The sequence below is a fragment of the Mauremys reevesii genome, linkage group 1 (assembly GCF_016161935.1).
Source record: "Mauremys reevesii isolate NIE-2019 linkage group 1, ASM1616193v1, whole genome shotgun sequence".
Lineage (NCBI taxonomy): Eukaryota > Metazoa > Chordata > Testudines > Geoemydidae > Mauremys > Mauremys reevesii.
The window spans coordinates 27123687-27267865 of record NC_052623.1 but is presented as its reverse complement, the minus strand read 5'-3'; the positions used below and the strand labels follow the sequence as shown (position 1 = coordinate 27267865).

Sequence of the window (144179 nt, the reverse complement as noted above, 5' to 3'; positions counted from 1 at the left end):
CTCTGTCTGAGGGGTTGGAGCAAATGCGATTGTATCGTAGAGCTTGGCTGTAGACAATGGGTTGAGTGGTGTGGTCTGGATGAAAGCTGGAGGCATGTAGGTAAGTATAGTGGTCAGTAGGTTTCCGGTATAGGGTGGTGTTTAGGTGGCCATCATTTACTAGTGCTGTGGTGTCTAGGAAGTGGATCTCTTGGGTGGAATGGTCCAGGCTGAGGTTGATGGTGGGATGGAAATGTGTAAAGTGTAAGTGTCCTTCTCTGAAAGCCAAACTGTTACCTGTCTTCTATTTAAAGTTTTAGTGTGCTTTCTGGCCACTTGAGAAAGAGGGTTCACCCCGCCGAAGCTCCCAACCTCCCCGGGGGTTTAATATATTTTCTTTAACAGAGCTGCCTGTGTAGAAATGACGGTTACTGGTACCATCTTTTACTAACACAAATATGAAGGGGGACACATTCATATTGACACATTGAAATAAATATGTTTTATTAATTGCCTGGTTTAACACGACCTTTTACAGCCGCCTGTAAAAATGGACACCACGCCCCCTACCATAAGGGAGTCTGAGCTGGTTAATTCTTCCATTTTGTCCTTTTCTGGATTTTCCTCTTGCGATCTGTGTCTCAGACATGAGCAAAACCAGCTGATGCATGATATATTTCCTCCCAAAAAGTGGTGAGCTGGCGCTAGTTTCCACCGGTTCGCAGGAACCGGTTGTTAAATTTTGAAACCCTTTTAGAACCAGTTGTTCCAGGACAACCGGTTCTAAAACAGCTTTTAAATTTAACTAAAGCTCGGGCAGCTATCCACCCGGCCCCCGGCCCCAGCTCACTTCCCTCTCCTCCCCTGAACGCTCCGCCCTCCTTCTCCTCCTCCTGCTTCCCGCGAATCAGAGGTTCGCGAGAAGCCCGAAACAAGCAGCAGGCAGGTAAGCTTGGGGGCAGGCATGAGGAGGGCTCCAGGGAGGCATAGCACGGCCCAGTCCGGCTCAGGGCGAGTGGCTCCCTCCGGCCTGGCCCCTGTCCTGGCCGTGGCTGAGCACCCCTGCTCAGTCCTGGCCATGCACCCCCGGCTCTAGCCCCAGTGGCATCGGCCCTGCTTGGGTCCCACGGCGCCGGTGCTGGTCCCAACTGAGCAGCTCCGAGCCGGCCCTGCTTGGGTCCCGCGGCGCCGGTGCCGGTCCTGGCCGAGTGGCTCCGGCTCAGCTTGGGCCCCGGGCCTGTGGTGCCGGTCATGGCCAAGCGGCTCCAGCCCGGCACAGGCCCCGACTCTCCGGCCCAGCTCGGGCCCCGCGGTGCTGGTCCCAGTCCCAGACGAGCAGCTCTTCCCTGGCCCGGCCCAGCCCGGTCTCCACGGCACTGGTCCCGGTCCTGGCCGAGCAGCTCCTGCCCGGACCTCGCGGCACCAGCACTGGTCCAGGTCCCAGCCGAGTGGCTCTGGCCAACTCAGCTCGGGCCCCCACAGTGCCGGTCTCTGTCCCGGCCGAGTGGACCTGGCCATGGCCGAGTGGCTCCAGGCATCGCGGTAAGGGAGCAGGGTGTAGAGATGGGGTGTTGGAAGAGGGCAGGGGAGTTTGTTGCATTGTGGGGGAGTGGATAGGGGTTGCGGCGGTCAGAGGGCAGAGAACAGGGGGATTGAATGGGGGCAAGAGTTCGGGGGGGCAGTCAGGAAGGAGCAGGGGTTGGATGGCGTGGTGGGGGGCAGGAACAGAGAGAAGATGTGGTTGGATGGGGCAGGAGTCCTGGGGGGCCATCAGGAATGAGAGGAGAAGTTGGATGGGGCGGCAGGGGAGAGTCAGGGGACAGGGAAGGGTGGTGGATGGGGTAGGGGTCCCGGGAGGCCTCAAGGAACATGGGGTGTTGGATGGGGCATGACACCATGGGGGGGCACAAACCCCTCGTGGGGTGAGGAGGAGGGAACCTGTTGTTAATATTTTGGCAGCTCATCACTGTGTCCCACGAGGGTACCGATGTCAGTTCTCAAAGACCTCTAGAAAGGCATCGTCGAGCTGTTGAGAGATTTTCAGAAAAGAAACAGTGTAAGCACCCCACTGCTTGTTTTTAGATTTACACAACCTCCCGGTTCCTAACTTCATTACACCCCATCATCAAACGTCACTTCTTAATCATTCATTTACCCGAGCGACATCTTTTTTGTTCATCTTGTCCTCTGGTGACTCCCCTGAGCTGCTTTTGTCTTCCACCTCTAGGGGAGCGGAAAATGAGAGGCCTTCATGCTCATCGGGGTGCCTCACGAGGGTTTGGGTTTCGGGTTCTGGCGTATCCATCAACAGCTGAGTCAAAGGGCTCTCATCAGAACTGTCGCTCGTGTAGCGCTTTCTCCACACAAGTCCAAAGGCCCTCGGGGCTAACACACAGTCCGAAGTTCTCACCAGGGTGGTGAAGGAGTCCATGTTTCCACGATTTCTAAAGCACGTGTTCTTGGTAAAAGATGGCCTCTTCTGCCCCGATTGCTGGGACTTATGGGGTGATAGTGCTGTTCTCTGATTGGCAGAGGGCGCTGGGATGAGTTCTTAGAGGGGTGACTTGATCCTCTTCTGGGCAGGTCACCCCACCCCAGAACACCACCGATTGGTCAGATCTGTTCTCAGGGCAGTGCTGTGTGGCTGAAACCCATCGTGATTCGCAGAGGGCAGTGGAGGAGTTCTTAGAGGGGTCACACGAACCACTTCCGGATGGGTCACCATGCCCCGGAACACCCCTGATCGGAGAAATCTCCTCTCAGGGTGGGCCTATGGGGGAGAACCCCCTCCTGATTGGTAGAGGGCAATGGGAGGAGTTCTTAGAGGGGTCACATGACACACTTTGCTTCCGGTCGTGTGTCCTCCTTGACCCCGGAAGTACTATTCCCCATCGGTGCAACTTCCAGTGACAGGTGGTCGGGGCTTAAGGGGTGAAGGGGCAGGGTTTAAGCAGCCTAGGGGAGGGGTTAGGGTTTGATTGATGGTAGGTCCCTTATACTATTTCCGGTTTCCATACTACTGAATCCCACCCTGCCAGCATGCCCATTAGGAGAAGGGGCCCACCAATTCCACCATCTCCCTAGCAATCAGCGGGCCTTGTAAGCATGGGCCAAAGTGGCTGAGAACAATGGCTTGTTGTCCTGGGACACAGAGACTGATGTTAAGGGATGCTCCTTGGGTTACGATGTTTAACCCCAGATTCCAAGATGAAAGCGGGGCCTGGAGCTTCAATGAGACTGATGGTGTGACTAGCTCACTGGATTTGTTATTTTACCTCAGAAGCAATCCTTCCTTGGCAGTTGCATGGCCGAAGTCTCGTCCTTACAGATGTTTTGGCCACATGTGTGACTAAAAGCCAACAACCCCTGGAGAAGGAGATTAGCATGTCCCATGGGTGATTAATCAGGGACGGGACAGTGACAGACCAGGTGTAATGGGAAACAACAGCCACATCTCTTCTCATAGTGACTTTATTCATAGGAATTCTGAGGTTAGAGCAGCCACCGATATGGCTCTTTGGGGGCCAACATCCCACCGGTCCCCTGGCTCTCCACGAACAGAGTGACTTTTTAAATGCTGCTGCCTGGCTTGGTCTCCTTTCCCCAGACTGCTGTCCTCCCTCAACTGCGGGTGGGGATGGCCCCCCTAAGCTTCAGGTCTTAGACCCTGTATGAGCCTCTCTCTACAGAGTGGAGATCAGTAGCTCTTGTTTCGCCGTATATAAGGGTCCAAGATGGAATAGGTGGCCATGACCTGTGTCACCAGCTCTGGAGCTGGATGATGAATTGACTCTTTACTTGACAAGTACCCTGATTATCCTCGCTCGAAGATGGTTGCTTTTCCTGCTGTACACAATTCGATTCATTAAAGGAGGAGCCAGCAGGTAGATGTAGCCCAGGATAATTTGAAGCAGGGCTGATCTCTCTAGAGTTAAACAAGAATAGGCCCAGTATCGTCGGTATGGTGGCTATCAATAAGCCAAGATCTGTGATGGCCAACATGGAAAGGAAAATGTACATGGGCTCATGGAGGATTGGATCTGTTTTTATAATGAACAGAATGACTGAATTTCCTACTATCGAAATAGCATACATGGAGCAGAAGAGGACAGAGACCCAGAGATGGATGTCTTCCTGCCCAGGTATCCCAGTGAGAAGGAACACTGCAGGTGTGAATTTGGTGTCATTGGCAGCTGACATACCGTACTGGGCAGGTCCAAGAAGTTTTGAACTTTCCTTCCTGAAAGGAAAAAGAACAGGAAAGTAGATGATATTTAAGGAGACATCTTTCTGCTCTGAGTGCAAATCTAGGATTCCCAGAAGCTCAAGGAAGATCAGAAAAAACATAGATTTGGATTTACACCCCAATAGGATATGCCAATAGGAAGACAGGCACTGCCAGACTGGATCAGACCTGCAGTCCTTCTAGCCCAGTAACCAGTTACACATGCGTCAGGGGAAGATGGAAGAATCCCTGCAATAGGGAGCTAGGAGATTAACTGCTCCAAGGGAAAGTTTCCCCCAGGCACCCACTAGTTAGACATATTTTGTGGTGCAAATCCAGTCCCTCTTTGAATCCTGCTAATCCCTAGGCCCCATTGATATCTTGTGGATCAGAGTTCCACAGCCTATTGGAGCGCTGTGTGAGTTTACAATAATGACATTCACACAGACACCCTTTCTGGCCCTCAACTTCAAAGTGTGGCCCATTGTATCATGACAGGTGTGTACACATATGGCAAGTGCATGACGAACATGGTCATTGTGTTTATCTGTCCTGCATTTAAGTTATTCATAAAGGTGTTTCATTGCCTCATTAGATACATTCTTTTTTTATTTTCTCTGCTCCTGTGAGTTCAAATTATGCCACTGCGTCTTTGCAGCACGTGGGATAAATTTTCAGGGTCTGGTTCTGAATTCAATAACGGCATCACTCCAGATTTACCTGTGCAAATTCGACCAGAACCGGGATCTATGAACTTTCCCTTACCAAATGCTCCCGGTGATACACTCTGACCCCCAAGAATCCCTCCAAGAGAAGCTGAAGTGCTTTGCCTGGCCTATGTTGACTGAATCCAGAGGGTTTGATCATCCTACAGGTTCCCCTTCATCCTCACAGGACCCGCATCTGCTCCCCATGCAAGGGATTGTAGTTATCTGGTAAGTTACACGCTAACATGGACAGTTACTTCAGCTGCATGAGGGAGGGGTTGTCATCGCAAATGGGTGAATAGTGCAAACGCTAGGTTTGCACTAATATCCAGTTGAGTGTGCTAGTTACTTCAGCCATGCTTCTTTAACAGGTGATGGAGGTAAATTACATCAAAAGCTATTACACTGCTCTTTCTTGCACCTCAGCTCTACTCTTTGCTGAAACACAGACCAGCAGTTCTGTTCTCTCAGGACTTTTTGGAAAGTCTTGTATGGGTATTGTAGTGTTATTGTGTGCATGACCCTGAATGTAAGTATTAGAAATGGCTTCTGCTCAGCTAGCAGGGGAGAGTACCATACAGCTGTTCACTGAACAGAGAGTTCATAGCACAAACCCATTGCAAACAGTATGTGGGGTACTTCTGAAAAACTTTCTAAAGCAAATGCCTTTAAGCACTAAAGTTACTGCTCCTTCCTGTAGCAATTCCAACAACTCAGCCACTGGCTTTCAATATGCATCTATGTCATGATTTTTTGTTTGTAATATTTATATTACAATGAAAAGTTTTGGCATAACATTTACACAGCTGTACTTTGGCACACACATGGCAACCACAGGTACAAACCCAGCCGGACCTATTGAGCAGGCACAGTGCTCAGTGCTCCAGCCACATTGGGCGGTAGCCCAGGGCCCAGTCTGAGGGTGGGAGAATGGCAGGATTTCACCCCATGAGAAAGGAGGCTACGGAGCCTGACATTTGGCCCTCAGACACCAGAGAAGGGAAAGAGATGAACATAGCCCTGTAACTCTGTGGGGTTTCTTCAGGGCAGAAGTGCTGGAGCCTTCAGCCAGACAGGAAACAGAAATACAGGCAAGTCGCATCTTAGGCGCATTTAACATGCGCAAATTCAGCTTTGTGCAGATGGTGAAAACAGGGGAAAAAAAGAAAAATTACAATATAAAAACTGCATCTGCAGTGCAGGTGATTCTGTCCACCATTCAACTCAATGAGTGTTTCAGTAGACGTGGTTTTCCCTTTACGCGCTAACCGTGGAATGGAACCCTCGCGTAAAATGAGACTTGCTTGTATGCCCTCAGAGCAACACAGCTCTGAATTCCTGCATCCACAATCAAGTCAAAGAATAGCTGGGAATGGATGACAGGGGATGGATCACTTGATGATTACCTGCTCTGTTCATTCCCTTTGGGGCACCTGCCACTGGTCACTGTCGGAAGACAGGACACTGGGCTGGATAGACCTTTGTCTGAGTCTGAAGGTATTGTCAGCGCAGCCCCGGGCTGCCCGTGCACTCGGAAGAGGGACTGGAGGGTGGGTGGATGAAGAGCTTGTGAGGGTGGAACCTCAGCCAGATATGAGAACTGTTTGGAGCTCAAAGCATTAGGAGCTGGATGTGTGTGCGTTTTGAATCCCAATTTCCAGTTCAGTCCAAGGGGGCTGCTCTGAAGATTGGATCTAGGCCAGCAGGATGGGGCTGCTGCCCTGCACTGACACTTGGTGGGGTTTTTGGCTGGCCTCTCCCAGTACCAAGAGAAAGGGGAATGGAGGAAGGGAAATCAGGATCCTGAGACTGACAGTCCCCAGGGCCAAGGGGGAAATGCCAACGCTCCAGGTGAGCTTGATTGACAGGGCAGGCCGGCTAATGAGGGAACCAGGAGCCCAGGATCCCATCCTCCGTGTGAGGGGAGCTGCCTGAGGCGAGCGGGGCAGAGCTAAGGGGAGAGCAGAAGCCAGAGACAGGGGAGCTGGAGCAGCTGGGAACGGGCAGCGCAGACCAGCCGCGCCGTCAGGGAGACAGGGCCAAGCAGCAGCGGGGAGCTGCGGGGCCAGAGCCAGGACTGCGGGTGCCGGTCACGCTGGAGCCGGGCGCGGGGAGTGGCTGGGGAGAGCGAGGGGGGCCCTGGGCAGGGGCCCTGCACAGGGAGACGCCCCCAGACGCGCAGGCCGGACTCGGGGGAGAGGGAACGTGACCCTGACCGGGGGGTGGGCAATGCTGGGGAGAAGGGCCCGGCTGGCTAGAGCCTGAGGCCTGCGAGGGAGCCGGGAGTGTGAGGAACAGGCTGTGACCTGCCCTCACGTCCCAGAGACGCCGGGTGTGGTGCCCCCGAGCCCACAGGGCGGGTCCCTTGTTCCCCTTAACCCTCTTCCATTTTTCCTTATTTTCCTTACAGTTGCTGTTTAATAAATTGTATTTGGTTTGAACTTCATGTGCTGATCAGGGGCCAGGGGAGCGGCCGGTGCAGAGAGAGTACCCCGGAGTGGGGCCACCCCCGAGCACACAAGAATCTCCACTTTCATTTAAAAAATACTAAATGTCTAGCCCGTCATGTTCAAAATATGACCCCCCCCCAATGGTTCAGAAAGTATAAGGCAAATCAAAAGAATCCTCCAGATAATTTTAAATGATTTGATTTGAGAGGCCTGACTTGTGATGTCTGAATGTATTGGGGCGGCAGTACTTGCCGATATGTGGTGGGTATGGAAGCACTTAGCTTTACAGCCAAGCAAATAATTCATGGGGAATAATTTAGGCTGTGAACCCATCCCATTTCCTCTTCAAAATTCTCCGTAAGACGCTTACAGGGCACTCAAATTTATCCCTATTTCAAAAATGATCCCGGGGTGAGTTCAGTGAATAATTCTTCTTCAGGAATCAGTTTGCTAGTTAAAACTCACAGTGTGTGGATTGGACACTCGGGTCATATGACTTGACTTCTGTTCCCTGATTGGATGAGCAGAACTCCAAGAAATCTGATTGCTGACGTGAATGCTCTCTTTTCCTTCTTCAGAATTTATTTTCAGGGAATATAATGTACTATCGAGGAGACAGTGTGTTCCAATGGGCAGAGCACTGGCTGGGCAGTCAGGAAACCTCAGTGCAGTCGCAGTTCTGCCACTGACCTGTTGCATGAGCATGGATGAGTCGCCTCTCTGTACCTCAGTTTCCTCATGTGTTTAATAGTCTACTAACCCAGACTGCCCTTTGAAAGGTGCTTTCACAGATTCCAAGGCCGGAATGCTGTATCACACAGGCCAGAAAACTTCCCCAAAATCATTCCTACAGCAGCTCTTTTAGAAAAACATCCCATCTTGATTTAAAAGTTGTCAGTGATGGAGACTCCACTACAACCTTTGGTAAATTGCTCCAGTGATTAATTACTCTCACCAATATCCATGTATGCTTTATTTCACACAGGCTCTGTTCAAGATGGTTTCTCTCAGCCACAGTCTCCCAGCAAAATGGTGACTGGCTCTCCCCTTGCTCAGGCTCTCTTCCAGGGGCCCAAAGGTGCTGGTGGTTTGGTTTTCTGAGGTGAACGAATATGGGGTTGTCTGCCCCTTTCTTTTCTAGTCCCTTGAGTCTTGGAAGCTGATTCTTCTAAAGCAGTGGTTGTCAACCAGGGGAATGGGGTACACAGAGGTCTTCTAGGGAGCACATCAACTCCTGTCGATATTTGCCTAGTTTTACAGCAGGCTACATAACAAGCACTAATGAAAGAAGTCCAGGTTAAAATTTCATACAGACAAAAGGAGACAGTCGTCCATTTGTCAGTAAGAGTGTGCTGTGACACATCTGTATTTTAGATCTGATTTTGTAAAAAAGTCGTTTCTAAGTGAGGTGAAACTTGGGGCTACACAAGACAAATCAGACTCCTGAAACGGGCACAGTATCCTCGGGGGCAGCCGGTTTAGGAAGAAATCACTTGAGGCCAGACAGCAGACAGCTAACAAAACTACCATTTTATTTACAGACACAGAGCTCACTCAACCGGCCGAAGCTGGCTGGGCTATCCCCTAATAATCTAACTCAGTTGCCATAGGAACAAAAACCATGACAACCAAATACACAACAGAAAAGGTTGAGAGCCACGGTTCTAAAGGATCCCCTCAAAGCAAAGTTTCTCCAAGCTGTGAGGAAGGCGACCTGAAGTCTGGTGGTGAAGGCTCCTTGTGTAACCCACACACCTCCTGGGTGTGGTGTCCTGTCCTGTCACGTGGCACCAAGACCACTTAATGAGAGAAAGAGAAAATGAGTCTGTGCTGCAGCCTTTTAGCTCATGCGGTAGAGATTCATGCAGTAAGTTCAAGGGGCCCTAGGTTCAGTCCCGCTCGCCACCAACCGGGGTCTGTCAATGTTACATGTGGGGGCTCATCTGGGATTTCAACCGGGAAGTCTCTGAGCTCGGGACGTGCTTCCTCAGCAAGGGGAAGTCTGTAACCCACACACCTCCTGGGTGTGGTGCTCTGTCCTATCTAGTGGCAGCGAGACCATTTAGAGACAGTTCAATGAGTCTGCTCTACAGCCCTCGCTAACAGCTGGTTGGCTCTTAGTTCATGCAGCAGAGGCTCATGCAGTAAGCTCCAGAAGTCCCAGGTTGGATCCGGCCTGCCAGCAACCAAGGTCTATCAACATTACTGGTGCTCTTCTCCCTCCCCCTCCCCCCACTTGCATTGGCTGAAATGTAAATTGCTCTGTTCACTACCATCTCCTTCCCCTGCTGTCTTAATGACCCTGTTTGCTGCTTCTCTAAACCCCCATTCCTTTGTTTAGGACAGACCTCTTTAACAGTGTTTGCCTGGGAGGGGCTGTTGGGTTTTCACAAGTAATGTCGTACAGGGGCAACTCATAACTCTTTATCTAATGTCGCATCATGATCTGATTGACCAGAGAGTTGTTAGTTTTCAAATGGTACCTCACAAGGCATATTTCGTACAATTATTACCATCACATGTAGGGTATGACTAGAGGGTGCTTTGGGTCACATATGCTCAGTAGAGTATCACCAAGGGTGGAGGGCCAATTCCACTCCCAAATTAAAAAAAAAAAGAGGGTGCCAACGAGTTCTGCCAGTTCAGCCAGCCCCAGAGAGAGACGGCCATATTGGAAGGGCGCTGAAGATCTCTGCCCCAAGGGCTGATGTTTGCAGGCCTGCTTTGGCTACCTGCAGCAAGCAGATAACGGCCAGGAGAAGGATCCCAGCCTATTCAAAGAACAGAGTGCTTGCTGCTTGGCCAGCTCAGGAGGGTGTGAGGACATAAATGCCAAATAAGCCGCGCATGCTTTCAATGCATATGATTAGTGGCCCGTGTACCTTTCAGTACTGAAGAAATCTGTATGTTGGATACTGTTATTTTTCTTTGACTGGTATGGGCTGTATTGCTGTAATGATAAGAGCATGTTTCGATTTATGAGGCGTCTTAGTTAACCCACAGATTGTCGTCTTATCAACAGAAGGATTTTTTTTTGTTTAGTCTGAGCAGCTTTACTACACTGTGGTGTCTTTCCTCCACATCGGAGCAACTCAGGCTACTGGCATCCCCAGCTGTCCCAATGTGAAGATTTGTGGTGTTCTCCACAGGTGGGAGTTCCGCTGTCAGAAAAGACCGAACCTGCTCCCTGTCCCTGCAGTACAATGGAACTATTACGGGTGCGGGTGTAATCAAAGTTTGGTGGGTTACCCTCAGGCCAGGCCCTTGTCTCCAGCTCTTTAACTGAGCCCTGACTCTGCTCTCCCAGGAGCCCCTCTCTGCCTGAACACGGGTTCTCTTACAGGCCCAGCTCACTAGGCGACATCTACCCTTTCTTTCCATCCAGACTCCATGGAAGACTGGAGAACTGAGAAGGATTATGACATCACAGGTATCAAGGAGGCTGAACAGCTGTAACAGAAGAATGGCCATACTGGGTCAGACCAAAGGCCCATCTAGCCCAGTATCCGGTCTTCCGACAGTGTCCAATGCCAGGTGTTTCAGAGGGAATGACCAGAACAGGGAATCATCAAGTGATCCATCCCTTGTAATCCATTTCCAGTTTCTAGTAAACAGACCCTAGAGACACTCAGAGCATGGTGGGGCATCCCTGCCCATCTTGGCTAATAGCCATTGATGGACCTATCTTTCATGAAATTATCTAGTTCTTTACTTTTTCCACAGAAATCATGTATCAGAGGGGTAGCCGTGTTAGTCTGGTTCTGTAGAAGCAGCAAAGAATCCTGTGGCACCTTATAGACTAACAGATGTTTTGCAGCATGAGCTTTCGTGGGTGAATACCCACTTCTTCGGATGCAAGCAGTGGAAATTTCCAGGGGCAGGTGTGTATATATAAGCAAGCAAGAAGCAGGCTAGAGATAACGAGGTTAGATCAATCAGGGAGGATGGGGCCCTGTTCCAGCAGCTGAGGTGTGAAAACCAAGGGAGGAGAAACTGGTTCTGTAATTGGCAAGCCATTCACAGTCTTTGTTTAGTCCTAAACTGATGGTGTTAAATTTGCAAATGAATTGGAGCTCAGCAGTTTCTCTCTGGAGTCTGGTCCTAAAGTTTTTTTGCTGGAGGATGGCCACCTTAAAATCTGCTATTGTGTGGCCAGGAGGTTGAAGTGTTCTCCTACAGGTTTTTGTATATTGCCATTCCTAATGTCTGATTTGTGTCCATTTATCCTTTTCCTTAGAGACTGTCCAGTCACAGGGGTTTTAGGAGTTCCCACAAGTAGGGAAAAATGTCCCTTGCCTAAGGGCTGGAGAGTCCTAGAGCTCGGAAAAGACCCAGGGTTTTCTGGGAAACCTGATGCCCTCTCTCCTGCCTTATTCTGAGCTCAGCCCACTTGGGTGGTTGCCCCATCCCATCTCCTGATCTAAGGACAGCATTGACACCTCACAGACTAGAGGGAGATTGCAGGAGGGCAGCCCCATTGTGACCTAGAGATGACATCAGCGCCTGCCTGATGCCAGAGCAGCAACCTGCCCTCAGGTGTAGCCTTGGTACTTGGTGCTGCTTTGAGAGTGTCTGTGTTGAGAGTGTCTTAGTGCCTGAGCCCGAGGAAATGAGTTCAATCCTCCTCTGTCTGCTCTTTGCTGTCTTTATGCTGTGCTGAGGCTCGCCAGATCTGAGGTAAGTGAGACTCCTAGAGAGATGGAAAGGCTGGATTGATGCCAGCTGAATGCAGAAACCATACATAAGTAGTTTTCAATCAGCAGGCTCGGATCATCTCCACCCAAGAGTCCTCAAAGAGCTGGCTCAGGAGGTTATTGGCCCACTGACATTAATTTTTGAACAAATTTAGGATTCCTGAGGGAATTCCAGAAGGCTGGAAGTGTGCTAATGTTTTGTCAACATTCAAAAGCTACGGAGGTTGGCCTGGCTTCTTATAGGCCAGTTAGCCTGAAATAATGGACAAACTGAGATGGGAATCAATCAATAAAGAATTAAAGGACGGGAATATATTTAAAGCAGGTTAACAATGTTTTATGGAAATTGGGCCATGTCAAACATAGATGTGACAAACTTAGACTTGTGTAAGGTGTTGTTTTTCATAGATTCCAAGGCAAGATGGGCCCATTGGGATCTTCTAGTCTGACCCTCCTGTCTAACGCAAGCCAAAGAACTTCCACACAATAATGCCTACTGCATACCTTTGATTAAAATGTCCAATCTTGATTTTAAAAATTGCCAGTGATCGAGAGTCCTAGAGCTTGGAAAGACCCAGTTTCCAGGGAAACCTGATGCCCTCTCCTGCCTTATTCTGAGCTTTCAGCTCACTTGGGGCGCGTTCATCCACTTCTGATCTATGGACAGCATTGACACCACACTCAGAGGAGATTTGTGAGGCAGCCCCATTAGACCCAGAGATGACATCGCGCCTGCCTGATGCCAGAGCAGCAACCTGCCCTCAGGTGCAGCCTGGGTACTTCTGGTGCTGCTTTTGAGAGTGTCTGTGCTTTGAGATTGTTCAGTGCCTGAGCCCGAGGAAATGAGTTCACCTCTCTCCTCTGTCTGCTCTTGCTGTCTTTAGTGCTGCTGTGCTGAGGCTCGCCAGATCTGGGAGGTAAGTGAGACTCCTAGGAGAGATGGAAAGGCTGGATTGATGCCAGCTGGATGCAGAACCAAACATAAGTAGTTTTCAATCACAGGCTCAGATCATCTCCACCTGCAGTCCTCAAAGAGCTGGCTCAGGAGGCATGCCCACTGACATTAATTTTGAACAAATTTAGGACTCCTGGAGGGAATTCCAGAAGGCTGAAGTGCAATGTTTTGTCAACATTCAAAAGCTACTGGAGGTTGGGCCTGGCTTTCTTAGGCCACAAATAGCCTGAAATAATGGACAAACTGAGATGGGAATCAATCAATAAAGAATTCAGCTGACGGAATATATTTGAAGCAGGTTAACAATGTTTTCTGGAAATTGGGGCCATGTCAAACATAGATGACAAACTTAGACTTGTGTAAGGTGTTGTTTTCTCATAGATTCCTAAGGCAAGATGGGTCCATTGGGATCTTCTAGTTCAACCCTCCTGTCCAACGCAGTTTCAAAGAACTTCCACACAATAATGCCTACTGCATACACTTTGATTAAAATGTCCAATCTTGATTTTAAAATTGCCATGATGTAGAATCAATCTTCACCATGACTTTGGTCAATTGAATTCCAACAGCACTCTTCACTGTTAAAAATGGACACCTTCTTTCCAGTCTGACTTGTCTAGTTTGAACTTCCAGGTCGAATTTCTCCTGGTCTACCCCATGCATGGCATCTGGGGTTAGTTGTATACCCTGTATCTTCTAAACCTGCAGAGTTATCATTTCTGTAGGAGAGAGAACTTTGCAGGCTCTCTCCTTCAATGCTTATAAACTCTTGCAGGTTCTGGGTACCATAATCCCTGTTTCTCCTCCAACCCTGGAGTCTCCAGTGACCTCAGGGTCGTGCAAAAATACATTGTCTGCATCACAGGTAAGCACAATGTCACCCATGAAGCCTCATAGCAATACACTTTTCCACAAAGAAAAGCTTTCCCTGGTCTCTACATGGCAATCACCTCTGGCTCATTGCTCTCCTGGGATTATTGAGGAGTTCTCTAATCCTGCTGCCTGTGTGTGGCAGCCTGAGGAAGAGGAGACAAGTGCAAAAAGCAGAAACTGTAAAAGGTAAGCAAGCCCTGACCCCACAGCTGCGGTGGCAGACCCCGGCCCCATGCAAAGCAGAGAAATAGGGTCTATTCCCCCACCTGCCTCCCCTCTTCCTGCGAAGGCGCAGTCATGCCCAGAGTCGTGCAGAGGCACTGGCTGGGGCTCCGTTCACAGGCTGCCCCTGAAATCTGGGCAATAGGGTGCTAGGAAGCAGAGGGTGCCCAAGCAGCTCAATGTCTCCTTTATGTCCCACTTCTGGCAGCTTTTGGGTGCTGTGAGGAAGAGCTGGAGGAGGCTTGTGCATCCCTAGAGACGTGGTAAGCAATGCCCCCCTCCATGAATCTGCAGTGGGTCAGTCCTCTCCTTTAGCGCCATGCAATTCATCCCCAGCCGAGTAATCCCTCCCCTGCCCCGACCTATGTACCACGCAAGCAACTCTTCTCCTTTAGACTCCTGCAATTCATTCCCACCCCGCAGAAGTTGCCATCTCTAATCCACCCCCACGCATCATACCGTGGGTCATTCCCTTCCTCGAGCATCATACGGTTCATTTAACCTGGGGCAGCGGTGGTGGAGGGGTAGATTGTGTCGACTGGACTGGACTGGACTGGACTGGACCATCCTCCCCTCCCGAGACGGGGAGAAAATGTTTTTTGGGAGCAGCCCCATGCAGGCGAGGTAGAGAGATCAGCAGGAAGGCTGGGCTTTCTGGTACAGTGAGTAGGGTGAAAGGGATCCAGCAGCACTTGTGTAACGGCCCCTTCTCCAGTCCCCCAGCAGCAGTTCCCAGCAGGATTTGAATCCTGGCCCTTCAGCTCTGCAGCATAAAGCACCCCTTAGAGCTGAAGAGGTAGCTGTATTAGTTGGCAGCTATAGTAGGCTGTTATCCTATATGTTGATTAGCTTCTGTGGGCGGGACATGACACACGCTGCCAGTAGGATACACTCTCACTTCCTCAGCACTAGACAGGGCTCACCTAACAATCCAGCTAACCCCAAAGCAGGCCCGGGTATTGCAGGGGAGGAGGCTGCCTCAGTGGAGAATGGGACAGGGAGCCTTTCGGTGCCGCCCCTCTGGGTAAAAGAGGGCCTGAGGGCAGGGCCTGCACTCAGCTATCTGCTCTCTCTGTTCCACAGCTGCCCTGTGCCCCTGGAGAAGCTCCGCTTGGCTCAGCGCCTCAGGCTGGTTGACAGGAGGCTACAGGACGTGGCCAGACACCTGGAGGAAGTTCTGATGCCGTAAGGCAACTGACCAGGGGGCACCAGACTGGGGGCTGGGTGGGAGGGGAGAGTGAATGTAGAGAGGAGGGAGCGGGAAAAACCAGACACTCCACGATCCTAAAATAACAGGGAAAAAGCCACTAAGAGGCTTTAGCTTCCAAGGTGAGAGACCAGTGAAAGTGAGGTGAGGGATGATCAGAAATGAAATGCAGAGACTGCACGGTGGGGTTGTGAGTAGGATCAAATCCTTCTGTAGGGCAATATCTGCCAGCAGGCGACTGTCTAGAACCTGCCTGTGCTGTGTGTGAAGGACAAAGCAATCCAGTGACAGCCTGCGAGGGGGTGTCCACCCCACACAGCACTGGAAGGGGCTCAGGTGGCCAGGCAGGCCCATGAACTCCACAGGGTGCACCTGCAGGAAGAGCCGGGGAGCAGGGAATTGATCCCAAGCAGGCTCAGCTGGCAGGAACAGACGGGGCCTATCAAGCCAGGAAGCTGGCACCAGACAGGGGCTGCGGCAGGGGAAGGGCAGCCCCTCCCTGGGAAGAGGGGGGAGTGTTTGGAGCTGGTGCACCCAGAGCAAAGAGGGAACCAGGAGTAGTAGGAAGCAGTCCAGGCTGGGAGAGGAAAGCCCAGAACGGCTTGGTTGAGGGTCCCTGGCCTGGACCCCAGTGTGAAGTGGGGGCCAAGGGTTCCCTACCAGCCCCCGAGGGCACGGCCCAGACCGGCGGGGCAGTGAACAGGAGAACTGTCTGGCTCACTGTGGGAGTGACAGTGACCACATGCGACAATTGGAAGGGGCATTGACACCGAGAGCTAATCCCCAGAGTAGGCACCAGACAAGCAGTGAGTGGGACACCACCTGATACACCCCAAACACGAGTCATCAGCCAGGACTTTCAGGACCATAGCACAGACCTCCACCGCCGGAGAAACTCCATTAACTGGGAGCAATAGTAAGTTGTTAGCCTCTAGGGTATCAGCCATTAGAAGAGGCCAGTTTTCCAGTGGGTTAGAATGTAAGAACATAAGAACAGCCAGACTGGGTCAGACCAAAGGTTCATCTAGCCCAGTATCCTGTCTTCCAAAACTGGCCAATGCCAGTGCAGCAGAGGGAATGGCCAGAACAGGGAATCATCAAATGATCCGTCCCCTGTCGCCCATTCCCAGCTGCAGACAAACAGAGACTAGGACACCATCCCTGCCCACCTTAGCTAATAGCCATTGATGAATTGATCTAATTCCTTTTATAGTTTATAGTCTTGGCCTTCTCAACATCCTCTGGCAAGGGTTACACACACATGCTCACATCTTCCTCCCCCAAACCAATTCTTGTTAGCTAATCTTTCTATTAAAATAGCAGTAGATCCCCGATCATGCTCAAGGCCCCATTGTGCTAGGTGCTGCACATGTGCGTGTGACGAAGGGATTATCATTCTAGATAAAACGAGTGCCAGCGCCCCCTCTCAGTCCTTCCTTACCCAGCTGATGTCCTTGTGTCGGGTGTGGTGTGCAATGCATGCCTAGGCACTGCCCCATTGCACTACAGTTGGAAGGCTGTGCCCAAGCCCTGCCTTTGCTCAGCAGGGCCGTGTCCCATCTGTCCCTGTCTGCTCTCTCCCACAGGCCGAGTGTGTCGACATCTGCCACGAGCCAGTTCTCCTACTCCTCCAGGGAATCCACCACCTCTGCCCTCCGGAGTCCCAGCTCCTTTTCCCTGAGAGAAGCCTCCGTGACTTGGTCAGAGCCCCTCTGCCACACAAGGGATATCATGCCTGTCGCAAGCTGGGAAGGATCCACTCATCCCATCCAAGCCCAGCCTCTCCCCAGGCCTCCTGCCCACAGCAGACGAGACCGGCGAGAGCAGAACATAGGTCTGGACCCGATGTCAGCCCATGGCTCAGACTTCAACATCCGACAGAAGCATCTGCAGAGCCAGCTGGGGCTCCACAAACCCCATCCGGGAGAGCCATTGCTGGGTGAGCAGGACACCAAGCAGCAATGGGAATTCAACACAGATCGCCCAAATGTGGATTTCCAGCAAAGGTCCCAAAGCCCCTGAGATGCGACACCAGCCCTCAGCATGCACAGGAGATCCAGGACCAATGGGTCTGCCTGGGAACCCCTGCCCCAAAAGGCCCACAGGATTATGGCATCCCCTGATGCCATCCTGGCCAGGCTTGTGCCCATGGAGTGGGTCAAACTGCAGGATCACGTGGCTCAGAAATGCTTGGAGATCCAAACGAAGGCTTTTCCTAAGGTCGTGAGAGAGTCGCACAGAGATGCTCCCCTCCTGACAGAGACTGCCCTGCCTGGGCCACTCCGCCCCCCTAGGGAGCCAGGCAGGCACAGGACAGCGGCATTCCCAACCATGGGAAAACAGCCTGCCCACCCCATCGAACTCCACATAAGGCGTGAGCATCTCATCATGCAGAGGGGGCTGCTCACCCTGGATCCAGAGCCCCCGGCAAAGCTGCCTCACGCCGTCCAAGCCAGGGGAGCCAGTGTGGAGTTCAGTGAGATGGAGACTGATTTCCTGCAGACAGGGAGGCAAAGCACAAGCTCCTCTTCTTCCACACGTCCTCCAACGCCAGTGGAAGATACCACCATGGAGAAGGGCAGGAATGATAGCGCGGCAGGAAACCAGACTAACCCAGATCACTGCACTCTGCCAGCAGGGATGGATCTGACATCGCCACCTCCAGGAACCACAATAGCAGAGAAGACACTCGAAGCGACACTCCAGATTTATAGGAGCGAGTTGAGAAAGCCCCTTACCGGAGTGTGTGACAGCAAAGGGACTGAAGAGAAGCTGGAGCTGCACATGGAGAGGAAGGTTACCTTGGGAGAAGGCTCCTGCCTGGGGCCAGGGGCACAGGCAGGTGAGGGCAGGGCAGAGCTTCCCAGGACCCAATGCCACCAGGTTGCCCCAGAGGCCCCAGGCTCTGAGCAGCTAACAAGATCCACCCTTGACTCTCTCATTGCTGGGCAGGCTGCACACGACCTGCAGATAAAGCACCTGACGGAAATGTTGAGCAGCTCCCGCCCCTTGGCGGGCCAGGTCTCAGTTTGCCAGCAGTGCCGCAAGGCACATCCAGGAAAGATGAAGGGTAAGAAAACTCAGAAGGAGACATCTGCTGAGCTGCATGGTCTTCAAGACATCATGGATTCACATGGGTTCGATGGCACTGTGAATTCAAAGCTCTCCAGGGACCAGCCGCCAATCAAAATCTGCAAGAAGTGCAGTAAGCTTCGATGGAAGAGACTAGCTGGCTCTGCAGGTGCTGACTTGCCCAGAAGATCCCATGGAATTCCACAGCGATGGACTCCAGGAGACTCCTCAGCATCATCCAACCACAAGATACCAGCGGTGTGGCTCCTTCCAGCAGACAAGAGCAAGACGCAGGATGGAATGGGGAAAACAGCTCCCACCAGGCAACCAAAGATGGTGTCCATTGCTACGAGTACAACAGGGCTTTTGCAAGCTGGGGAGAAAGGAACTGGGAATCCTGACGGTTCTCCCCCAAAGTCACCAAAGGCCTCCAGAGCTAGGACACCATCCCCTTCAAGGAGCAAAGTTCTCAAAGAGATGTTAATGCACCTGAAGCAAATCTTCAGCAAGCTTCAAAACAAAGTGAAGTCCCGAATGTCCAAGGACTCTTGTTCCAGAACACCCGACACTACATTTAGAAAGCCACCCTTTTGGAAGGCAAGGGCCTCCAAGGGTGTCCGGTTCCCATCCTACTGAATCCCACCCTGCCAGCATGCCCACTAACAGAAGGGGCCCACAAATTCCAACATCTCCCTATTATCCAGTGGGTCTGGTAAGCATGGGCTAAAGTGGCTGAGACGAATGGCTTGTTGTCCTGGGACACAGAGACTGATGTATAAGAGACTCTCCTTGGGGTATCACATTTAAACTCAGATTCCAAGATGAAGGGGGGTCTGGGGGCTTGGATGAGATTGAGGGTGTGGCTAGCTCACTGGATTTGTTACTTTACCTCACGCGGTTCAAGAATCAATCCTTCCTTCAAGAAGAGCTGATACTAAATTTACAAAGCTACCCTTTTGGAAGGCAAGGGTCTCTAAGAGTGTCCAGTAGTACTATTGGGGCCCTACCGTCAATCAAACCCAAACCAGCCCCATGAGCCCCAAAACCCCGCCCCTCAACCCCTTAAGCCCCGCCCACCTATCGCCAGAAGTCCCACCCATGGGGGTATTACTTCCGGGGTCAAGGTGGACACATGGCCGGAAGCAAAGTGTGTCATGTGACCCCTCTAAGAACTCCTCCCGCTGCTCTCTACCAATCAGGAGGGGTTTCGACCCCATTGGCCTGCTCCAAGAGGTGATTTGACCAATCAGGGGTGTTCCAGGGTGGGGTGACCCATCCGGATGTGGCTCGTGTGACCCCTCTAAGAACTCCTCCCAATGCTCTCTACCAATCGCGATGGGTTTCGGCCGCATAGGACCACCCCCAGAGCAGATTTGACCAATCGGTGGTGTTCCGGGGTGGAGTGACCCGCCCAGATGAGGGTCGTGTCACCCTTCTAAGAACTCCTCCCAGCGCCCTCTGCCAATCAGAGCACAACACTATCACCCCATAAGTCCCAGCGCCGGGGCAGAAGAGGCCATCTTTTACCAAGGATGCGTACTTTAGAAATCATGGAAACATGGGCTCCTTCACCATCCCTGTGAGCACTTTGGACTTTTTTATAGCCCCGAGGGCCTTTGGGCTTTTGTGGAGAAAGGGCTAGATCAGCGACAGTTCCCACGAGGGCTCTTTGACTCAGCCGTCGATGGATACGCCAGAACCCGAAACCCAAATTCTCGTGAGGCACCCCAATGAGCATGAATACCTCTCAGTTTTCACCCCCCTAGAGGTGGAAGGCGAACACAGCTCGGGGGAGTCATCGGAGAACGAGGTGAATGGAAAAGACATTGCTCAGGTAAATGAATGATTAAGAAGTGACTGTTGATGATGGGGTGTAATGAGGTTAGGAACCGGGGGGTGGGGTGGGGCTGTGTATGTTTAAAAACAAGCAGTGGGAACTTACACTGTTTCTTTTCTGAAAATCTCTCGACAGCTTGATGATGCCTTTCTAGAGGAGCCAGAGGCACCCCAATGAGCATGAATACCTCTCAGTTTTCACCCCCCTAGAGGTGGAAGGCGAACACAGCTCGGGGGAGTCATCGGAGAACGAGGTGAATGGAAAAGACATTGCTCAGGTAAATGAATGATTAAGAAGTGACTGTTGATGATGGGGTGTAATGAGGTTAGGAACCGGGGGGTGGGGTGGGGCTGTGTATGTTTAAAAACAAGCAGTGGGAACTTACACTGTTTCTTTTCTGAAAATCTCTCGACAGCTTGATGATGCCTTTCTAGAGGAGCCAGAGGCCCTGGACAGCGTTACATCAAGCAGCGAAGATGAACCAGGCTCTCCTTGTTTTTGCTCAATGCCGATACAAATTGTTGAAGAGGACTCCGAGGATGACAGCTATGAGGAGTTTAGGAGGCTTGGCATGGAACTAACTGAGCCAGTGCCACGTCGTGAGCATAAAAAAGTCATGCGGACTATTGTACGTGTTGCTGTTTATGCTGTCCTTAATCACAGCCTTAGGGAAAAGCTTTCTGAAGATTGTGAGGGCCGTGTCATAGATGTGCCAGCCCAACGGCGCCATGACTGTGCGACTTGGACTTCAGTAGATCTAAACTGCAAGCTCCGGGGCCTGTGTGCTGAGCTGTATTTGGAAAGCTTATTAAACACTGTTCTTGCCCTAGGTTATGCTATGCAATGTCTGTGCCTAACCCAAGAACATTTAGCATAAGGGGTGACCTTGATAAATGCTGTGCAATTTAGTGCAGACTCTGACCGTGTTTTAAAGAAAATGACCAAACCGGAAGATGTCTGCGTCACATTATTGACTTGAACTGGGACCGTATAGAACAGGTGTCGGCAACCTTTACTATCAAAAGAGCCATTTTGCCCCCTCTTCCACTAAAGAAAAATAGTCTGGAGCCGCAAAACATAACACTGCTTATAAACTTTTAAAAGTTTTAATCTTTTTTTAATTTTACCTGTTACAACAACAGAATACAACAAACAGAAGTGCAGTGTGCATGTGTAGGCCTACTTTGAAATAAATTAAACACTGAACTATGCAGGCCTTTTTGAGTCCTTCCCGTATTTGTGTAAAATTAAAATAAAACGTAGCCCACTTTAATATAAAAAAACATATAGTTGCAGCTTAGCAGTTTTAAAAAAGTAAACATAAAATTAGGAACGTTTTTTGACAAGTCCATTTCAGTGTGCTCTCATCCTCTTCGGGTTTCTTTCTCGGACAGCAATCAACCGAAGCACCTGAACATACAATAAAAAACTACATCAGCTCTGGGTCTGAAATAAATGTTTTTTTCTGAATAATAATAGCCTATTAAATGCTAGTGTTCTCACCTGTTTAATGTGACTTCTGTTTCTGAAGCTCGATGCTGATCTTCCCTATGTCGGGCTGTAAGATGTGACTTTGATCTTCACACAGGACTGTAGGCTCTCATTTGTGAGGCAGGAGCGATATTTGGACTTTATGAAGTTCATGCTCGAGAAAACTTGCTCGCATAAGTATGTTGAGCCAAAGATGGACAGGACTCCAAATGCATACTTTTTCATGTTCATATACGTGTCGGGAACGGCACTCCATGTTTCAAAAACAAGTTTGTCGGGTTTGGGGAGGTTTTCAATATCATTCCATTTGTGCTCTTTAGCGAGAGTGGCCTTCTGACGGGCGATTCTTCGAGATCCGCTGTCAGGCTTTTGAACTTGGACACCCATAAGTCTTTATCCGCTATGTCGGCCAGTTCAATTTCAAGATCGGGCTGACTTATCCCTGTGAATGCGGATATGTTCAGCAGGGATGGGTCGATGTCCAGCGGTGTGACAGGGAAGGACAGAGTGTTTTCCTTTCTGAACTCGCTGAATCTTTCTCCAAATGCAGCTTGCATTGCCATAATTGCACGGTGTAAATAATCACAATTTATGTGATTGTTCTCTTCTTTGAACTCTCTCAGGGAGGGGAAGTGAGAGAGCGTACCTCTCTGTACATCTCTGGCAAACACTGTCATCTTGCGCTCAAACGCCAGAACATCCTCCAGCAACTGCAGGGCCATGCTTCCCTTTCCCTGGAGATTTTTATTCAGCGTGTTTAAGTGACTTGTCATATCCATCATGAAATAAAACTTTTCCAGCCAATCGAGGTCTCCCAGTTCGGGATAGTTAAGGCCTTTGCTTTCCAAGAAGGTTTTCACATGTTCCAGACAAGCAGCAAAGCGTTTCAGCACGTCTCCCCTTGACAGCCACCGAACTCTGTTGTGCAGCAGGAGATCCAAATATGCGCTCTCGACTTCATCTAACCATGAACAAAACTGTCGGTGGTTTAACCCGTTTGCAATTATTCTGTTCACTATCTTAATAATGAGGTTCATCACTTCCACACATTCAGGGGGGAATGTTTGAGCGCACAGTGCTTCTTGGTGCAAGATGCAGTGAAACGTCATCAGCTCTCGATCCAGCGACTTTTGAAGTAAATTCACAAAGCCCTTCTGTGCTCCTCTCATACTGGGTGCACCATCAGTAGACACTGACACCAGGTGAGTGGTGTTTATTCCTTTGGCTTTTAGACAACTCAAAACAGCCTCACAAATGTCCTGTCCCCGCGTTTGGCCCTTTAGCGGTATGAGTTCAATCAGTTCTTCCTGCGGCCCATCAGAGTTCACATATCTGCATAACAGTGCTGTCTGCTCAATATCGTTTACATCACTTGACTCATCACAGGCAATTGAATATGCTTGAGCTGAATTGATGTCATCAATTTGCTTACTGGTGATGTTTGTTGCCATTTTAATGGTCCTGTCCTTGACGGTCTTTGCAGAGAGCCATTTCTTTAATTTTCTGAATAATTTCCTGTTTGTTTTTGAATTCGGAGAATAGATGCTCTGATATTTTTATGAACGATTCTTTCATGTATTCTCCGTCTGTGAACGGCTTCCCCCTCCTTACGATCTCATGAGCTGCCACAAAACTAGCAGCTGTAGTTGAGTTTGGAGAGTTGATCCACTTCTTGAAAGTATGTTTGCTCTGCTCAACTTTCCGTAGTAGTTCCGAAATCGCTCTTTCGCCCATCTTCAGTTGGGTACTTTTCAGAAAATGCTGAGTGCTTGTTTTGAAAATGTCTTTCAACGTTACATTTTTTGTTGTTTGCTAATTTCTCGCCACATATCAAGCACACAGGTAAGCCAGCGTCGTTGGCAGTGAAGGCAAAGGAATCTGTCCATGCAGAATTAAACTCTCTATTTTCTTCTGAGATTTTTCTTTTTTGGGATGTATTCATGGTTAGCTTACTGCGGGGGTCGCACACTCAAGAAGCCGCCTGCAGGTAAAGGCGAGGAGCTATAGACGTGGATGTGACGCATATTTTAATTGACAAATTATAAAAACTTTTTAAAAGTCGATCTTAAAGTATCACCTCGAACTCCAAGATAACTGTGCAACAAAATAAACAAAAATAAAGTATATAAATAAAAATTAAATTAATAAATAACCGTTATTCTTTTTTTTTCCTTTTGTCAAGGCTGAAGGGAGCCACAACAAGGAGGCTGAAGAGCCGCATGCGGCTCCGGAGCATGGGTTGCAGACCCTGGTATAGAACATGGTTGCAACCAAGGTCCTGTAGTGGCACCAAATCTTATGTAAAGGGGGTCATATAAGGGGTCTAAGACCAGGTTATGGATTGCTGGTTATGATTATGCTGTCTGTATGCATGTGTCATTTTGTAGTTGAAGTTATGAATATTGACTCTATCCTGTCTGTATTTCAAACTTATGCTGTGCTTCTGGGTGACATCCCAGACAATTTGGTGTTGAGCTCTGCCTAGCCTGCTTGATGGCCCATTAAGGACCATCAGTTACACAACTGACCCATTGAGAGAAGGCAGATGCGCCTTGTAAGTCAGCAAAGTATGCAGGGACTTGTCCATATGACTCCAAACTCCATTTTGCTTGTAATTTTCCACAGTAAGGACAAAGAGGTGTTCTTACACCTGGAAAAGACTATAAAAGGCTGATGCCTCATCTCCATCTTGTCTTCAGTCCTGCTTCTTACCTCTGGAGGGCCTTTGCTACAAACTGAAGCTCTGAACAAAGAACTGATGACCCATCCCAGCTGGGGATGTACTCCACAGACTTAATTTAAACCTGCAGTTTATTCTATCACTGCTACAAGCCTGAACCAAGAACTTTGCCATTACTGTATGTAATTGATTCCATTTAACCAATTCTAGCTCTCGTCTGTATCTTTTTCCTTTTATGACTAAACCTTTAGATTTTATAGATTCATAGATTCCTAGATTCTAGGACTGGAAGGGACCTCAAGAGGTCATCGTGTCCAGTCCTCTCCCCTCATGGCAGGAGCAAATACTGTCTAGACCAGCCCTGATAGACATTTATGTAACCTACTCTTAAATATCTCCAGAGATGGAGTTTTCACAACCTCCCTAGGCAATTTAGTTCAGTGTTTAACGCCCTTGACAGTTAGGAACTTTTCCCCCACTCTAAACCTCCCTTGCTGCAGTTTAAGCCCATTGCTTCTTGTTTATTCTTAGAGGCTAACTAAGGTGGACAAGTTTTTTCCCTCCTCCTTATGACACCCTTTTAGATACCAGAAAACTGCTCTCATGTCCCCTCTCAGTCTTCTCTTTTCCAAACTAAACAAACCCATTTCCTTCAGCCTTCCTTCCTAGGTCATGTTCTCAAGACCTTCAGTCATTCTTGTTGCTCTTCTCTGGACCCTCTCCAATTTCTCCACTTTTTCATTACCTGTTTTCCCTCAATTACAAGGTTTCATCCTGTGAGTTTATGGACGATGAAACCGCGTGTGTGTCTTGGAAGCACGCAAAAGACCGGTACTCTGTCTCCGGCAATACCAACGTCTTCATAGCCTGTTTCACCACCGCTTTTGCCTGCTTAAAACTATACAATCTCCTAGAGAGGTTGCAAGAGCGGTGCCTGTACCACGACACTGTCTTGGTGATATTTGTGAAAAGGGAGAGTGAGTGGAATCCCCCTCTGGGGGATTATTTAGGGGCAACAACCGGTGTTATTTTTAACCATCTCCTTAAACCATTTTCCATACCTTCAAAGAATGTGAAGGGTTAACAGCGGGTCTGGTATGTATAGTTCTGTGAAATGCTTGTTGTAACTCTTTAAAGTCAGGTAACACATCAATGTAGCAAAAGATGTTATGGGCTGTAAAATATCTCCACATCCTAGTTTTTAAAGTTCTGTTAAATCGCTCTACAACCCCTGCTTTAACTTCATTATTAGTAACAAGATGGTGAACTCCATGCCACTTTAATAATCTGCTTAAAGGTTTGTTGAAAAATTCTTTCCCCCGATCGGTTTGTAATTTTTGAAGCACGCGACCTTTGCTGAAAATAGCTTGAAAGGCCCTGGATACTTCAACACCCGTCTTGTCTTTTAGGCCTAAGGCCCAGGCATATTTGGATAGAATGTCTATCACTGTTAAGATGTACTTCAAACCGCTGCTGCATTTGGAGAACCGGTGCATATCCACCAAATTTGCCTGCCATTGCACATCCACATCTGAAACAATGGTCTTGTTTCTTTTAAAACGTATTCGAGCCGGTTTGTGTAAAGTGAAAAAAGAACAGGAGTCCTTGTGGCACTTTAAAGACTAGCAAATTTATTTGAGCATAAGCTTTTGTGGGCTACAGCCCACTTCATCGGATGCATGCAGTGGAAAATACAGTACGAAGATCTATAGATATACACAGAGAACATGAAACAATGGGTGTTACCATACACACTGTCAGGAGCGATCAGTTAAGGTGAGCTATTATCAGCAGGAGAGAAAAAGAACTGTTTGTAGTGGTAATGAAAATGGCCCATTTCCAGCAATTGACAAGATGTGAGGAACTGTAGTGGGGGGGAAAATAAGCATGGGGAAATAGTTTTACTTTGTGTAATGGCCCATCCACTGCCAGTCTTTATTCAAGCCTAATTTAATGGTGTCCAATTTTCAAATTAATACCAATTCAGCAGTCTCTTGTTGGAGTCTGTTTCTGAAGTTTTTTTCTTGTAATATTGTGACTTGTAGGTCTGTAATCAAGTGGCCAGGGAGATTGAATTGTTCTCCGACTGGTTTTTTAATGTTATAATTCTTGACATCTGATTTGTGTCCATTTATTCTTTTACGTAGAGTCTGTCCGGTTTGGCCAAAGTACATGGGAGGGGGCATTGCTGGCACATGATGGCATATATCACATTGGTAGATGTGAATGAGCCTCTGATAGTGTGGCTGATGTGATTAGGTCCTATGATGGTATCCCCTCAATAGATATGTGGACAGAGTTGGCAACAGGCTTTGTTGCAAGGATAGGTTCCTGGGTTAATGTTTTTGTTGTGTGGTGTGTGGTTGTTGTAGGTTTGGGAGCTGTCTGTAAGAGCGGACTGGCCTGTCTCCCAAGATCTGTGAGAGTGAGGGATTGTCCTTCAGGATAGGTTGTAGATCCTTGATTATGGGTGGAGAGATTTTAGTTGGGGGCAGTGGCGGATTAACAAATTTGCAGCCCCTAGGCCCTCAAAAAATTGCTGTGCACCCCCCACCCGCACCAGCTCACCTCCGCTCCCCCACGGCAATCCTGGGAGTGGGGGGAAGAAGGAGAGTTGTTGCATGCTCGGGGGATGGCAGCGGTGGAGCGGAGATGAGCTGGGGCGGGGAGCGGTTCCCGCCCCCACCCCGGGTTACTCCCCGCACCCGTGGGCCGCAGCTCACCTCTGCTCCACCTCCTCTGAGTGGGCCGCTACTCACTTCTCCCCCCCTCCCAGTGCTTTTGCGTGGCAAGCCTGGGAGGGAGGTGGCAGGAGGGAAGCGCGGTGCACCTGGGAGATGAGGCGGGCCAGGGATTCGGAGAAGGGGCAGAGTTGGGGGGGGGGTGAGCAAATTTGCCGCCCTAGGCCTAGGCCTCGTTGGCCTAGGCGATAATCCACCGCTGGTTGGGGGCTGAAGGTGATGGCTAGTGGCGTTCTCTTACTTTCTTTGTTGGGCCTGTCCTGTAGTAGGTGACTTCTGGGTACTCTTCTGGCTCTGTCAATCTGTTTCTTCACTTCAGCAGGTGGGGATTGTAGTTGTAAGAATGCTTGATAGAGATCTTATAGGTGTTTGTCTCTGTCTGAGGGGTTGGAGCAAATGCGATTGTATCGTAGAGCTTGGCTGTAGACAATGGGTTGAGTGGTGTGGTCTGGATGAAAGCTGGAGGCATGTAGGTAAGTATAGTGGTCAGTAGGTTTCCGGTATAGGGTGGTGTTTAGGTGGCCATCATTTACTAGTGCTGTGGTGTCTAGGAAGTGGATCTCTTGGGTGGAATGGTCCAGGCTGAGGTTGATGGTGGGATGGAAATGTGTAAAGTGTAAGTGTCCTTCTCTGAAAGCCAAACTGTTACCTGTCTTCTATTTAAAGTTTTAGTGTGCTTTCTGGCCACTTGAGAAAGAGGGTTCACCCCGCCGAAGCTCCCAACCTCCCCGGGGGTTTAATATATTTTCTTTAACAGAGCTGCCTGTGTAGAAATGACGGTTACTGGTACCATCTTTTACTAACACAAATATGAAGGGGGACACATTCATATTGACACATTGAAATAAATATGTTTTATTAATTGCCTGGTTTAACACGACCTTTTACAGCCGCCTGTAAAAATGGACACCACGCCCCCTACCATAAGGGAGTCTGAGCTGGTTAATTCTTCCATTTTGTCCTTTTCTGGATTTTCCTCTTGCGATCTGTGTCTCAGACATGAGCAAAACCAGCTGATGCATGATATATTTCCTCCCAAAAAGTGGTGAGCTGGCGCTAGTTTCCACCGGTTCGCAGGAACCGGTTGTTAAATTTTGAAACCCTTTTAGAACCAGTTGTTCCAGGACAACCGGTTCTAAAACAGCTTTTAAATTTAACTAAAGCTCGGGCAGCTATCTACCCGGCCCCCGGACCCAGCTCACTTCCCTCTCCTCCCCTGAACGCTCCGCCCTCCTTCTCCTCCCCCTCCCCTGCTTCCCGCGAATCAGAGGTTCGCGAGAAGCCCGAAACAAGCAGCAGGCAGGTAAGCTTGGGGGCAGGCATGAGGAGGGCTCCAGGGAGGCATAGCACGGCCCAGTCCGGCTCAGGCCGAGTGGCTCCCTCCGGCCTGGCCCCTGTCCTGGCCGTGGCTGAGCACCCCTGCTCAGTCCTGGCCATGCACCCCCGGCTCTAGCCCCAGTGGCATCGGCCCTGCTTGGGTCCCACGGCGCCGGTGCTGGTCCCAACTGAGCAGCTCCGAGCCGGCCCTGCTTGGGTCCCGCGGCGCCGGTGCCGGTCCTGGCCGAGTGGCTCCGGCTCAGCTTGGGCCCCGGGCCTGTGGTGCCGGTCATGGCCAAGCGGCTCCAGCCCGGCACAGGCCCCGACTCTCCGGCCCAGCTCGCGCCCCGCGGTGCTGGTCCCAGTCCCAGACGAGCAGCTCTTCCCTGGCCCGGCCCAGCCCGGTCTCCATGGCACTGGTCCCGGTCCTGGCCGAGCAGCTCCTGCCCGGACCTCGCGGCACCAGCACTGGTCCAGGTCCCAGCCGAGTGGCTCTGGCCAACTCAGCTCGGGCCCCCACAGTGCCGGTCTCTGTCCCGGCCGAGTGGACCTGGCCATGGCCGAGTGGCTCCAGGCAGCGCGGTAAGGGAGCAGGGTGTAGAGATGGGGTGTTGGAAGAGGGCAGGGGAGTTTGTTGCATTGTGGGGGAGTGGATAGGGGTTGCGGCGGTCAGAGGGCAGAGAACAGGGGGATTGAATGGGGGCAAGAGTTCGGGGGGGCAGTCAGGAAGGAGCAGGGGTTGGATGGCGTGGTGGGGGGCAGGAACAGAGAGAAGATGTGGTTGGATGGGGCAGGAGTCCTGGGGGGCCATCAGGAATGAGAGGAGAAGTTGGATGGGGCGGCAGGGGAGAGTCAGGGGACAGGGAAGGGTGGTGGATGGGGTAGGGGTCCCGGGAGGCCTCAAGGAACATGGGGTGTTGGATGGGGCATGACACCATGGGGGGGCACAAACCCCTCGTGGGGTGAGGAGGAGGGAACCTGTTGTTAATATTTTGGCAGCTCATCACTGTGTCCCACGAGGGTACCGATGTCAGTTCTCAAAGACCTCTAGAAAGGCATCGTCGAGCTGTTGAGAGATTTTCAGAAAAGAAACAGTGTAAGCACCCCACTGCTTGTTTTTAGATTTACACAACCTCCCGGTTCCTAACTTCATTACACCCCATCATCAAACGTCACTTCTTAATCATTCATTTACCCGAGCGACATCTTTTTTGTTCATCTTGTCCTCTGGTGACTCCCCTGAGCTGCTTTTGTCTTCCACCTCTAGGGGAGCGGAAAATGAGAGGCCTTCATGCTCATCGGGGTGCCTCACGAGGGTTTGGGTTTCGGGTTCTGGCGTATCCATCAACAGCTGAGTCAAAGGGCTCTCATCAGAACTGTCGCTCGTGTAGCGCTTTCTCCACACAAGTCCAAAGGCCCTCGGGGCTAACACACAGTCCGAAGTTCTCACCAGGGTGGTGAAGGAGTCCATGTTTCCACGATTTCTAAAGCACGTGTTCTTGGTAAAAGATGGCCTCTTCTGCCCCGATTGCTGGGACTTATGGGGTGATAGTGCTGTTCTCTGATTGGCAGAGGGCGCTGGGATGAGTTCTTAGAGGGGTGACTTGATCCTCTTCTGGGCAGGTCACCCCACCCCAGAACACCACCGATTGGTCAGATCTGTTCTCAGGGCAGTGCTGTGTGGCTGAAACCCATCGTGATTCGCAGAGGGCAGTGGAGGAGTTCTTAGAGGGGTCACACGAACCACTTCCGGATGGGTCACCATGCCCCGGAACACCCCTGATCGGAGAAATCTCCTCTCAGGGTGGGCCTATGGGGGAGAACCCCCTCCTGATTGGTAGAGGGCAATGGGAGGAGTTCTTAGAGGGGTCACATGACACACTTTGCTTCCGGTCGTGTCCTCCTTGACCCCGGAAGTACTATTCCCCATCGGTGCAACTTCCAGTGACAGGTGGTCGGGGCTTAAGGGGTGAAGGGGCAGGGTTTAAGCAGCCTAGGGGAGGGGTTAGGGTTTGATTGATGGTAGGTCCCTTATACTATTTCCGGTTTCCATACTACTGAATCCCACCCTGCCAGCATGCCCATTAGGAGAAGGGGCCCACCAATTCCACCATCTCCCTAGCAATCAGCGGGCCTTGTAAGCATGGGCCAAAGTGGCTGAGAACAATGGCTTGTTGTCCTGGGACACAGAGACTGATGTTAAGGGATGCTCCTTGGGTTACGATGTTTAACCCCAGATTCCAAGATGAAAGCGGGGCCTGGAGCTTCAATGAGACTGATGGTGTGACTAGCTCACTGGATTTGTTATTTTACCTCAGAAGCAATCCTTCCTTGGCAGTTGCATGGCCGAAGTCTCGTCCTTACAGATGTTTTGGCCACATGTGTGACTAAAAGCCAACAACCCCTGGAGAAGGAGATTAGCATGTCCCATGGGTGATTAATCAGGGACGGGACAGTGACAGACCAGGTGTAATGGGAAACAACAGCCACATCTCTTCTCATAGTGACTTTATTCATAGGAATTCTGAGGTTAGAGCAGCCACCGATATGGCTCTTTGGGGGCCAACATCCCACCGGTCCCCTGGCTCTCCACGAACAGAGTGACTTTTTAAATGCTGCTGCCTGGCTTGGTCTCCTTTCCCCAGACTGCTGTCCTCCCTCAACTGCGGGTGGGGATGGCCCCCCTAAGCTTCAGGTCTTAGACCCTGTATGAGCCTCTCTCTACAGAGTGGAGATCAGTAGCTCTTGTTTCGCCGTATATAAGGGTCCAAGATGGAATAGGTGGCCATGACCTGTGTCACCAGCTCTGGAGCTGGATGATGAATTGACTCTTTACTTGACAAGTACCCTGATTATCCTCGCTCGAAGATGGTTGCTTTTCCTGCTGTACACAATTCGATTCATTAAAGGAGGAGCCAGCAGGTAGATGTAGCCCAGGATAATTTGAAGCAGGGCTGATCTCTCTAGAGTTAAACAAGAATAGGCCCAGTATCGTCGGTATGGTGGCTATCAATAAGCCAAGATCTGTGATGGCCAACATGGAAAGGAAAATGTACATGGGCTCATGGAGGATTGGATCTGTTTTTATAATGAACAGAATGACTGAATTTCCTACTATCGAAATAGCATACATGGAGCAGAAGAGGACAGAGACCCAGAGATGGATGTCTTCCTGCCCAGGTATCCCAGTGAGAAGGAACACTGCAGGTGTGAATTTGGTGTCATTGGCAGCTGACATACCGTACTGGGCAGGTCCAAGAAGTTTTGAACTTTCCTTCCTGAAAGGAAAAAGAACAGGAAAGTAGATGATATTTAAGGAGACATCTTTCTGCTCTGAGTGCAAATCTAGGATTCCCAGAAGCTCAAGGAAGATCAGAAAAAACATAGATTTGGATTTACACCCCAATAGGATATGCCAATAGGAAGACAGGCACTGCCAGACTGGATCAGACCTGCAGTCCTTCTAGCCCAGTAACCAGTTACACATGCGTCAGGGAAGATGGAAGAATCCCTGCAATAGGGAGCTAGGAGATTAACTGCTCCAAGGGAAAGTTTCCCCCAGGCACCCACTAGTTAGACATATTTTGTGGTGCAAATCCAGTCCCTCTTTGAATCCTGCTAATCCCTAGGCCCCATTGATATCTTGTGGATCAGAGTTCCACAGCCTATTGGAGCGCTGTGTGAGTTTACAATAATGACATTCACACAGACACCCTTTCTGGCCCTCAACTTCAAAGTGTGGCCCATTGTATCATGACAGGTGTGTACACATATGGCAAGTGCATGACGAACATGGTCATTGTGTTTATCTGTCCTGCATTTAAGTTATTCATAAAGGTGTTTCATTGCCTCATTAGATACATTCTTTTTTTATTTTCTCTGCTCCTGTGAGTTCAAATTATGCCACTGCGTCTTTGCAGCACGTGGGATAAATTTTCAGGGTCTGGTTCTGAATTCAATAACGGCATCACTCCAGATTTACCTGTGCAAATTCGACCAGAACCGGGATCTATGAACTTTCCCTTACCAAATGCTCCCGGTGATACACTCTGACCCCCAAGAATCCCTCCAAGAGAAGCTGAAGTGCTTTGCCTGGCCTATGTTGACTGAATCCAGAGGGTTTGATCATCCTACAGGTTCCCCTTCATCCTCACAGGACCCGCATCTGCTCCCCATGCAAGGGATTGTAGTTATCTGGTAAGTTACATGCTAACATGGACAGTTACTTCAGCTGCATGAGGGAGGGGTTGTCATCGCAAATGGGTGAATAGTGCAAACGCTAGGTTTGCACTAATATCCAGTTGAGTGTGCTAGTTACTTCAGCCATGCTTCTTTAACAGGTGATGGAGGTAAATTACATCAAAAGCTATTACACTGCTCTTTCTTGCACCTCAGCTCTACTCTTTGCTGAAACACAGACCAGCAGTTCTGTTCTCTCAGGACTTTTTGGAAAGTCTTGTACGGGTATTGTAGAGTTATTGTGTGCATGACCCTGAATGTAAGTATTAGAAATGGCTTCTGCTCAGCTAGCAGGGGAGAGTACCATACAGCTGTTCACTGAACAGAGAGTTCATAGCACAAACCCATTGCAAACAGTATGTGGGGTACTTCTGAAAAACTTTCTAAAGCAAATGCCTTTAAGCACTAAAGTTACTGCTCCTTCCTGTAGCAATTCCAACAACTCAGCCACTGGCTTTCAATATGCATCTATGTCATGATTTTTTGTTTGTAATATTTATATTACAATGAAAAGTTTTGGCATAACATTTACACAGCTGTACTTTGGCACACACATGGCAACCACAGGCACAAACCCAGCCGGACCTATTGAGCAGGCAAAGTGCTCAGTGCTCCAGCCACATTGGGCGGTAGCCCAGGGCCCAGTCTGAGGGTGGGAGAATGGCAGGATTTCACCCCATGAGAAAGGAGGCTACGGAGCCTGACATTTGGCCCTCAGACACCAGAGAAGGGAAAGAGATGAACATAGCCCTGTAACTCTGTGGGGTTTCTTCAGGGCAGAAGTGCTGGAGCCTTCAGCCAGACAGGAAACAGAAATACAGGCAAGTCGCATCTTAGGCGCATTTAACATGCGCAAATTCAGCTTTGTGCAGATGGTGAAAACAGGGGAAAAAAGAAAAATTACAATATAAAAACTGCATCTGCAGTGCAGGTGATTCTGTCCACCATTCAACTCAATGAGTGTTTCAGTAGACGTGGTTTTCCCTTTACGCGCTAACCGTGGAATGGAACCCTCGCGTAAAATGAGACTTGCTTGTATGCCCTCAGAGCAACACAGCTCTGAATTCCTGCATCCACAATCAAGTCAAAGAATAGCTGGGAATGGATGACAGGGGATGGATCACTTGATGATTACCTGCTCTGTTCATTCCCTTTGGGGCACCTGCCACTGGTCACTGTCGGAAGACAGGACACTGGGCTGGATAGACCTTTGTCTGAGTCTGAAGGTATTGTCAGCGCAGCCCCGGGCTGCCCGTGCACTCGGAAGAGGGACTGGAGGGTGGGTGGATGAAGAGCTTGTGAGGGTGGAACCTCAGCCAGATATGAGAACTGTTTGGAGCTCAAAGCATTAGGAGCTGGATGTGTGTGCGTTTTGAATCCCAATTTCCAGTTCAGTCCAAGGGGGCTGCTCTGAAGATTGGATCTAGGCCAGCAGGATGGGGCTGCTGCCCTGCACTGACACTTGGTGGGGTTTTTGGCTGGCCTCTCCCAGTACCAAGAGAAAGGGGAATGGAGGAAGGGAAATCAGGATCCTGAGACTGACAGTCCCCAGGGCCAAGGGGGAAATGCCAACGCTCCAGGTGAGCTTGATTGACAGGGCAGGCCGACTAATGAGGGAACCAGGAGCCCAGGATCCCATCCTCCGTGTGAGGGGAGCTGCCTGAGGCGGCGGGCAGAGCTAAGGAGAGCAGAAGCCAGAGACAGGGGAGCTGGAGCAGCTGGGAACGGGCAGCGCAGACCAGCCGCGCCGTCAGGGAGACAGGGCCAAGCAGCAGCGGGGAGCTGCGGGGCCAGAGCCAGGACTGCGGGTGCCGGTCACGCTGGAGCCGGGCGCGGGGAGTGGCTGGGGAGAGCGAGGGGGGCCCTGGGCAGGGGCCCTGCACAGGGAGACGCCCCCAGACGCGCAGGCCGGACTCGGGGGAGAGGGAACGTGACCCTGACCGGGGGGTGGGCAATGCTGGGGAGAAGGGCCCGGCTGGCTAGAGCCTGAGGCCTGCGAGGGAGCCGGGAGTGTGAGGAACAGGCTGTGACCTGCCCTCACGTCCCAGAGACGCCGGGTGTGGTGCCCCCGAGCCCACAGGGCGGGTCCCTTGTTCCCCTTAACCCTCTTCCATTTTTCCTTATTTTCCTTACAGTTGCTGTTTAATAAATTGTATTTGGTTTGAACTTCATGTGCTGATCAGGGGCCAGGGGAGCGGCTGGTGCAGAGAAAGTACCCCGGAGTGGGGCCACCCCCGAGCACACAAGAATCTCCACTTTCATTTAAAAAATACTAAATGTCTAGCCCGTCATGTTCAAAATATGACCCCCTCCCCCAATGGTTCAGAAAGTATAAGGCAAATCAAAAGAATCCTCCAGATAATTTTAAAATCTCATGATTTGAGAGGCCTGACTTGTGATGTCTGAATGTATTGGGGCGGCAGTACTTGCCGATATGTGGTGGGTATGGAAGCACTTAGCTTTACAGCCAAGCAAATAATTCATGGGGAATAATTTAGGCTGTGAACCCATCCCATTTCCTCTTCAAAATTCTCCGTAAGACGCTTACAGGGCACTCAAATTTATCCCTATTTCAAAAATGATCCCGGGGTGAGTTCAGTGAATAATTCTTCTTCAGGAATCAGTTTGCTAGTTAAAACTCACAGTGTGTGGATTGGACACTCGGGTCATATGACTTGACTTCTGTTCCCTGATTGGATGAGCAGAACTCCAAGAAATCTGATTGCTGACGTGAATGCTCTCTTTTCCTTCTTCAGAATTTATTTTCAGGGAATATAATGTACTATCGAAGAGACAGTGTGTTCCAATGGGCAGAGCACTGGCTGGGCAGTCAGGAAACCTCAGTGCAGTCGCAGTTCTGCCACTGACCTGTTGCATGAGCATGGATGAGTCGCCTCTCTGTACCTCAGTTTCCTCATGTGTTTAATAGTCTACTAACCCAGACTGCCCTTTGAAAGGTGCTTTCACAGATTCCAAGGCCGGAATGCTGTATCACACAGGCCAGAAAACTTCCCCAAAATCATTCCTACAGCAGCTCTTTTAGAAAAACATCCCGTCTTGATTTAAAAGTTGTCAGTGATGGAGACTCCACTACAACCTTTGGTAAATTGCTCCAGTGATTAATTACTCTCACCAATATCCATGTATGCTTTATTTCACACAGGCTCTGTTCAAGATGGTTTCTCTCAGCCACAGTCTCCCAGCAAAATGGTGACTGGCTCTCCCCTTGCTCAGGCTCTCTTCCAGGGGCCCAAAGGTGCTGGTGGGTTGGTTTTCTGAGGTGAACAAATGTGGGGTTGTCTGCCCCTTTCTTTTCTAGTCCCTTGAGTCTTGGAAGCTGATTCTTCTAAAGCAGTGGTTGTCAACCAGGGGAACGGGGTACACAGAGGTCTTCTAGGGAGCACATCAACTCCTGTCGATATTTGCCTAGTTTTACAGCAGGCTACATAACAAGCACTAATGAAAGAAGTACAGGTTAAAATTTCATACAGACAAAAGGAGACAGTCGTCAATTTGTCAGTAAGAGTGTGCTGTGACACATCTGTATTTTAGATCTGATTTTGTAAACAAGTCATTTCTAAGTGAGGTGAAACTTGGGGCTACACAAGACAAATCAGACTCCTGAAAGGGGCACAGTAGACTGAAAAGGTTATATCCTTGGGGGCAGCAGGTTTAGGAAGAAATCATTTGAGGCCAGACAGCAGACAGGTAACAAAACTACCATTTTATTTACAGACAGAGCTCACTCAACCGGCCGAAGCTGGCCGGGCTATCCCCTAATAATCCTAACTCAGTTGCCATAGGAACAAAAACCATGACAACCAAATACACAACAGAAAAGGTTGAGAGCCACGGTTCTAAAGGATCCCCCTCAAAGCAAAGTTTCTCCAAGCTGTGAGGAAGGCGACCTGAAGTCTGGTGGTGAAGGCTCCGTGTGTAACCCACACACCTCCTGGGTGTGGTGTCCTGTCCTGTCAAGTGGCACCAAGACCACTTAATGAGAGAGAGAGAAAATGAGTCTGCGCTGCAGCCTTTTAGCTCATGCGGTAGAGATTCATGCAGTAAGTTCCAGAGGCCCTAGGTTCAGTCTCGCTCGCCACCAACCGGGATCTGTCAATGTTACATGTGGGGGCTGTGACGGTGCTGCCCGTGGGAGCCAGCTGAGGTCACTCAATCAGGGTGAACTGCAAACCAAACGGGGCAGACAAACCCCAGAAGCTGGTGGTTATTCCAATGCTTAGATTTACCAACCAGCACCAAACAGCTTCTCTAGTACCTCACTGGTCACTTAGAGTCCAAACCCCGCAGTTCCCTTAAAGTGCCCAGCCTCAGGCCTCCGTCCAGACACACCTGTCAGATATGATGATGATTCCTAAGAATCTTACTTCATCATATAAAAGAAAAGGTTCTTCCAATCCCAAAGGATCAGCCACATACCCAGGTCCAATTATAACTTAGATCTTACCCAAAATACACGCTATAGCCAATTCTTATTAACTAAGCTAAAATTTATTAAAAAAGAAAAGATAGAGAGTGTTGGTTAAAAGATTAATCTACAGACAGACTTGAATTCAATTCTTAAGGTTCAGATACACAGCAGAGATGAGCTTGTAGTTGCCAAAAGTCCTTTTAGAAATAGTCCATAGGTTATAGTTCAATTTCCATATTCAGGGTGGCTCCAGTCAGTGACTGGGGATCTCAATCCTTGTGGCTTAAGGTTTCCCCCTCTTGAAACCCAAAGCAGATCTGAGATGAAGAAGGATCGTGTCCCAGGCTTTTTATACATTTCCAGCAGCCTTTCGGCCTGAGAAAACAATAGGCTCAACTCCTTCTCCCAAACATCCTGGCAATTAGCACAGAGTAATTTATCCATTAAACAGTTCAGATACAGGTTACCACAACCTTCAAAGAGACACATAGACAATAATACTATTTTACTCAAGTATCATCATAAATGTTAATATTCCTTTTTTTGATCTTTGAATTAAAACTATAGCAATAGACAAGACTTGTTTGCTGCCATCACAAGACCTGAGCAAACATCTCCCCTTCTACCTCTAACAATGCAGACTTGCATTTCAAAGCTCTAGTCATTTACATATCTTCCTAACCGGTCCTTAAGGTTCACCCATGGGTCAGGTCAGTCTGTGAGTTAATTAACTCTTTCTGTTCCTGTCATCTTTCGATGAGATATTATATCACAGTCATAACGTCACAGGGGCTCGTCTGGGATTTCAACCGGGAAGTCTCTGAGCTCGGGACGTGCTTCCTCAGCGAGGGGAAGTTTGTAACCCACACACCTCCTGGGTGTGGTGCTCTGTCCTATCTAGTGGCAGCGAGACCATTTAGAGACAGTTCAATGAGTCTGCTCTACAGCCCTCGCTAACAGCTGGTTGGCTCTTAGTTCATGCAGCAGAGGCTCATGCACGAAGCTCCAGAAGTCCCAGGTTGGATCCGGCCTGCCAGCAACCAAGGTCTATCAACATTATTCGTGCTCCTCTCCCTCCCCCTCCCCCCACTTGCATTTGCTGAAATGTAAATTGCTCTGTTCACTGCCATCTCCTTCCCCTGCTGTCTTAATGACCCTGTTTGCTGCTTATCTAAACCCCCATTCCTTTGTTTAGGACAGACCTCTTTAACAATGTTTGCTTGGGAGGGGCTGTTGGGTTTTCACAAGTAATGTCGTACAGGGGCAACTCATAATTCTCTATGTAATGTTGCATCGTGATCTTATTGACCAGAGAGTTGTTAGTTTTCAAATGGTACCTCACAAGGCATATTTCATACAAAGATTATTACCATCACATGTAGGGTGTGACTAGAGGGTGCTTTGGGTCACATATGCTCAGTAGAGCATCACCAAGGGTGGAGGGCCAATTCCACTCCCAAATTTAAAAAAAAAAGAGGGTGCCAACGTGTTCTGCCAGTTCAGCCAGCCCCAGAGAGAGACGGCCATATCAGAAGGGCGCTGAAGATCTCTGCCCCAAGGGCTGATGTTCGCAGGCCTGCTTTGGCTACCTGCAGCAAGCAGATAACTGCCAGGAGAAGGATCCCAGCCTATTCAAAGAACAGAGTGCTTGCTGCTTGGTCAGCTCAGGAGGGTGTGAGGACATAAATGCCAAATAAGCAGCGCATGCTTTCAATGCATAGGATTAGTGGCCCGTGTACCTTTCAGTACTGAAGAAATCTGTATCATAGAATCATAGAATCATAGAATTCAAGATCAGAAGGGACCATTATGATCATCTAGTCTGACCTCCTGCAAGATGCAGGCCACATAAGCCGATCCACCCACTCCTTTAGCAAGCGACCCCTGCCCCATGCTTCGGAGGAAGGCGAAAAACCTCCAGGGCCACTGCCAATCCTCCCTGGAGGAAAATTCCTTCCCGACCCCAAATATGGCGATCAGCTGAACCCCGAGCATGCGGGCAAGACTCTCCAGCCATACCCTCAGGAAAAAGGTTATATCATATCATTGACCCATTGTACTATTTACCAGTGTGGCACTTAATTGACCTATTGACTAAGCCCGTTAACCTATCATACCATCGCCTCCATAAACTTATCTAGCTTAATCTTAAAGTCATGGAGGTCCTTCGCCCCCACTGTTTCCCTCGGTAGGCTGTTCCAGTATTGCACTCCCCTGATGGTTAGAAACCTTCGTCTAATTTCAAGCCTGAATTTCCTGACTGACAATTTATATCCGTTTGTCCTCGTGTCCACATTAGCACTGAGCTGAAATAATTCCTCTCCTTCCCTGGTATTTATCCCTCTGATATATTTAAAGAGTGCAATCATATCTCCTCTCAACCTTCTTTTGGTTAAGGAAAACAAACCGAGCTCCTCAAGTCTCCTTTCATACGACAGGCTTTCCATTCCTCGGATCATTCTAGTGGCCCTTCTTTGTACCCGTTCCAGTTTGAATTCATCCTTCTTAAACATGGGAGACCAAAACTGCACACAATACTCCAAATGAGGTCTCACCAACGCCTTATATAACGGGACTAGCACCTCCTTATCCCTACTAGAAATACCTCGCCTAATGCATCCCAAGACCGCATTAGCTTTTTTAACGGCCACATCACATTGCCTACTCATAGTCATCCTACAATCAACCAGGACTCCTAGGTCCTTCTCCTCCTCCGTTACTTCCAACTGGTGCGTCCCCAGCTTATAACTAAAATTCTTGTTAGTCATCCCTAAATGCATAACCTTACACTTCTCACTATTGAATTTCATCCTGTTACTAATACTCCAGTTTACAAGGTCATCCAAATCTCCCTGGAGGATATCCCGATCCTTTTCCGAATTGGCAATACCTCCCAACTTGGTGTCATCCGCAAACTTTATCAGCCCACTCCTACTCTTGGTTCCCAGGTCAGCAATAAATAGATTGAATAAAATTGGACCCAAAACCGAACCTTGAGGAACTCCACTGGTAACCCCCCTCCAACCTGACAGTTCCCCCTTCAATATGACCCTCTGCAGTCTCCCCTTTAACCAGCTCCTTATCCACCTCTGGATTTTCATTTCGATCCCCATCTTTTCCAATTTAACCAGTAATTCTTCATGCGGTACCGTATCAAACGTCTTACTGAAATCCAGATCTATTAGATCCACCGCATTTCCCTTGTCTAAAAAATCTGTTATTTTCTCAAAGAAGGAGATCAGGTTGGTTTGGCACGATCTACCTTTCGTAAATCCATGCTGTAATCTATCCCAGTTGCCATCGGCCTCATGCTCCGGAACCACTCTCTCTTTTAAGATTTTTTCCATGACTTTGCATACTACAGATGTTAAACTAACAGGCCTGTAGTTACCCGGGTCACTTTTTTTCCCCTTCTTGAATATAGGAACTACATTCGCTAATCTCCAGTCAAACGGTACAACCCCCGAGTTTAGAGCTTTATTAAAAATTATCGCTAACGGGCTAGCAATATCACTCCCCAATTCCCTTAATATTCGAGGATGAAGATTATCCGGGCCCCCCGATTTACTTCCATTAAGCTGTTCAAGTTTGGCTTCTACCTCAGATACCGTAATGTCTACCCCCATATCTTCATTCCCATCGGTCCCTCTATCACTATTCCTTAGCCCTTCATTAGCCTCATTAAAGACCGAGGCAAAATATTCGTTCAGATATTGTGCCATTCCAAGATTATCCCTAATCTCCACTCCGTTTAAAGTTTTAAGCGGTCCCACTTCTTCCTTCTTGGTTTGTATGTTAGATACTGTTATTTTTCTTTGACTGGTATGGGCTGTATTGCTGTAATGATCAGAGCATGTTTCGATTTATGAGGCGTCTTAGTTAACCCACAGATTGTCGTCTTATCAACAGAAGGATTTTTTTTTGTTTAGTCTGAGCAACTTTACTACATTGTGGTGTCTTTCCTCCACATCGGAGCAACTCAGGCTACTGGCATCCCCAGCTGTCCCAATGTGAAGATTTGTGGTGTTCTCCACAGGTGGGAGTTCCGCTGTCAGAACAGACTGAACCTGCTCCCTGTCCCTGCAGTACAATGGAATTATTACGGGTACGGGTGTAATCAGAGTTTGGTGGGTTACCCTCAGGCCAGGCCCTTGTCTCTGGCTCTTTACCGGAGCCCTGACTCTGCTCTCCCAGGAGCCCCTCTCTGCCTGAACACGGGTTCTGTCACAGGCCCAGCTCACTAGGTGACATCTACCCTGTCTTTCCATCCAGACTCCATGGAAGACTGGAGAACTGAGCAGGATTATGACATCACAGGTATCAAGGAGGCTGAACAGCTGTAACAGAAGAATGGCCACACTGGGTCAGACCAAAGGCCCATCTAGCCCAGTATCCGGTCTTCCGACAGTGGCCAATGCCAGGTGTTTCAGAGGGAATGACCAGAACAGGGAATCATCAAGTGATCCATCCCTTGTAATCCATTTCCAGTTTCTAGTAAACAGAACCTAGAGACACTCAGAGCATGGTGGGGCATCCCTGCCCATCTTGGCTAATAGCCATTGATGGACCTATCTTTCATGAAATTATCTAGTTCTTTACTTTTTCCACAGAAATCATGATTTTATAGACCTCTATCCTATCCCCTGTCGTTGTCTTTTCTAAGATGAAAGGTCCCAGTCTTATTAATCTCTCCTCCTACGCAAGCTGTTCCACACCCCCCATCATTTTTGTTGCCCTTTTCTGAACCTTTTCCAATTCCAAGATATCTTTTTGGAGATGGGGAGACCACATCTGCATGCAGTATTCCTACGCTTTGTTTCCTATGGTTCAGCCAGTTACTGATCCATGAGAGAGCCCTTCCTCTTCTCCCATGACAGCTTACTTTGCTTAAGAGCCTTTGCTGAGGGACCTTGTCAAAGGCTTTCTGAAAATCCCAGTATGTCAGTGCACTGCAAGGCCTTCAATGGCTTTTAAACTTTCCCATGGGGACATCGGAGACATGGTCCAGTTAACTTGTGTTCAGGCCTAACAAGAACTCAGATGCAACCTGCTGTGAGAAACTCGTTTTAACAAGGATGCCCCTGTACCAGCACAGACCACAGGTCAAAATGTGTCACTTCAATTACAATGGTATTGGAAGAGCCCGAAATAACCGCTACAGGAATGTATTGACTATGACCCCTTACTTCAAATGCACTGTGGCCTAGTGGATAGAGCACTAGATGGAACTCAGGAGACTTAAGTGCTAGTCCTGGCTCTGCTACTGTCTTGCTGGGTGACCTTGGGAAAGTCACTGCTCTTCTCTGTGCCTCAATTTCCCATCTCGAAAAGGGGGCTAATGCTACAGACCTCCTTTGTAAAGTGCTTTGAGATCTACTGATTGAACATGTTAGATAAGAGGTAGGGCTCTTTATTATCTTATGATATAGGGTGCTTTTCTTAAAGCGCCCACTGCTGGAGTCAAGTGATTTATCTGAGAATCTCTGCTCTTTATTTTATTTTATTTTATTTTATTTGTTAGCCAATTTTAAGCCCTCGTGGTTGCAAAGAGAAGCTGGAGAACGTGAATTGAGTGCACCCTAGCGGCTCAGACACCAGAAGGCAAATGAAGAGCTCCCCAGATGAATGTTTTTTGAAGATCTCATGATTTTGAAGCCAGTCTCATGATTTTGGTGGGGCCCAGCTCATGGTGTTGGAATGCTTGGGCTGGCGATACCATGAACGTTTTTCTGCACTGGTAGCACTAGATAATCACATCAGGGCTGCTTCTCACTTCAGGCTGGGAGATCCTGCCTCAGTCACAGGGGTTTTAGGAGTTCCCACAAGTAGGGAAAAATGTCCCTTGCCTAAGGGCTGGAGAGTCCTAGAGCTTGGAAAAGACCCAGGGTTTTCCAGGGAAACCTGATGCCCTCTCTCCTGCCTTATTCTGAGCTCAGCCCACTTGGGCGGTTGCCCCATCCCATTTCCTGATCTATGGACAGCATTGACACCTCACAGACTAGAGGGAGATTGCAGGAGGGCAGCCCCATTGTGACCTAGAGATGACATCAGCGCCTGCCTGATGCCAGAGCAGCAACCTGCCCTCAGGTGTAGCCTGGGTACTTGGTGCTGCTTTGAGAGTGTCTGTGTTGAGATTGTCTTAGTGCCTGAGCCCGAGGAAATGAGTTCACTCCTCCTCTGTCTGCTCTTTGCTGTCTTTTATGCTGTGCTGAGGCTCGCCAGATCTGAGGTAAGTGAGACTCCTAGAGAGATGGAAAGGCTGGATTGATGCCAGCTGAATGCAGAAACCAAACATAAGTAGTTTTCAATCAGCAGGCTCGGATCATCTCCACCCAAGAGTCCTCAAAGAGCTGGCTCAGGAGGTTATTGGCCCACTGACATTAATTTTTGAACAAATTTAGGATTCCTGAGGGAATTCCAGAAGGCTGGAAGTGTGCTAATCTTTTGTCAACATTCAAAAAGCTACGGGAGGTTGGCCTGGCTTCTTATAGGCCAGTTAGCCTGAAATAATGGACAAACTGAGATGGGAATCAATCAATAAAGAATTAAAGGACGGGAATATATTTAAAGCAGGTTAACAATGTTTTCTGGAAATTGGGCCATGTCAAACATAGATGTGACAAACTTAGACTTGTGTAAGGTGTTGTTTTTCATAGATTCCAAGGCAAGATGGGCCCATTGGGATCTTCTAGTCTGACCCTCCTGTCTAACGCAAGCCAAAGAACTTCCACACAATAATGCCTACTGCATACCTTTGATTAAAATGTCCAATCTTGATTTTAAAAATTGCCAGTGATGGAGAATCAATCCACCATGACTTTGGTCAATTGTTCCAACAGTTAATTCCTCTCACTGTTAAAAATGGACACCTTCTTTCCAGTCTGAATTTGTCTAGTTTGAACTTCCAGAGGTCGAATTTCTCCCCCAAGGTCTGAATTCCATGCATGGTATCTGGGGTTAGTTGCATACCCTGCAATCCTAAAACCTGCAGAGTTTTGTCATCTCTGCAGGAGAGAGAACTTTGCAGGCTCTCTCCTTCAATGCTTATAAACTCTGCAGGTTCTGGGTACCAGCAATCCCTGTTTCTCCAACCCCTGGAGTGTTCCAGTGACCCCTGCTATGGGTCGTGCTGTGTGCCCTACATTGTCTGCATCACAGGAAAGCACAATGCCTACCCATGAAGCCTCATAGTGCAATACTCTTCCACAAAGAAAAGCTTCCCCCTGGCCCCACATGGCAATCACCTCTGGCTCATTGCTCTCCTGGGATTATTGAGGAGTTCTCTTCTAACCCTGCTGCTTTCTCTGTGTGTGGCAGGCTTCTCCGAGGAAGAGGAGACACAAAAAGAAAAAGCAGAAACCAAAAGGTAAGCAGCCCCTGACCCCACAGCTGCGGTGGCAGACCCCGGCCCCATGCAAAGCAGAGAAATAGGGTCCATTCCCCCACCTGCCTCCCCTCTTCCTGCGAAGGCGCAGTCGTGCCCAGAGTCGTGCAGAGGCACTGGCTGGGGCTCCGTTCACAGGCTGCCTCTGAACTCTGGGGCTCTCGGGTGCTAGGAAGCAGAGGGTGCCCAAGCAGCTCAATGTCTCCTTTATGTCTCACTTCTGGCAGCTTTTGGGTGCTGTGAGGAAGAGCTGGAGGAGGCTGGTGCATCCCTAGAGACGTGGTAAGCAGTGCCCCCCTCCATGAATCTGCAGTGGGTCAGTCCTCTCCTTTAGCGCCATGCAATTCATCCCCACTTGAGTAATCCCTCCCCTGCCCCGATCTATGTACCACACAAGCAACTCTTCTCCTTTAGACTCCTGCAATTCATTCCCACCCCGCAGAAGTTGCCATCTCTAATCCACCCCCACGCATCATACCGTGGGTCATTCCCTTCCTCGAGCATCATACGGTTCATTTAACCTGGGGCAGCGGTGGTGGAGGGGTAGATTGTGTCAACTGGACTGGACTGGACTGGACTGGACCATCCTCCCCTCCCAAGACGGGGAGAAAATGTTTTTTGGGAGCAGCCCCGTGCAGGCGAGGTAGAGAGATCAGCAGGAAGGCTGGGCTTTCTGGTACAGTGAGTAGGGTGAAAGGGATCCAGCAGCACTTGTGTAACGGCCCCTTCTCCAGTCCCCCAGCAGCAGTTCCCAGCAGGATTTGAATCCTGGCCCTTCAGCTCTGCAGCATAAAGCACCCCTTAGAGCTGAAGAGGTAGCTTTATTAGTTGGCAGCTATAGTAGGCTGTTATCCTATATGTTGATTAGCTTCTGTGGGCGGGACATGACACACACTGCCAGTAGGATACACTCTCACTTCCTCAGCACTAGACAGGGCTCACCTAACAATCCAGCTAACCCCAAAGCAGGCCCGGGTATTGCAGGGGAGGAGGCTGCCTCAGTGGAGAATGGGACAGGGAGCCTTTCGGTGCCGCCCCTCTGGGTAAAAGAGGGCCTGAGGGCAGGGCCTGCACTCAGCTATCTGCTCTCTCTGTTCCACAGCTGCCCTGTGCCCCTGGAGAAGCTCCGCTTGGCTCAGCGCCTCAGGCTGGTTGACAGGAGGCTACAGGACATGGCCAGACACCTGGAGGAAGTTCTGATGCCGTAAGGCAACTGACCAGGGGGCACCAGACTGGGGGCTGGGTGGGAGGGGAGAGTGAATGTAGAGAGGAGGGAGCGGGAAAAACCAGACACTCCACGATTCTAAAATAACAGGGAAAAAGCCCCTAAGAGGCTTTAGCTTCCAAGGTGAGAGACCAGTGAAAGTGAGGTGAGGAATTATCAGAAATGAAATGCAGAGACTGCAAGTTGGGGTTGTGAGTAGGATCAAATCCTTCTGTAGGGCAATATCTGCCAGCAGGCGACTGTCTAGAACCTGCCTGTGCTGTGTTTGAAGGAAAAAGCAATCCAATGACACCCTGTGAGGGGGTGTCCACCCCACACAGCACTGGAAGGGGCTCAGGTGGCCAGGCAGGCCCATGAACTCCACAGGCTGCACCTGCAGGAAGAGCCGGGGAGCAGGGAATTGATCCCAAGCAGGCTCAGCTGGCAGGAACAGACGGGGCCTATCAAGCCAGGAAGCTGGCACCAGACAGGGGCTGCGGCTGGGAAAGGGCAGCCCCTCCCTGGGAAGAGGGGGGAGTGTTTGGAGCTGGTGCATCCAGAGCAAGGAGGGAACCAGGAGCAGTAGGAAGCAGTCCAGGCTGGGAGAGGAAAGCCCAGAATTGCTGGGTTGAGGGTCCCTGGCCTGGAGCCCAGTGTGAAGTGGGGGCCCAGGTTTCCCTACCAGCCCCCGAGGGCACGGCCCAGACCGGCGGGGCAGTGAACAGGAGAACTGTCTGGGTCACCGTGGGAGTGACAGTGACCACATGCGACAATTGGAAGGGGCATTGACACCGAGAGCTAATCCCCAGAGTAGGCACCACGCAAGCAGTGAGTGGGACACCACCTGATACACCCCAAACACGAGTCATCAGCCAGGACTTTCGGGACCATAGCACAGACCTCCACCGCCGGAGAAACTCCATTAACTGGGAGCAATGGTAGGTTGTTAGCCTCTAGGGTATCAGCCATTAGAACAGGACAGTTTTCCAGTGGGTTAGAATGTAAGAACATAAGAACAGCCAGACTGGGTTAGACCAAAGGTTCATCTAGCCCAGTATCCTGTCTTCCAAAACTGGCCAATGCCAGTGCAGCAGAGGGAATGGCCAGAACAGGGAATCATCAAATGATCCGTCCCCTGTCGCCCATTCCCAGCTGCAGACAAACAGAGACTAGGACACCATCCCTGCCCACCTTAGCTAATAGCCATTGATGAATTGATCTAATTCCTTTTATAGGTTATAGTCTTGGCCTTCACAACATCCTCTGGCAAGGGTTACACACACATGCTCACATCTTCCTCCCCCAAACCAATTCTTGTTAGCTAATCTTTCTATTAAAATAGCAGTAGATCCCCGATCATGCTCAAGGCCTCATTGTGCTAGGTGCTGCACATGTGCGTGTGACGAAGGGGTTATCGTTCTAGATATAATGAGTGCCAGCTCCCCCTCTCAGTCCTTCCTTACCCAGCTGATGTCCTCGTGTCGGGGTGTGGTGTGCAATGCATGCCTAGCCACTGCCCCATTGCACTACAGTTGGAAGGCTGTGCCCAGGCCCTGCCTTTGCTCAGCAGGGCCGTGTCCCATCTGTCCCTGTCTGCTCTCTCCCACAGGCCGAGTGTGTCGACATCTGCCACGAGCCAGTTCTCCTATTCCTCCAGGGAATCCACCACCTCTGCCCTCCGGAGTCCCAGCTCCTTTTCCCTGAGAGAAGCCTCCGTGACTTGGTCAGAGCCCCTCTGCCACACAAGGGAGATCATGACTGTCACAAGCTGGGAAGGATCCACTCATCCCATCCAAGCCCAGCCTCTCCCCAGGCCTCCTGCCCACAGCAGACGAGACCGGCGAGAGCAGAACATAGGTCTGGACCAGATGTCAGCCCATGGCTCAGACTTCAACATCCGACAGAAGCATCTGCAGAGCCAGCTGGGGGCTCCACAAACCCCCATCCCGGGAGAGCCATTGCTGGGTGAGCAGGACACCAAGCAGCAATGGGAATTCAACACAGATCGGCCCAAATGTGGATTTCCAGCAAAGGTCCCAAAGCCCCTGAGATGCGACACCAGCCCTCAGCATGCACAGGAGATCCAAGAGCCATGGGTCTGCCCCTGGGGACTCCTGCCCCAAAAGGCCCACAGGATCATGGCATCCCCTGATGCCATCCTGGCCAGGCTTGTGCCCATGGAGTGGGTCAAACTGCAGGATCACGTGGCTCAGAAATGCTTGGAGATCCAAATGAAGGTTTTCCTAAGGTCGTGAGAGAGTCGCACAGAGATGCTCCCCTCCTGAGAGAGACTGCCCTGCCTGGGCCACTCCGCCCCCCTAGGGAGCCAGGCAGGCACAGGACAGCGGCATTCCCAACAATGGGACAACAGCCTGCCCACCCCATCGAACTCCACATAAGGCGTGAGCATCTCATCATGCAGAGGGGGCTGCTCACCCTGGATCCAGAGCCCCCGGCAAAGCTGCCTCACGCCGTCCAAGCCAGGGGAGCCAGTGTGGAGTTCAGTGAGATGGAGACTGATTTCCTGCAGACAGGGAGGCAAAGCACAAGCTCCTCTTCTTCCACACACCCTCCAACGCCAGTGGAAGATACCACCATGGAGACGGGCAGGAATGATAGCGCGGCAGGAAACCAGATTAAGCCAGATCGCTGCACTCTGCCAGCAGGGATGGATCTGACATCGCCACCTCCAGGAACCACAATAGCAGAGAAGACACTCGAAGCGACACTCCAGATTTATAGGAGTGAGTTGAGAAAGCCCCTTACCAGTGTGTGTGACAGCAAAGGGACTGAAGAGAAGCTGGAGCTGCACATGGAGAGGAAGGTTACCTTGGGAGAAGGCTCCTGCCTGGGGCCAGGGGCACAGGCAGGTGAGGGCAGGGCAGAGCTTCCCAGGACCCAATGCCACCAGGTTGCCCCAGAGGCCCCAGGCTCTGAGCAGCTAACAAGATCCACCCTTGACTCTCTCATTGCTGGGCAGGCTGCACACGACCTGCAGATCAAGCACCTGACGGAAATGTTGAGCAGCTCCCGCCCCTTGGCGGGCCAGGTCTCAGTTTGCCAGCAGTGCCGCAAGGCACATCCAGGAAAGATGAAGGGTAAGAAAACTCAGAAGGAGACATCTGCTGAGCTGCATGGTCTTCAAGACATCATGGATTCACATGGGTTCGATGGCACTGTGAATTCAAAGCTCTCCAGGGACCAGCCGCCAATCAAAATCTGCAAGAAGTGCAATGAGCTTCGATGGAAGAGATCAGCTGGTTCTGCAGGTGCTGACTTGCCCAGAAGATCCCATGGAATTCCACAGCGATGGACTCCAGGAGACTCCTCAGCATCATCCAACCACAAGATACCAGCGGTGTGGCTCCTTCCAGCAGACAAGAGCAAGACGCAGGATGGAATGGGGAAAACAGCTCCCACCAGGCAACCAAAGATGGTGTCCATTGCTACGAGTACAACAGAGCTTTTGCAAGCTGGGGAGAAAGGAACTGGGAATCCTGACGGTTCTCCCCCAAAGTCACCAAAGGCCTCCAGAGCTAGGACACCATCCCCTTCAAGGAGCAAAGTTCTCAAAGAGATGTTAATGCACCTGAAGCAAATCTTCAGCAAGCTTCAAAACAAAGTGAAGTCCCTAATGTCCAAGGACTCTTGTACCAGAACACCCGACACTAAATTTAGAAAACCACCCTTTTGGAAGGCAAGGGCCTCCAAGGGTGTCCGGTTTCCATCCTACTGAATCCCATCCTGCCAGCATACCCACTAACAGAAGGGGCTCACAAATTCCAACATCTCCCTATTATCCAGTGGGTCTGGTAAGCATGGGCTAAAGTGGCTGAGACGAATGGCTTGTTGTCCTGGGACACAGAGACTGATGTATAAGAGACTCTCCTTGGGGTATCACATTTAAACTCAGATTCCAAGATGAAGGGGGGTCTGGGGGCTTGGATGAGATTGAGGGTGTGGCTAGCTCACTGGATTTGTTACTTTACCTCATGCGGTTCAAGAATCAATCCTTCCTTCAAGAAGAGCTGATACTAAATTTACAAAGCTACCCTTTTGGAAGGCAAGGGTCTCTAAGAGTGTCCAGTAGTACTATTGGGGCCCTACCGTCAATCAAACCCCAACCAGCCCCATATCCCCACAAACCCCGCCCCTCGACCCCTTAAGCCCCGCCCACCTATCACTAGAAGTCCCACCCATGGGGGTATTACTTCCGGGGTCAAGGTGGACACATGGCCGGAAGCAAAGTGTGTCATGTGACCCCTCTAAGAACTCCTCCCGCTTCTCTCTACCAATCAGGAGGGGTTTCATCCCCATTGGCCTGCCCCAAGAGGTGATTTGACCAATCAGGGGTGTTCCAGGGTGGGGTGACCCATCCGGATGTGGCTCGTGTGACCCCTCTAAGAACTCCTCCCAATGCTCTCTACCAATCGCAATGGGTTTCGGCCGCATAGGACCACCCCCAGAGCAGATTTGACCAATCGGTGGTATTCCGGGGTGGAGTGACCCGCCCAGATGAGGGTCGTGTCACCCTTCTAAGAACTTCTCCCAGCGCCCTCGGCCAATCAGAGCGCAACACTATCACCCCATAAGTCCCAGCGCCGGGGCAGAAGAGGCCATCTTTTACCAAGGATGCGTACTTTCGAAATCATGGAAACATGGGCTCCTTCACCATCCCTGTGAGCACTTTGGATTTTGTTTTAGCCCCGAGGGCCTTTGGGCTTTTGTGGAGAAAGGGCTAGATCAGCGACAGTTCCCACGAGGGCTCTTTGACTCAGCCGTCGATGGATACGCCAGAACCCGAAACCCAAATTCTCGTGAGGCACCCCAATGAGCATGAAGGCCTCTCATTTTTCACCCCCCTAGAGGTGGAAGGCGAACACAGCTTGGGGGAGTCATCGGAGAATGAGGTGAATGGAAAAGACATTGCTCAGGTAAATGAACGATTAAGAAGTGACTGTTGATGATGGGGTGTAATGAGGTTAGGAACCGGGGGGTGGGGGGGGCTGTGTATGTTTAAAAACAAGCAGTGGGAACTTACACTGTTTCTTTTCTGAAAATCTCTCGACAGCTTGATGATGCCTTTCTAGAGGAGCCAGAGGCCCTGGACAGCGTTACATCAAGCAGCGAAGATGAACCGGGCTCTCCTTGTTTTTGCTCAATGCCGATACAAATTGTTAAGAGGACTCCGAGGATGACAGCTATGAGGAGTTTAGGAGGCTTGGCATGGAACTAACTGATCCAGTGCCACGTCGTGAGCATAAAAAAGTCATGCGGACTATTGTACGTGTTGCTGTTTATGCTGTCCTTAATCTCGGCCTCAGGGAAAAGCTTTCTGAAGATTGTGAGGGCCGTGTCATAGATGTGCCAGTCCAACGGCGCCATGACTGTGTGACTTGGACTTCAGCAGATCTAAACTGCAAGCTCCGGGGCCTGTGTGCTGAGCTGTATTTGGAAAGCTTATTAAACACTGTTCTTGCCATAGGTTATGCTATGCAATGTCTGTGCCTAACCCAAGAACATTTAGCATAAGGGGTGACCTTGATAAATGCTGTGCAATTTAGTGCACACTCTGACTGTGTTTTAAAGAAAATGACCAAACCGGAAGATGTCTGCATCACATTATTGACTTGAACTGGGACCATATAGAACATGGTTGCAACCAAGGTCCTGTAGTAGCACCAAATCTTATGTAAAGGGGGTCATATAAGGGGTCTAAGACCAGGTTATGGGTTGCTGGTTATGATTATGCTGTCTGTATGCATGTGTCATTTTGTAGTTGAAGTTATGAATATTGACTCAATCCTGTCTGTATTTCAAACTTATGCTATGCTTCTGGGTGACATCCCAGACGAGTTGGTTTTGAGCTCTGCCTAGCCTGCCTGATGGCCCATTAAGGACCATCAGTTACACAACTGACCCATTGAGAGAAGGCAGATGCGCCTTGTAAGTCAGCAAAGTATGCAGGGACTTGTCCATATGACTCCAAACTCCATTTTACTTGTAATTTTCCACAGTAAGGACAAAGAGGTGTTCTTACACCTGGAAAAGACTATAAAAGGCTGATGCCTCATCTCCATCTTGTCTTCAGTCCTGCTTCTTACCTCTGGAGGGCCTTTGCTACAAACTGAAGCTCTGAACAAAGAACTGATGACCCATCCCAGCTGGGGATGTACTCCAGAGACTTAATTTAAACCTGCAGTTTATTCTATCACTGCTACAAGCCTGAACCAAGAACTTTGCCATTACTGTATGTAATTGATTCCATTTAACCAATTCTAGCTCTCGTCTGTATCTTTTTCCTTTTATGACTAAACCTTTAGATTTTATAGATTCATAGATTCCTAGATTCTAGGACTGGAAGGGACCTCAAGAGGTCATCGTGTCCAGTCCTCTCCCCTCATGGCAGGAGCAAATACTGTCTAGACCAGCCCTGATAGACATTTATCTAACCTACTCTTAAATATCTCCAGAGATGGAGATTTCACAACCTCCCTAGGCAATTTAGTCCAGCGTTTAACGACCTTGACAGTTAGGAACTTTTTCCCCACTCTAAACCTCCCTTGCTGCAGTTTAAGCCCATTGCTTCTTGTTTATTATTAGAGGCTAACTAAGGTGGACAAGTTTTTTCCCTCCTCCTTATGACACCCTTTTAGATACCAGAAAACTGCTCTCATGTCCCCTCTCAGTCTTCTCTTTTCCAAACTAAACAAACCCATTTCCTTCAGCCTTCCTTCCTAGGTCATGTTCTCAAGACCTTCAATCATTCTTGTTGCTCTTCTCTGGACACTCTCCAATTTCTCCACTTTTTCAGTACCTGTTTTCCCTCAATTACAAGGTTTCATCCTGTGAGTTTATGGACGATGAAACCGCGTGTGTGTCTTGGAAGCACGCAAAAGACCGGTACTCTGTCTCCGGCAATACCAACGTCTTCATAGCCTGTTTCACCACCGCTTTTGCCTGCTTAAAACTATACAATCTCCTAGAGAGGTTGCAAGAGCGGTGCCTGTACCACGACACTGTCTTGGTGATATTTGTGAAAAGGGAGAGTGAGTGGAATCCCCCTCTGGGGGATTATTTAGGGGCAACAACCGGTGTTATTTTTAACCATCTTCTTAAACCATTTTCCATACCTTCAAAGAATGTGAAGGCTTAACAGCGGGTCTGGTATGTATAGTTCTGTGAAATGCTTGTTGTAACTCTTTAAAGTCAGGTAACACATCAATGTAGCAAAAGATGTTATGGGCTGTAAAATAGCTCCACATCCTAGTTTTTAAAGTTCTGTTAAATCGCTCTACAACCCCTGCTTTAACTTCATTATTAGTAACAAGATGGTGAACTCCATGCCACTTTAATAATCTGCTTAAAGGTTTGTTGAAAAATTCTTTCCCCCGATCGGTTTGTAATTTTTGAAGCACGCGACCTTTGCTGAAAATAGCTTGAAAGGCCCTGGATACTTCAACACCCGTCTTGTCTTTTAGGCCTAAGGCCCAGGCATATTTGGATAGAATGTCTATCACTGTTAAGATGTACTTCAAACCGCTGCTGCATTTGGAGAACCGGTGCATATCCACCAAATTTGCCTGCCATTGCACATCCACATCTGAAACAATGGTCTTGTTTCTTTTAAAACGTATTTGAGCCGGTTTGTGTAAAGTGAAAAAAGAACAGGGGTCCTTGTGGCACTTTAGAGACTAGCAAATTTATTTGAGCATAAGCTATCCACTCCCCCACAATGCAACAAACTCCCCTGCCCTCTTCCAACACCCCATCTCTACACCCTGCTCCCTTACCGCGCTGCCTGGAGCCACTCGGCCATGGCCAGGTCCACTCGGCCGGGACCGAGACCGGCACTGTGGGGGCCCGAGCTGAGTTGGCCAGAGCCACTCAGCCAGTCTCCACAAATTAGTGGAGGATCAGAAGACAATAGGAACCCCAATGATCAAATGATTAGCAGGGGCTGCTCAGACAGGCTGAACATGTGAACTCAGCATGGTTTTGCAGTGGGAGGAAAATGGACTGGAGGTGTCAGGAACAGGAACCTGTGATAAAAATAGAGCTTGCAAACTCACAGCAGCTCTCTGGGGACTGAGAGACTTGTATGTGGGAGTGGGGGATGTAGGGTGAGGATGGAGCTCAGGAAAGTAGGGCATAGCAAAGCCCTGGCTTCCACCCACAGGAACTCTATCTGAAGTCTGCCTTTCTCACACTAACCCAAAGGCTTTCCAATTTTGTATTCCAAGTGGTTAATAAATTGTTCCCTTGTTTTAAAGGGCTGCCTGGTGTCACTGCAGTTACAGACTGAAGAACACCGTGCCCCACAGGGAGGAAAAATTCTTTCACAGGAGTCTGGCTTGGCTGGACCAGCTGCAGAGAGCCACGGAGAGCAACAGGGATTGCTGGGGCCTGAAGGCCTGAGAGTTATGGAGGCCACAGGCCTGCTCCTGTAAAACAGTGGGAATTGTCGGGGTCCAGTACCCAGGAGACTGGTTAAAGGGTGGGGCATAGATCAGACCCCGGGACTTGTCGACACAGTGATAGGCCATGAAGGACCCTAAAAGAGAAGACAAGTACTTTGTGTTTGATGTGAAGAAGGGATGCAAAGTGAGGGGGGTTTGGTCAAAATGATGAGCCAGAAAAATTATTTACCATGGTGAAATTAGTAGCAGCTGGGCTAAGTGGGAGCCTAATGTCAGCACTTACCAGGAAGTAAGTTTAAAAGAAGATCCCAATTTTCTCTTCATCAAGCTGGAGCAGAGGAAGCTACTTCCGTTAGATTTATTTGCTTCTGAAGGAGTTATGAGTTTGTTCTTCTCCTTCCAGCTGATCTGTAACCATGCCATAGCACTCATTTATCTACCATAATAATGTGCCAACACACACACAGTTAAAGAAAAACAATTTCCCCTTGCAAAAAGGTGTTGCTTTTCAGAGATTCCTAGATTATAAAACCAGAAAGGAACACTGTGATCATCTAGTTTGACCTGTATAGCACAGGCCATAGGCCTTCTCTGAATTATTTGAATTAGTATTAGTATTTGAATTAGTGCATATCTTTTAGAAAAACATCTAATCTTCATTTTAAAATTGCCAGAGATGGAGAATCCATTTGGGTCCTCCATGCGTAACAAAACGTTATATACTATGCACACAAATCCATAGCTTCTCAACTCTACAAATAATGTATTAAATACAGAGGGCCAAATTCTGACCTTGGTTACACAGCAGGCTTTGTTGAGATTATTTCTTATTTAGACTAATGTAATTTAGATTACAATTAGATCCCAGGAGTCAATTTCTGGTTATTTAAAGACTTCAGGGCAGGAGTACTAAATACACTGTTGGTCCTAAACAAATATATATATTTCTACAAAATAAATTTTCAGATTACAATCCCTCTTTACAAATGACTGAAGTGAATGGTTTTGTGTACTGGGTAGCATAATGTATCTTACATTCACACTAGATGACCTAATTCTGCCTGATTTACAATCTGAAATTTGGTGTGTTCTGATATGAATCATCTGACCATGTCACACAGCCAAACATAGTTTTGCAGTGTTTCACAAAGATTCACTCTCTTTGTTCAAAGGAAAGTCCAACAGTGACATAGCACAGAGGTGAAATCAGTTCTCTTTTGTTCATTTAAAAAAATTGCTTTGAATGAGTCAAGAATGAGGGTGGTGTTAAAGGAATAGAAAATGAAAATTGTAGCTGCATTGACCATATCTAGTCTGGGTAGAGAAGAATTCTCTTCTTAATACTGTTAGTTCTCATCCTTCCAGAATGCAACACAGATAAACAAACAATTTGAAAATGTTCTCTTTGCTTTTAAGGACACATTTCAGTGATTAAATCAAGTACAGCCTACATTTTCCTTTCAAAACACTGGAATAACTGCATTTCACCTCTCTGCAATGAGGGCAACTCTGAACTATTCAGAAGCACAATTATTCTCAGCTAAGGGACAAAATATAGTTTTCATGTCCTTATTCTGATTGAAGCTCATTTCCCAACATAAGTCTGATTTTTACCTATATACCAAACTCAATTCAGATGTCCCAAAGCCACACAAATATGCTATCAGTTCAAACTCAAAGCCCTCAAAGCACACAAAAATTATATTAGATCAATGACATATAATTAATTTATTCTTGATAAAATATTGATATGTACATAATTTGATGTCTTTCTAGAAAATATGCTTTAGCCCAGGGATCGGCAACCTTTGGCACGCAGCCCATCAGGGAAATCCGCTGGCAGGCCGGGCCAGTTTGTTTACCTGCAGTGTTCACAGGTTTGGCGGATTACAGTTCACCGTTCCAGGCCAATGGGGGCTGCGGGAAGCGGCGCAGGCTGAGTGATGTGCTGTCCGCTACTTCCTGCAGCCCCCATTGGCCTGGAGCAGCAAATCGCAGCCAGTGGGAGCTGCGATCGGCTTAAACTGCAGACACTGCAGGTAAACAAACTGGCCCGGCCTGCCAGCAGATTTCCCTGATGGGCCACATGCCAAAGGTTGACGATCCCTGCTTAGGTTATTGGTCTCAATACAGGGATAATGGGGTGAAATTCTCTGGCCTGTGATATAGAGAAGGTCAGACTAGTTGATCTAATGATCCCTTCTGCACTTAAACACTGTGAATTAATTCACCTAGTTAAAAATTTTAGCCTCAATCCTGCTAACATTTGACTATAATAAGAATACTCACATAAGCTATTTTGGGCACTGTACAGAAAATTAAAATATAAGGTTAAATAAAATCATTGAATTATCATAAACTCCAGAGAAGAATGTATATAACCTGAACATGCCACCCTGAAAACTCCCTATGGGACAAAGGGCCAGTGCTGCTGCGTAGCCCATGTGGGAGACTACATGTTCAGGAATGACCTTCAGTTGTGATGTTATAAATGAGATTCCCTGAGCACCAAGAAAAACATGCCAGTCATGCAGCTGCATGCCTGTTGCATGCCACCTGTTAAGCATGCATGGCAGCATTCACAATGGCCAAAGACTCAGCTGCTCATCTTGCCTTGCTACCTGAAGGAATACAGTAGTGGTGAAAATTAGGGAAGGAGAACTGGTGGCAACCTATTGGTGGAGCCTGGTAAGGCACTTATGGTGGGAAGGGAGAACTCCCTGGAGAGCGTGGCTGGGGAAGTATAATGGGATGGCAGATGTACTATGGATGCCATGGAGGAAGCAGGGTGGGAAGGCAAAGGACTCTCAGCCAGCAAATTATAGAAAGTTTCCTGGCTGAGTAGCTCTTGGAAGAGAAGAGCCAGGAGTTCCACTTACATTTGGTGGTAGGACTATTTTAATTGTGCGCACTAGTGAGCTCAGAGCACAAGTGTACACAAGTCACTGAATCTCAATTATCACTGGCTAGGTCTTCACTCTTTTTACACTGAGATAGCTATCTTGCTGTAAAATCTCAGGGGAGAAAAGGCACACGTCAGTTTTACCTTGATAATAGCTAGTCAAGGTCAACCCTATTTCTTGTATTCTGTGGTTTAACTCAACTAGCTACATAGAGGTACAAGCACAGTGCCTCATCTCCCCTCAGATTTTACATCGTGCTAGTTATCTAGAGTTAAACACAGCCTCAGGCTCAGTTGCTGTTGACCTCTATAACAGCACGACTAGCAGCATGGTTGCAAGGCCACTGAGGAGCTCCTGTGCATAAAATGGGCACGTTACAGCCGTGAGAAGTGGGAACCAAGATGAACGTCTCTAATGAAGGCCAGGCCAAAAGAGCTCATGTTCAAATCCTGACACGCAATGGATATTCCTGCTACAGCTGGAGCAGTCAGATCATCCCCATGGCTCATAAATATGCATCTGAGAAGCTACTCTCTTGCCTATGGACTATATAAGCCATGACACCAAAGGGCAGGTGTTTTAAATAACATAGAGGTAGCCATGTTAGTCTGGTTCTGTAAAAGCAGCAAAGAATCCTGTGGCACCTTATAGACTAACAGACGTTTTGCAGCATGAGCTTTCGTGGGTGAATGCCCACTTCGTCGGATGCAAGAGTGGAAATTTCCAGGGTTATATTTACCTGCCCCTGGAAATTTCCACTCTTGCATCCGACGAAGTGGGTATTCACCCACGAAAGCTCATGCTGCAAAACGTCTGTTAGTCTATAAGGTGCCACAGGATTCTTTGCTGCTTTTAAATAACATAATATTCCTGGGTAAAAGCAGAACCCACCTCACACAAGATCTCCCCCCAATCCACGTTTCTAGTTACAGAAGTTGGATGCCACAGGGCAGTGAAACACCCATGGAGAGGGAGGGCACCACACCGATCTCCTACAGAGTGCCCCCACTCTGGTCTCCTGGGGCCTGCCCTCCAGGAGAAGGACACACTGAAGGAAGCCCCCCCCCCGATCCTGTGCAGAGAGTTTGGGGTCTGCCCTGTGCAAATGGAGAGAACAAAGGGAAGAAAGAAGGGCAGTAGGAGGGTGACTGGCAGGGGGAGAGGGAAGGAAGGGGGGAGGGTGACCGGGGAAGGGAATGGAGGGACAGGCAGGGGAGAGGGAGGGAAGGAAGGGGGGAGGGTGACTGGGGATGGGAGGGATTGGCAGGGGAGAGGGAAGGAAAGGGGGAGGGTGACTGGGGAAGGAACGGGAGGGATAGGCAGGGGGAGAGGGGAGGAAAGGGGAGTGGATGAGTGGGGATGGGAAGGGAGGGACAGGCAGGGGAGAGAGGAGGAAAGGGGAGGATGACTGGGAAAGGGAAGGGAGGGACAGGTGGGGGAAAGGGAAGGAAAGGGGGAGGGTGACTGGGGAAGGGAAGGGAGGGACAGGCAGGGGAGAGGGAAGGAAAGGGGGAGGATGACTGGGGAAGGGAGGCTTAAGCAGGGGAAAGGGAAGGAACAGGGAAAGGGAAGGGGGAGGGTGACTGGGGAAGAGAGGGTTAGGCAGGGGAGAGTGACTGGGGAAGGTAAGGGAGGGTTAGGCAGGGGAGAGGGGAGAGGGGAGGAACAGGGGAAGGAAAGGGGGAGGGTGACTAGGAAAGGGAGGGTTCGGCACGGGGCGAGACCAGCGTAGGGCGGGCAGCCTGAGCAGGTCCCTGGCGTGAGGGAGGGCGCGGCAGAGGGGAACCTCCCCTCCCTGCAGAGATGCTCTTCTCCCATTGGCGCGGAGGGCCAGGCGGCTCCTGTCCCGGGCGCAGCGCGCACCTCTCCCCGCTCAGAGGCGGCAGCGGCCGGGGAAGCAGCCGGCTGGGCGGAGGTAACGCGCTCTTCGGGCCCCTGCCCCGGGGCTAGGGCGGGCGGCGGGGTCGAGCGGGAGGCGGAAAGGTCCCGTGCAGTGCCCAGCTCTGCCAAGCCGGGCGGGCAGTACGCGCGGTGCCCTGACTCAGAGGCGGAGAGCGGCGGCGGCCCTGGGGTTTGCGGGGTGCCCGTGGGGAGGAAGAGACCCAGCGAGGGGGTGAGTGAAAGCGGAGGAAGGATCCGCGTAGGAGGCTAAATCCCGTCGCTGCTCTCATGTGCGCCGCAAAGCAAGCGAGTGTCCGGAGCAGGGGCAGCTGCACTGTCAGGCTGGGGGCGATTCCGGAGTCAGGGTACTGGCTGGAGAGAGAGCTGGGTCCAAGAAAACTGCTTTTCTCTCCCCGCCCTCCAGTTCCCAGTGAGCCAACTGAAATTGATGTTCCAGAAACTGCTGTTACCCAGTTTTCTGATCTACACTCTCCTGAAGTCACCCGATAAGGTGGTTGCAGATCCGCTCAGCTGAGCCCTAACGTGCAACTCGGGGGTGTCTTTTGAGTATTATGGACGCAACAGCATGTTTGTGTTTTTTCTTGGCACAGCGTTGATACAACCAGAAGAGAGAGAGAGAGAAAACAATGCTCCCATGCTGTTCCTCTGTTATTACCTATACAGGTGCTAAATGTTGTTCGATATGTTCATATGGTTTGGCAAATATTTATTTTTCTTCGATAGATATTAATGGGGGCGTGGTAAGATGTTTAGGTAGTGAAAGAGCTACAGTATTCTGGCTATATATCATTGTAACCTCTTATCAATCTAGTAGTTAAACTCTGAAGCTGTGTTTTCTGCATATGCAAAACAAACAAATCTCCTGTAGGGCAGAAGAAACTAAAGACTGACAGAAGTAGATACACAGTCAAGGTACTGGCAGGGCTGCCCAGGGGGGCCCGCAAGTGGGGCATTTTGCCCCAGGCCCTGCAGGGGCCCCCACAATAATATAGTATTCTATAGTATTGCAACTTTTTTTTAATGGAAGGGGCCCCTGAAATTACTTTGCCCCAGGCCCCCTGAATCCTTTGGGCAGCCCTGGGTGCTGGAGACAGAAATAATGAATATACTTTATTAAAAGTATTGAGCTAGAAACATGGCAACTGCTATGCTGTGAAGGAGTTATTTCAAATGTCCAGGAAAGGTGAGTGTCCTCCTGTATGGTAGCCAGCTACTTTCTGCTGTGTTAAGGTGAAAAGAGTTCGCTATTCTAGCTATGACATGTTGAGTATGTCCAGAAACAACTTACCATGCTCTGAACCTTTGCATTTGATGGTCAAAATATACAGGTTGTGGGAGTTTAGCTCTTTACAGCTGTCTTCCTTCAAGGTACCCATTATCCTAGTCTGAAACAGGGTTTATTTCGCTAACATAGTGACTCAGTAATAAAAATTGCACTAAAGCCACCCATTTCTGGTAATTCTGAAACAATGTAAAACCACAAAACCTGATGGCATGCAAATATAGTCTAATTTGCTTAGCTTTCTGTGAATGAAGGGGGAACAGTGAGCAACTGAATGAATGCATAATTGCTCTGGAAGTCTCTTGTATTGAATGTTAACTTGGTAATTGCTGAGATTGCTTATAAACTCTGAAGATATCTTTAGTGTTTGAATGTGTAGTGTGGCTTTTGTATTAATTATTTGTATGTGTTCTATCAAGCTGGCTGTTAACTTAAAGTAAACAGAAACACTAACTCTCCTGTAAACCAAGCTAGATAGCTAATTGGGAGTTAATATATGCTTTCCACTGTGGGAGAAGTCTACCAGAACTTAACAGAGAATAGTGATTTTGTAACAAGCCTACTTTACAGGATCTCATTCTCTTTTAAGTTTTATATGTTTTTAGACGTTAATCTTTCACTTAGTGCACTACTGGAAGGGGCTTGGCTACTATGGTGATAAGGATGGTATAAGAACTTAAATAGAATGGAATTGAATTTCTGTAGAATGGTTTTGAATTCTGTAGGACTTTCATAAGGGTCATTAGTTTCTTAAAGGGAAATCTTATTGTTTTGACTAAGGATTTAAGAGCTAAATTATTCCTATATCACACTTTTTGCCTTCTGTGCATTACAGACTTTGGACTGATCATGAAATCTAATGTATATGGCTGAAAGGGTCTGTCAACACAGATCACCACGAAAGCTTATGCTCAAATAAATTTGTTAGTCTCTAAGGTGCCACAAGTACTCCTGTTATTTTTGCAGATACAGACTAACATGGCTGCTACTCTGAAACAGATCACGTTGCTTCACTGGTGCCTTTAAACTTTGTGGCACCCTGTCAGGTAGGTAGGCAGGCAGGCAAGCGTTCTGCCCATTGTAAAGAAGTGGGAGAAACTAAAACAGAGGTTTAAAAGGATACTAAATTTAGAGTTAAATAATAAACTCAGTTACTTTTATTTTTACAAAACCAAAAAAGCCAACAAAAACATTGCCATTAATATTTAGAGAATGCCATTGGAAAAGTTGTTAAGGAAACAATCCTTTGGCATCCGTGGCAATAATTGCAGCATTTAAAACCTGAAAGTGTACTTGATTATAAGGAGAGTGGAATTGATCATTCTGTTCTCATTGTCCAGACTAAGACACAGGCAGACAGCTCTGTTTGATCTAACAGTGTCATAGTTCTCATTGTTTTGTAAAAAGTGGCTTTCTTTCCTCTGAAGCATAAGATATTGACCATGGCCTGTATCTGGATACCAGACAGATCACTGTTCTGTACCAAATTAATTTTGTCCTGCAATGTAGGACTTGCCAGTTTCCCAATATCAGATACAAATATGGTTTCAGGTTAGTACTTGGGACCAAAGATTTTTCACTAGCACAGAATGTGGAATACTAACTGCAACAGTTAGTAACGGAGATTAATCAAGAAACTAAACAGCATAAGAAGTCAAAAGAATTCATTGTTTTCTGCCCTCTATCAAATTTCCTGTGCTCATGAGTGAAAGGAATCTGGCTTGTCTATGCTTGATAGAACACTTCTTTCTTCTGTAAAGGTATCAGATACATTCTTTTGAATGAGACTTAAAATAAAGCCCCAACAAGCATCCGTTATCTGAAGGGGAATATAAAAATACTTAAATAGTCAATGAAGGAAATGTTTTCTTGTATAGTGCCCTCTCTAGTTGGCACTGGTGACTTCTACTAATGAAACCTATCATTAGCTGTTGTAATAAAGAAGTGCTGTACTCAGTCGGGTGGTGGTCTTCAGTTCAGATGCTGCGTGCTATCCAAGCTCCTAAGGCAATAGTTCACTTTCTCATGATCAGAGCTCACTGGCTGTTGCACACAAGGTTGGAAAGTTTTACTGTAGCTTAATACCAAATCAATTTAATGAGGCTCCTAGATCCCGTCTTCAGGTGTTATAATGTTTCGACATCATTGCATGCCTAGGACATGATATGGGTTTCGCTGCAATGGGCTGAGGTTAGTTTCCAGTTACTTGGTTTATTGGTGATTCAGAGGGTTGGCTGATGGCATTGGTTTTTAGCAGACTTATTCAGTACTTCATTCCTGTGGTAGGGAGTCATCTGGTTTCACCCAGGTACAGTAACTAGCTCTGCTGGATTCTCACCTTGCGGTAAATATATGGTTTGCTTTGTAATTTGATGCCATTTATTGCTTTTGGGATGGCAAAAGGCAGAAGAGTGTTGGAAGAAATTTTCTCTGCTTTTATAGCATTTTAGCAAAGAATCATAAGCACTTTGCAGAAATGATTATTTCCAAAAGTTCTGAACCAAGTTGTACTCCTTACAGTGTAAATATGCACAAAATATGTAATGAGATGTCAAGTTCTGCCCCTGCCTCTGCTGACTCCCTTTCCCTCTAACCACTAGATTTAGGTTGTTGCAGGGGAGGGAGTCTATCTAACTAAATCCCCCACCACTTGGTACTGAACTTTGAAAAGATTTCACACTATGGACTCAATGTTGTTGTCACGAAAGCCTTGGGAGGATCAGCTATTGACTTATTTGGAAGGTGGTGTAGGCTTTATATTAGTGTATTCAGATTAAATTGGGAGTTTCTCAAACCATGTACTCACGTTTGCTTGTGGGACACGATCAGTGGTGTGTAGCCTGGTTTATCAGAATAAGAATCCATTATAATGACCCTTCAGACTGTAATTCTGAAGGTGGTGTGTCAAGTAGTCTGAATTTTAGATGTTTTGCTAGATCAGGAAGTTTGAGAATTACTGGGTTAGATAAATGTTTTAGTCCTGCAGTATCAGGAAAACAGATTTTAAAAGTGCCTACAACTCTCTCTCCCATTTCCATCCACCTCGTTTTGTTAAATGTAAATAGCTTATCTGCTTCAAAAGTGGGTTTTAAAACTGTTTCAGAGAGAACTCAGTTATTTGAAACGTGGAGAGGATAATTTAGACCAACACCTGGGTTGCGGAGCTGCGCAATATCATGCGAAACTCCAACAATCTGCTACTGAGAGTGACGTTTTCCCAGTTGACTGACTTTGTTATTCTCAGTATCTGAAATCACAATTAAGGGGGACTGGTGCTGCAGCTTGTTTTCAATTTTTGCACCAGGCCAGGGTGAATCCATTAGCTAGTGAAATATCAAATTATGAAAGTAAATGTGCCATATGCCTCAGTGCTGATTTCTCCATCAAAGGGATTATGGCTGACATAGTACTGTTTAACTTTTTAAATTTCTGATTGTTTTGTTGGAAAACCCAACGTAAATTTCTGTTCAAGACTGGATGAGGCCTACATCTCTCAGTATTGTTTTGCAAACTGTGTGCATTTTGAAGTGCTGATTTGACTCATGATCTAAACTGAAGTACTGTTTCCCATCTCTATCCCACTGTTGTCCTTATCACTGCTGGAATGTTGAAGACTATCGCCCTGTTTGTGCTTTTGGCACCCGGTCTCAACAGCTAACTTGATTCTAAGCAGAGTCCTGCTGTTGGAATAGGTGTGTGCTTGAAGCACTAGCGTTGAAGGCTAGATTCACTTATACTCTATACACATCATAAAAGGGTGCCCAAACTTTGCAACCCTGAGATTTTGCCCGAAGCCTAAATGGTGCCCTGACTTTTACTCTATAAATGTGTATGTATATTTTGTTTCAATAAGCATTTAAAAGAGGGGTCTCCGTTGTTCAAAGCCATCACGTAGGAAAGAACAGACAGAACTTTTGGTTCAGTCCCTGGGCTATTTGCTTGGAGTAGTCATCAGTTTCAGCAAAGCTATAGTGTCAATAACAAAAGCAGTGGCTACGCTTGCAAAACAGCTAAAATCGGATGGTAAGGGATGATCTGGCTAGCCACACTGTGCCTCCTACCCAATAAAATGTATGATGATGACACACTGTCCTCTGGCAACATAATGCATGATCTCAGCTTAGGACTATGCCACAAGCAAAATCCCTCTGCTAAAATCTGTCCCTCTGCTAAATGGTGTGTGTTGAATATTGAGACTTAAGATGCAAGGCAATGGAGAATCAGACCCTTCATGCAGTCACTGCAAACTGGGTATAAAATGCTACCATTCTGATTTGATAGTGTTTTGCACTCAACTTGCATGGATATAAATGTCACCATCAGGTGCAGGGCAATGGAGAATCAAAGCATTAGGCTTTCATTGGTGCATCTCCTTATGTAAGATATGCTACCTTGAGAGGGCCACAGGCTGCATTTTTACAGCGTCACTATCAAGTCTTATAAATGCTAGAGAAACCTTGGCAACGATTTCCTGGTGTTGTTAACATTGGCTCAGCTCCATGAGTGCCAGCCGTGTTGTGAGCCCACATGTACATAAGGCAAATGTTGCCACCAGTGTTTTAAGTTCTGTCGGTTAACTGCTTACAACAGGTCTAAAGACATGTGCCAGCAACCCAATTACATTAGGGCTTCTCATGTTGCTAACACCAGTGGTGGTATTTCACTGGCAGCCTGGAGGCCTCCCACTTACTCTGCACCTCATGTGTCTCTTCACAGTGCCGGACTAGACTCAAGCTCACCAGAGTCGTCTTTCACCACTCATTCTGCAAAGCCCATTCCCTTGGCTGTGGTTTTGTTAGATAGCCGGTATGGACAGTGGGAATCTCATTCACCACCAGTGGTGCTGAAGTGAAGGTAGTATGAAAGCAGCCATCTTGAACCTGAGTTGAACCAGGGACCTCCAGAGCTGAAAATGTGAGTTTCTGCAGAGCCAGGCTCTCTAGCTTTGGGTTGTAATAGGCATATTCTCTGTGGAGACATAGAGGTGGAGGGACACAACGTATGTAAATTAGGGGGTTACATTAGCAGTGGTGGGAAGTCTGCAAAATTTTCCCTTGTGTGGACAGATGTTTGTAGCGAATCTTCATTTCACTCTAGTGGATTCCACACTGATAATGCTCTTGGAGTGCGGCAATTACCACATACTGGAGAGGTCTTCAGAACTGTCCTCCAAGCTTGCATCTGCACTAGGAAACTTAGCAAGAAACTGCCACTGGTTCCATAGAACTGGTGTTATCATTGGTGGGTGCCCTAATATAAACATGTTTCTGAGATCTTTAATACCAGGTCTATAGTATTTGAGAGTAACATTGTCAAATCCGCACAAAAACACCCTTTTATTAGAAGGTTCAACTGTATTAAATGTTGTGTATGTGCTAGTTTTTCTACTCTGGCTTCCAGGAGCTAGGTAAACTTTAGCTGAATAATCCCCACTACATTAAAAAGAGTTTAAAATTGAAAACAAAAAACCAGGAAATGTCTCACTTCCCAGTAGCCTCTGATGAAAATTTCTTGGTAACTAGCTGCTTTCTTTGTTTTGCATGTTGCTGTTCTTGACTCATGTAACTACCAGACCCCACAGTGCAAGTAGAAATGAGCCCACATATTAGTTAAGGGGTGGGGGGAGAGGGGAGAGGCACTTCTGTCAGCATTCCCACTTTGTAAAGTGATATATTTCAGAAGCTGCATAATTTGACTATAATTTGCTCAGGCTAAACTCTGGCAGTAGCTACCAGAATCTGGAAGCAATTTTTTAAAGATTAAAAGCACAAAAAATATAGGGTTAGTTGCCTGTTGAAATTATAAAAGGGCAGAAAAAATTAGAGGCTGGTCTATTTGTGTTCCTGTAATGTTGGGAAGGCCTTTCTCAGATTGATATATTCTCATTCCTGCGGACTCCAGAACTCACAGGAGAAACCGAAGGTAAATGCATGAGTTTTCTCTGATTGGGGCGGTAAATATGGTGGAGAACAGTGATCATGGTTGTGTGAATCCTGCTTGCTCAGGCTCATCGGGGTTTGTTTTTCAAGGTGTGGCAGGGTCTACCCACTGACCCGGTCTAGGGAATCTCAGGCCATAGAACTGGGTAAGGGCTATCTGTATGGCCAACAGCAGGACTGAAGGAACATTTCATGGTCCTGCTGCTGAAGATGGGAAGCATGGGGTGAGAAAAAGGGAAGGAATGGGGTTAGCAGGCAGCCCTACTCATCTTAAGTGCCTTCCTATTGGTAGAGGGGGAACAGATCGATTTGCTGCTGTGTGTCCAGGGTGGGAAGAACAGGCTGGCTGTACTAGAAGGCTATTAGAGGGGAAAAGAGTAATCGTCACAAGGCCTTCCAAGAAAATGTAATGGGAGGGGGAAGAGAGAGAGAAATGAGGCTGGCATTCTGTCAGTTTCACTTTCATGTGTTCTGTATTTCTGCCTAAATTTTTCACATGGCCTTCCACTGATTGCGCAGTAGCAACCCTTTCAGATGACTTGGGAACAGCATTGCCTGGTGTACCATCCAGACCTCTCCTTGGGCAGAATTATGGTGGGTTTAAGGGTCAGGCCAGTTCCATTATCAGACCCAACTGGGAAGAGGTCACATGTTCCCTATGAAGGGATGAGATGGCTCTGTTGAAAGGGGGCTGCAGGATGGAGGTTGGCTCCTGTGATTAGCCCCGGAGCACAGAGGAGGGAGCAGAGTGAAAGGCCTCTGGGTCTTGGCAGCATACTTTGGGTTGTGAGCTTTGTTACTTTGTGAGGTTTTGTTTGAATTAATAAAACAGTGCCCTGAAGGAAGGGGTCCTGAAAAAGTATAGGCATAGCAGTGAGTCCTTTATGGGCGGGGGAGAGAGGCCAGCAGCCCACAGGCTGTATTATCTCTCTTTAATATGTTGCAGTCCTGCCCAACAGTCCTGATCGTGACTGGAACCTCTGTTTTATTAGGTGCTGTACAAATATATAATTAGACACAGTCCCTTCCTGGAAGTGCTTTCAGTCTAATTTAAAGATGCAATAAGTAGGTTTAACAACCAACAGCAGGGTAACAGTGATGAGGTGACACCATGGCATAGGGTAGCTCAGGGGTCGGCAACCTTTCAGAAGTGATGTGCTGAGTCTTCATTTATTCACTCTAATTTAAGGTTTCGCGTGCCAGTGAAACATTTTGACATTTTTAGAAGGTCTCTTTCTATAAGTCTATAATATATAACTAAACTATTGTTGTGCGTAAAGTAAATAAGTTTTTTAAAATGTTTAAGAAGCTTCATTTAAAATTAAATTAAAATGCAGAGTCCCCCAGACCGGTGGCCAGGACCCGGGCAGTGTGAGTGCCACTGAAAATCAGCTTGCGTGCCGCCTTTGGCACACGTGCCATAGGTTGCATATCCCTGGGGTAGCTATTGCACTACTCAATGGGCCTGACTCAAATAAGATCTATAGATGTATTTTATCATCTGCCATGGTGTGACTGAATGCACCCGTGTTCACACCCTCCACATTATGACCATAATGGCTCAGGAGATGTTATCTGTCAGGAAATTAACTCGCTTTGAAATTTTCACAAGTGTCAACAATTTTTTAAAAAATAATAAACAGACCGGGTGGGGTGGGGGCGGGTGAGGGCAACGGTATCTTAAATTGGGCTTTGTTAAGTTTGTCTTTAACTTTAATGCTGGGATAAATGGGGGGGTGGGAAGTATGGGAAACTGAAAATGGAAGTCTGAACCTGTATGATTCTGCTACCCTGTTGTGTGCAGCTTTTGGAGCGAGCATGGCCCTCTGTCAGGGGAAGCACAGATCATGGTGATACAACATAGGACGCTCTACCCTATCTTCACAGGCACATCCTTGTGAGCTATCTTCAGCTCTGGATTTCCTGCCTCTTATCCTGATAACTCAGATGCTGCTTGTAGTGTGTGAACAGGAGGGAGGTTGCAGTCTTTTTGCTGTTGTTGCAGGCCAATTAATTAATTAATTATGCCTGTGTGTGTGTGTATATGTATGTGTGTGTATATGTATGTGTGTGTATATGTATATGTGTATGTATATATATGATATGCAAGGAAACTGCAGCTGAAACAACACTTAAATGGAGTTGTTAGATTTCCTGCCAGCCCCTCAAATCCTTAATCTTTCCCAGCTGGATTCTTTTTTGCCAGGTCTTAAACAATCTGTTAGCTCTGAGAACTTTTCTATGGCCATTTCCAGGCTCTTATGTGCTCACTGTTGCTATGGGAAATTTAATGAGGGTTCGGCATGAAGCCATCAGCCCTTAGGAAACTCCAGCTAGAACAGAACCCTACAGCATGTCTCCTCACCTACCCTGGCTACCATGAGTGCATCAGAGCGGTCCTCCATTCTCACTGGCTTCGTGTAGAATATAGAGTCAAGTTCAAGGTCTTGGTCACCATCTGCAAGGTACTCTGTGGCCTGGGTCCAGGATAGCTAAAACACCTAATGGTTCGGGATGAAGATTGTGATTGACGACTCAACTCCTTTGGAAACATTTATCCGTGCAGGAGATGGAACTTTCTCAGTGGCTGGTCCATGACTGTGGAATGAACTCCCTCCAAAACCAAGGACCATCACAACCTTTGCCACTTTCTGTTCCAAGGTGTATTTCTTCAACCTGCCTTCTTTAACACAGAGCAAGTGCATATGAAAAACCCCAAACCCACTAACCAAATCAAACCATAACACTACATTGCACACACAACTCTCCCATAAGGAAATGAGATGGAACAACCTGCATGTGACAATGTTGTAAAATCACTTAATGCATGATGGGAATGCACTTAGACATTATAAGGACCTATTCAGGAATAGAAAATTAGAAAACCTATGCTAACCAACTTTCTTAGGAAAGGACCGAGAACTTTAGGGTGAAGCAATAGCTCTTTAGAATACTGCGCGTTATCCACATAGCATGTGGTTTTTATGCAAATACATTTCCCAGACTAGTATCTTCTATCCAACGGTTCACATATCTGCGTTGAGCTTAGCAGTAGGGCGGCTCCAGGCACCAGCGCAGCAAGTGCGTGCCTGGGGCGGCAAGCCACGGGGGGTGGCCTGTCGGTCGCTGTGGGGGCGGCAGTTAGGTAGCCTTTGGCGGCATGCCTACGGGAGGTCTGCTGGTCCCGCAGCTTTGGCGGCAATTCGGCAGCAGGTACGCCGAAGGCACGGGACCAGCAGATCACCCGCAGAAACGCCGCCAAATCCGCATGACCAGCGGACCACCTGCCGAAACGCTGCCGAAGGCTGCCTGACTACCATGCTTGGGGCGGCAAAAAACGTAGAGCCGTCCCTGCTTAGCAGACATGTGATTCTGTAAGCCCAGAAGCACTGCAGAACTGTCTTTAATGGTGATTCTTTTCCTACAGTATGTTTTACTGTAGTATCTGGTGAGAGTATCACAATTGCTCTAGGTCATTGCTTGGTTTGTTTCTATCTGCAGTTGCCTTTATTTTAATAAACTCACATCTCTTGTATTTTATGGCACAGAATTCTGTATAATTGTTACTCATTTTTTATATTGCACTGCAAATTTACACTTTATAGAACATCATGAGGTATTGATTATTTTGCAGTAGTAATGGATAAATCTCAACAGATCAGATACAGATAAGTATCAAGCATCTATAAGTTTACCTGTGTTTTCATGCCAGTTGTCACAGTTCAGGGCAACTGCACCTATGTTTCCCCTCTGTGGTCTAGAAAGGGCACTTACTCTCAGGTTTCCGGCTCACTAGCCATCACCTCTTGTGGGCAGAGACATGTGCAGCTTGGAAATACCCTTGGCAGGTTTGGGAGAGAGACAATTCCCTGCCTACACTATGAATTCCCCAGCAAGACAGACTGCCTCAGCGGGCCTGCTTTGCCTTCCTTCCTCAGGAGCTATTAACAGCATAATTGCCCACAGTTAAGTTGTCCCCCAGCACTTCTTAAGCAAGCACATGTATTCTTGAGGTGAAAACATTACGAACAAAAACATTAAGAACCTACAAGCATGTTAATAAGCTGACCAGAGATCACCCCAGCTCAACAAGGGCTCTGGCAGGTGACAGTCCTTCAAACTACACCAGTGGGTTGATAACAAGTTGATAACCATCTTGGCTCAGAACAAGCACACCCAGGAAACTGAGTCACTTCTTTATATGGTTTTTGATCTGTCCTCAGGTGATCAGCAGGCCCACACCTTAGGGCGAAGCTTCAGAAGGCTGAGTTCTTGTATAACCAGAGGCTTCACATTTGCATACACCTCCCTCTAGAAATTTCCTGGGAAACCCACTTCACCTTAAAAGTTCACATTATTTCAACTAGTCCTGTGGAGGTCATACCACTTCCCAGGGTTTACATTAGTCAGTTCTCCTCCTTTAAAGAAGTTACATGCAGTGTATATCCACAATAATCCACGAACGTTTGCATTTTCAGTACAATGAACTTCTAAAATACTTAAACATGATTCAGTAAGGTTTGTTCAGGATATTACAGGAAATTGCCGTATCTGTTATGCTAACCTTCTAGATTCTAAGAATTCTTGGCAAATAATCTGAACCTCTCAGAACAAAGACTGTAGGCTGAAAAAATCATGAACAGGCTTTTGTCACATAACTGGTTCTTCACTTTTCTAAAGTCCAGAAATCTAAGAAGAACAGCAGTCTTATTCTGCTTTTGCCTGGAATCAAGAATTGCACAGGCAAAAATATGATTTCTTTTAAAAACCCAGTTATCTGATTTCCCCACTTCTCTCTAATATTCTTTGACTCTTGAAGTTTCATGCTGATTGTTTTGCATCAACCGGTTCAGCTGTTCCTATTTTACCTTGTATCTGGTGTCCTCAGGGAGAGGTATAGGTATCTGCATATCTACAGGTACAGCTATTATGCCCACTATACCTACAATGACAATATCTTGAAGAACCTGTATTGCACAGTTGGGATATTATAGCTTAAGTCAAGGGTTAAGAATTCGATCCAGAGAAGTAAGAAGCAGACTTTCCCTAAAAACAAACATGGACCCTCCTTGGATACAGTATCTAGGTAGTACAGCTGTTACTATAGTTGCCAAGGAAAGTCCCAATTGCTGCCTATAGTTTGAAACATAACTGATCCTTGAAACTGAACATAGTTCTGGCACAGTCCCTAATTGGAACGGTTTTAGGTAATGCAGTTACTAAAAAGATCTGTTCTACTTTAAGACTACAGGCTTTTAAATCACCTTGAAGCTCCCCTCAAGCTAGAATTAACTAGTTTTTATTTACTTATTTAGATTTATAAAGTGCACATTGTTTGGAATAATCAAGAAAGTATCTATAAAGTACTTTTGCATGGGACCAAGGTTCATAATTACACACAGTTGAACTACTGGGGGGCAGGGGGAGAGAATATGAACAGAGTGGATAAAGACTGAATTTAAATATTTACAGTGGAAACTTGCTTGCTCTCACTTAGCTAATCAGAAACCTGACAATTCACATACATACCTCAGTCTTGCTACACTTGGCACCAGAGAACTATAGTGGGGTCTTGAATTACTACAGGTTAAATCTTCACCCTTCTGAAATTAATGGCAAAACTCTCAGACACCTGATGACTTGGGCATCAAGGAGTGGCTGCTTCACTGACTGCAGTGAATCTGACAGTTTTCACTAGTTGACAATCTGCCCCCTAATTCTTCCAATGGGTACACATGTACTAAATATTACACATACAAGTAGTTTTATTGAAATAAATGGGATTACTTCTGCATAACATTTCTCAGATGGCAGTGTCCATGGGATGAAGACCTATGATCTATAAAGTATCATAAAAAATCTGCCTTGTGATGCAATATTGCTGGGGTTTTTAATTGTCTTTGGTAATGTGAATTGTTACAAATTAGCAAGATTCTACTATCTCATGTTCTATGACTTAACATATTGCTTCTCATCACCAATTGCATAATAGATTTCTAATTGGAACTGTTTTGCTCATCATTGAGATGCTAGCTTTGATGTAAGTTTCCATTACCTTGTTAATAATTATCTGTGCATGTCTAAGAAGTTACAGTCCATTTGCCAAAGAATGGTTATAGGGAAATATGTAGTTATAATGTCCTTTCTTCTGTTTGTTCTTTTTATTTTTTTAATCTCTGAAATGGACAGGTTCATAAATCACTTCCCTAAAATCAGTAGCTTAATGATGACATACTCATAAATAGGTCTGGAAAGTGACATTCTTAGGCAGAGGTGGTGCTAGTCCATTGGGGTCCCTAAGCAGGAATTTTTGGGGAGTCCCCCTCACATAAAACACACAATAAAAAGCGAAGAGGGGGCCCCTTTGAGCTAATGGGGGCCCTAAGCAATTGCTTAGCCTGCTTGTACCTAGTGCTGGCTCTGTTCTTGGGGCCCTTCTGCCCAGGGGCGGCTCTAGGAATTTTGCCACCCCAAGCACGGCAGGCAGGCTGCCTTCCGCAGCTTGCCTGCGGACGGTCCGCTGGTCCTGCGGCTTGCCTGCGGACCTCCCGCAGGTGTGCCTGCAGGAGGTCCTCCGAAGCCGCGGGACCAGTGGACCGTCCGCAGGCAAGCCGCTGAGGGCAGCCTGTCTGCCACCCTGGTGGCGCCAGCAGAGTGCCCCCCGCGGCTTGCCGCCCCAAGCACGCGCTTGGCATGCTGGGGCCTGGAGCCGCCCCTGCTTCTGCCAAATAAATCCAAACTGTAGTAAGAGAAATAGCAAGTTGCCATCACTTCAGCAGAGGACTTAAACCAAAACGCCTTGCTCTTGTCCTCTTCTAGTTTTCAGTTGATGTCTTCTGATTTTGATGGTATTAGTAGTTACCTCTTGCCCTCCAGTTTAGAGCACTTTTTTTTTTAAACACACAAAGCAGCATAGGTTTGCCTGTCAACTCTCAATGTGATGAACACTTTGATCTTACAGCACAATAGTAACCTAAAAGGCAGACAGCTCTGTATGCACCAGCAAAGTACGTGATATTGAAGAGGAGTGGAATTTCTCAAGTGACAGCCACTGACCTAACTGCCACTGACTGGGTGTTCTTGAAAATCCCATCCCATAAGGCCAAAAACTAGAGCAGGGGTGACATTGTTTTGACCAAAACTCATTTTGGTAAAGAATGAGGATTTGGAGACATCAGTTGTTTCCTTCAGACTCAGTTTGCCTTCTCCCCAAAAAGTTTAATTTCCATATTGTTTTAAAAAGAAAACATTTTGTATTTTTCAGTTTGAAATCACACTTCATTTCATAAAAGTAAATTATTTTTAAAAATTCAACTGTCAAAACCAAAACATTGATTTAATTTTTTTGTCTAAATAAAATGTTTCATTTGACCTGAATAATATACAAACCTCTACCCCGATATAACGCTTTCCTCAGGAGCCAAAAAATCTTACTGCGTTTATAGGTGAAACCGTGTTATATCGAACTTGCTTTGATCCACTGGAGCGTGCAGCACTCCCCCCCGCCCCCCGGAGCGCTGCTTTACCGCGTTATATCCAAATTCGTGTTATATCGCATCGCGTTATATCGAGGTAGAGGGGTGTGTGTGTGTGTATATGTATATATATTTTTTTTAAACTTCAATAGAACCATAACATCCATTATTCACTCAGGTCTACCAATTGCTTTCTGTTTTGACAGGCTGAAGATTGCTATATCACTATATTGCTAAGCTTTGTCTAAAACATCAATACTCGTCTTGTTATAACTGAGCAGGGTACTTAAGGCTTGTTGCTGAGGGTTTAACACTTTTCTCCATTATGGCCATTGTGAGCTGACCTTTGCCGGGCATAATTGCACAGAAATGTACCTGTTCTGTGTGTGGGAAAGTTTTTGATTAGGACATTCAAAAACTGAATGAAATATTTCAGTATACATGTGTTGACAAGGCTTATTTCAGTTTAGCCCAAAAATCAATATTGAGTTATGCAGAAAAGATCTCTAGATGCGGGAAGTGGGGAATAAATGACAGCTACTAGGAAATTCTTCAGCTCCCCTCGATTAAACATACGTGTTGGTGCACAACATACAGCAAGATAACCGAAGGCACTATTAGTATTCAGGCTTTATTAGCACTCCATTTGGATTTTATCATCATGCAAACATTCCGATAGCAGCTGCTCATGCATGAGAGGTATAGAAACAGCTGGAGTGGTTTTGATGTGTGTATCTGCACCTCTTGTCTTTCTTTTTCTGTAAGATTTGGTCACTGTGGTTGGATTATTTGGGGCTGTCGCACAAAAGTTTCTCTGGGAAAGAAAACTAGGCAGAAAAAAAAAAGCTAGGTTCTATTTTTATATACCTATAGTTATAGATTCAGAGTGTTTGGGGAAAGGGAGTGGTTGCCTTTGCTCTTATGCCAGAACAGATAATCTAATCTGACCTCCTGCATAACATGGGCGGCTGATGCGTACCCAATGTTGTGAAGTACTTATTAATGTCTAACTTTTTTCCTTGGCTTCCTTAGTCTATAAAACGGGGATAATTCTATTTCCCTTTTGTGGGTGTTGTCAGGATAAACTTGATTAACTCTTGCATAGGACAACAGAGTTTGCTACATAGATGCAAATTGTTATTGCACACTCTGTTTCACCCCTAGTCCCTGTTCCCTTAAATACAATAAACTTGGCTTCCAGCTCATCCTGGTTACTGGCACTGGTATTTCATGGAGTTTAAGGAGCACAGTAGTTCATAATGGAAAATATTTTACTTGAGAGCACATAAATACAACCTCCATTTTCATAAGAGAACCTGAGGGAACCCTGTTAGCTGAGCGCACCATGGGCTGGGCAGAAATACAAGGGCTGCTTATCCGCCGGGCCTGTGATTGTTCAAACCAACAGAAGGAGTTGGCTGCTCTGGGAAGCAGCATCCTTGCCAAAAGCCTGGCAGCCAGGAAGCGTAGGATTGGCTTCCAATTTGCTTGTGTAATTAGAAGGCATATGCTGGAGGGCAGCTTTCCCCAAATGAAATGCTAGCAGCTTGGATCAACCACATGAGGAATATTTGAAAAATGATATTGCAATGTACCACACTTAAGGACACTTCTAGGTTCCTGCATCCAAGGGGAGGGTTGGCTGACTTGGGGGCAAGGCAACATACGATAGGGCTTTGCTCCTCAATTTCAGGTCCTACAGGCAAGCTTAGAATCTGTCAATAGTAACTGCTTCAGTGCTACTCTCCCCCCTTTCTCCTCCGCCCCCCCAACACACATGCGCGCGCACACACGGCATATTGATGTTTAAAACTACGGTGTGTGGGGTTACTGCACCTCGTTGGGGTCTGGAACCGTGGGTAGCAGAATTCAAGACTTTCACTCAAACGCTGAGCTGAAAAAAGAAGTGGATCTGGATGTAACTTGTTTACAAGGATCCACTGACTGGGCTAACTTGATTATGATGTTCGGAACCAGTTAAAGCCATGGATGAAAAATTAAAAGGCATAGTTAAGGTTTGGGCAACATAGTCCATAGTACTGTTAACCCAAAAGCAGTCAAACATCATAAATTAACCCCGCCCCCCACCCCCAATTGAGATTTGTGGATTTTTAAGACAAACTTTTAAAAATAAATGCTGGGGTCTCTTTATTTAATTTCGGGTTCCTGAGCCTTTTAAATTGCGCCTGGTGTACATCTTCAGGTTTTCTCTGCAACCATGTGAGCTGGAAACTTTTTTTTTTTTTTTTTAAAACAGGAGCTGAGATTGTCACAAGCCTCCAGAAGCTGGAGCTGTAAGAAAAAACACCAAATATAGAGACTCATAATTTTGAGTTGGCAACACACTGAGAAACTGAATTTAGTAACAGCAAACTCTCTAGTTTCTGAAGAGATGCTTAGGAGGTAATACAGCACCTGTGTCAACTGCCATTACTTGCATTTAACCTGATACGGAGTGTTTGAGTTTGCCTCTATTCTGCATGGCAAACAGATGTGAAAAGTGGTTGTCTTTATATCTTTTTAAGAACTATCATAGGGTTACAGGGAAACTGTTTTAGTTGCATTTGAAATCTCTTGAACCTGCCACCTACTTAGTTAACTGTACCATTTCTCAGGCCTAACTATATTTCACTCAGTGGTCTAAGAACTCGATGTAACTGTGTTACTCTTTCAGTGACTGGTAGTATTTTTGGTGTCCATGAACTACAGAGATGGAATGGAGAGAAAAAAAATACGGCATGCAACAGCTGTACCTGCACTGATGTGTCCGCACTTTTCAGTGAAGTGTCAAGTTTTGCATCATGGATCAGTTGTTCCTATCATTTGCACAAGACTTTTAAATGTTTTTTTGTTTTTGAGTTAATCCTTTCAAGAGAAATCATGGAATCATAATAAACATGGGTGGCAGGGAATTTAAAATTAAAAATTTTTGTCTAGCACTCTTAAATCATTCCAGCTATGTTAAATAGCTGCTGATTGTTTTTTGAAAAGCTTACCCCTTTTCAGAATTCATGACATGGTGGACTAATATTTGTAGCCAAAGTCTTTTGTGAATTCTATTTTTTTTACATGATTTGAAATACAGATGTGTCAAAATATTGCTGGCTTTGGAAATCTAGCTTTAAATTATGGTACTTGATATAGATCTAAGCCAACAGTTTCACTTCTTACTCCTGTATTAAATGTTGTTTGGAGGTGTTTTCTGCAACAAATTGCAGTCTTGTTCCAACTTGCACTGAATGGGCTCAGAATCTTTTCTGTGTATGCAGCCAGGTGTTCTTTGCCGACTCAAGGAAACTACATGTGTGTTATGCTCTAGTTGTTGCTAGTAATCAGCGTCTCCAGTGAGCTACTGACTTGCTATCATGGCAAATGTCATGCAGTGTTTATACCATTTAGGTGTTTGAGAAATTACTTACAATTTGGGTTACTTACAACTACTTATTCAGTGATCTCGGGTATCCAACTTCTTGAATGGTTTCCCGTGCCCATTTCTTATGTGAAGCATTACATTTCTCATTGCTAACCCAAGTGTTAAGTCACGAAGGGTGCACTTAAAGATCCTGCACCATTTAAGCCCAGGCAGACTTTTGCCATTGACTTGAGTGGGAGTAGGAACAGGTTCTAAGTAAACAAAACATGAGGTAAAACTGAATGCAGGATGAGGTTCATGTTTCAGCAGAGCAGCATTCTTTTAAACAGTTTTCTTCTAAGCTATCTGGAGGAGGATCAGCTAGTCTGTCTAATGTGAGCAGCAAAAGACATACACAATTATACTGCAACTGTTTCAGTGCATCTAATATGCAGATCTGGAGCCACATTCTTAAAGTACATTTCCCCATTCTTGAAGGAAGAGAGTGTAGTATCTTTCCATGAGTGGTGGCCTTTTGCCCTTGTTGAGGGGGTTTGTTTGTTTTTAATCAGGAACTCACTACTACTTGGTAGCAGTCACCTGTAGGAGAGGAAATCTCTGGAAGGAAAGTGGAATGATAGAGCTCTGAGACTGTAACTGCAGAGTGATGAGCATCTGCTTGTAGCCACTCTCCAGCGTCAGGTCTGCACTCTGTCTAGCTGTTCAGCAGGGCTTTGTAGAGATTCAGGCCTCGCAGAATTGCTGTTTTAATAGGAAGAGGTGAGGTTCTGGTTTCTACAACTTAACTAACTACAACTTCAGGGAAGATGGATGAAGAAGTCCAGCCTGCTTAGTAAAGTGCTCTCTGCCCATCTTATTACATTTAAATCCTTTAAATCAAATTAAGATTTAACGCAAAACTTCTTCCTATGTCTCCTCTTGTATTTCTTCTAGAATGGCCTTTTGTCGCAACATATCTTTCTACAACAGCCTTCTAAATACTTGGTTGTCCTAAGGCAAGTAGAAAATTACCTGATAATTCCAGTTCAGAGCTGTCTGGGTTTTTTGACTACAACATAATTTACTCTTTGTGTTGGCAGATGTACATCTGCAATTAGGTCAAGGGCCTTGGATGTTAACACTACAGATGCTGGCTGGAGCTTGGTACATTATGACAGACACGCTTCATCAGTGACCGTCGAAGTGGATCATGTCCATGCTTGTTTCTAAACTAGATTTGTCCTTCCAAGTGAAAGGAGGAAAGAATCATTTGAATTGGACTATAAATATGTATGTGTGGATCTGTAGGTGACCCAGAATCCACCTTAGGGAAGGGAGACCCAGATAATGGTTTTTTGAAGTATTTAGGTCAGAGCTTCTTAACCAGAGGGGCCATACTTGGCTGCCACAACATCCTCTAGATTGTCCACTGGGTTTAAAGTGGAATTATGGTTAGAAAAATGGAAAAAAAATGGCACCTTCTTCCTCTGGAATTCAAAGAATTTAGATGGAGTCTCCACCGGTTTGCTGCAGTGGTGTGTGTTTGGAGTTGGGGGAGTGGAGAGGCAGGCTGCAAAATCATTTACCGTACTGGACGATTGAATTGGACTCTCTTTTACCTTAGTGCATTGCCAACAGAGTAGTTGGCCAAATTCTAATTTCTGAACTTTATTCCTGGTGGCATAAAAAGACAGATTTTAGGCTGTTTTGCAATGCTGGCTGCTCGGAAGAGTTGTAAACAGAGCAAAACTTATACCATATTTATCCTCTTTAATGAGCTTTGTATCCTACAATGTTACTTTCTGAAACATGAGCAGGCATTAGCTTGGCTGCAGGTGTCTTTTGCCTGTAAGAATAAGGACTGTTATCTGTTGAACTAAAGTTTTCTTGTTGTGTAATGCCAACAAGATTATCTTGCTGTAGTCCCCTGTTTCAGCCGTTTCTAGATTAGGTTATCAAAGTGAGAAAACTTGGTGATCAGTCGCATGACTGGTTTAATTATACCATCACAGATTTGGAGATTCTGCCTGCCAGATGTTTGTGTCTAAGTGTAAGGCAAATGATGAGATGAAACAAGACGGGCAAAAAACTCAGAATGTTGTTCTGACAGTCCTCTAATAAAGGTAGATATCCCAAGGGAGGAGACCAGTTCACTTCCTATCTGCCAATAGTTTGAGACTTGTCTAGGTAATCTGAGGTTTTCATTGGGCTTCCAGTTGTTTATTTCCCCATCTCTAACCACGTTTCACACTAGTATGACCAGTCATAGCCGGAGTAGGCTCTCTGCCACTGCCTTCTTTTTTGCCCTTACTTTTCATTCCTTCCTGAGTTAGTGTCCAGCTAGTTTTAGCCTCAAGAGTCAGGAATTGCCCTACAAGCTAGCCATTCTCCATTTTGCCCTCTGATCTGACCAGGGCCGGCTCTGGCTTTTTTGCCATGCCAAGCCAAAAAAAAAAAAAGGGGCGGGGAGGGGCCACCGGAGCGGCAAAGCAGGGGAAAAAAACAAAAACAAAACCACAGTGGGGCCAGAGCGACAAAGCGGGGTGGGGTGGGACAAAAAAACGGCGTGGCTGGAACAACGAAGCGGGGGTGGAAAAAACTGCAGCACAGCTGGAGCGGCAAAGCGGGGGGGAAAAAAACAAACATAAAACCACGGTGCGGCTGGAGCGGTAAACGGGCGGGTGGGGGGGAGAACAGGGCGCTGGAGCGGCAAAGCAGGTGAAGAAAAAAAAAGAAAAAAAACATGGCACAGCCAGAGCTGCAAAGCAGGGTGGGGGGGACAAAAAAACGGTGCAGCTGGAATGGCAAAGCAGGGAAGGAAAAAAAACAAACCCTGCAGCACAGCCGGAGTGGTAAAGCAGGGTGGGGGAAAAACAAAAAAAAACTGCACGGCTGGAGCGGCAAAGCAGGTGGGGAAAAAAAACAACAACCTGCGGCGCGGCTGGAGCGGCAAAGCGGGGGTGGGGGAACGGCGCGACCGGCAAAGCAGGGGAGAACAAAACAAAAAAACCCCACAGGGCGGCCGGAGCCAGGGGACTCTCTATGCTGCAGAGTGCGTGCCCGGTCTAATGGGGGGAAGGGAAGGGAGCGGGGACAGAGAGAAGGGGGCAGCCAGGGCTTCAGCGGGGCGCTCACCCCGCGCCGCCGACCTCCGCGCCGCCGACCTCCGCGCCGCCTGCCGGGAGGGCTCTGAGCTGCTCTGGTCGGTGGGGAGGGAAGGACACGGGCTGCCCTGCCAAATTTGCTGCAGGGCGCTCCCCTCCTCTGCTCCCTACAGGGCGGCCAGAGCAGGAAACACACAACAAAATAAATAAATAAACAAGCGTCAGTGCTGCCCTAGGATTGGGCGGAATGCCGCCCCCTAGAATCTGCTGCCCCTAACCCTAACCCTAACCCTAACCCAGCAAGCTGGTACCTGGAGCCGGCCCTGGTTCTGACTGTCTCTGGTGTAGGGGCCGGAGCCTTGGTTGAAGAGAATAGAAACAAATCAGCATTCAAGACTTCAAACCGTGCTTTATGGATGCAAGTTAACTGGGATTAAAATGGTGTGCTCTTGCAGAACTGTACACCACTGATTCCACGTAATGAGATGTGTGTGATAGCTCCAGTGTTTTACATTTTTGCTTCATTTTTTTTTTAAATTCCATATGCTCTCTCTACTAATGGAGGGGGGCAGGCAGTGCCTCAACTTGGTCATATTTTATTATGTGATTATATAGTATTAATAATAAAAATCCTTACTGTGGAACTATATTGTAAAAGATCTGTGGAAAGCTAGGACTTCATGCACCATGTTATTCAACACTCCATCATGGCAGAAGGAATAGAACTCTGATGCCCCTGCTCTGGAAACACGGGCTGCTACCACTTGAGCACAAGGAGAGTATAGTCACTAGCAGTATATGACCCATGACGTGTAGATAAGCAGTTCTGATACCCTCCGGTGGAGAGCAGTGGCTCACACATGCAGTAGAAGGCTTTTACTATAAGGACAGGGTGGGTGCAAGGATGTTTCGTGCCCTAGGCGAAACTTCCACCTTGTATCCCCCCCCCTGCACCCAAGCCCCGTGGCAGCCCTCTGCCCTAAGGAGCCCTGCCCCGTGGTAGCTCCCCCCGGCCCAGGGAGCCGTGCAGCAGCTCCCCACCCCAGCTCATCTCTGCTCCGCCTCCTCCCCAAGCACGCCGTCGCCGCTCCACTTCTCCTGCCTCCCAGGCTTGCGGCGCCAATCAGCTGCTTAGCGCCACAAGCCTGGGAGGGAGAGAATCAGAGTGGGGTGGCGTGTTCAGGGGAGGAGGCGGAGCAGAGGTGAGCTGGGGCAGGGAGCGGTTTCCCTGCGTGCCGCACCCCCCCCTTACTTGCCACAGGCAGCTCTCTCTGCGTCCCCCCGCCCCAGGTCCCTCCACCTAAATGACGACGACGACCAGGGCGGCCAAAGATCCAGCCGCTGCAGTTGCCGCCGAAGAACCCGAAATGCCGCCCCCCAAATGCTAGCGCCCTAGGTGACCACTTAGGTCGCCTAATGGGTTGCACCAGCTCTGTGTAAGGAATTTAGGTTTGGCTAACCTGGGACCTGACCCTGTTGTTTGGGCAGAACTTTCACTAAAGTCATTGGGAGTTATATACATATTAAATGGTAGGATTTTGACCACACCCTTGAAGAGAAGCTGGGAAGTTAACACGCCTTTCAAAGCTATTGCTGTCTCAGTCAAATCTGGGAAGCTGACTTTATAATTGTATAGTCTATTAACTTTTTAAAGAATTTAAAATAAAATCCTATAGAAACTGATGGTTTACCACAGTGTTTACCACAACAGGGTGCTGGTCAATCACTGGGGCTCCTTGAGGCTATCGGAGTAGAAATCATAAAAATAATAAGCTTAGTGTTGCCAACTCTCAAAATTTCATCATGAGTATTGTGATATTGGATGTCTTTTTTTAAAGCCTCAGCCTTTCCTGGAGTCATGAATCTCAGCCTTCATTTAAAAACAGAAGTGTTGTGGGTTTTTTGTTTTTTTTTTTAAAAGACTTCATAGCTGCAGAGAAGGAATTGAAAACATGACCCAAGTGAATCTGACCTTCAAAGACCAGAAAGTAAATAAAAGTGTGTGTGTGTGTGTGTGTATATGTATGTATACACCTCTTGATTTTTGGGTGCCCGACTCTCAATTTTTGAATGCCTGGAGGTGGCAATACTGTTCATTCTATCTACCCAACTTGCCCGCACCTTTTTTCTGAGGGTCTTTGCAAATATCAGTGAATGACTGCTCAAATCTCCTGGTACATACCCTCATTTTACATAGGGGAAACTGAGGCACAGAGAAGCTAATGGACTTGCCCAAGGTCACGTAGGAAGTCTGAAACTAGACACTATTTCTGTCTCCCAGTCCATACTTCGCAGCACCAGGCACAGAAGTCAGCAGTAGTTTTATGGTTGTGATTTTGTTTCCTTAAATCATCTTAGTTTTAGTCGTCCTCTTCCTCTGATTTTAACATTTAACATCCAGGAGGAACTTATTCTCTATCTTCCAATATGTAAGTTATGGCATTGGCCAAAAATATGTTTTAATGACCATTTTGTTATAAGCTTGTGTAACACCGACAGACCCTGGTCGTCAGCGGGCAGGATCAAACTGTGGATCTTAAAGCTTAATGCATGAGTCTCTACCACGTGAGCTAAAAGCAAACTGCTTGTTAGCTAAGGCTGTAGAGCAGAATCATTTTATCTCTCTCTCTCTAAGTGGTCTTGGTGCCACTAGATGGGACAGAACACCACACCCAGAAGGGGTGTGGTTTACACTTGCAAAACAGGCTTGACTTGAAGTGACTGCTTCATTTGTGTGTTTTTTCCCCCCCATACTGCAGATCTTGAGATGAGATATTTAAAAAAAATTCTGCTCCCCTGCTTCTTAATGCTAGAGCTTATTCTTCCTTGTCTCATTTGTAGGTGATGTCTGACTAAAGCTGCTCCACGTTGGATTAACAGTATATGCCTGGTCAATGAACTGTTGTGTTATGAAGCAGAGCTGAGAGACTGGCACCTCCGCAACATGCATGTGATCTGAATAATCAGGAATGCAGCACTCTGTTGTGAGAGCCTCTTGCCCAGAGAAGCGCGTGCCATTTATCCTACAAGAGAACAAAGTTAAGGGCTTTTTATCCCATTGACTGTAGCCCTGTCCCAACGGTTGGAGTATTTTGTGAATCCCACAGATCTGGGATTTCTGTCTCTTTTTTTTTTTTGCACCTTTCACGTTGACTCCTGGCCAGCCCCCACCAGGACTTCTAGGATTCTAAAGGCTTCTTTTAAATCTGTTAACAAGATGATTGACCTAAGCTTCCTAACGGAGGAAGAACAAGAGGCAATAATGAAGGTGCTCCAACGGGATGCAGAACTCAAGAGAAAGGAAGAAGAGAGGGTCAGGTAAGAGACTAAAACAATCCCAGCCCACATAAAATCTTTGGCTAGTGCATGAGGCAGCTACCTGCTTGCAAGGAGGGATAAGCAGAAGGTTGTTTCTTTCCTTTTCTACATTGGGGGGATCCTGTGGCTGTAGTTGCACCAGCACAAGCCCCTAGTGTAGACAGCCAGTGTTGCTTTCGGCCACAACTTTCATGGACGCAGCTTATCCTGGTTTCAAGCAGGAGTAAGCTGTGCTAGTGCAAACAGAAGCTTTATAGTGGCTTTGGACTGCTACCCAGACAGGTAAGTACATCTGTGACTGAAATCCAGTGTAGGTCAGCCCTTAGCTTCCTTTGTGATAGAGTTGCTTGTGTACTAACTATATTGACTATCCAAGTCAGTTCAGGTGCTATGATAATGGTTCCCAGAAAAATGGGACAGGGAATCAAAAATCTGAAAAATTGGAATGTTTTATAAACACGCATTTGCAACTCTTTTCTGAGGTGGGATTTGAATGTCGCTCTTTAATTGTTTTTAAATGCAGCTGGTATCTCCAGGATCCCAGCTTTTTCCTTTAGTTGATGTTCCTCAGATACCCACATTTTATTTAAACACTCTGTAATGACACCAGGGGATGGTGCTCTTCTACCGAGGTCTTTCTTGCGAAGCATTCTGAGCGTGGGCATCTCAAATAGGGGGTGAGATGGCAGCCTGCTGCCTTGATGTGTAAGCTGCTTCCCTTTCTTCAGGAGAATAGTGCTGCCATAACTGCTGGTCTGCTGCCTCAGTCATCAGTTACTCGGCAGAGCTTTGGGTTGTACAGCTGTGTCTGTATGTAGCAAAAACAGCGTAGAAATAGGAAACCAATAATTTTAGTGAAATAAGGATCTGGGATGAGAAACTTTTGTAGAAGGGCTGAATTTGAAAGCCATTACAGAATACATTCCTAACATCAGAGAATATCAGGGTTGGAAGGGACCTCAGGATGTCATCTAGTCCAACCCCCTGCTCAAAGCAGGACAAATCACCATCCTAACAAGCTGTTCTTAAAGGTCCAGTTCTTAGAAGTACCTGAAGGGGAAACTTAAACAATATTAACTACATAATTTTGCCTGTTGCCTCAGAAATGGATGTTGCTTTTGCATGTAGTGAGTTAGGATGGACATGTTTGTCTGTGCTCTAGATACGTCAGCACTAATCAAATCCTGGGATCGTTTTGCGTGATGCATGTCTCTGGGGGGAAGAAAAGGGGCGAATTTGGAATGAAAACCAAATCCCAAGGGGTTGAATGTGTTCAGGATGGGTTTTGCTCAGGCGCCCAGCCATGAAAGAAGCATCTGGGGAAAGCAGCAATCACTGGAACACCAAATACAACACACTGCTGTTTTTAGTGGTCTGAACGTATCTCATGAGTTTTGATGCATTTGCTTTTGCCCTGTTCAAGATGGTGCGCTTTCATGCGCGTGGCTATATGATAATGTATCCGATAGTATCAGTTGGCCTGTTTCATTACAGATATGGTTTATATCCTCATTAGAAAACAGTTTCTCAGAAGCCAGGCTGAGGAAGCTGGAAGCTTATGCCTCGAGTTGTCTACCGTGATCATGAACCACGACAAACTTGATTTCCTCTTCTTGTAAATAACTGCCTGGTCTTGGTCTTCAACTAAGTTTGGCTTCATGGCTGTGTAAATGTCACAGATTTAGATGTTTCTGAAGAGTTGAGATGAAGAATGTCATGTAAACATTACACCTTGACAAGGTGCTGAGGGGTGATTGTGGGTATATAATGGCAGTCTTATACTAATAATTTCTTATACTTCACATGATCTTTGTGCTGCTAGAGAGAAGATCTTAGTGTAGAAAGAACTACGATAGCGATCTAATCTACCCACGATCTGCATATTGTGTGTTCTCAGCATGCTCATTGATTGATAATGTCACAAACACTTCTCAGAGCTGTTAATTCCCTTTAAAAGGAAATAGCTGTAAAATTACACTGGATCCTGCCTGCACAGTTGATCTCTGCTAGCAGCACCCACTGTTGCTGGCCCGGAGCTGTGAAGATGCCCAGAGAGAATAGTAAGGTGGTGATGAGCAGGCTGGCCCATGCTTACCCCATCATTCCTTCCCACCTCCCATGGGTTCAGTGCACATGGACTACCTGCCTATACTCCTGCACCTTTTGGGTAAGATTATAGAGTGACATCCCCCCACCCCCCAGCCAGCACAGTGGCACTGCAGACACTAGAGCCCCTCCTGCAGCTCTTCCTCTGCTGGCTGGAAACACACTAAAGAGTTGGGAATGGAGTGCGTGCTTCCCCCCCGACCCCCCTTTCTGAAGCAAGATGTGTGTGGGGAGGGAAGAGGGCATTGTCTCCCCTTCAGAACCAAAAGAGACAGTGAAGGTCTTTCCACCTCCCAAACCTCAGACTCCACGTGGGGAAAAAGTTTTCACCCCTCCCACCTTGTCTGTGTGTGCAAAGTGTCCCCCCTCTTTCCTCCATCGCCCCATTTGGGGTGGGGCACAGGCACATTCATGCCACCATGGTTGGGAGTGGGGCAGGAGCATGGAGTTGTGAGCTCAGTGAGAGCTCCTAGCAGAGAACTGTCCAAAGACTTGACACTACTTCTCTAAATATACTATTTATTACTGGAGGGAGGTGAAAGAGGAAGCTAACAAAATTAACCCTCTCCCCATAAGAAACACAATTGGGAGTAAAATTTGAAATCGGTCTCTGCTGTTCCCTGTTCTGGGATAGGGATAGGGAAAGGGATCTTCACAGGGCCAGTGTAGTTGCCACACAGTGTGAGCTGCCCTGGCTGACAGTAAGGTAGGTTAAGGACAGAGCTCTGGTTTGGCTGCAGCGCAATCCCTAACTGCTCCTTACTATTTTGTGGTTCAGCGTAAATACAGCGTAGGGATCTTTCAGGAGATCGCAATGTACAAAAATACGCTGATGTCCTAAGTTCTAGACTGTGATTTGATGAGGTCACCTGTGGTAGAGTGACTGACCGCTGTCACCATGGTGTCTGGAGTAGCAAAATGTGACTGCTTTCACGTTCGGATACCCTGCGTGGCTATGTGCCCGTCCTCCCTAGCAGAAGCCTTTGGAATCGCAGGCGATGTTGTCATGGCTTCTGCTCTCATTTGTTTACTCCTTCTGTAAATGGAGAGGGAGGCTAATGATATGGAAATTCTGATGTGACAGCAGCTCGGTCTGCAACCACTACCCATTGCACAGTGTGCCAGGGCCAAGTCCCTTAATATTTACCTTGGTGTGATGCAACCCTAAGGACTCTTATAACATAAGGATTTAAAAACAAAAAACCAACCCCAACTGTGGGCCTGATTCTGTCAAGTACCTCACAATCTCAACTCTCCCATAACTTTCAGTGCAAGTTAATCATGCTCAGAACCTGGTACGATTGGGTCTTTTATCCCAGTCTTCCTGTGACTGACTTTTCATTCCATTGCTCCAACAGGTTAGATTCTTTGTACTGAAATTTCAGGGTTGGCGGGAAGAGTGTATGTGGAGTGCTGACTAGCAGGGTGGATTTGTTTTAAATCAAGTCGATTTAAATCATGATTTAAATTAAATCACTAGTCAGGAAGATTTGATTTAATCATGGATTTCTACATAAAAGTGCGTTCTTGTTGGTTGTCATAAGCTTAATGCATATTCTTCACAACTCAGAGATAGTTGTAGGTTTCATTTTTACAAAGTAAACACTATACATTTTTAAAGTGATTTATTTTGAAAACTTTTCAGATTAGTTTTACAGCTATATCAGAAAATGAACGATTGTTTGGTTATTTTGTTTACCATAGGTAATTGAAGCAGATAGTTCACCTCCCAATGATTCATAAATATCTCCAATTCAACAGGTTAATCAATATTTGGAGGATTTTTTTGCCATGCTGTGTTAGGAGGCGAACATCACCAGACAGACATTTTAAATGGTTTTAGTTAACTAAAACAACAGCGTTATGTATTCTGGATTTTTTTTCTTCAACAGCAAACATAATATTTTAACAAAACAAGTGTATGAATTTTTGAATGTAGTTTAACATTTAAAGTTTTTTTTAAAAATCAGGTTTGTTTCTGTTAAAATTAACTAAAATAGTTAAATATTAAGAAAAAATAAAATTAAATAGACTGTCAGCCAAGTCAACATGTGACACGTAAAATATTGGCTTCTGCAGCTAACTCAGTCGTCTTCACCTTCATTTTCCTGTTTGTTCATAATCTGGAAAAGAAAAACAAGCTTTCCTGCTTTTTCAGGTTCCAAACGATTTCTCAGTTTGGAATGAATTAGTCCAAAGGAAGAAAATATTCTTTTTACACTGGCAGAAGAAGCTACTGCTGTTAAAAGTGAGATTATTACTTCAACAGTCTCTGAATCCAAGTGCTCAAGTGACTTCCATCAGTTCATGGTGTGACTTTTTTTAAAACATCAGCAAACATATATTTCTTGAATGGTTCACCCTTAGCTCTGAAGTTTATTATAGTTGGCATTATGGAGAGATGATTGCTGGATGTCCATGTCGTAGCCAATTCCTCTTCTTCAGCAGTTAAGGTTTGACCCTGGTACCGAGTATTGAGAATATTTGCAAGAAAATGAGCTGGAGATGGTGCTTGTCCCATTCGTTTTTTTTAATACTTGTAATTTAACTGTCATTGCATATTTCTCTTTTTAAGATCTCACTCAATTCCTTCCAAATTTCAACAGTGTCAGCAGTAAAACAGCTATTTCCCTGAATTTTGTTCAAGGCTGCAGAAATAGGCGTCAGGGTACTCAGCATGCATTGAACATTTCTCTTAAGCCCAATGTTGAGAACTTTGGCTGTGGCAGTGCCATCTATTTTTTCATGATTTTGCTCACAAACTGTCATCAGATTAGGCCAGGTCTTGATATAATGCTCAGAACAGTCCACCACTGAGTTCCAGCGCACGTCTTGTGGGAGAGTTAGCTTGGTTCCTCCCACTTTTTTCAGAGCAGCTACTGCAAAGTGGTTATTACAGAAGTATTTAGCAATTTCAGCAACATTAGCCTTTATTTCTGGAACACTGAAGTCTTTGGCTAGGAGGTGCATCATATGAGCACTGCAACCATATATTAGCAGCTTGGGACTCTCTTCACTCTTTCTTCTAAATAATTTCTTCTCATCTTGGATACATTTGCAGCATTGTCTGTGACCAAGATGCATACTAGACATTTGAATTTTTTTTCACAGTTTGTTATAGCTTTTACTGATGATACTTGTAAGTATTCTGCTGTGTGTATTTCCTGATATATCAATTGTTTCTGTAAGGAAGACATTCCCTTCTTCTGTTGTCACACAAGCACATACCACAGGATCGTTGTGGACATTGCTCCACCCATCAAGACTCAGGTTAACAATTTTACCCTGTATACCTTTTGCACACTGCTCAATTTCTCTTTCATACACTTTATCCAGCAATTTGCCTGTGACATCTGCTCTGTTGGGTGGACTGTATCCTGGTCTTAATGACTGAACCATGTTAATGAAGTGTGGGTTCTTAATCATACGGAAAGGAGAGTTTGTTGCATAAACAAACAGGGCAATTTTTTCATCCATTACCTCTTTTTGTAATTTGCTGGTTCTTATCACAAACTTATCTACGGTTGTTTCTGGGTTACCTAGGGAGGTGGTGGAATCTCCTTCCTTAGAGGTTTTTAAGGTCAGGCTTGACAAAGCTCTGGCTGGGATGATTTAGTTGGGTTTGGTCCTGCTTTGAGCAGGGGGTTGGACTAGATGACCTCCTGAGGTCCCTTCCAACCCTGAGATTCTATGATGATGGAGATTTTTTTCCCCCCCTTTTTGCTACAGGTGGCTATGTGACATACATAATGTGACTGAAACACTATCGTTGGCAGATAACTCTGAAACTATAGAAAATGATGGTAATCTTGAAGGTGGATAGTCTTCAGAATCCTATATGTTGAGGATGGATTCTCCTAACCAAAATAAGTCAATGCAATTATTTAATAATTATTACCATTACATCCTCTGAGACTCAGTACTACTTTAAAGGTGAAATTACAAAAGAAAGATCTGCCTATTTCAGCTAAATAAAAAATAAATATTTTTTATCACAACTGCATCTAAAATGATAGTACCATAGAGCAATGCTTCTCAAAGTCGGGCTGCCGTTTGTTCAGGGAAAGCCCCTGGCAGTCCGGGCTGGTTTGTTTACCTGCCGCGTCCGCAGGTTCAGCCAATGGGCGCTGTGGGAAGCGGCGTGGCCGAGGGATGTGCTGGCCGCCCTTCCCGCAGCCCCCATTGGCCCGGAGCAGTGAACCGCAGCCAGTGGGAGCCACGATTGGCCGAATCTGTGGATGTGGCAGGTAAACAAACTGGCCCAGACTCTGTGTACACAAATTTGCAGAGGGACAATAGGGTTGAAGTCTTATTTCTCACCTCTATATATTATTTTAAAACATTTTTTGCTGTTAACAAGCATGTTATCTCTGGACACACAAATCCACAGTTTGAGAACTGCAAAACTAAGCATCTCTGATGGTATCTTCTAGACTGAGCACTGAGTCCCATTGGGGAGATAGAAAGATTAACCTAAATAATCTATACAGCAATCTGTAAAATTGGGTCCCTAATCCATGAACTATTGGAACTCATTTACAAAACTTTTTCATAAACATTCCATGAATACATTGTCTCATACTGTAGAATTAGAATTTACAGTCCCTATTCCATGATGAGATCTTAGTTTTAATTAAGATACATTATAAAACAATCTTTAGATAAAATGCTTTTTAAGGAAAAAACTATCAAAAATCCAATTAAAATAAAAAAATCTGATTTTTAATTTTTTAAAATTAATTTTTATCCACCCTGCTGCCTTGTGAAAGACTAAACTGCACTGTATGTACTGCATTACATTAATAGCCAGTTGTACATTGCAATGGGCTAGAAATTAATGTGCATATGGCAACTTCCATCCCAATAGATCACTAAGCTCTTGAAGTACATACAGTACAGTTGAAATGCAGTCACATTTGGGGTATGGATGGCAGTGTTTAAGGGATACATCACATGCTGTACAACAGGCAGAGATACCTTTGAATGACAAATCACAATGTTCACAGGTGGCCACAAACTGGGTGTGTCTCATTTTGTGGGTGCCCAACTTGAGATCCTGGCACTGAGCACTCACAGCAGCAACTGAGTCCATGGGGTCTGTGATTTGAACATATGAAGTACTCCTATGTATTGCTATTTATTCTGTAAAAACTGGTTCTAGGTGTGTCAAACTGGGCACCCAAAGTTAGTGGATACTTAATCTCTCAGCCTCCATTCCCCCTCATAAAATGGGGATACACCCCCCTCATATCACAGGGCACCCTTGTTTCTCTATCTATGCTTTAGAAACATCAGATCTAATCCTGGGGTAGTTTTGTATGTTGCATGCCTCTGTGTGGGGGATGAAAAGTAGGTATTTGGAATGAAAACCTTATTACAAGGGATTGGAGTGTTCAGGGTGGGGTTTGCCCAGGAACACAGCCATGGAAAGAGCATCTGTGAAAATAAATTCATTTGTTTGTGAAGCACTCAGATACTGTAGTGATGAGTGCCATAGAAAAGCATATGAGGAAATTAATAATTCTGTCTTCAGGATTGAAATACTGCCCAGTAAATGAGGCCTCAGACTATACATTGAACAATGAGGCTAAAATTAAATACAGTAGAACCTCACAATTACAAACACCTTGGGAATGGAGGTTGTTCGTGGCTCTGAAATATTTGTAACTCAGAACAAAATATTCTAGTTCTTTAAAAAGTTTACAACTGAACCGTGATTTAACACAGTTTTTAAACTTTACTATGCAGAAGAAAAATGCTTATTTTAACCATCTTAATTTAAATGAAACAAGCACAGAAATAATTTCTTTATCTTGTCAAATCTTTTTTTAAATGTTCCTTTTTGTAGTTTTAGTAGTTTGTATAACACAGTATTATATTTGCCCCTTTTTGGGAGGGTGGTGTGGGGTGGTGGGGGGGTAGTGTCTCTGTTGCTGCCTGATTGCATACTTCCAGTTCCAAATGAGGTGTGTGGTTGACGGGTCAATTTGTAACTCTGGTGTTTGTAACTCTGAAGTTCTACTGTAGCTACTCATTAGTTGAGCACAGTCCATCAAGTATACTGAATGAGGGAGGAGTCCTATGGAAAAACCCATATGTGATTGTGTAATAATTGATTGTATCATAATTAGGGCTGTTGATTACTTGCAGTTAACTCACATGATTAAGTCAAAAAAATTATTCGTGATTAAAAAAAAATTAATCACCATTAATTGCACTTTAAACAATAGAATACCAATTGAAGTCTATTAAGTATTTTGGATGTTTTTCTACATTTTCAACTATACTGATTTAAATTACAACTCAGAATACAAAATATACAGTACTCTACATTATTTTTATTATAAATATTTGCACAGTAAAAATGATAAAAGAAATAGTATTTTTCAATTCACCTCATACAAGTACCTTAGTGCAATCTCTTTATCGTGAAAGCGGAACTTACAAATGTAGATTTTTTTTTTTTAAATTTTTGTTACATAACTGCACTCAAAAATTCAGAAGACGTGCTTCCATGCTGATGACGCTCGTTAAAAAAAGCATTAATTAAATTTGTGACTGAATTCTTTGGGCAAGAATTGTATGTCTCCTGCTCTGTTTTACCCGCATTCTGCCATATATTTAATTTTATAGCAGTCTTGGATGATGACCCAGCATGTTGTTTGTTTTAAGAACACTTTCACTGCAAATTTGATAAAACACAAAGAAGGTACCAATGTATTTGGTCAGCTTCTTGAGAAAGGAATGTGCAAATTAAGTGCCCAGTCAAGAAGCACTTAAGGGTCCATGGATCTTGGAAGGCTCCAATCCACATAAGAAGTCTACATGAGGACATTCAAGGTAGCAGGTAATCAATGGCTGCTGCCTGTAAAAACTGAGTCATGCATGGACATGTGACTTGCCCATGTGACTCCATCTTGGAGCTGGACTTTGCATAGGAGAGAGGAGACGGTCTCCACCCACAAAAGAGAGTCTATTTAAGCTGTTGGGAGACCCCTCCATTTTGTCTTCAGCTGGCTCAAGAGAGAGCCTCTCCATCCCCAGGGATACCTGAAAGAAACTGGAACAAAGGACAGTAAATACAGGGGATGAGAGTGATTGCTGGACCCAGACTAGAAGGAGACTAGTCTGTAAAAGGAAGCTTACTGGGTGAGGTTTTTATCTGCATTCAGTTTTCTTAGACATAGACTTGCGTGTTCTATTTTATTTTGCTTGGTAATTCACTTTATTCTGCCTGCTATTACTTGGAACCACTTAAATCCTACTTTCTGTATTTAATAAAATCACTTTTTACTTATTAATTAAGCCAGAGCATGTATTAATACTGTGCATATCTCTCTATCAGTGTTATAGAGGGCGAACAATTTATGAGTTTACTCTGCATAAGCTTTATACAGGGTAAAATGGATTTATTTGGGGTTTGGACCCCATTGGAAGTTGGGCATCTGAGTGTTAAAGACAGGAACACTTCTTAAGTTGCTTTCAGTTAAGTCTGCAGCTTTGGGGCACGTGGTTCAAACCATGGGTCTGTGTTAGAGCAGACTGGCGTGTCTGGCTCAGCAAGACAGGGTGCTGGAGTCCCAAACTGGCAGGGAAAGCAGGGGCAGAAATAGTCTTGGCACATCAGTTGGCAACCCCAAAGGGGTTTCTGTGATCCAACCCGTCACACCATGATCCTAGTTGCTTGTACTTGTATTCCCTGATTAGACTAGGAGCCTCTTGTGTTAATCTCACCAACCTCCTAAAACTGCCATTGGTTATCTTAGCCCTTGGCTATAGGAGGGGTTATCCTAGTTCTGCATATGATGGCTATATGGACTAGATTTGGCTGGAAGGCCTGCATTTTGCACACTTGTAGAATGGGATGGTGGTTTCTTTCTTTCATTGCCTGTTCTGTGAGATCACTCACTAAAGGATGTGTCACAGGGTGGAGTAGACAGTGTGTGATTAGAACCAGGCTGGTTGAGTCTAGTTCAGCCTTGTTTAACTCGCCCAAATGTCTCTCCACTAACTCTCCTTGGTATTGGTCCCGATGTTGATGTCCTAGCATGTACATGAGTAACTCACATTAAGATTGAGTTACATGCCTGTAGGGAGAAGAAAGCAGATCTCCGGAAGCGCTCACAGTAGCGTGCTTTATGTTTCATAAAGCCCCATTCATAGAAACAGGGTGACCCTGCTAGGAATCCTGTTGTTGGGCAGGCTACTATACAGAACTTAAAATGCCTCCAATTCATGTGACAGACACATACAAATGCAAATAAAAAAAACCAAAACCTAAATTTAATAAACTTGGATTCTCATTCACCCTAACTGACGTAGCTGTGTTCCCTTGTGACTGGTCTCATGTATGCAAGGGGGTATCACACCGTAGCTGGCAGATAATGCACAGCGGGTCTGGAACAGACTCATTTGGGTGTGAATTTAGTACTTTTATAAAGGGCCAGACTGACAGCCCCTGAGGTGGAAATCCAGTGAGCCACAGAGCAGCCATAGCACAGGCAGTGCCAGGGCAAACTTCCCCATGTTGTCCTACTATCATGAAGCATCAATGTCTGGAAGCTGTGACTAGAACCAATGATTTGCAGGTTAAAGCCAGACAAATTCAAATTAGAAATAAGGACCACATTTTTAATAGGGAGGGTTATCAACATTGGAACAAACTATCAAGGAAAGTGGTGGAGTCTCCATTTCTTGAAGTCTTCTCACCAAGACTGGATGCCCTTCTGGAAGTTGTGCTTTAGCCAAACACAAGTTATTGGATTCAGTACAGGAGTAAGTGGATGAAAGACCTAATGGACCCTTCTGGCTTTAAAGGCTATGAAATCCATGTCACCACTCTGACCTTGGAGGCAGTGCTGTAGCAACCCATCCTGCGAACCCTGCAGCTGCAGGGGGCTTCAGATCCAGTCTGTAGTTTCAAGGCTATTTTGATTGATGTAGAGCAGACCAAATGTAGTGCAGTTATGGAATACTTGGAATTATATGGTCCTTTGCATGCTCAAAGTGCTACTGTAGATGTGACGTATACAGAAGAAGAGAGGACTCATGGTGGTTGAACTCCTTAGGCACATACACTGTGTTCCCTACAGAGATTGTGTATTCCATAGCCATGACCGGTTGAGAAACACCCCAACCCAACTCGAAGTAACAGAGATTGTTGCTGGGGTGAGCTTTTGCCTTTCTGCTTTACAGTTGCAGTTACTTGTTACATGTTGTGCTGCTATTTAAAATTAGGTGCACAGTGCGTATGAATGCTCTTTGATTGTAAAGAGTAACAAACTTAATAAGGAATTTTATTATATATAGTATGGACTGCAGTGCTCCAAGTCCCCTGTCAAGATCACTAGATCAGAGAGGGCAAAGGCCTCACAGCCCTTAACCTAGGGGGAGTGTAAAAAGTTGCCTTTCAATTAAGTATGTTATATTGCCTTTCAATTTAGTTGAATGTCCTCTTGTTGTTGTTGTTTGATGATTGGTGGCGGCTTATGGGAATAGCGATATAGCCACAACATTCTTGAAACTCATGAGAAAAGCCATGTTCACATTGGAAATATGGTGAAGGGGAGAGAACTGAAACTGTGACTGAAAACTTAATCTGTAATTAACCAGACTTCACAATCATTGCTTGAAATTGAGAGGCAACACTTGCAAGGTGTATTTGAAAGAATTGCGGCCATTGCTCTTCACTCAGCTGAAGGGAACCTAGTGTTTTGTGGATAAATGGAAAAACTTAAGTGTGGAAATGGAAACTTCTTAGGCCAAGTTGAGTTAATGGCTAAATTTTGAGCCTGTGATAATGGGAACATGTAAAATGGACCTTCACTAAAGAAGAAAGACACAACTACTTAAGCCCAGCAATACAAAATATTATTTTGAAGTTATCTCAAAAGGTAACAGGTACAATTATTAACATCATAAGATGAAATATTAATCCATTATTTTGGACATCATATCTGATATCAGCCACAAGGAACAAATGAGTCTCATTTTGAGGTATGTTAAGATCCAAGAGACAGAAGTCAATATTGAAGAGCACTTCCTGTCATTTCTGAATGTGCAGGAGACTACTGGAAAGGCTCTGTCAGATGAGATTCTTCTGGAGTTATCGAGACATAGTATGACATTTGATAATTGCAGAGAACAGGGCTATGATGATAGAGCTGACAAGAAAGGACAGCATAAAGGTGTGCAAGCTTGTTTAGTTCAAAAGAACAAAAAGACACTTTTTTTGTTCCTTGTTGCTGCTTTTCCTTAAATCTAGTGTTGAGTGATGCAACAAATTCCTCAGACTGAACCCCAGCAAGGTCAATGCAGTCCTTAAACTTTCCAAGATAAAGAACCAGAATTTATAGGTTAAAAGTCTTGTGGACAAGGCTTTACCCTCATCTGCTTTATACATACTAAAGAGTTTTCATGACGCTCTTCTCATGAATAGAGAGATGGCCTCAGTGCCCCGTCCAAGACATTTCTTCTCTTTTGCTTCTGAGCACTGTGCTAAGTGTCAGTTTGCCTGGCTGCTGCCCCCTGCTAGAGAGATGACGGCACTTCAGTAGTGGGTGCAGTCAGAAGTGTATATACAATAGTGAAGGTTAGGTGCTTGGCCTTTTCATTTATACAGTGCCCCATCTTTGTATTCTCTGACCAGTTACTTTCCCCTCATTAATCATAATAGGAGTATACAATGGCATTGCAGCCATGGTCAACACGGAATAGGCTAATTCAACTCTTCTGCTTGAGGAAAGACTGAGCAAGGATTTCATGAGTGAACCTATGATAACTGCATTTTTAAAGCAGACGTTCTGCCTAATCTAATAGAAGTAGGAAAAAGAAATGAAGCAGCAGGAAAACTGCTTGTTAGCTTTTTAATACCACTGCTGTATATTTTCCCATCTATTATATAGCCTTCAGTACTGATGAGAGACAGAGGCCCCTTCTTTCCTTCCTTCCCTTTCCCCTCCAGCCTCAATCACCAAAGGTTTGGTCATTCTTATCTGACCTAGTATTTCCTATCCACAGCTACTGTGGCTGACTTTATTTTATTCACACAAATAAGTGCAATCTTTTCCCCTTTTTGCAGGCATTTACCAGAAAAAATTAAGAGTGACAATCAGCTAAAGAATATGAGCGGGCAGTGGTTTTATGAAGCAAAGTCAAAGAGGCACAGAGATAAAATACACGGAGCAGATATCATTAGAGCATCGATAAGAAGGAAACCCACAACATTAGGTAAGTTTTTTTCGGGGATCCTGTATAGTGACGATCCTCTTAGTTAGTGCACCTAAGAAGGTGCATCTTTGAAGGTGCTGTACAAAAATAATGCAATATCCTCCTGAGCAAGAATTGGGGTAGAAGAGGTATGTTTGCTGTTTATTGTGTGAAGTACATTCTTCTTTCAATACATCCTGTTAATACTAACTACAAAGGTGGATGGGAAGGATTGTCTTGTGCTTCCAGAATTGGACCCTTTCACCGGGGTTCTGTTCCCAGCTCTGCCGATGGCTCCTTATGTGACCCTGAGCATATCATAAGGGCTCAGATAACCTCTGATTTGGGATGCCCCAGCTTTTGGGTGCTCAACTTGAGACCCCTGAAGTCTGGTGCTTTTTATTTGTGGTAGGTGATCAGAGATGAGCAAGCAGGTACTGAATTCCATTTGAAGCATCTATTCATGGGGTAACATCCCTGTGGCAAAAGGAAGTACTGTGCTGTTAATTAAGGTGTTAGTAAAATGGCTTATATTCATCTGATCACGCAATGTAAGTCCCAAAAAACTTTATTCATTACTAACGCATGCATAAGGGTATATTCTTTTCTCTAAACTTAATATCTTGTCTCATGTAGTTTTTATTATGCAAACAGCTCTGAGCATTGGAAGATTGTTATTTCTGTAATTAATTGAGTTTAGTACATCTTTCTGAGAGAACCTGTAAAAATAAGGTACTTCTGTTGTCAGCATTTGATGGAACTTGTGACCCTTATTCTTAGCTTGGATTCTATTTGATTAGTCTGTGTGCTTACGTAAAGTCATTTGTTGTGCTATAAAATTTACCTATGTCAGTTCCATGGACTTCAAAGTAGCAAATTTGTATAACTAAAACTCATCCCTGTTTCTGAACTGCATGTGAATGTTTGTGAATTATCCTGCCTTAATTCTTATTAAATTGATTCGCTTATCCTTAGTGCAAGTGTAGAATCAAATATGGAGATCATGTTTGGATAGCGGTAGCCTGATCACTTTGAAAAGTACTCTTGTCTGTCTGTGTGAACAAAAGAAGGCCTAAAACAAGGAGAAATACAGGGGACCAGATATGGGCAAGAAGAAAGCTCTTTTCGTTCTTCCTAATTTAGAACTGATGAACTGACAGTCCAGAACATTTCAGATTGTGTGTTTAAGCTCTAGGTAAAGAGTTTCTCTGTCTAACAGAGTTATGTGTTGGCCACCATGCAACTTGAAGGAGCAATCATTTATTCTCAAGCATGCAATTACTTGAACAGGCAAGGTTACGTATTAGGACATTCAAAGCTGGCTTAAATCTGACTTGTAAACTACACGGAATTGTTTAGCTCCAATGACTCATAAGGTGATTAAACAATTTCCCTCACAGCAATGCTATGTGAAAATGTACACCTGAATGTGGCACTTCTATTTCTGCATACTGAGAATTAACCTTGTTTTCAGAAGCACTGCGGAAGTCTAGAAGGCAACAGAAGGCCATATAAAAATGTTCCTAAAAGTTCATGGAATGTTTTGTGACTTCAGCAAAGTAGGATTTCTCCTCCCTCAAAAGAGAGAGAGAGAGAGGGGGGAAAAAAAGCCCAACCAAACTCAAATGTATGATCACCATTCAAGTTTTCACATACTAGTTTATATTTCTTCTATTGCAGTGATTCTCTGTAGTTTCCATCCAGGGACAACCTCCTTCCCCATCCCTCCCAAACACACCAATTAGCTGGGGTTCCAGGACCCCCTCCAATTTGGCAATATAGGAAGGGGATAAAGTGGTCCTGCCATCTTGACACATGTTCATTGAGAACCCATGTTTTACAGAACTCTCCTTTTCATTTGACCACCAAATATTGTGGGGTTAAGATTCCTCATTGTACTGACATTACATTCAATGGGCATTTAGCTGCTGTAAGAAATACAAGAACACCACTGCTAATTCATTGGTTGCAGGATATTTTACAAATTAGAATTACGTTAAAGTTTAGGACTCTTGGTGCAGTGGATACTGCAATTGGGGTTGTTAAAATGAGAACTCCACACACTCTTATTTACTCTAGATGTCTCGATGTAATCCTAGCACAGAGTGTTTGTGAAATAAGTTTGAAACTTATTGGAACTGCTTGCCTGTATTTACCTGCCGTGGAAACCTGCATGAACATAATGGGAGATAACTTTGGTCTTGTTTCCTATTTTAGCTGAGCGGAGTCAGAACAAATCAGATAAAACAAAGAACAGTTGGGTGAACAATGTCAATAAGGAAGTTTCTGTCCCAGCAGAGCTATCTGGTATCAGGGAAGAGACAGAAGAAGGGGAAGTGAAATCCAATCAAAGGTAAGATGATGTTCTCTGAGATGGAGTCAGTAACTTGACTTTTTGTATATTACTTAAGACTGAGTATATTTTGTGACTTGTATGTTTCCTTTTTCAGCATTTCACATAAATATTTCTGCCATTTAATGCAAGGGGACTTTCAAGCCCTGAAAACATACCATTGTCATCAAATTGCGATGGTCTGCCAACACTTACTCAGACTGGCCTGGAAATTCACATCTGCAGTAGCTTGACATGTCATGGCTTTGTGCATTTAGATGTTCCTGGAAGCACCAGGATACCCATCTTTAGCAACTTTTGACTCTGAGGAGACAGGCCAGGGGTTTATAAAACACAGCCTCACACATGTTCATATAAACACACACCATAGGACAGGTGGAGACTGAAAGCCACCTTGGATGTATGCAGTCTGGCTTGATTTCCAGAAGTGACTCAGGGATCTTCCATTCTCCAGTTAGGATAATGGGCCAAACTGAGGTGCTAAGGTCCTGGCAGCCACAAATAGCGGGGTAGCAGCCACTGGATTTTTCCATTGAGTGCAACAGATAGGAGGAGGTGGCTTAATTGAGAGCAGTTTCTTGTTACTTTGGTGCTGCTAGCATGACAGTGAGCAGACTTGGAACTAGCCCAGGAGTTTAGGATACTCATTGGGGAAGCAATCTGATGCTCACACCCTGAGACTTCTGGACAAATGGTGAAGCAATTCCCAGGATAGATTTGCTTTCATTGAGAATATCCTGTTCGAGACATTCAAAAATTAGACATAGTTAAGTGGAGAATCCCAGACAATTTCAACTGTCATGGTAAAGCCTGGAGAGAGGTGGGCTCGGAGGTGCCCAGGACCTGACTTTATAGGTTTTAGGGCTTGTCTGATTTATTATTTTATTTTATATAAGTATCTCCACCTATTTATAGCTGGAAATGAATTGGAAATGAGCTGGAAATGAATTGGAATGATCATTAGAGTGAACATGAAAAATACTCTTTGTGAGACACCCACAGAGTGCAGTAATCCAGTTCAGAGGTGACAGGAGCACAGAAAGTTGTAGAGCAGACGGCCCCAAATGGTGGGGTGCAGAGGAACGTTCAGGGATGTGTGTGACTGGCACCTGGCCAGCCCCTATGGAGGGGCGGAGAGGGAGTACCACCCAGCCCCACTCCTGTCCCCACCCCCAGCTGTGGCCTCAGCCCCCTTACCCCGTCTGTGGCCCAGCTCTGGGGGTGGGGAAGGGTAGATGGGTTGGGGGGGAGGAGTTTGGGGACTACTGCTTTAGAGGTCTCCAATTGAAAAGAAAGGTGGCGATCTTGAAGCTAAGCACAAATAGAAAAAATTGCTCTTGCCTGCCACTTGTACATTGATCCTCCAGAAACAGCTGAGGAACCAACACAACCTCGAGACTGGGAACAAAGTAACCAAAGGTGAGCATAGTCTGTCAAGTGCAAGGGCAGCTATTACCTCCAGCATGACTCAGTGGGTAGGATGCTGGACTTGAGACTCAGGAGACCCGCGTTCTATTCCTGGTTTATACCATTGACCAGCTGTCACAATGAGCAAGCAATTTTATCTCTGTCTTGTTTCCCCTTCAAGCTCTTATCTGCCTTGTGTTGATTAAGCTCATTGTAACAGACAAAGCTTGCTACAAGAAGTTTGTATTGCGCACAGCATAATGCGGCCCTCATCTAGGCTGGGGGTGCTACCATAATACAAACAATAATTCTTCTGATTGATTGTTTTCTCCCAGCCTGCCAGTGTTACCTTAATCTACTCTGGGTTGATCTTCAAACAGTTAGTTTTAATCCTAGAGATTGGGCCAACTGAGAGATTGTATTGACTGGGTCCAATGGAAAAATATGTAAAGCTGAGTATCTGTCTGATGATGACACTGCATCCCAAACCATCTGTATCTGCTAGCAGCCGCAGCCACACATTAAATGAGAGAGATTTCTGAAAAGAACAGTTGTTCAAGTGCAGCTCCATCTCCCACTTTCATGGCCTGCAGATATGGTGTCGGCCCAAGTGGTAAGTAGCATCAAAGGTTGCTGATGGGTCTAACAAATTCAGCACAGATACCTGATCTTTGCCTGTCTCCAAAAGGAGATTGTTGTCCAGTGAAACCAGAATAGTCTGTGTCGTACCCAGACCTAAAACCAGACTGAAAAAGGTCAAATAAATTTGAGGAATGATAATGCCAGAGCTGCTTTGCAATAACAATTCTCCTCCAATAATTTAAGTTTAACAGTGGTGATAATTATGATGGTCTGTGGAGCAGATACCTAAGAGACGTATTGAAGGCTGCTGCTAAAATTGACATTGTTAGCTACTTTAATTAGTTTTCTTCAGTTGGTTCGTAGCATTAAAAGATGAACGAATAACAAATTATTTATCACTTATGGAGAGTACTGGATAGCTGCTGCTTTTCCTTTTCATGTATAATCATAAAAGCCTATTCCACAATTTCTCAAATGCTAACCTATGTAGCCCACTTCTGTTAATTGGACAGTGATCATGGAAAGCAAAACTATATTCTGAAACCAACAAAAGCCTTGTGCAGTACTACTTGTACTATCACAATGTGGATCACGTATTGATCAGGGACCTGCTATGGGACTGATTGAAAGGACAGACTTTTGGCAGGAAATTGCCAGGAGACTCTCTCTAACAGTATTTGGTGATATGTCAAACTTAACTAGCTTTTTTTTCTTTTTTAAGCAAGTAAGCTGCTATCTCAACATTTTTAAAAAGCTGTAGGTTTTTCCCTAAATGCTCATTGCAACAAACTATGGTATTTAGTTTTCTTTTTTCTTTCTGTATGGATGTAAAGGGCTAGTTCTGAAAGCAGCTGTAACTGGTTCACATATTGTAGAGTTGTTTTTCTCCAGGAGTTGGGGGAGGTCTTAATGACCTTTTTATTTCAGGTCATAATTCCAAATTAGTGTGAAGCTGAATAAATTGTACGACCCGTATCGGTCTCCTGTTTACTGCTCCAGCCATGTCAGAAAATGTCAGAGTTTTAGATATTTGAAAGTAATGGAACTTGCCCTTGCCCCGTGTCCTTTAGTGGGGAACATAGGCCTGTAATTCCTATTACACTGCAGTTCCACTGGCTAGAGAGAGCCATCCAATTCACACAGCAGTTGAACTAGTTATAATACTCAACACTTGAACAGTACCTTTCATTTTTTTCAATTGTTGACTATTGCAGCTGATTTCAGAGACTGGACTAGAATTCAAGGTTTTCTAGCTCCCACATCATGATGCCACTTCTAAAGCAAACCTATACAGTGCAGAATGGCTAATGGAAGTGTTTGGAGACAGAACCCAGAGAATGAATTGCCCAAAGCCCAGTATTTAATTACACATTTATGTAACATAGATGCAAACACTAACTCCTGCCCTCCAAAATATGTGGCTAAAGCAAGGGAAAGTAGCAGTGCTAGAACTGCACTACATCACTTAAACTATCACCCACGTTTTTATTTTTTGTATATATGAGGCGAGCACACAACATTGATTTTGGGAGAAATGCAGGGAGAGACCAACCCTTTAAAGACAGCCTTTTTTTCTGTCCCCTATAGGGTGGACTTCTTCTGAAGTACTGTTCTGACCTGGCCGTGTGCCCACTCCTAATGGCAGGAGTTGATCAATAGCAGCTGGGAAAAGCTGATTCCAGGACATGCTGGATTAGCAGCCTAGCCAGAGTGCCAGGAGGGGCAGACCTGTATACTGGAAGCATTTGGTTCAGTCTTCAAAGACAATAGATCCTTGAAGACGTGTTCATTTTTATGTATTTCAGAATGGAAGAAAGGGGCAACTGACTGTTGGCTCTCTGAGACGTGGCTGTAATCAGAAATGTGAACCTAGTGTAATTTTGGAGTCTCTTTGCAGGATAATAGGGTAAATGTTTCAAAAACACCAGAGCCATTTTCAAAAGTAGCTTAGGCATTTAGCTAAAGTGTGACTGATAGCCAATGGGACTTAGGCTCCACAGTTGCTAGTGTGCTTTTGAAAATGCTGCTACTCTTCGATAGCAATCACAATATTTTGAGTAGAGATATTCTACAATATTTTGGTGCAGGCTACAGACCCGGTCTTCAGTCTTTACAAAACAATTGTTGACTTCAGGATCTGGCCCTGAGCATATCTGGGGGAGATGTAGATGGGAAATGTAAAAACAAAATCCCTAAATCGAGACAAACTGCACTTATGACCATGAATGACTTAGGACGGATCAATCCTTTTCATTGGGAGAACTCCCTGTATGAGGACCGAGGGCCAAATTCTGCTCTCAGACTAGTGAACGCATCAGAGTCAGTGGCATTACTTCAGGTCTAGTCTGGACTTAAGAGCAGAATATGGCTCTTTAGGTTTGGACACTTAAGCTGTAGGGTGGTGCTCCTTTTTTTCTCTTTAATGACTAACTCCAATAACCAAGCTGTAACCAGTGCTTGTCTTGGTATTTCAATTCCCATGATACTTTCTCTTGCTTATCATAACCTTTTGTGAGCTGGGTGTGTGAAGTGTGTTTTTGGGGGTGTAACCTTCCACAGAAGGAATTTCAACAGAATGACTCAATCTGTCAATATTTTCTCTGTCTGACAATAGATCGAGAGTGTAAAATATGCCACCTAAGGAAGGGCAGAGTCCAGGTTCTCCCTTCTATATTCTGAATCATTGTGTAAAAAATCAATTTCTTAATCCTGAAAAGGCGCTCTGGGCTGATAAATAACACTGTCTGCGAACACTAATCTTAGAGTCTGCCCCAAAATTTATTCTTAAAATGCAAATGGCTTTAGTATGTACAAAAGAAGCTAGATCTTCTGCTTATCCATTTAACAGGTACAGCATTAGCAGCAGCAATTGAGACTTCCCCACATACATTTGCCATTGTGGCCTATCCCTGATTTTGGAGGACTAAGATCAGATGAGTTCACTTTGTGCCCTCTCAATCCTTGACCTATCTGCTGAGCCTGCCAGCAAAGGGCACCCCAATTCTGGGATGTTTCTTGTGAGGCTGACCGGGACTAATTCACAGGCTGCTGAACACATTTGCTACTGACCTGGGTTGGATTTGAGCCATTGCCATAGATTCATAGAGGTTTAAAGATGGGAAAAGACCTCCTAACAAGGTTGTCTAGTCAATCTCCTGCCAATTTAGGATTGTGCCCTATAACCTGTTTTCCAAATCTTTGTCCATCTTCTGTGACTAAGTCCCACTTCTGTCCCTCTAGGGTCTGCTCTATGGTGGAGTGACAAAATCAGGTAGAAGAAGGAAATCTTTTCCTCTTATAACCTTCCTCTTATAAGCCCCTTCTCTCTTCCTCTGCTCTCCATTTGTAGGCATTTTATTGCTGTTACCATAGCGCAGTGGTCTCCAACCTTTCTACACACAAGATCACTTTTTGAATTTAAATGCAACCCAGGATCTACCCTGCCTCTTCCATGAAGCCCTGCCCCACTCACTCCATTCCCTCCTCTCTGTTGTTCATTCTCCCCCACCGTCACTCACTTTCACTGGGCTGGGGCAGGAGGTTGAGGTTCGGGAAGGGGTGCGGGCTCTGGGATGGGGCCAAGGGGTTCGCAGCGGGAGAGGGGGTTGAGCCTGGGGTATGAGGTTGGGGTGCAGGAGGGGGCTCTGGGCTGGGGCAGAGTGTTGGGGTACAGGTGGGGGGTATGGGGTACTGGCTCAAGGAGGGGGTTAGGGCTGGGGCAGGGGGTTCGGGTGAAGGAGGGGGTATGGGATGCTGGCTCTGGGAGGGGGCTCATGTCTGGGGAAAAGGTTCGGGGTGCAGGAGGGGGAATGGGGTGCTGACTCTGGGAGGGGGCTCAGGGCTGGGAGTTGGGGTGCGAGACCCTGCCGGGCAGCACTTACCTCAGGCAGATCCCAGTCGGCAGCGCAGCAGGGCTAATGCAGGCCCCCTGCCTGTCCGAACCACCCGCAGCTCCTGGACGGGGCCAATGTGCTCCTGCGGCTCCTGGGGGCAGGCATGTGGCTCCACGTGCTGCCCCTCTCTGCAGGCCCCACCCCTGCAGCTCCCATTGGCCACAATTCCCTGTTCCCGGCCAATGGGAGCTGTGGGGGTGGTGTTTGCAGACAGGAGCAATGTGTGGAGACCCCTGCCCTCCCCCGGGGCCGCAGGGGCATGGTGGCTGCTGCTGGGAGCGGCGTGGGGCCGGGGCAGGCAGGGAGCCTGCCTTAGCGGCAGCCCCGCTATACCACCAGACTTTTAGCGGCCAGAGATGGCAATCGAATGGGAGTCTCCAAGATTGATCAGTCGATTGCGATCGACCGGTTGGTGACCACTGCCATTGCATTATCTGAGCATGTTACCAGAATGACTTGATACATTGATTATGGCAGGCGAGCTGGACTCTTGCTCCACTCAGCACTGTCTGTAACTTTCTGTGGGTATCTCTACACAGCTGTGTAAACCTGGGCTCAAGCGTAACCCCCCTTGTGTCCACACCCATTGTGCAAACCTAAGGCTTGGACTTACGGTCCCTGCATCCTGAAGGTTTGGAGGATCCTGGCCCATGTTAAGCTGGGACCTAGAGTCCGAGTCCTATTGCTTTCCTGATTGCACGTGGCCCTGGTTGACTCGGGTCCCAGGAGTCCGCCGGATGTATCTGAGTTCCCGCTCCCAGAGGAACTGTGCTGTAGGCAGGCAGCCTGCGCAGCAGCCGGAAGCACCATTACTGCCTGACTGAGGGTGCTCACCCTTCCTGCTCCTCATGACAGCAGCTTCTCCTTGCTTCTGTGCAGAGCTTGCCCAGAGCAGGGAGCAAAGCTGACAGGTGGGAAGCTGCTCCCGACTGCCATGATGGGAGTCATCCCTCCCCTGGCCGTGCTGAGCTGGGTCCTCTGCTGCTCCCTCTCCTGCAGGGCAGCCACTTAATCCCAATTCTGCTCTCTGGCCCTTGCTCCCGGGCCCCCTGCTCCATTCCCCATGTGTGCAGGGGCGCCCTGACTGCGTGCATTCTCAGGGTGGTGAGTGGGAGCCAACCCCAAAACCTCCCTGCAGACAGGTCTTTATCCATGTTTGCTTCCACCTATTGAAAATAGCTGCTGCTTCATATCCCTAGCCTGATTACATAACCTCAGAACGGGATGATGATCTTAATTTAAAAAAAATATCTTTGCCTATGCCAGGGGTAGGCAATCTATGGCACGCGTGCCGAAGGCAGCACACGAGCTGATTTTCAGTGGCACTCGCACTGCCAGGTCCTGGCCACCGGTCTGGGGGGGCTCTGCATTTTAATTTAATTTTAAATGAAGCTTCTTAAACATTTAAAAAACCTTATTTACTTTACATACAAAAAATAACAGGAGTACTTGTGGCACCTTAAAGACTAACAAATTTATTTTAGCATGAGCTTTCGTGAGCTACAGCTCACTTCTTCGGATGCATAGACTGGAACATACAGACAGGAGATATTTATGTTCCATTCTATGCATCCGAAGAAGTGAGCTGTAGCTCACGAAAGCTCATGCTAAAATAAATTTGTTAGTCTTTAAGGTGCCACAAGTACTCCTGTTCTTTTTGCGGATACAGACTAACGGCTGCTACTCTGATACAAAAAATAGTTTACTTATATATTATAGACATAGAAAGAGACCTTCTAAAAACTCTAAAATGTATTACTGGCACGCGAAACCTTAAATTAGAGTGAATAAATGAAGTCTCAACAAAGAGTCCCGTGGCACCTTATAGACTAACAGATGTATTGGAGCATGAGCTTTCGTGGGTGAATACCCACTTTGTCGGATGCACACCACTTCTGAAAGGTTGCCAACCCCTGGCCTATGCAATACTTCAAAAATTACTACTAAAAATGATCCACTCTCCCATCCCTTGCTGTTTAATTTCTCCTTAGCTATAGGGCAACCAACCAATCAAGAGCATGTTTAATGAATTTATATTGGCTCTGAAAATGGTGTTCTGTAATATTTTATCTGAAACAAAGACTTCAAATGTAGTAGATGAGGCACATCAACTGTTGTAGGGATGGTAAACCAAACTGGGGAATGAAACAGTATCTATGTCAAGAGTGGCAGTCTTCCATAAATAAAGAGAACAGATTGAACAGAAGAACCTCACATTTTTATGTTGTTTTTTATAAGCATATGGCAGCTTAATTTTCATTTTTACAGGCTTAAAGCAATGTGCTGGTTTCATGCTAAGCAACTTGTTGTTCTCTTGTAGTTCTAATGCACTGGACGCAACCTTAGACACACCACAGGAAAGCTCAAAGAAGGTAGCTGTGTCACCAGGAAAGGTAGGTTCAGCATTGGTGTGCTAGAGATGGCTTTTTAAAGCTATTCTCTTACCACTTCGCCACTCCACTAAAAACCAGGAAGAATTTGGACAGAAGAATAAAAACTTGAGGTATAAAGTGATGGATTGATTCCTGTTCAGCCTGCTTGTGTGGCAGAGAGAAAATCTTCATCCCTTACCCAGGGGCGGCTCTAGAGCCCAGCGGGGCAAGCACCCGCCTGGGGCGGCCCTTTCCCAGGGGGGCGGCAGGCTGTGCCGGCGGGAGGTCCACCGGAGCTCCGGGACGACCGGACCTGCCGCGGGCATGACTGCGGACGGTTCGCTGGTCCCGCGGCTCGGCTGGACCTCCCGCAGGCATGACTGCGGCAGCTCAACCGGAGCCGCTGGACCAGCGAACCGTCCGCAGCTGCGGGAGGGCCAGCTGAGCCGCGCGACCAGCGGATCCTCCGCAGTCATGCCCGCGGCAGGTCCGCTGCTCCCGCGGCTCCGGGGCGCCTCCCGGGCATGATTGCTTGGGGCGGCCAAATTTGTAGAGCCGCCCCTGCCCTTACCTATATGTAGCCAATAGCAACCTCTTCACCCTCCTGAGAAAATTGCCTCCATTTTGCTTTGTTCCAGTTTCAATTGAATCTTCTCATAGGTCTGAATCCTTTTTGGGAGTCAGTAGCAGAAATGAGGCTATCTAAGGGCTTGTCTTCACTACCGCGCTACATCAGTGCAGCTGCCTCGATGTAGTGCATCTAGTGAAGACACGGGAGAGCGTCTCTCGCCCACATAGCACAGTGTAGACAGCACTTTAAGTCGATGTAAACTTACGACCCTTGGGGGTGTTTTTTTCACACCCCTGAGCAACGTAAATTACATGTGTAGTAGGAAGAGAGCAAACAACAAACTAACTTTCTTAAAGTTATAGTTGCCAAGCAACAAAAATGCAGACTCTGCTTCTAATCCTAACCACTAACTAATATTTGAAACATGGGCTTTCCTTATTACCACATAGCAGAGTTTTAAAATAAAGTAAATGCCCTAAGTTACTAAATGAATACAACCAATTAAATTTAATACAATAAATTTGATGTAAGGGCTGGTCTGCACTGGAAATCTACATCAGCATAGCTATGTCTCTCAGGGGTATGAAAAATCCACCAAGAGGCGTAGTTAAGTCGCCCTAAATCCTAGTGTAGACTGTGCTAGGTTGATGAAAGAATTCTTCTGTTGATCTAACTATCGCCTTGAGGGGAGGTGGATTAACCATGACAGCGGGAGAATCCCGTCCGTCACTGTAGTGTCTCTAGTGAAGTGCGCTGCAGCTGTGCTGCTGTACCGTTTTTAAGTATAGATGTAGCTTACTTCACAAAGGTGGGGTTTTCAAATGCCCTGCTGACTTCAAAGGGAGTAGAGTTAAGCCAAGCACTTCTGACAATCCTTTACCGTCACTATTTTGCCATGTCCTCAGTCTGTCTTATAAGAGGCCTGCTTAAACCTTATTCTGCAAGGGTGAGATCACTGCGTTTTCATGTTTCTGTTAATGCCATTAAACATATGACTTAAATGATGTGTCCATTCTTTTCTAGCAAAGGAAAAATCCATTTAATGACTTCACTGCACCAGAACAGAACATAAAAAGTAGGGACTCAGAAAGTGGAACAATTGGCCTATCTCAGATGCAAAATGAGGGTAAATAATTTTTTTAAATCTCTGTGGACTCTGAAATTCTTCGGGGTATTGTGACCAAGTTAACTGTCGCTTTTCTCACACAATACATTTTCTAGGGGGGGAAACCTTTTTAAAATCCTGCAAATAAAGCAAGACATGGCAGAATTTTACCTGTTGTTTTATGAGCCTCTCTCCAGCCTGTTCTTCAAGCTGTTCATTTTAAATCTGCATGTATAAAAATGTGACCCCCCTGAAGATATTAAGAAAAATGTTTCACCCAAATAATGTGATCTGTCTACTCCTTTCCCCCACCCACACCCCAACCCTAAACCTGCATTAGGTCATCGAGGGTAGGTCTATGCTGCAATTAAAAACCCACTGCTGGCTCAGGTCAACTGACTTGGACTCACGGGGCTCAGGCTGTGGGGCTATTTAACTCTAGTTTAGACGTTTGGGCTGGTGCCCAAGCTCTAGGACCCTAATGTCTAAGACCAAATGTCTATACTGCAATAAAGCAGACCCTCAGTCTGAGTCAGCTGACCCAGGTCTGTCTGCAGTGTAGACATTCCAGTAGCCATCCAACTGAGAAGGGCCGCTTCCATATTACAAGCCTCTTGGTGATTCAGCAGTAAGAGAGCAGTTTAAGATATTCTTTTTTCTGTCTTTGCTGCAGTGCCAATCATTGCTGCTATTACTCAGCAGCAGGGGGATCAAGCTGGAGTCCCAACATTTGATCTTGTCCCCCTGTTGTTTCTTAGACGCATAGACTTTAAGGTCAGAAGGAACCATCATGATCATCTAGTCTGACATACTGCACATTGCAGGTCACAGAACCTCACCCAGCCACTTCTATCTATAACAGACCCCTAATCTCTGGCTGAGTTACTGAAGTCCTCAAATCATGATTTAAAGACTTCAAGTTACAGAGAATCCACTATTTAACTTGCAAGTGACCCGTACTCCATGCTGAAGAGGAAGGAGAAAACCCCCCAGGATCTTTGTCAATCTTGTTTCCTTAGTTCTATTTTTTAGATTCCTCTCTTTTCCCAAAATATCATTCCTAACCAAACAGGAGCTAGAAAATGATGTATCTTAATTCAGTCTCTCAAAATTGTAATGAGAGTTTGCCAGCCCAGGCATGAAAATTACTGACATGCTTTCTGCCAGGATGCTTGCTGATGGGGGAAGAGGACAAGTGTATACTACTTGCATTTTTTTTAAATACTTGTCCAGAGTGGGCAAGTTTTTCTTAGTTCCATCTAACCCTGAAAACAGTCTACAAAAATTGATAGAAACACAAGACATGCTGATATAATTGAGCTGTATAAGAACTGAGTTGATTAAAGGTTTACTGTGCTCTAACTTTGAGTTGTTATGTTTCTCTGCAGTAGGAATGTTCTATTAGTCAGCACTCTATAATACAAACAAGTTAAATTTAATATAAAGTTTGATAATCTATTAGTTTTCCAATATATTTGTTCCAAGAGTGTGTACTTTTTATACTGCTGAATGCTTTGACTGTTAGTTGTCTTGTCTTTTTGCATTGCATGCTAGAGCTGCAAGAATGTCTTCACCTTGTCTTCCTGTGTAGAACACTTGATGCTTTGACTAAATGCATGTTCTTAAGCTTGAGATCTGTTTTGCAGTATGTTTTTACCCTTTCCCTTGTATGAATGTCTTGTCTTGCAGACACACTGTCAGCTTCAAAGGAGACCCAATCCAAGAGAAACATACTAAATAGTAGGTCAGAGGAACATAGGCAGGCTTCTGGAGAACAAATTGATGAGTCACAGAGAATTGCAGATCAGCCTCCTGTACCAAAAGCTAGAAAAGTCATCTACAAAATAACAGATCCCATATTGGAGAAAGATGGTTCTTTTCCCAAACCTGCTAAAAGGACTGATTGGGTTAGTGGTGCTGGTACACCACCGAGGGGCATTCTGAAACGCAGTTCAAGTTCAAGTTCCACTGATTCAGAAGTTCTTCGTGTTAATCCGATCTTTGACCATCAGAGTAAGACTGGTTTGCCATCTTCAACTGTTCTCGAAAGAGTAGCTGAGACAAATCCTCCTGCAGAAGACCCCTCACAAAATTCACTGGAAAGACTAAAACAGGTCAGGTTCTCTTCCAGTATAGGTACAAAACAACCTCTTCAGAGCCCCCAGCTGCAACATGGCAAAGATATAGGAGAGTTTGACTTACTGGAATCAGACTATGATAAAAGTGCAGAAAATGACAGTAGTAGGTTAGATGCACTTCAGAATGAACAAACCCTCCCTGTAAAATCTCCACGCTCCCAATCCTCTGCTTTAGATGTTAATTCAAGAGACAGAGATGTCTCCCAAGAAGACACATCAGCACCGTATTCTTCTGATGCTAACAAGTCAAGCCTACCAGTTAATGAAACCTTGGAGCTTAAGACAAGTCTTCCTATGGAACCTGTAACGCCAAGGAAATCCTCCAGTAATATCTCACCAAATGTCCAGGAAGTGCAAACTGTTGATGAAACATTGTCTCAAAACAAATCCAAACAGTCCCCGAATCCTGACTTGGAGTCATCCAAACACACTATTGGTAAGAGAACAACACAAGTCAAATGGGTTAATACTGAGAAGGGTAAATAACAATTTTGAAAACAGTCATAAATAACTCTGCTCATTAATATTCCAATCACGAGAGAGAGAGAGCTTTCTGTATTATCCAGAATATTTCTGCTTGCTTACTAATTTACCAGTTTCACACACTAAACCACATGCTAGGCATTGTCTGAACATTCAGTCTTTGGGAATATGTCGATTTGATCTTCTTCCCTTTTTTTTTTTTAAACAGAAACTGATTAATAATATGTCCAAGCTAAAGTGTGGATATGCATATTTATTAGCAACAAGAGGGAGACAGTGGTGGACCAACCATATATTTGCTCAGGGAAAACTCCTGTTTTGAAGTCTATGCTAGCTTTGCCTGCATAAGGACTGAAGAAATTGGTCCACTATTGTGTCTCAGTGGTAATAATGTAACTATGATTTGGGGGTTTTTTAACACGTGATTAAATAAAAAACATGGCAGTTAAATGATGAAAAATCCACTTCTGAGTAAGAATCAAAATGCCATAATTTTAAGCAAACATAAGTGTTTCTGCAGAGTGAACTTTTTGTAAGACTGTAATTTGGATTAAGACTTTACTCATTCATAAATTGCTCCAGTTTTATTCTACAAGCATATTTTCATTGCTGTGCTGCCAGTATATCAACGTTCTTACCTGGAAATATTTTTTTCAAGCTAAAAGAACAAGCATATGGGATATATCAGTGTTTTAGCTTGTGTAACTTGTAGTGGGGACTTGGTGGAAGTGAAGCATCATATGGATGTCTAGAGGAGTCTCTTAACCCACTAATTATATTTTAATAAATACCTTGCCTGCAATATGATGCATTTCAAGAGCAAAAAAATAGCTCTAACTATTTTTATGCACCCCAAGAAGAAATCCTGTGGATTTTACCCCATATCGGGATACTGCTAACCCATCCCTGCCAAAGGCAGGAAAAACATTCCAACCTTTCTTCCAGATTGGTTGTAAACTTTGATAGGCTCCCAAGAACCACCCCTCTTCCCCATCATATCACTCTTTATTTTGTTTTTTTGATTGCTGTTTTCATGTAAACAGTTGTTTTTAAAATAACAAGCAGCAATGGGAAGGGGAAACAGGCTAGCACAACTAGATTTTTTTTATCAAGGTGGGTGGAAAACCTGTTTCAGCAAAATCACGTTTATTGACTCCTTATCTTGAAAGGTGATTTTATGTTACAGATCAGCAGCCTCTTTCTGCTAAGACAAAATCTCCTCAGGTGCCAAATGCCAGCTCTGCAGACCTTCAACAAGGTAAGCCTGTTCTTGTTGAGGATCAAAGTGCTAAAACCACTTCCAAGCCTGACAAACATGCTGCTGAGTTAATGAAGGTAGCTGATGAGTCCATATCAAAAGTATTAGATTGGTTTAAAAGAAGCTCCAATACTGGTGATGAGAATACTCCATCGGTAGCCTCCCAAAGGAGAGAGACCAAAGAAGAACTGTACTTATCACCCAAGACAAGAGTTATAACTACAAAAGATAGTGGACCAAGCACAGATGAAAATACACAACTGATTGACTTGTCATTTGGAAATAATGGGAAACCAAGCAATGTTTTGAAGCCTGCAGCAGTTGATGCAGAAGACATACAGATAATAAAAGTAGGAAAAAAAGAAAATGTAAGTCAAGAGACTCAAGAAACGGACTATAACAAAGGGCCTATTGTACTTGGAAAGAGCAAAAATGGTAGAGAGAAGATGCATTTACAGGTCACTGATCTTCCAGTTACTAAATTAGATGAAACAAATATTCTTAAAAAATCAGCTGCAGAAGGCAAAATGTTATACAAACCAGAGGATGAAAGTGCAGCATATAAAGAACCAACATTTCTTACAGAAGGAAAAGGCAAACCAGGTTCAAAGAGCTTCAGTTCTCCTGAAAAGCTAAATGAAGGTTCACTATTGAAAACTAATGTGCAAATTCAGAAAGAGGAAGAGAAAATATGCACGATCAAATCTCTCTTGGAAGAAGACCATGTTCAAACACAGACTGGATTTGATAATAAAGGAACTGAGAGAAAAGAACCTGGTTTACTTGATCAAGGAAGTATGCAACTAGAGCCAAGTAGTCCTAGGACAAAACTACCTGTCTTGCCACAGCATGAATCCAAACAGCCATCTCCTGTACAAGTCTCAGATGAGGAGATGGAACTAAAGAGAAGTGTAAGGGATATTAGGGCCTTCTGGGAAAGTGACAAAACTGGACCCAGACATACAAATAAGGAAGGCATTTTAAGTACTACCCCGTCAGCTAGTAGCACAGTACAATACACCAATAAAGGAAATAGCAAAGTAAAACCCACTGATGATTCTGCAGCATCCCTATCAAGTGACTCAAAAGATCAAAACAAGTATAGTTTGGTTACCTTCAGAAGAGTTGAATTAAGTAATGACGAGGCATCTAAAGATAAATTTCTAAAGTCTTCAAAGACTGGGCCAGATATAATGGCTAAATCCAAAGCAGACCATACTGTTGAGAAGTCCAGAAAAATATTTCAGTCTGATGGTAAGGTTAATGAATTTACAAAATTGCCAAAAGCAAATAATTTGCAACCAAGAATTGGTTTTACTCCTCCTTCGTCAAAGAAGTATGAAGATGGGAAAGAAGTGTCTTCAGAAAATGACAGAAATCCCTCTTCTACACAACAGAAGCCAACTTTTAAGGTTTTGTCTTTGAAGGAAAAAATAGATGAGGAGTCTAAGAATCAAATTTCCAACCCACTGCAATTTCTGAGTTTGAGAAGCTTTTGGGATATTGGACCTAAATCACAGAGTAGGACCAATATGAAAAATGAAACCACTTCCCCAGGTAATATTAGTTCAGTAACTTACCAAAAAGAGTCAAAGGAACTTAAAGAAAGCAGAGCAGAGACGAGCCAAGAAGAGGTGGTGATGGTTCAACAGCAAAATCAACTTCCAGAGAGAGAGAAAACAAAGAAAATAAACTTCAAAGTACCTGAGTCGCCTAGACAGGAAGGGCAGCCCATTCTTTGGTCAGTGAATCGGACAAAAACAGTAAATGATGAATCTCTCCAAATAGTGGGGAAAAATGTAGGAAAGTCAGTGATCTCAAAACCTAAAGAAAAGGTGGATCTTCCAGAGCAAGAAGTTAAAGAGTATATAGAAAAAATGAGTGTTACACCAAAAGAACAGCACAGCACATTTAACAGTGGCTTACAGAAACTGCTTAAAGAAATGTCTGAGGCACCCTCGCCATCATTCCAACCAGCTAGTGATAAAGGTGTTCCAAGAAAAGAATTGGGAATTGATGAACACCTAATTGTTTCTGTAAAAACAAAGCAGAGCAAGACTGCTCCCACAGACTCCAAGGAAAAAGCAGTATCCCCTAAAGAGGAGGTTGTAGAGACTGTAGACAAAACTGTTGCTCCATCAAAGACTGAACTTGATGCATTTAATGCTGGGCTAGAGAAACTGCTAAAGGAAACCTCCAAAATATCATCATCTTCTAGTCAGAACGTAACAGAAAATATTTCTGAAGAGACCGTTTCTTGGCCTGGGCAGAGAAGATTTTTTGAAAAGGTGATGGAACGGAGTCACAACACTTATCCTACATTTCAAAGAGAGGAAGTGCTTCCTCAAGAAGTAAAAGAAACTATAGAAAGAACAGTCATTTCACCCAAAGATGAACTTGATGAACTAAAAATTGGTCTGGGAAAGCTGCTTAAGGAATCTGACGCTTCCTGTCCATTGTGTCAGGCAGCCGATACGGATGAGTGTATCCAGAGAGAGAGTTCTCATGAAGAAGTCATTCCAAGCTCTTCCCAAAAGGCAATGCGTCCTGGCATAGCTGCTTATGTCGTGACCCAGAATGAAGCACTGCCTCCGGGAGAGGCAGTCTCAGAGACTGTAGAAAAAACCACGGTTCCACCAAAAGCTGAATTCCATGATCTGGACGCTGGTTTAAAGAAACTACTTAAGGAAGCATCCGCAATCTCATTTTCATCGTACAATGTAGATAACAGTAAAAAAGCAGCGTCTGAGAATGTGCCTGAAGAAGATGGGCGAAGATATTATAAGCGGGTCACAGAGACTGACCAGGCTACTTCTGTTACTGCCCAAGGAAGGGTTGGGGCTCCAAATGGAATTGGGACTGTAGAGAGAAGTACCGTTCCATATCAGGATAATGTTAGCCCAGTCAATACATGCCTGGAGAAACCAAATGAAGAGGCAGCTAAAGTGCTGTTACCTTTATATGCAAAAAATGGAGAAAACATAAGCTCTCGGCCAGAGGATCAGATTGATCATCCTGTATCTCCTGGTAACCATCATGAAGTGACTGAAATACTAGTAAAAACAGTTCAGCCAAAACCTGAACTCCGTGAATTTAATGCTAGTTTGCAGAAACTGCTTAAGGAAGCTTCTGAAATGCCACCCTCTGAACAGAAAAGCTTTGACAATGAGATGCATGTTAGGATACAGCCTAATCAGAGTGTGAAATCCACTTACCAACAAGAAATCAATCATCCTCAAGAAGTAAATGAAACAGTCAAAAAAGCCGTTGCTCCTTCCAAAGCAGAACTTAGTGAATTTAATTCTGGGTTAAAGAAACTGCTGAAGGAAGTCTCTGAAATGCAAACTCTTCAACTGAAAAACATGGACGATGCAGTGCAGAAGAGTATGGGGATACAGCCTAATCAGAGCGTAGACTTAACTTATCAGCAAGATATTGACCATCCTCAAGAAGTAAATGAAACCATAGCAAAAGCTGTTGCTCCTTCCAAATCTGAGCTTGGAGACTTTAATGCTAGTTTGCAGAAACTGCTTAAGGAAGCCTCTGAAACGCCACCTCTTAAGCTGAAGAGCGTGGATAGTGTAATACAGGGTAGGACACAGCCTAATCAGAGTGCATATTCCTCTTACCAACAAGAGATGGGCTATCCTCAAGAAATAAAAGAAACCATAGAAAAAACTGTTGCTCCAACAAAAGCAGAATGCAGTGAATTGAATATCTGCTTAGAAAAACTTCTCAAAGAAGCATCTGACGTTTCATCTCAGCTGCCAACGAAGATGGGAAAACAGGAAAGACCCAATGACTCTGTGTCTCAAGCAGAAAAGGGAAGTCTAGCCATTAAAATGCCACTCGCTGGTCCAAGTGCTTCAGGTGGCTATCGCACAGAGTTTAAGATACCAATCAAGAGAGAGACTTTGAAACAAAATGACAAAGCCATAAAGGAAGATCATGTGGTAAATGAAGTGAGAGGTTCTACTCTCCCTGAAAGAAATGTAGCATTTGAGAAAACAGTACAGACTAACCTGGCATCACCTGAAGCACTTCTCAAGGAAAGAGAGAATGGCGCGGCTGTTTTCAAGATGCATAAGATGGAGATAAAAAATGAAAATAAAAGAGAGGAAGCAGCAGGCAAGGAGGTTGATAAAAGCACTTCCTTAGCAGATGCCAGTAAGGCAACATCTGAAGTGAATGCACCATTTAGATTCAGGAGACCAAGCACACCACTTAAAGATGATGATCACTCCACCAAAATAAGTAAAGTTGAGCTGCTCCTAGCATCTCCTTATGATGATGAAGATGACACCATAAGTTTTGGCTCTGATCTTTCAGGTTCAACCTGTGAGCATTTTTGAATTCTTAAATCAATGATTCTGGATTTTTATTTATTCTTCTTCTTTTATTAATTATTTAAGAAATATGGCTAGAATTTTTTTGATAATGTACCTTAAGAATGGTGAACCAAAAGCCTGACTGAGATTCTCATTCATTTTCTTAACTGAACCATCTGGGCATCTTTTCTAATGAACTTTTTTAATGCCTGAGTCAGCAGCTGTTTTGAAAAGACATGCATTCAATGTGACTTGCAGAATGGGGAGTTGGGCTGGAATAACCCTATTGCATGCCTATAGAGAGAGAGTCTGGCTTTCTGCATCTGTTTCTTCGCCTTGTGGCAGTTTGTTCAATGTGGGAACAGTGAGTTCCATTATTTAAACTTTGGGCTTTAGAGCCTTTTTTTCTTCTTTTTTTTAAACAGTGTTTTACTGGCTGATGTAAGAAAGGGGCCCCGTTAGCAAGCGATATCTGGCTAAACCAGATATTTGCTTCTGCTTTCTGATGTGTACGTACACCACAGTGTGCAAAGGAGAAGGCCCACCCCTCCTTAATCAATTCATTGTTGCACCAGAACATAGGGCTATGTTCACTTAGTGTTATCTTCCACTGAAAAATTAGTATTCAAACAGAGATACCTCTGGAACAGATGGCAACACTGGAGTGGCTCTGGTCTCCTGTACAGTATGAGATAGGCAGTGCCGATGTAAGTAAACTATTGGAGTCGCTTCAGATGGAGGGTTAATTTAATATTTGTTCCGAGAAATCAGGATTGTTCCTCTTAACTGGAGAGACTGAGAAACAGGTGAAATTTGCAGCAGCTGCCAGCTGTGATCCTTAATTCCTCACTCTTAACTCGAGCAAAACACAATTGAAGCCAATGGAACTTCTGGCCTAAGTGAAGAATGAGTAAAACTTGAGCAAGGGCTTCAGGCTTTGCACCATAGCTAAAGCAAAGCATTTTGGGTCACTTTTGCTCATGGGGAGGGTGGGGGAAGGCGGCAGAAAGGGATTTTTGAAGGGATGAGATGGCACATGGAACTGCCAACTGGGACAGATGAGACCATTAACTTCTAAGATCTGAATCTGTCCCATGGTGGTAGCAGTTGAGTTTTCCTATGGCTGCTGTTTGGACTACATGACACGAATTGTGGTCTCTGCTGTTGTTTTTTAAAATTCAAATAGAAACACATCACCATTATTAAAATAACCCCCACTGTTAGCACCCAAAGTGATATTCTCCATCAGGAAGCAGTTCTATAACAGGGTTTGGTTTTCTAGCTAGACTCCTGTTTATTTGTAGATACAGCTGTGTCACTGTGTCCATCTCAAGCAATGAGTCTGAATTAGTTTGCCTACCTACCTCTAGTATGTGTGTATGTAGACAAAACAATAGGCCAAATGATCACGTGGCACATCTGTTGATCAGTAGGAGCCCTAAACACACACACCGGAGGATAAATTTTTGCTCCATAACTCTTAAAAATTACTGTAAAATTTCCTTTTTCTCCCCAAGTCAATACAATGCTGCCATGGCAGCTTCCAGTTAAATCACTTCTAAAATATGTATTCCTGAAAGCCTGTGTCCAAGTAATATATGCTATTAAATTCGGTGACTATTGAGCCTGCTGGTCTTTGCTAGTGCGTGTATTTCTACCTAGTAATTTAGAATTCCATTATGTCTCCAAATCCATGATTATACATCTGCACCTTTCCCTCATTTTTCTTTTGGTCTTTCACAGTTGTCAAAACTAGAATTTTTAATGTTTTGCTAAGGGTTAAAAATATCTCTCCGTTAGTTTAAAAATCGCCATTGATTTCTTAAGTGGCTCTCATTTAAAAAGGCATATCTGTCTGTTTGTGCAGTGTTCATGTATTTTGTCTCGTGACAGGTTCAGAAGAATTAGATCCTATTTTGAAGGCTTTGAAAAGGAGTGCAGATAGGCAAAGGCCTTCCAAAAGTCTAGAGGACATTCCATCAGCCACATCAAGTGAGCACAAAGCTTGTCTGCTGTCTTCCTTGCCCCCAACTAAGCTTAAAAATACTTATTTACGGTACTATCCTTCCACACATCTTCACCAACTGGCACTCTAATATTCCAACCATGGGTTTCGGCAGGAAAACTATCCTCAGAATGAGCATCCAAAATAAGTAAATAAATAACCACCATACTTTATAACTCGACTTCTGAATAAGAAGTAAGGAGCAGTGCTCTAGTCTAAATGGTGCTTTTGACCAGTTTTTGATTTCAATACTGCATGCTCATTTTGAACACTTATTCCTGTATTTCATTCTCAGTCACAGCTGAATATAAAATAAGATTCTTTTTTGCACGCTTAATTAAGGCATGATTTTTCAATCCCTTCTTTCATCTCCTCTCACATTCCATTCAGATGGCCATCTTTGTAACAATGATTATACCTGCAGTGGCAGGAAATAGACAGGCAAGGATGCAACTGCCATGTCCATTCCTAATTCCACTAGCAAGTTTTAAAGATTTACTTAACGCTTCTCTGCCACTAGCTGTAAATCTATAAATGTCCGGGTTGTGACTGAGAAAACATTTAATCCTGTCCTCCCATTTGCATGGGGTTTTTTTGTTTTGTTTTTAAAGCCAGATTGGCCTTGAGTCTCCTGAAATGCTCTCAGTGGTTAGTTTTCTCTTGTGAGCCAGCTCTATTTATAAATAACTTGCATGGAGTTTACACAGGAGTGCTCATGTAAATGTATCCACTCAGCAGACTTCTTCTGAGAAATATGCATTGAATTGGTCTTAATCAGTATGGCTTTGCTTAGTAGTGGGCTTTGTGCTTGTTATACAATAAGGGGATGTGTAAGCACCCAAAGGAGCAACAGATAAATATCTACTTTCACCCACAAATAGATATGGGCCCAATTAATGAGTGGTGCAAGTGAGAGCAACTGCACTGACTTCAGTAGAATTACACCTACTTGCACCAGCAGTAAATTTGGCTCTGAGTTCCTATTTAAATTATGCAATCAAATATACTTGTGTTCAGAATTTCCCTTACACCTATGTTCATGGTTATGTATTTTTCAATATCTTATTGATTGCTGTGCATAATAGGGAAAATGTGTGAAACTTCATGCACGTAGAAATTTGTGAATAGAGCTTTGGGTTTTGGAAGGAGCTGGCCAATTCAGGCATCTTACGCTAGTTTAAAATACAGACATAAGAACTCATAATTCTTTTTTTTTTTTAAATGTGCTGTTACTTATTTGTAATTGACTATAGGACCTCAGGCATCAGTACAGCACTATACTGAGGTAAACTGCATTAAACAATGACAAGAGAGTTCCCTTTATAGCAAACTAGTTGAATTTTGTAATCCAAGTAGAAAGTGTTTTATGGACAGCATTTAACTTTGTGCATTTAACCTTGGCTGTGGCTCTGCTGATTTTGACCTTATTTCTGATAAACTCTGTGGCTGCCACTATAATCCGTACTACCTTCCTGAACAGCAAACTTACTAACTGTTACTTTTTCCTGCACAGATAAAGGAAAAATAGATATTCCAAAAGAAGAATTAGTACTTAGTGCTGAAGATGGTAAATATCTTCTTTGTGTCTGCATGAACATAGTATTTTTTTCAGTGTCCTCCTCCACTTACTAGCCAAAGAGTTGGTGAATTTCAGAATTGTATCACTGCTGGTAATTTAATTAGTTAATTTCTGCATGATTTAAATACTTGGGTAGCATTTCTCAACCTTTGCTTTTATTTCTAAACAATATGTTACTATTGTTATATCCCACTATTATTGTAAGAAACTTTGTTAGTCACATAGTGTGTTATCTGGGCTTGATCCTTCAGGCATTCCACATGTGTCGTGACCACTGAAGTCAATGAGCGCTTTGGGTATTGACTCAATGAAGAATTGGGCCGCTAAAATATCGAATTAGCATGCTCATTTGTTGCACTGTAAGATGGTTCTATCCAGCGAAGCAGAGACTTAAGACACAAGTGGATTTGCTTGCTCTGAGATAATGGATAAGCCACTGGCTTATCTACTCTTGATACTGATGATCTACTGGTTCACTTATAAATTAATCTGGTATATTGTGTGGGCCAAATTCAACATCATATATGTGCACAAATCTCCCATTGATGTCGTTGAGTGAGTGTTTTTAAATATGGACTAAAGGATCCTGAATTTAAACCAAAACCAAAAATGACTAGGTTACACTGAGATAGTGACACTGAATATGGTGGTATATAATACATTTTTACTTCCTTTTAAGTGCTATCCAGTGGCACCACAGTTCTAAAACTAGTCACACTTAGTTGTATTTATTTCTGACTCTCTTTTAGAGGCTTCAGTGTGTTTTGTAGTTAGTCTGATCATAGTGCACTTTGGGCCCTACGCTGCTGTCCATTGCATGGTGCAGAGAGTAATCAGTGGGCCTTTTAGCATGTACTAAAGCATTTCCCTGAACTGGGGACATAACTGTGGATTTCAATTAAAATATATTTGAAATGTCTACATATAATTGAGCTGAAAGGGTGGGGCTTTTGTCTTTTCAAGCAGCCAGATTATTTTTGTGCTCCAGTCAGTCATGGTAAAGACTGACACAAATAGCTATCCTGGCAAATATAGGTTGGGAGTTTCCAAAGTGCTCAGTACTTGGTCAAACGTTGATTTCAGAGGCAGTGGCCTCGGGTCAGTACTGAAGCATTTTTTTTAAAATCCCGCCTTTAAAGCTTGGACTTCACCTGCTCACGAGGTATTGCATTGGTTGCACTCCAGATTGTCAAAAAGGAAAATGCCCCAAATGTATAGTGAGGGATGATATGGGATCTTGGAAATCTAGGCCAATGATGATTGTGAAGGAGGACGAAAGATGATCTTCAGGTTGATGTATAAAGTGTCTGGTTCTACAATCACTATACAAACTTGGTGACAAGTTTCAGAGTGGTAGTCATGTTAGTCTGTATCAGCAAAAACAACGAGGAGTCCTTATGGTACCTTAGAGACTAACAAATTTATTTGGGCATAAGCTTTCATGGACTAAAACCCACTTCATCAGATGCATAGAGTGGAAAATATAGAGGCTGTGTGTCGCCTTACCATGGGGGGAGGGGGTAAGTGCTAACGAGCCAATTCAGTTAAGGTGGAAGTGGGCTGTTCTTCAATAGTTGAAAAGGAAGGGGTGAATACCAAGGGAGGAAAAATCACTTTTGTAGTGCTAATGACGCCAGTGTAATCAAGGTGTCCCATTTCAAATAGTTGACAAGAAGGTGTGAGTATCACCAGGGGAAAGTTAGTTTTTGTAGTGACCCATCCACTCCCAGTCTTTATTCAGGCCTAATTTGATGGTTTCCAGTTTGCAAATTAATTCCAGTTCTGCAGTTTCTCGTTGGAGTCTGTTTTTGAAGATTTTTTTTGTTGAAGAATTGCCACTTTTAAGTCTATTATTGAGTGTTCAGGGAGATTGACGTGTTCTCCTATTCGTTTTTGAATGTTATAATTCCTGATGTCAGATTTGTGTCCATTTATTCTTTTGCATAGAGACTGTCCGGTTTGGCCAAAGTACATGGCAGAGGGGCATTGCTGGCACATGATGGCATATATCACATTGGTAGATGTGCAGGTGAATGAGCCCCTGATGATGTGGCTGATGTGTTTAGGTCCTATGATGGTGTCTCTTGAATAGATATGCGGACAGAGTTGGCAACGGGGTCTGTTGCAGGGAATGGTTCCTGGGTTAGTGTTTTTGTTGTGTGGTGTTTAGTTGCTGGTGAGTATTTGCTTCAGGTTGGGGGACTGTCTGTAAGCGAGGACTGGCCTGTCTCCCATGGTCTGTGAGAGTGAGGGATCGTCCTTCAGGATAGGTTGTAGATCCTTGATGATGCGCTAGAGAGGTTTTAGTTGGGGGCTCTAGGTGATGACTAGTGGCGTTCTGTTACTTTCTTTGTTGGGCCTGTACTGTAGTAGGTGACTTCTGGGTACCCTTCTGGCTCGGTCAATCTGTTTCTTCACTTCACCAGGTGAGTATTATAGTTTTAAGAACGCTTGATAGAGATCCTGTAGGTGTTTGTCTCTTTCTGAGGTATTGGAGCAAATGCGGTTGTATCTTAGAGCTTGGCTGTAGACAATGGATCATGTAATGTGGTCTGGATGAAAGCTGGAGGCATGTAGGTAAGTATAGCAGTCAGTAGGTTTCCGGTATAGGGTGGTGTTTATGTGACTGTTGCTTATTTGCACTGTAGTGTCGAAGAAGTGGATCTTTTGTGTGGACTGGTCCAGGCTGAGGTTGAAATCCTGGTGGAATTCCTCAAGGACCTCCTTTCTATGGGTCCAGATGATGATGTCATCAATGTAGCACAAGTAGAGTAGGGGCGTTAGGGGATGAGAGCTGAGGAAGTGTTGTTCTAAGTAAGCCATAAAAATGTTGGCATACTGTGGGGCCATGCGGGTACCCATAGCAGTCCCGCTGACTTGAAGGTATCAGTTGTACAAATCAGACATCAAGAATTATAACATTCAAAAACCAGTAGGAGAACATGTCAGTCTCTCTGGACACTCAATAACAGACTTAAAAGTGGCAGTTCTTCAACAAAAAAACTTCAAAAACAGATTCCAACGAGAAACTGCAGAACTGGAATTAATTTGCACACTGGACACCATCAAATTAGGCCTAAATAAAGACTGGGAGTGGATGGGTCACTACAAAAACTAATTTCCCCCTGCTGATACTCGCACCTTCTTGTCAACTGTTTCAAATGGGCCACCTTGATTTCATTGGCCTCATTAACACTACAAAAGTGATTTTTTCCTCCCTTGGTATATTCACCCCTTCTTGTCAACTGTTGAGAATAGCCCACTTCCACCTTAATTGAATTGGCTCGTTAGCACTGACTCCCCAGTTGTGAAGGCAACTCCCATCTTTTCATGTGCTGTGTATTTATACCTACCTCTGTATTTTCCGCTCCATGCATCTGATGAAGTGGGTTTTAGCTCATGAAAGTTTGTGCCCAGATAAATTTGTTAGTCTCTAAGGTGCCACAAAGACTCCTTGTTGTTTATACAAATCTGATATCTATCTTATTGAATGACAATGTATTGTTCTCAATGTTGCCCTTCTGAGCAGATCAGAAAACCGATCAGCAACAAGAGACAAATGAAAATGTACAAGGAAGTGAGTAACAGGATCTTTCCATCAACCAGTGGATATAACTCCACTGATTTAGTTTCAAATCCATTTTATTTAATATCAACTAACTAACAAGTCTGGACTTTGTTTTTGTTACGAAATGCTGCCGCTCACAAAGCTAACTGCGTGCCAACAATGCCTTGTGTGTTTTCAATGTAATCTTGAGGTACAATTTCAGTTTTGGGGTAATTGGACTGAGAGACCTTGTCTTGTACCAAGTTTGTTTGGGATGCACGTGTGTGACATCTGGGGAGGAATTGTACGTGGTTGCTACAACATTCGCATGCACACTTAACCTGGGTTGTATCTGGCGTGCTGCCAAATTGGTGGTACTTGTCTGTCATGGGAAGTGATAGTGCATGACATTGTAGCAAAAGCAGTTAGTGCAGTTTTGCAAGCATCATGTATAGTGCCTAAGTCCTCAACCCGGAGGCTTTGAACAGGTGTTGGGTGGGGTTCACCTTACCTTTCCCATATTCCTAAATGGGGCTGGACTCCTGGGATGGAAAGGATCATGCGATAGCATAAGGTTGAGAACCATTGGTTTGGTATAAATCGTTACTTGCAAGGCTAGCTTCTGCACTGTTGCTATGGACAATGTATTAAATTAAGAATTCAGCAGTGTAATTCAGTGAAAACACTTGTGAGGGTGAACAGACGTACTTCAGATACTGAATCATTAACAGACTACATAATATGTAACCAAATCAGAATATTTGAAAATTACTTCCTCTTCTGGGACTAAACCCTGCTCATTTAATGTATGAATAATCCCATTGACATGAATGAGACTAACTGCACGAGTAAGGAGAGCAGGGCTTGGCCTTTCTTTACTGATGAAGAGCCATAGTTCTGTTATCTCAGCTGCATTTTGTGACATTGTTCATGTCTAAAAAGCACGGTTCCTCCTTCTGCTCTAGGAGGAAATCAGAAACCATAAGAGTTGGCAGGTAAAAGGTTTTTTAAAGTTAATCTTTAAATTTGTGGTCAAAACTTTCATTCAGCACCTGGGTTAGTGTATTACATAATTATATGCAAAAATTATATTTTTTGTACAGCACAACATAGTGAATCAAGGTTCTTTAGCCTGTTGTACAGGTCAGACTAGATGACCATAATGGTCTCTTCTACCCTTAACATGGATGAATCTATGAAATATCTTGCATACAAGTTACATGTGGATACAGCATGTGCATGTAAATGTATTTTTGTCCAAAGTAGTCTATCCCAATCTCTGCTTATTAGGACCAAGTTTGGTTAATGTCAGAAGGCAGGATAGTTTTAAAACTTGAATTGCTGCTCTTTAGTATCCACAGTGCCTTCAGACCTGGATCACCAGTTTTCAAATCCTGAAAAACTCAAAAGATTGAGCCAGTCAGTACCAGCATTTCTACAAGAAGAGGCAAGTATCTGATTTTTAAAAAATGGTATAAAGAGGAATAATTTCATGTATTATTTTTGGGGGCCTTCCAGGTCAGCTTACTTTTGAATCAGTGGTGTGGAGTTGGGGTTTCTTCTCAGTGTAACTTACACTACCTGTACACCAGAACTTGAACAGAGGGGGCCATAAATAGCATGTAGGCAATTGCCTCTTTCAGAAATCTCAGCCCAAGTAGCAATGCTCAGTTCCTGGGATGCAACTCTCCATCAAGAACTGATGCTAGTTAGAGCAATTAAGACCGAGCAAACACTCTTACTGTTTGCAACAGCTTCCCTTAAACAATCTCAATCAAAAAACTAACAATACAGTATTTTTTTTCAGACTGAACGCTGCTCACATGCTAAGAAAGGGAGCTTGTAAGATGATGTGTAATATTACCATCTGGTGACTTCTCCCATAGCAGTATGCTGGGGAGATCAGCTTGATAGCCTGTCTGAGACAGTTCAGTTAGAAATCTGTCTCATTCCCTGAATCAGTAGATGCTCAGTGTTGCAGACAGCATGCTCTGCTCTTGTGGGTAAAGCATCTGAGCTAGTTGAAAGTCTGCTGACTTCTTAAGAAGCAGTTGTTGATTGGCCTTGGAGTAAACCCTTTGGGCCTCATCGGTGTATGCCAAAAACAAAACCTGTAGTTGACCAGGGTTGTCCATGTTGTCATCTAAAAATACCTGAGCCAATTAGCTCCAATTACTATCATCACTGGTGGAGTTGCATTAGTGGATGCCAGAACAGCAATGACTTAAGAACACAGATGTACTAAAAATGAGCACTCACATTGCTACCTGCAGGATTATCTTTCTCCCTGTGCCATGCTGCCCCAGTTGCAGTCAGCATGGGGTGCCTGAGCTGGATCCCTTCCCTGCAAAAGAGAGGAGACAGCTGACAGGGTGTTCTGTTTATGGACTCAGTCTGAAATTTGGCCCCACCCTCAGTCCAAAATATTCCTAATTTGGTGACCTGGGCATGCTCCTAAAGCACCTGTTTGATGGGTTTTTTGAATAGGATAGACAGTGTGCTTCTCCTAGCAACAAACAGGTGGATTTGGACAGGAGTTTCTACAGGCGTGTGTCTGGCTGAGTAACACCGAACCCAAGGCTCCTGATGTAACTGCTAAAGCATCCCCCAAAAGTCATTTGTTGCCTTGTGTGCTCTACCATGAACATTCTCCTTTAACTAAACCACTTGAATTGAATCAGAGTGGTTAAAGATTTTAGCATTATAAATTGCGTTATACTGAGCTAATGCATGAGAAAGCAAAACTAATGAGCCTAGTTAAACTAATCACTGCACAAAAGATGTAAAAGTACATTTTAGATCAAGATTTCAACTTGTAACACAGGTAGGAAACTCTAAAATGTGTGGCGTTTCCCTCTAACCTTTTTTTGGTTTTTAGTACAACTAACTTCCCTCATGCAAAGCAGAAGCATGATCTAATTTAAGGAATTATTAATTGCTTGCACTGCACCACTGTGGGATGTGGCTCCCAATATCCACAGAGCTCCAGTCTTTACAAGTCTGCTTTTTAAAATTATGACAACTTTTAACTGTGTTCCTTGTGACTTCTGAATGCCCACGCTGGCTTTCTTTGTGTGATGTCTTGTAGAGTGACAGAGACACTGATACAACATCAGAAAGCAGTTATCCTCATGGCAGAATCAAGAAGAGCCCCAGCTCTCTAACCAATCTTAGCGGCTCTTCTGGCATGGCGTCCTTGTCTTCTGTATGTAAACCAAAGCTTGTTTTAATAGCACTCTGCTTTTGCCAAACCTTTGTGTCGCTCCCCTTCCTTTGTATCTATTTCTCTCTAGACTTCATTGCTATAGTATCAGTGTATGTAAAGTTGTCTAATGCTCCATTTTTTTGACCTTAGGCAGCATATGAATGTAACAAACTGAACTATTTTTATTTTATTTTCAAAGGATTGATGCCATTACAAATGCCTTTCATTACAAGAGATAGATTTATATTATTGTAGTGAATAGGACCCCCAGACATGGATCAGGACCCCATTGTGCTAGGCGCTGTACAAATACAGGCCAAAAAGGCAGTCCCTGCCCCAAGAAGCTTACAATCTAAGTAGAAGAATAGAGGCAACAGATGGATACTGACAGACTGGGGAGTACAAGGAAACAGTGAGACAGTAGTAGTCAGCATGATGGGCAGGGGCCTAAACCATTGCCAAGTTTTCTTTGCAGGCATCATGACAAAGGAGAGTTTTGGGCAATTTGAAGGGGGACAGTGAGAATAAAAAGCCACCCACTTGTGTATCTGTCGTACTCTTCTTCCAATCCACCTAGGGTGAAACTTTCAAAAATGACTTAGGTGCCTAGATCACTTAGGCATTCTTGAAAATTTTACCCCAATCTCTTTTGGGCATTTATAGAGTACCCGTCACCAGAGTATTGAGGCCCCATTTTCTGAGGGAAAGAAAATATAGAGGCATGAAAATAATAACTGAAGACTCTGATTGGAATATGCTGTATATGGTGTGCTCTTTACTTTGTTTCTAGTATATTATGCAATAAATAATACTTTGCGCTTCTACATAGCACCTTTCACTTGAGTTTTTGGAGGCTTACAGTCATCTTATAATAAAAGCTAGTGAATATTTCTCATTGGATGGATTAAAATCTCTTTCAGGGAAAACCATGTTTCAAAAGTACATCTAAGTGGAGTACAGTTGGTTTCTCTACTGTCTCTGAATTGAGTGCAGATGAATTTCTTAAATATTTCCCATTCTAATAACATATATGTCTGACCAGAAGCATAGACTAAAAGAATGTTTTTTCCCTTTTCATGTGTACAGGTGAGCGGAAGTGTAATGAGCATCTACAGTGGAGACTTTGGCAATGTGGATGTGAAAGGCCACATTCAGTTTGCCATTGATTATGTAGAACAGCTGAAGGAGCTCCAGATTTTTGTTTCCCAGTGTAAAGACTTGGCAATTGCAGATGTTAAGAAACAACATTCAGACCCGTAAGTGTAATCAGGGTTGCACAGTTTTTCCTAACAAATTATTATTCCATGCACAAGAAGTGTAGACAGAGCCTTTCAATCACAATTATCTTGGTCTTCAAAAAGAAAACAAAAAAAGAGAAAATGCACAAGTGAGGTGTGTGCCACCTTGATTCCTTGCACTGAATTAAACATAAATGGCTGACTGGCTTTACAGATAGCAGGTCCTAGAGATTTTAAGGCTCATTTATAGAGCACACAAAAGTATAACTGTTACGCAGGCCAGAAATCACACAGATTGTACATGTGTGTACATTTACTTCCATACCAAAGAATAATATAGAAAGCCCAATTTATTAGGAACTTCAAATTCTATTTTTTGATGATCAAATTAATAATCTGCATGGTAAATTCCCCGTTTTGTGTGTCCAGATTTAGATTGGCACATCCAAATATGAGATTTGGATATCCCAGCAAAAAGTCTAGATATTCTGCCCTGGCAAGGGCAGGGGACAAGATGATCCAACAGGTGTCTTCTATCTTTAATTTCTGTGATTCTAAAGAGGGCTTTTACTTTTTAATCAATAATGTAGAAACCATTAATGTTCATTCTTAAGGTGATTACTTATCGAAAACTCAGACCTACTGAAATGGTAAGTACTGAATGACTTAGAAATCACTAACTGAAGAGCGTACATTACACTAACTGCATTGCTAACCAAGTTTATCTTCTGTAAAACGTGTATTTCACTTTTGGGTTTTTGTATTGGGCAGGGGGGAAACTACCGTGTCTTGCAGTATTACACAATGTCTTGTTGACCTTATCAGTCTGTTTGTTTAAATTTTTAGGTATGTAAAGACTTACCTGCTTCCAGAGAAATACAAGCTGGGGAAAAGGAAGACCTCAGTGAAAAAGAAAACATTGAATCCAGTCTATAATGAAATATTGCGGGTACGTATTTAATATTTACTAGGTGAACACACAAATGATGCAAATGTACATCTTGAAATACCAGGAATTGAGATTTTTCCAGGCCCCATATTCATGTAGCCCCGAAATAGAATCCTCCATTTTTATTCTGTGTTGAGTATTTTAAGTGGCGTTGTGGAATGTTTTTCCAGTTTGATACCTTAGATTCAGGATTTTAGTGTTCAGAGAAGAGGAGAGACAGTAATATAATTAACACTTTATGTCCATAGATTGCAAAACACTTTCCAAAGCAAGGCTATTGTTTCCATTTCACAGATAAGGGAAACTGAAGCACAGAGCAAGTCAATGGCAAAAATTTCTTGAGGCCCCAGCCTAACTATAGATACTACTCCATACTATGCCCTTTCTTATTGCCCAGTATTGTAGTATGCAGCTGCCCCCTTGTGTTCAAGCATGGCACTACCAGCACTCGTTCCCTCAGTTTCCTTTCCCAAGATGGATCTCCTTGGCTCTCCACACACAGGTCCATGCTGGAGATGTAGCTTGGCCCTCTGTCCAAATCACAAACACATGTAACCCCAAAAGTCCAATTGAAAGTCCCAGTAAACCAAAAAGGTTTTCCTGTCCTTTATGGATTCTTTTCAGCAGGCTCTCTAGGCCCTATTCTCAGCCCTTTTCTGGGCTACCTTTGAGTCTTCCCTCATAAGAACGGCCATATTGGGTCAGACCAAGGGTCCATCCAGCCCAGCATCCTGTCTACCGACCATGGCCAATGCCAGATGCCCCCGAGGAAGTGAATCTAACAGGCAATGATCAAGTGATCTCTCTCCTGCCATCCATCTCCACCCTCTGACAAACAGAGGCTAGTTCATATAGAGTACTGGCCTCCAGGCTGGTTCCCTTGGAGTATCTGGCCTCCTGCAGACTCTGGCTCAACGTCTACCACAGCAGCTTGTTTGCTCCCTGTGGTTCCAACCCAGTCTGAGCTCTCTCAGTCCTTCTGTAAGGCCCAGTTGTCCATTAAGCTATCACTTGACCCCAATAAGCTAGAAAGCAGCTAACTTATTATGGCACAGGTGGGACCAGACACTCTGTGACACCCAGTGTATCCTTTCCTTTCACTTATACATGTATATTTCCTCAACTAGCACTGGACAGAGTGACTTGGTTTCTGAAAACAGGTATGGAGGGAAATATGGTCTAGTGGTCTGAGCACAGGGTTGGAGATCAGGCACTCCTGAGTTCTGTTCTAAACTTGCCATTGACTTGTGTAACCTCAGCAAGTAGCTTAACTTCTGTGCTTAACTTCTCCATCTGCAAAATGGAGATAATTTTTCGTTAGCTCACAGGAGTGTGGTGAAGATTAAATAACTGTATGTACAGATATTGGAAGATAGCTGGCCAAGTATTATTCAGTATGTTTGGATATACTGAATTGTATGTACTGATTTTTCTGCATTTCTTACTAACGAATGTGAGATGAATATGAATTTAAACTCTTTGAACTAGAGTCTCAAATATGTACAGTAGCCATAATTTTCTACGTCTCTGGTAGACCTAAATGGGTTGTTGAATGGATTTCCAGTATGATTGGCCTTCTTCTAATCTCAGTCACTCCTGGATTCTTGAGTGTTGATGAAATAGTCCCTTGCATAGGTGCTGCTGAACCCGCTGGCTTTAAGTGGTTTCCATTATATACAGGGTTTGCAGTTTGGTTCAATGGCTCTCAGCACCCCCACTGTCAGGGGAGGCTCTAGCGATTTCACCGCCCCAAGCACGGCGGCACGCCACGAGGGGCGCTCTGCCGGTCGCCAGTCCCGCAGCTCCGGTGGACCTCCCGCAGGCGTGCCTGCGGATGCTCCACGGGACCAGTGGACCCTCCGCAGGCACGCCTGCCGGAGGTCCACCGGAGCCGCCTGCCGCCCTCCCAGCGACCGGCAGAGTGTTCTCTGCAGCATGCTGCCCCAAGCACACACTTGGCATGCTGGGGTCTGGAGCCGCCCCTGCCCACTGTACAATTTGTTCCAGTGTCTCTGCTGCCTTGTTTAAATTGTAATTCTTTTGCTTCATTCTTCTTGCAGTATAAAATTGACAAGGAACTGGTAAAGACCCAGAGACTGAATCTCTCTGTCTGGCACAATGACACCTTTGGGCGCAATAGTTTCCTAGGTGAGGTGGAACTTGATTTGGGAACATGGGACTGGAATGACAAACTGAATAAGCAGATGAACTGGTTCCCGCTTAAGCCTAGGGTAAGTTCTTAGGTGTTTATTGTATTGTATGTATGAATGAGACGTGATCTCTATCCAGTCACGGGTTTCTGCCCATCTTTATATTCTGAGGTCCCCCATTTTCTCATTTTTTTTTCCTGCTTGAGCATTTTTGTTGTGGCTACAGTTATAGAAATGCTTCTTGCAGGCAGGCAGGACGTACAATTTTGAGACTTTTCCTTGTGCCAATGAATGGCTGGCCAGTAGGGATGCTTTCAGAGAGAAGCAGCTTGTACCCCCAGGAGTCTCGACCAGCCTGAGGAGTGGGAATCCCATGTTGAACTTCCTGGCTTTGTGGCCACATAATATTACTGGAGGCCGTCCCTGCCAGGAGGTAGGGGATCTTGGGGGACAACTACTGCACTGGTGGGGTGCAAAATAAACTTTATTAAGAAAATGCAAAAACAGGGAAAATTCAATAGTGAGGGGTATATGGGGTTTGTTAAGGTAGACAGTTGGGGAGGGGTTTCTTTTAGCAAATAGTATAGGGGGTTTCAATAGTGGGGTACAATACAGTGGGGTACAATACAGTTGGTAACCAATTAACACTGAAGTATAAATGTAACAGGTAGCTAACAATTTCTATGTAAAGGGTGTGTCACAGCAGCATATAACTAACAGTTATGGATAAAATATGTTAAATAGCAAACAATTTTAGATAAAAATGTGTCACAGTGGTGTAAATGTAGAATGTGAGGTGTATCAGGGAGAAAAAGGGTAACCAACGGGGTTTTATGCTAGATTGGGATGGGGGAAGAGAAGCACGTGGTGGAGCAGAGAGCAAAGGCAGAGGCGCTGCGGGGGGAGATTTAAACTCAGAGAGAGACATAGAGCAGAGAGACTGCAACAAGTCAGGGAGACACAGAGAACAAACAGGCTGTAAGTGACTGGGGAAGCCCCGGGGGGGGGGGGGCGAGGGGGGCTGACAGTGGGAAGACAGACTTAATCACAATTATACAGAACACAGCAAAATCTTATCTATGATCTAACTTAACCAAGACTACACAAATTAGCAAGCAACAGAACACAATGCAACAACTTCTTAAACTTAACTTACAGAGCACAATACAAACAATTCTCTAAACTTAACTTAACCACAGCTATGCAAAATGAAATTACAACTTATCTAGACTAAAGGTTAAACCTAACCTAATGGGTGCACCTTATGCTAGGGGTAGTTTCAGAGGGCAGAGTGGTGTGTGCCCAGGATACAGCCCCAAAGGGGGTGATGGTGACTGCAGCAGTGGGACGACTGCAAGCCTGCAGCCCAGGAAGGCACAGCTCAGCAGTGGCACAGGCTTATTTCTTAGCAGCAAAGGCGCTGCAGAGCAAGAAACAGATCAGTTACAGAACACAGACCACGGAGTTAACTTGGGTCTGTGTGCTGGGGAAACAAGGCCAGCATCTAGGACAGGGGGAGTTTGCAAGAGGGAGTTCTTACCAATCCCCAGGACAGCTGCAAGCACAGAGACAGGAACAGCAGCAGCATCAGAGGATGCAGAGAGGACTAGATTCGCGTACAATAATCAGGAGATTTCCAGGCAAAATTCGTTGTTCGTGGGAGGGGAGTTTAAAAATGGGGGTACGCTCAAAAACAAATGAGAGCGGGGAGAGGGCCCCCCCAAAGACCCTTAGCTGATCAGACCAGGCGGCAATGCAGGAACCTCTCCGAGGTCTGATCAGAAAATGTCTGGTTATAAAGGCAAACTCAGGCAGCTTTCCATCAGTAACTTTGATTGGTTCCCCTTGTTAGAGGGGAGGAGAGGAGACTTCAGGTGAGCACAGACATGCCTGGGCAAGTTTCTGAGCCACAGGTATGACTCATATGCTCAGCTATTTGGCCTTTTCAGGTCTTGCATTCTGGGCAGCGCCCCCTACACCGAGCCCAGGTTAACAAGGTGATAACAGGACGAACCCTTTGAACAGGGCAGTGGTCCCACTTAGCACGCAGCACAAGTGGCCATCCCTTTGAGAAGGGCAATGGCTCTTGGTGAACGACTTAAGGGGCCCTCCCTTTGAGAAGGGCAGTGGCCCTGGTAAACAACTTAACAGCCAGGGAGGGGCGGCCACAGGAGGAGAACAAAAACAAAATGGAGTAAGGGGACAGCTGTAAGAAACAAAATGGAATAGGGGGAAAGCTGTAACAGACAGAGGCATAGACCATAAATTGCATCCCCTTGCAGATAGAGTAATTTGTATATACAGGATACATATTAAAATGATGCTACGCTTGATCCAAGGACATGTCTTCCAGAGAACACTGTACTGGTTTAGCTAAAGGCTGTGTGGGCACTCTCAACTTGGTTTGCAACTGGCTTAAGTCAATTCTAGCTAAATTTTAAATAAACCACTACTTCTAAATCAAATTGTGTCCACACAGCCTTTTTGCATTGGTTTAACTAAACTGGTTTAAAATTTTCTGCAAGTAGGTAGGTAAGGCCTTAGCCAAAAGCCAAAGAGGTGGCAAGTGGTCTTCTAATTAAAGTAGTTCTACAGGATAGTAACAAGCATCCTATCAGCTTAGAGCCTACCTATTTTTGAAAGTTGCTTTGGTATTTTAGTCTGCATGTTACTTTTTACAGAGCTCAAAAGTGTGCTAGGTGCTTCCCAATGTACATAAGAAAAGGCTACTGCTCCAAAGAGCATATGTTCTAAATGTAGACATGACACAATGAAGGATGGGAGGGCAGCAAAACTATGGATAAATCTCTTTTGAGAATGATCTACAATCATAGGGCTTTATCAGTACCTTAGCAAAAGAGGCACCTATCTGTATCTCAAGGTGCACTCCAGGGGTTAAACTCCTCCCATAAACTCTCTTGTTTGCCTGCAAACTGAGGAAGATCTAAAGGTAAGAATGCAAGAAATTCTTCAGTTGGCAATAGAGAAATTCTGCTTCACATTATAATTCACTAAAACCTATCACTCATGCAAAAGTTTTCTACAGAGCAATTTGTACATGTAATCTATAATGGCTACCCATGTGTGTGAAGTGGAATTTCTAATAAGTATCAAAGCAGAATTTCCTGCTTTCTGGCATTGCCTTGTTACAAGTGAAACACACAAGGAGTGCTATAAAAGGGGGTATTGCATTACACCAGGATGTGACCAGAGTTATTTGTTTTAATTTTCAGACTACAGCAGCAGCTCTTGAACTAGAGAACAGAGGAGAGATTAAACTAGCCCTTCAGTATGTCCCACAGCCTGTCGGGGGTATGTGCTCATTCTTTTTGTTTTTGTTTTGTTTTTTTTTTAGTTTCAATAGCCTCTTGGGAATATATTTCCCAAAGTTCAACTACCTTTTTCCTAAAGAGTAGACATTTTTCTATAGAATCAAGCTTAACTGACCATGAACTCACTTCAGGACCATGACTTATTCAGTGCTTTTTATTAAGGAAGCAAAGACACTCTTGTTATATATGTAGAAAGATTCCAAGATTGTCGCTCCAAAGTCTAGAATGTGTCTGAATCAGAATTAAGTGATGGAAACCGCTACAAGCACAGTTGAGAGCTCTTTTTGTTTTACAATATCATCAGGCTCAGTCATCATTGGGATTCAGTCAGTTACCATTCAGTTTAAGTTCTCAGATATTTTCAGCTTTTTTTATACACACGATGTTAGGAATTACACCTGGGTGACAGCATAGGCTTTTAGCGACTAGTTGGATTACATATCTAATAGAGCAGGAGAAATGAGATCCTGCTTCGCCACTAGTGACTGAGTGGTCATTAATAGTCAGGCAAACAGCCGTATGCTAAGCAAACAGTAGCCGTGCACTGAGTTCAAGAGGCAGTGGATGTGGGAAAGAACGATAATTGCTTAGTACCTAGTTTATAATAGTGATAATGATCTGAGTCAGTTGTTAACTGACAATAATTGACTGGGGTGGGCTGGCAGCGAAGCAAAGGACTTTTAATTTAACAAGTCGGCCAATAAGAAACAAATTCACTCCTTCCTGTCAGCAGCTTGGGTAGCTGAGTTGGGCACGATGGAGGCAATTAGGAAGTAATAAGAAGAGTAGAGGAATCCTCTCAAGATCAGATCAGTGACCATTTAGATGCTTTGGCAATGTGCACTTAAATCTTATTTTTGGGTGCTCATTGAGTATTAGTTCACACCAGCTGCTGGCAGGTAAGTTGTAAAGCTGGCCCCAGCTGTGCCAGTGTGTATGCAAAATAAGCAAATTGTGCACCTATTTCCCAGTGTCTGCCTACAAAAGAGAGGGAAAGTATTAGAAGATAGGCGTTACCTCACCCACCATTTAAATTTCGCCATTTCCGAGGAGGAATGTGGCACAGTACAACAGCAAGTGAGGATTTGGGACAGGAAGTCTAGAATAACCTCATCCAACTGAAACTACAGGGGAATGCACCTGCCCTTCTTCTGTCTACTTTCTTCGGGGTTTGTTTGGCGTACATACTGTACAAATGCAATGATGGAGGCATGCCTTTGTTTGGTATGATGGCTGTGAATTTATTTCCTCCCAAATTTGTACAGTCACCTTCTCTGACTTCTTCCCTCCTTTTGCCGCTCACATTTAATTTCTAAAGGGAGTGAATATTGGTTTCCTATTTGTCTCTTCCAAAGGTAACAAGACCCCGTCCACTGGAGAGGTCCACATCTGGGTGAAGGAATGCAATGACCTCCCTCTCCTGAGAGGCAACAAGATCAACTCTTTTGTTAAATGGTAACCGCAATAGTGGGATGAATAAAATTATGCTAATTAATCCTCACTTAATTTGTGCATGTGAGCATGAGAGACTTCCCAGATGCTGCCTTGCAAGATGCCCTGTGGGGCTGATGCATTTCACTCACCCATCGGACACAATGTATATGGCGAGTTCCAACCTTGCACTTTATGCCCCGACTTCCTGGTTGACTGACTGGCTAGTCAAAACCGACAGCCATTCCCATCAACCACCAGTGCTAACCTCTAATGCAACTAGCTTTATTTATTGTGCATTTTAAACAAACCAGGTTGGAGTGGGTGGATGGATGTCCTACTTGGTGGGAAGCCATGCAGTAGGTGATTAAGGAGGGAAAACCACCCTGTCTCCTCTCCCTTCCTCCCTCCCTACCTCCTGGCAGGGGATTATAAAGCCATAGGGAGGGCATTAGAGACCAAGTGGCTGAGGAATCAGGGCACTCACTGGCTGGAAACCAATAACTGAGTTCTCCTAAGTCTCCTCCCTGCCCCATCCATCTATCTCTTCCATCTTCTGAGGTGTGGAGGTGATTAGTTCCACCAGCCCTGACCTCAGGCTCTCTGAAGAGGGTGGGCACGTTTCCTCTTCCCCCAGTTTCAGAGCCCATAGTATATTAATGAGAATGTCAACCTGCAGATGTATTATTCATATAAAAAAGAATGTTAATGTAGCCCTCAGTTTTTTTAATATAGTCTGCCAATGTTTTCTCTTTCCAAAGTACCATTCTTCCAGATACTAGTAGGAAGAGTCGCCAGAAAACAAGAGCAGTGGCGAAAACTACAAACCCAGTGTTCAACCACACCATGGTTTACGATGGCTTTAGAGCTGATGATTTGAAAGAAGCATGTGTAGAACTTACAGTCTGGGACCACAACAAACTAGCCAATCACTTTCTGGGAGGTCTCAGGATAGGAATGGGAACAGGTACTGGTCATTTATTAAATTAATCCTTAACTTGCAAAATACAACCTGGATTTCCATTTACTTGTCTTGCCTCTCCATTTTTCCCTCTGTGTACAAAATATCACTGAGTTAACTTGCAGGCATTAGGCTTCATTTAGAAAGTCACCTTTCATGCAGCGAGGATCCCAAAATGCAATACACAGTTACAGAGCAGGAGTAGAGTCCTGTTAAGGGGTACAGGCAAGTTAGAGACGATCTCAGATTAGATTAGAAATCTTATGTCTCTCTTTCCATAAATGTACATAGCACTTTACAAAGCACAGAATACACAGTCTCTGCACCAAAAAACTTGCTATCAATTTATGAACTGATTGAGACACACAACCCTGATGTGAAGATGGCAGTGCTCGGAGGAGGGATTCATGGAAGAAGGGGGTTTAAAGGGAATTGAGGAAGAGAAGGGGTGCATATGGGAGAAATGTGAAGTGTATTTCGGCAGAAGGGGCAAGGTAAGAGTGAAGTTTGGTGGATAGAAGATGATGGAGATTTGGTAAAAATGGAGGTGGGGAAAGAAGGAAATAAAAATGCAGATATATGTTGAGGCAAGATTGGGGGCGTGCCTGGAAGATGAGGTTTGTAGAGGTTGAATATGAGGCAGTATAAAAAACAGGAAGTCAGAGAAGGGACTCAGAGAAGTGACATGACCAGAGCAGCAAAAGGAGGAGGAGGAATTTAGCATACAATAAATGAAAAGCAGAAAACCCCAATTTCTGAGGTGTTTCTTTCACTCTTTTCTTGTGTGCACTCCTTGGCCATTAGCATGAGAGATTTCCTCCCCCATCCCGTGGAAGCCCAGTTAAGTGAACATCTTAGCAAGGTTATTACTAAATCTTTCTAAGTTTGCAAAAATACATTTATTTTCCCTGAGGTGTACCCCATTTGGTAAATCTATCTCTGAACATTAATACTGTGGCTGGATAATCTTGACATTATTAGTTACACATGCTAAGATAGGAATAATTAAATCAAACATTGCAGAATCATGAAGTAAATTCCCATCATCTACATCCATATATAACATGCACCATGGGCTAGGTACATTCTGGCATGGTTTACTCTCCTCTGAATTAGCTTAGTATTTGGTAAATAGTGTTCTTATGGCAACTGAAGTGTGATGTTCAGAGTATAAATTTTTTTTAAAAAGGACAACTGGAGCACACATGAAACTCCAGTCTAAAATAAGATCTGTGGCAACACTAAACTTGAGTAAATACTTAATTGCCTATGTCATGCCTACTAAAGTTAACTGAAAGTTAATGTCCGCAAGTCTTAGTGTCTAGCTGCCCCACAATTTTAAGAACACCAAGGCAGTAAGCTCAACATGAATGTGTGATAAATAAGTAGAGTTGTACATGCTTCAAGTGTTGAAAATAGACCCTTTCATTAGAACTGTGTGAAATTTTGCTAAAATTAATATGTTCCCAAATACTCAAGGTTTTGTTTCAAGGAGAAATTTGGCCTTCTTTCTTGACAGTAAAAATTGTATGTGTTGAAAATAAACTACATTTTAAAATTAAAATATGAATATTCCCCAAGTGAACTTGATTCCCCCCCGCCCCCGATCTTCTTTGTCACTTTCATAGTGAAACCATCTCACCACAAAATGACAATTCATCCTGTGCAGAGGAAATGCCTTCTTTCCCCAAACTGAAGACAACAAGTAAAAAGTGTTTAAAGTCTCTTTAGCAAACTCATGGAAAAGTGATTTTTCCCAGAGAAGAGAACTTTTTAGCACAGGTCATTAGGATAATAACAGTCAAAAGCAAATTTAAAAATAAATATAAATTGGGGTCACAAATTTCAAACTTGGTTCCTGAAATTAAGCAGCTAAACTTACATTTTGGTATCTGAATCAGTGACCTGATGATAATTTTTTTTTTCTTCCCAAGAGGTACTGATCAATCACAGCTTCTGTCAATGGGAAAATCAGGCCACTGATTTAGATGCTGAACTTTAGGCACCAAAGTTTGAAAATCTTGACTTACTTTCTTATTTACTAGGGATCCTGACAAGATGAGCTAATAAATAGCAAACAAGAAAAACCAAACACATGAGAATACTGAGATATTATCTAGTTCCTATGTAGGCACAACTCCCGTTAATTGGGTTTGATGGGAGTTGTACATGTATAGAAAATGCAGAATCACACCATGAAAATTGTCAGCTAACTCTGTAGGGTAGGTCAAAAGCTTTCAGAAGAGGGGGGGAATTGCTGATTTTTGTTCATGTGTGGAGATTTGCCCTAGAGTCTACTCTTAACTGTGGTGGCAATTTTCAAAAAGTGCTTAAAGTTTCCTTTTAAATAATGTCTTATGTTTTTCTAAGGCAAAAGCTATGGTACTGCAGTGGACTGGATGGACTCCACTTTAGAGGAAATCACCCTATGGGAGAGAATGTTGAGCTCGCCAAACACATGGGTAGAAGATACACTGCCACTCCGGATGCTAATGGTAGCAAAGCTGACAAAATAAGATGACTTTCTAATTGCTAGTGTCCAAAATGTTTACTTGTTGGATCTTGGGAGGGGAAGGAAATAATAAAATGGGGAACTTGGAGGAATTCTATAAAAGTGTGTGTACTACAGTAGATCTGTAGACAGCCTCTGTTCTGTTATTTTATTTTGTGCTGCTAAATGTTACTACGTAATGCAAATTAAACTTTTCTGCTTTCAGATTATTTTTTTAAACTAAAGGCCTTTTACTTCTTGCTCACTGAAAATGAATTAAATAAAGAATATACTATTGAAATTCAGTGGTCCAATTACAAGGGGTGTGTTGTGTGTGTGGTCACCTAGAATAGTGCAAAATGTTGGTGATTTGCTAAATAATGCACCCAAAAACAAAACCCAAAAAAGCAACAACTTTGTCTATTTCCCAGGGTCTTTTGTGTGGCATTTAAAATAAGCTGACAATAGGTTGCTATAGTCACATTCACTGTGTGTTTACAGCTTAATTTTAATGGTATGTTCAAGTCTCTGGTGGTTACACCCTTTGGTAGAGTTCATGACGGGGAATTCCATCTCTAGTTTTAAGCTCTCAGAGCTTGGGAGGGCTTTATCTATTGATATAAGCATTCTATGAAGAGTGGTGATATTGAGCTCAATCCTATAGGGTGCTGAATTTCCACATGTTCAGGATCAGGGCCATAAAGAGGATTTGACTGTATACATAGTACATATACTAGTGGTTTTGTTATCATATCTCTAAATTATGGATTCTGTATGGAAGCAATGAAGTTGAATTTACTGTATTTAAATGTTACTCTGAAGGATCTCTTCACCCATTAAGTTGCTCATTTTATTATTGATGAATAAATTGGATATTTATTTTACGCGTATACACTATCTGTACCCAAGTGTGTTGTTGGATTGCTCTTTTGGGTGTGTCAAGACTTTTGTATGCACTTTGGTGCCACCACTACAACACAGCAGGAATTGGGTAGTTCTTTAAAGAACCTACACGATATGAAATAGCAAGCAAATTTCAATCCTATAGCATTGTATTTAACTAAAAGTTTGAATGTAAAAAACATATAAATGTATTATTTTAACTAAAAGCAGCCTATTAAAGCTACAGTTGTGTTCAGAGAAGTAACTGTTCAATTAAAATACACATCTGATCAATTATACTAGATTTGCATTTCATATATCTGTGAAATTTTCATATTGCATTATTGAAAGTCACAGTACTCAAAATAAATGCATATGATACACTTGTGTATTTATTTATTGCAACTACTATAGGTCTAGAATCTGGTAATGCATCCTAAACTTTATTAAATTACGAATATGAATCAAGGGAGGGGGAAATTTTGAGAATTTCAAAAGTCACTAAAAGAGTTAAGTGCCCAATTCCCTTTTATTTTCAATAGAAATTGAGTGCCTAACTGCATTAGGCATTTTGGGTGGAATTTTTCAGAAGCACCCATGTAGGGTCATGGTTGCACTGCTTCCAACCAACTTTGAAATCTGGATATTTCTGAAGCTTAGAGGTACAATAATTGCCTGTTGTATCTTTTTATATATTAAAAAAACTTTCTGAACTGAGGAGTGTATGTGCATAATTAATCTTTTTGGAGGGGAGGGATAGCTCAGTGGTTTGAGCATTGGCCTGCTAAACTGAGGGTTGTGAGTTCAATCCTTGAGGGGGCCACTTAGGAATCTGGGGCAAAAATTGGTCCTGCTAGTGAAGGCAGGGGGCTGGACTCGATGACTTTTAAAGGTCCCTTCCAGTTCTAGGAGATTGGTATATCTCCAGTTATTACCTATTACCTATTCACACTACATTGTGATTTGTTTGACATGAGGAAGTGCATATTTTTATAAAGGACATTACCTGCACATTTGGTTGCACATGCAAAAGTGGATTATTGTGTGCACTATCTGCAACATTCCACTGGCTAACTTACAAATATATAAGTGCATATTTTATGTGTGCAACTGAGGGCTTGTCTACATGGTGCGTTAGTACACACCAGCATGTTGTGCATGAGCTGTCTGTGTAATCCCTGATGTGCAGTGATCCTAGAATATCAGGGTTGGAAGGGACCTCAGGAGTTCATCTAGTCCAACCCCTAGCTCAAAGCAGGACAAATCCCCAGACAGGGTTGGGGTTTTTTTGGTTTTTGATGTAGCACTATTTCAAACCATGCTATGTCAGTGCATACTAGAAAACCTCTAGTGTGAGCCAATAGAGTCCACACAGAAGTTAGTGTGGGACAGGCTTGTGAACACTAGAATTTACACCTCAGCTGGGGCACACTAATGCACCACATAGACAAGTCCTTTAATATATTATTTTTGTTTAAAAATAGTTTCAGGAGTTTTTAGACTATAGGATTGGAACAGGGTATCTTTGGACTGAAACTCTTCAGCCAATAAGCCATGTAATAATCTTTTGTACAGACAGACATAACTGGAAGTGCTCAAGTTAGGATAACCAGACCAAACCTCTGGTCAATTACAATAGTAATCAAATATCCCATTTTCCTTAATCATTCTTGGTATTGATACTAAGAATATAATGCAGCTACCTCAAAAGCCAGTGCTCACCAGTACTCAAAATACATCATTACCATAATTTTTTTTAGATTTAATTTTTTTTAAAAACCCACCCCTAGAGAAGCTTTCCATGATCAAATAATTAATTACACTTGCAATCATCTGGCTAACCAGCAGCATTAAACACTCCTATATAAGTTAACTTGAACAGGCAATAAACCAAAGGAACAAAACAGACCCTTTAGCCCCTGTCAGGAACACCGCCTCAAACTTCCCCCCAAATCTTGGCAAATACATCACTTTTGTAGCATGCCCAGAAGATTAAGTACTTTTCCAGACCAGCACATTGGGCTTTTTTCCACTAAGGCAAAAATGAGTCACCATATCAAACGTGCAACCTTGAAGCCTACAGTGAACTATGCAAGATCAACAGAGCCAGTCTCAACATAGCCTTTAAAAATACAGCAGTGCTCAGTAGTGCAGTGTTAGAAGACTGTATTGGTATCTTCAAGAAAACCCTGGTTCACAGATTGTTGATTTCAGTGGGCTTTGGCTCAGATCCTAAAAGCTATTACTTTCCTATCTTTCAGCAGCTAAGTTTACTAAGCTTTAATGTTGTTTTACAGTGTAACCTCATACCATAAAAGGAAAATACACTGGCTTCCACAAGCCTTTTCAGTAGACTATACTGCGGTGCAAAGAAATGCAACAAAGCAAATATAGAAGAAATTGCATTGTCTTTGGAAAACACATGGCAGTAAAATGGTATATGGCATTATTTACAACATTGGAGCCTTAAAATTCTCTGTCTGGAAAACTGGATTTTTCCTTTTAAATTGTTTTAACAGGAACTTAGTATTAATCAGTGCACTTACCCTGCGAGCAGGAAGAATTTTAACACTCGAGGAATGTTGTGGTGAAAAGACCTAATATTTTTAAACTGTATTTAACAAAAGTATTTACTTATTTGTAATAGTCCCTTGAAAATTCTTCACCTAACCAATATGGACTTTTTAACACTATATGTGCAAACAACCCTACACTAAAGCACCATGTGCCTCTGACTAAGCTACTACCATTTGCTTTGACAGAAAAAAGCCTAGAGGAATTTGTTTTTGATATCTAGGGTTCAGCTGTCAAGACAGAAGGCTTCAGGAAGCCAACTTCCTTGTTTGTTTTGCTTGGGTATGTCTCCACTGCAGCTAAGAGCAAGTGGGTAGCCAGCCTTGCACTAGCTTGGACTGAGCTAGCGCACTAAGAGCGGTGACATGACAGTGGCAGTAGCAGAGACTTGGGCTAGCCACCCAAGGTTAGACCCAGGCGGTCAGGTGTGTCACCTGTGCCACAACGTCCACACTGCTGTTTTTACGGTGCTGGCTTGGGCTGAGCTAGCACGAGTTTGTCTATCCAGGCTGGAAGACTCACTCCCAGCTGCAGCGGAGACATACTCTGCTACCCTGCAGTCAAAAGGAAGAAGGCTTCCAAGTCATCCATAGCCAGGTCTCTCGGGGCATGTAGTTGAGAGACAATACA

The 144179-nt window shown here is 45.1% G+C and overlaps 3 protein-coding genes across 3 annotated transcripts; all 3 read left to right on the top strand.

The window, feature by feature from the left end:
* The first annotated feature begins 14374 nt into the window (after positions 1-14374).
* Positions 14375-17334, top strand: LOC120402670. The gene is made up of 2 exons (XM_039533106.1): positions 14375-15290; positions 16899-17334. Exons 1-2 carry the CDS (start codon positions 14944-14946, stop codon positions 17332-17334), a joined length of 783 nt encoding a protein of 260 aa, XP_039389040.1. The 5' UTR covers positions 14375-14943.
* A 27399-nt stretch (positions 17335-44733) lies between these two features.
* LOC120378326 lies at positions 44734-48481 on the top strand. The gene is made up of 3 exons (XM_039497113.1): positions 44734-44784; positions 45605-45706; positions 47316-48481. The coding sequence occupies exons 2-3, from the start codon at positions 45675-45677 to the stop codon at positions 47959-47961; spliced, it is 678 nt and encodes a 225-aa protein (XP_039353047.1). The 5' UTR covers positions 44734-44784; positions 45605-45674; the 3' UTR covers positions 47962-48481.
* A 10321-nt stretch (positions 48482-58802) lies between these two features.
* SYTL2 (synaptotagmin like 2) lies at positions 58803-141272 on the top strand. Its single transcript, XM_039514775.1, has 20 exons — positions 58803-58944; positions 82925-83401; positions 96588-96736; positions 98933-99068; positions 107271-107343; positions 108917-109019; positions 110688-111572; positions 112806-117215; positions 119099-119197; positions 120724-120777; positions 124319-124366; positions 125689-125783; positions 127425-127541; positions 128628-128797; positions 129626-129728; positions 131789-131959; positions 135112-135190; positions 136566-136665; positions 137403-137608; positions 139973-141272. The coding sequence occupies exons 2-20, from the start codon at positions 83301-83303 to the stop codon at positions 140116-140118; spliced, it is 7245 nt and encodes a 2414-aa protein (XP_039370709.1). The 5' UTR covers positions 58803-58944; positions 82925-83300; the 3' UTR covers positions 140119-141272.
* Positions 141273-144179: the final 2907 nt, after the last annotated feature.

What these genes read in the sequence shown, in the direction of transcription:
- LOC120402670 (XM_039533106.1), top strand. Translation starts at nt 14,944, where the DNA reads ATGTTGATTAGCTTCTGTGGGCGGGACATGACACACGCTGCCAGTAGG. An exon ending in CTGGAGGAAGTTCTGATGCC is followed by an intron (nt 15,291 to 16,898) that starts GTAAGGCAACTG and finishes TCTCTCCCACAG; the next exon opens with GCCGAGTGTGTCGACATCTG.
- LOC120378326 (XM_039497113.1), top strand. Translation starts at nt 45,675, where the DNA reads ATGGCCAGACACCTGGAGGAAGTTCTGATGCC. An exon ending in CTGGAGGAAGTTCTGATGCC is followed by an intron (nt 45,707 to 47,315) that starts GTAAGGCAACTG and finishes TCTCTCCCACAG; the next exon opens with GCCGAGTGTGTCGACATCTG.
- SYTL2 (XM_039514775.1), top strand. Translation starts at nt 83,301, where the DNA reads ATGATTGACCTAAGCTTCCTAACGGAGGAAGAACAAGAGGCAATAATG. An exon ending in CAGCATTTCTACAAGAAGAG is followed by an intron (nt 125,784 to 127,424) that starts GCAAGTATCTGA and finishes GATGTCTTGTAG; the next exon opens with AGTGACAGAGACACTGATAC. An exon ending in ATCAACTCTTTTGTTAAATG is followed by an intron (nt 136,666 to 137,402) that starts GTAACCGCAATA and finishes CTCTTTCCAAAG; the next exon opens with TACCATTCTTCCAGATACTA.